Source organism: Balearica regulorum, chromosome 16 (genome assembly GCF_011004875.1).
Source record: "Balearica regulorum gibbericeps isolate bBalReg1 chromosome 16, bBalReg1.pri, whole genome shotgun sequence".
In the NCBI taxonomy this organism is placed as follows: Eukaryota; Metazoa; Chordata; class Aves; order Gruiformes; family Gruidae; genus Balearica; species Balearica regulorum.
This window is the reverse complement of record NC_046199.1, coordinates 9,808,449-9,949,562: the sequence shown is the minus strand read 5'-3', so window position 1 is coordinate 9,949,562 and position 141,114 is coordinate 9,808,449. Positions and strand designations below refer to the sequence as shown.

The 141,114-nt window shown below is 52.2% G+C and overlaps 3 protein-coding genes and 2 long non-coding RNA genes across 8 annotated transcripts; 3 read left to right on the top strand and 2 right to left on the bottom strand.

Moving 5' to 3' along the window:
- Nucleotides 1–76,444: 76,444 nt before the first annotated feature.
- Nucleotides 76,445–94,378, top strand: RGS19 (regulator of G protein signaling 19). Of its 3 annotated transcripts, none has more exons than XM_075768643.1 (6): nucleotides 76,445–76,618; nucleotides 88,884–89,026; nucleotides 89,202–89,338; nucleotides 91,774–91,848; nucleotides 92,774–93,008; nucleotides 93,616–94,378. In XM_075768643.1, exons 3-6 carry the CDS (start codon nucleotides 89,238–89,240, stop codon nucleotides 93,802–93,804), a joined length of 600 nt encoding a protein of 199 aa, XP_075624758.1. In that variant the 5' UTR covers nucleotides 76,445–76,618; nucleotides 88,884–89,026; nucleotides 89,202–89,237; the 3' UTR covers nucleotides 93,805–94,378. The 3 variants fall into 3 exon arrangements, with proteins under 3 accessions (XP_075624758.1, XP_075624756.1, XP_075624757.1); XM_075768641.1 differs by lacking the exon at nucleotides 76,445–76,618 and adding an exon at nucleotides 85,780–85,934; XM_075768642.1 differs by lacking the exons at nucleotides 76,445–76,618; nucleotides 88,884–89,026 and having other exon boundaries at nucleotides 89,200–89,338; nucleotides 91,775–91,848.
- Nucleotides 94,379–97,529: 3,151 nt separating this feature from the next.
- Nucleotides 97,530–114,576, bottom strand: TCEA2 (transcription elongation factor A2). Of its 2 annotated transcripts, XM_075768384.1 has the most exons (10): nucleotides 114,364–114,575; nucleotides 111,633–111,695; nucleotides 111,001–111,106; nucleotides 109,460–109,550; nucleotides 103,500–103,633; nucleotides 101,964–102,020; nucleotides 101,007–101,161; nucleotides 100,522–100,668; nucleotides 98,463–98,534; nucleotides 97,530–97,841 (listed from the first exon to the last, which is right to left on the bottom strand). In XM_075768384.1, the coding sequence occupies exons 1-10, from the start codon at nucleotides 114,430–114,432 to the stop codon at nucleotides 97,833–97,835; spliced, it is 903 nt and encodes a 300-aa protein (XP_075624499.1). In that variant the 5' UTR covers nucleotides 114,433–114,575; the 3' UTR covers nucleotides 97,530–97,832. The 2 variants fall into 2 exon arrangements, with proteins under 2 accessions (XP_075624499.1, XP_075624498.1); XM_075768383.1 differs by lacking the exon at nucleotides 97,530–97,841 and having other exon boundaries at nucleotides 97,848–98,534; nucleotides 114,364–114,576.
- Nucleotides 113,957–119,010, top strand: LOC142604096 (uncharacterized). Its single transcript, XR_012837993.1, has 2 exons — nucleotides 113,957–114,149; nucleotides 118,198–119,010. It is a non-coding gene; the product is annotated as an uncharacterized LOC142604096 (long non-coding RNA).
- A 4,393-nt stretch (nucleotides 119,011–123,403) lies between these two features.
- Nucleotides 123,404–130,728, bottom strand: LOC142604121 (uncharacterized). Its single transcript, XR_012838030.1, has 3 exons — nucleotides 129,236–130,728; nucleotides 128,592–128,768; nucleotides 123,404–124,821 (listed from the first exon to the last, which is right to left on the bottom strand). It is a non-coding gene; the product is annotated as an uncharacterized LOC142604121 (long non-coding RNA).
- Nucleotides 130,729–130,820: 92 nt separating this feature from the next.
- On the top strand, nucleotides 130,821–134,897 carry SOX18 (SRY-box transcription factor 18). Its single transcript, XM_075768612.1, has 2 exons — nucleotides 130,821–131,467; nucleotides 133,177–134,897. Exons 1-2 carry the CDS (start codon nucleotides 131,053–131,055, stop codon nucleotides 134,025–134,027), a joined length of 1,266 nt encoding a protein of 421 aa, XP_075624727.1. The 5' UTR covers nucleotides 130,821–131,052; the 3' UTR covers nucleotides 134,028–134,897.
- The last annotated feature ends 6,217 nt before the right edge of the window (nucleotides 134,898–141,114 follow it).

The following is a 141,114-nucleotide window of genomic DNA, read 5'->3' as shown; positions in this document are numbered from 1 at the left end:
CTCCTGTGCAAGCTCCCATCCCTCCCTCCCGCAAGAACGCCTCAGTCTCATTTGAAGCCAAAATACTCCTTATCACCAAAGACTTTTTGAGATCTGAACATGAGCCAAGGACTGCAATGAAATGTGGGACTTAATTATGTCTGACAAAAGCAAATCAATTAAAGGCTGTTTCACATCTGTGTCATTTGATTGGGGCTTCTGCTTTATCATCTCTTCTCTGCTCCCGTGCAGAAATTGAATATTTATGGCCAGTAATTAGGTCAAAATCCAGGAATGAATAAATGTTTGCTGCTCTATGCTGGAGACCAGGAAAATTTCAGATTGCTAAACACGAAGCAAAAACCAGTTTAGTTCTCAAAGTGGTCAGATAAAGCCTCCACCAGTAAAGAAAAAGCCTCACCCAAGCATGTGCCATATCTGGGTCCCCTGAGCTCTGCAGGAGCAGTGGGTCTGGACCTGGAGATGCACAGAGTAAGGCTATTTGATCCACAGAGCTGTTGCCCATCTTTAGGTATTTTATTTCTCTGACCTCAATTAGATTTACTTTTAAAACTGATGGTAGAAATGGCCCTTTTAGAAGAGCTCAGGTACTCTGCAATTCACTGTTTTTTAAGTGCCTAGCTTCAGACTTCAGGGATCTGCAGCTGAAGTGCTGGTTTGGGAAGTGATGCACTTATAGCAAAACTCTTCCCTGCTGTAGGGTTTGCACGCAATAAAATCCTCTTGCTCCCATCCCTCCATCCTTCCAGTCTCCTCCTGAGACCTTCTTCTTTCACTTCAGCATCCTTGACCCCCATCCACCCCTCAAAGGAACAGCAAATTGCACAATTTAATAGCTAGTTATTTACTAGGTAGGGCTACATCTCCAAAACAGCCAAACTTTGAGCGTACGGGCAGGGTAAAGCTCGCGTGCTTGGTGCAACAGCCCATCCAGTGCACAGCCCTGAACACCTGCGCTGTGCCGCAGGAATCAAGATCACATCTGTGCAGCCCCGACAGCATCCCTACACCTTCAAAACCCACCTGCCATTCCCTCGTGTTCAGCATCCACAGCTCCCAAGTTACTTTTAAAAACTCAGAGGCAAAAAGTGAAAAAAACCCAGTTTTCTTTTTGATGACTGGTAGCAATTATTTCCCCACATACCTAACTGCAAGGTCTGAATTAAATTGGACAGAATCCTTTAAAGTGAATTTATTGAAATGTAATATTTACCTATTACTTCTTATAACATTCAGGGATTGTCTTTCTTACATACTTTCTCTTGACACTTTAATATTTATATCCATATTAAACTATTCACACTGCTTTCAAGGCATCTTCTGCCATCATTCAGTCTTTAATAACTTGCCTGCAACAAAATTGTTTCCAGTATACTTGTTAATCCTACAGTGCAAGCTGACATTAATGGTTGAAGGTTTGGACCCAGAAATCCAGAAGGAAGGATTATCATGCTCCAAAGCAACTTGAAGGTCCAACATAAATACGGATCAAACCCCAAATCACATTCTGCCTTCTGGCTTTTATCTTTTGTGAGGAGCTGATGGCATAAAACTTGTAGGTCGTGCTGCTGCCAAAGAACTCTCCAAGTGCAGGGCTTGGCTTTGCAGCATTTTGGAGGAAAAGGCGTTGAAATAACTCAGGGATGCTGGTGGTTGCTCTAAAGGAACGGAGAGCAGTGTCTTACAAACCCCCAGCCCTCACGGGACCTGCCACACCAGGGATGCGCAATGCCCACCACTCCTCACACCAATGGTCTATTAAACTCACCTTCAAGAACATAAATATCAAGACATGTAAAGCAACATCCTTCCAGCATGTGTCCCAAATACCCTGCCAAAATCAGACGAGTATTTTCTGCATCAGTAGGGTTTGTAATGGACAGAAGACGGTGACTTTGGGAAGCCGTCTCCTTGCTGAGGTTATGCTTTCACGTTACAGAAGAAAAAAAACCCCACAACCTAAACTTAAGAAAAAACTATCTTTGTAAATAAACCCCAAATGAAATTAGCGCTTGATCCTTCTGGAGTCACCTACAAAGGCAGGAAAAAAATCCATTATTCACATTACTTTAATTCCAAATTCTCTGGAGCTGAGGTCACTCTTTTTTAATCACAAATGGTCTCTGCATTGCACAGCAGCAAAGAGGTAAAAGCTTTGTTGAGGGTATTTATTCTGTCTTCCTTTTGAAACAGCAAACCCAAAGATAAACAGAAACCTTTTACTCCCCTCCGGCAATAACCACAGCCGTGTCCTGAGGAGCGGGCCAGCCCGCAGCAGCCGGGCGCTGCACCCGAGGGGTACGTGCTCCAGGCACCCAGAGACCGGCACTTCAGAGCCGCCTCTCACATTTCCCACCGCCTGCTTTAAAGCACATCCATTCTGTTATATTTTTAAACATTACATTCATTTTCTCAGTAAATAGCTCAGCTCACTGCAGAAGAACGAAAGAAAGAAATGAAGTGCTGGGGGGTTAAATAGAAACACCCTTGGCTGCTGCCATGCTCGAGCCACTGGGGTAAACCAGAGCATCTCCTCAGGCTGTACCGTGTGCTGGCAGGTGGTGACTGCCTGATGGATGGCTTAGCTTATTTTCTTATTATTATCATTTTAAGAGCTTTCCATTCCCGATGCTCCCAGAGGAAAGGGTCCCTAGGGGACGCATCTTCCCTGTGATTCCCACCGCCATCAAAGTCTCACTGCCGCAAGGGGGGATCGCCAGCCCCCAGGGCTGCCAGCCTCCCACCAGCAGCTCCTGGGGACATCCTCTGGTTTAGGGGGTGGAAACAGCACAGCAGGGCACAAACCACAACTGCAATTACTCACAGCACAAAAAGCAAATGTATGAACCTGTTTTGCAGCATTTTTTCTTTCTGTGCAAGTACAGTCCAGCAAAGCCTTTTCAGACCTTCAATTTGAATACTGGCACCATCAGACCAGACACGGACCAAAGTTTTATTCACATTCAAGATAATTCAACAATAAAGTCATCAAGAGAGATGACATTCATGAACATTTTACATTTCTAAAACCAGATGTCTTAAAAAAAATACTCTAGTTCTACCAGACTGCACTTTTCTGTTAGTAACGTCCAAGATGGATCCACTCCCTTTCAGCACACATCCCCTCACACACACCCCCTCCCCAAGCCATAATCCTGGATTGGCACAGGGCTGGGAACAATCACCTGGAAATGGGGCAGCGAAGGCTTCAGAGTAGCAAACACTGCTTCAGCTTCCACAGCATCTTGAGCCTGGGAAATTATTTCCACTGCAGAAGTCCCCAGGTATCTGTCTTTCCAGCTGGGCTTACATCAGAGGATGTTCGTGGGCCAAAAGCCATTGGAATAAATCAGACCCACCCTCCACCAGCCAAACTGGAATGTTGAACTCTTCCCTCGACATTGTGAGGCTCGTTACTATGATGGGCTGTCACCTTCATACTCCTGCCCCATGCCCTCTCCCCACAATCCTTGCATCAGGGAAATTTCAGTCAGAGCCTCGCAGAAGTGATCATCCTGCTGCAATAATTATATCTGTGTTGAGCTAATTCATCTCCTAAAGAGCCTGGCAAACATTAAGCAAAGGCAATGCATTTGGCATGGCACTTGGATAGAGGAGGAAGCGTCCGCTAATATCCACCACCAAATGGAAGCTCAACCCTATTATTAGGTGCAAGGGAATCAACAAGGGAGAGAAATGCTGCAAACATCCCAGACATGGCAGGCAAAGCTGAGACTCCCTGGCAGGTCCCGGCTCCACAGGAGATGATGTCTCCTCTGCTCTGCTGTCCCCTGACAGCCCCATTTTATATCCACCTTGCTCCTCCTTGAGGCTTTCTGCAAATGACCTACAGAAAGAGCAGCAGAGGCTGATTAATGAGCTGATCCTACAGAGGATTCAGTGAAACCAGCTACACCGGGAAGGAACTGGAAGGGGGAAAATAAAGGCAGAAGGTATTTTTCTCCTTTCTCAAGTGTATATCAGCAATAAGGGCTCCTACTTTATTTGTACCAACAGTAAGCGAGCACTTGTGAAATACAAGTAAGATGGTTGGTCCTTTTTTAGCTCAGAACTAGGTCTCTCTCATATCACCAGAAATCTTTCAAGGGAAGAAACCAATTCTTTTCCCTCTATTTGTCTCTCTATTGTGGCATTTTTCCACCCTTTGTAATTTACAGCTCTCTCCATCCCAGCAGGGTTGAAAATTAGCTCTGCCACCTTGTCCGTCCAAAAGCACCGTAGAGCTAGCAGCAACACCAATTGCCCAATTTTCTTCAATAGTTAACTCCTCTGCCAAGAGGAACAAAACGATTTGCAGCCATGCTGCCTATGTATTTTATTACTTTATGTATTTTTCTGTCCTCGTCTTGTGCTGTTCCAAACAAATAAGAGTTGGTTCCTAACTGGTGGTGCTGTCTCCTGCAAGCAGTTCTCCACAGCCCTGCGGTGACACTGGGGAAAAAAATATGGTGTGAAAAGGGTTAGGCTATGAAAAGGGAACATGCCCTTTGGGGAGAGGATTCCCATCTCGAGGGCCATCTGGGAGACCCCAGGATGAGCTGAGATAGTTGACCATACGGTAAGATATCTAGGGAAAAAAAATGGCAAGGAGGAGTCAAATAACCATTGGTACGAGACTGCTTCTATTTTGGGCTCCTTCCTCCTCCCAAAGCCATCAGACACCCTCTGAAGCCAGAAGCATTGCACCCAGAAGGCTGTTATCAACTCGCACACAGCAAAGCCATTTCAGCTAATGAATCCCCTCTAGAATCTGAATTAGCATCTCTCAGTAATAACAAATCACTCCTGATTTCTGATTGCTTATAAATAACCTACCAATGACCTCAGGAGCTTTTAGGCGAGACTCAGGAGTGATACAGCACCGCCAAGCTGATTCCCTCTGTCCCATGGGACTTGCCAGTCCCTGGACAAAACCCAGCAGAGCTGGAGCTTCAGCCTTAGGAAAATCTGTTCAGCCTTTTATCTTGTTGCTGGCAAGAGAGAAAACAAGACCTTTTTTAATCCCCAGGAGGCTAGCAGAAATATTTATGGCACTACCCAATAATTAAACTGTTTGTAATTTATCCCAGCTTCCTCTTCCATACGTTTGACAGATCTTTATAGATTGACGAGTTAAACGGATGCAACAGATCTAGCCCTCCGGTATGTTTACGTTGCAGCACCTCCCAGCTGCACGGGCAGCAACGGGCACCCAGCACCGTGCAGAACCGACCTACGCTGCTTCCGCCCTCTTCACAGAAAATCATGCTTTTTGTCTAAACCTTTTAATTTCTCTATCCTGCTACCCTAATCTAATTCCCTCACTCTTATGTAATTCTGAAAACTGCTTTCGGAAGTCTTTGTAAGTAAAAAGTGAAGTTACATTCTCTTCTATTCAATGAGATATTTTCCCATGCAAAAATAATTCATCCTTTTACATTTAAGGGTACTGAGGGGTAGATCCTGCCTCAAGAAGAGCTGGCTGGGTAGCAGGGATATTACAAGGCCCTGCCATATAGGGCATCAGAAAAAGCATCTTTTAATGCTTTTCTTTCAATTTAGTAGTCCCTGGCACTGCAACACAATCTGTCACCTAACGGCACCAAATCATCTCATCAATGTGCATTAATGAGGCTCCGCATCCTGCTGGGAGCCCCGGGTGCTACACTATAAGGCAGGGCTGGGTCTTCTCTGGACCCAACAGCACCATCTCCACTTTCCCATGTATCACCGGTGGTTTGTTTTTTTTTTTTTTTTTTTAATTAAACCAGTCTCTGCAACTGGATTTCTTCTGTTTTAGAAAAGGCAGTAAACAGAATCACAAAACCTAGCTCTGTAATTACAGAAACACTTGACTGTTAATCACGGCTTAATTGTTTTGTACCTTTTGTTAAGTCCTGAACTACTCAGACGGTGATAATTCTTGTCATTAGTGTATGAACCTTGGGGCAATATTATTCTAACATCTTAACATTTGCACTCTCTCATTAGAGAATGGCATCAAACATGCAGAACAGAAGCCAGGGTAGAAATGAAAGGCCTCGTTGGAATCACAAATGTTCTAATCAGAGTTAATGATCTCCCTCCCACCACAGTGGAGGACAACTTCAGAGCCGGGACTAGCACCGCTTTTCATACCGGTGCTTATCCGAGTAGCATCTGCCCATCTTCTCCCCAGAAATACTGTATTCTCCATACTCCAGCGCCAGGCACTGTCAGCCCATCCACAGGAGGGGGAAAAAGGGCACCCCACATCCAGCTGTGGCACTGAGGGAATATCACCACCCCAAAAGTAACGGCATTTCAATTACGCTGCCCCTGGATATATCCAGCCCAAGGGATAGGCCTGGATTAGCACTGAGGCATAGCAGGTGAGCTGGTACCCAGGACACGCAAGATGCCTCATGAGTTTCGAGAGCCATAGAGTCAAACGCCAAGTAATTTCAGCTCCCCAGGAAGGCCTGTTATCTATCTGATTCCACCTAGTTTGATGTAGTGTCTTTCATACACTGTAACTCAGAACAATTTACAACCAGAGAGGAAAATAACAACTTCAGGCTTTGGTGAATCGCATCCAGCAACCCTCTGGAAGAGCGGCAGAGCTTTTTTATGCAGCTCTTGTTACATTCTTAAAATGATTGGGTAGCGCATCTCAGCCCATTTGGTTGCACAGATCATTCCATCCACAGAAACTCAACACACGGATCAGGCAGGATTTCAATCTGTTAAGATGTGCAAATGGTAATGCCCTTGAACTAAAACTGGCAGCAGCTCATTTGAAATGCATGGGCTAAACAACCAGCTCTGGGCTGACAAGAAAACGTGCTCTCAGTGCTCACAACACGCTACGGGCTCCATCCACAGAGTTCTGCAACACGGAGAGGGTGTCTGTACATAGACAGTCGGTAGATCAACGCCACCAAGGCTGGGAGGTGCGGTGCAAGTCTGTCTCTTCCAGGGTAGGACAGCATCCAGTAGTTTGCTATTTGGTTGCCCATCAGTATCACAAAATTTGGGTTGGGCACATTCAAGGAGGAAAGCCAAGCTACCTAAAAGCCAGCAAAGAGGTGGAAACAGGACATCTCTGCTAGATGGACAATGCTGCAAAACCCTTGTTCCCAGGTCACCATGTCACACCTCTTTCCTGTTTCCCCATCACCCTGCTGGCATCTGCCTCAACACCCTCCTCTGGAAAAAGGTCTCCCATTTATCACCCCTTCCCCAGGGCAAACATGACATGAGTCCTCACACAACATGAGTCCTCACACAACATGGCATAGGACGTGCGTTATTTAGAAAGCTTTGAGGCCACGATGTTCTCATCTAATTCCACTTTCTGCAGACAAGAGCCATCTGTGAAACCACAGCTCTCCACACAGGTCTCCCTGAAGACCTCGAGCGATCATGCCAGTGACAAAGGACGTCACTGCAGACCAAAGGTCTTCTCTTTAGCAACTTCACCCACTTTGCCCAGGAATATATTTTCAGCTGGCCTGTATTTAATCTTCCTCTCTCTAAAGCAATAGGCGGCAGCTTTTATCAGAAAAATCTGCAGGGCATGTATGGTCAATGGCTCCTTAATAACAGTTTTAGCATTATGTTCCCAAAGGCTCATGTAAAAAAAATAAAAAATTAAACAAAATAGAGTGGAAAAAGCAGAGGAAAACAAATAGCTTGTGCATGGTCTCCTTGAATTGTTTAATAATCCACCAAGTGAAAGGCACCGCAGGGGAGAGGCAGGAGCAGCGGTCCCAATTACATCCTCTCTATCCTTCTAATAAACCAGAAAAATGAGGCTATTGCTGGTAGTCGCCAAACCCTAATGTTTCTTAACTACCTGTATTTACTCTATTTGGTTATTATTGTGGTTTGAAAGGCAAGTCCCTGACTCATGAAACTCAGGTGAAAGCACGTGGGAGAGTGAATACCTCCCATGCCGCAATTTCCACTTGGCCTTTCTGTTCCTGGCAGGAGCGTTCACAGAAATCCAACGCTGAGCTCGAGCTCCTGAGGTTTTGCCAAAGGAAAATCTGAATCTTTCACGTACTGGTGAAATTTGCAGCTCGCCCTGTGCTGGCTCAGATCACAAATGCATCAGATGAAGGCAGAGCTGGTAAGCTGCGATGTTTCCAGCAAACCCACAGAAATGGAAATTGCCCAAAACTGGAGAAGGACCACTGGGACACGTGTGACTCTCACCACAAAGTCTCCGACCCAATCCCAAAATGATCCAAACTCTGTGGCAGGAGCATTGCTATAGCTGTGATAGCTCAGCAAGAGAAAGGCAGTTTGCAGCCTGGGATAGCGAGACCCAAAGAGTTTGTTGTCATTTTACAGGACCTGGAGGGGACATTGAAATTTTCATTGCTCTTTTGATTCATAACATGGCTTCCATGGGAAGGCCATGCGGCAATGCACCAATAAAGTTTATTTCAGCTGATTTCTCCCCCGATTACCGTAAAACTCCTGCAGACACACACGACTGTCCGCACCTCATATCCTGGGATCACTTCTGACTGCTTCTCGCAACTTTTAATGTTTCAAATATTTCAAGTTTAGCATCCCTTAGCCTGGATTCAGAGATAAGAGCCTAAGGAATAATGAAGAAAAAAGTCAATTTGTTGGAAAACAACTTTAAGCTTTCCTTGGCAAGGAGTTATCTGTCATTCGTACTGCACTAAGCAAGCCAGGCATTGTGTTACATGGACCTTTTAGGAAAATTAAAACGCTACTGCTTCTCCAACTCTGCCACACTGAAAGCCGACACCATTACTCACTAATAAGCTTAAGGGATTTCACAATTTCATTGCAATTCCCTCAGTATCTGGACGTTACCCCGGTCTCAGTCACAGGTACATGCCAGAGTCACTTCATGCAATTGAGAACAGTAAAATTAATTTGCAAATTGAATGAAAGCCCAGAAATATGTCAGCAATAACTCCCCCAGGTCGGGCTGCTGGTGATGCTCGGCAGAGGAGCTCACCAGCCCGCTCTCACCCTGCTTCTCACTCTGCCAGCTCTTCACCACTGTATGCAAACAGGGATGTATCATGAAAAAAAGGTACATTTTTGTTGCTCACTGCTCTGGCATGTGGGACTGTCTGGCTGATGTCTTGCTTTTCTTCCCAGATCCACGCTCGCTTGCAGATCTGCTGCAGGTGGGACAAGGACACGGGAGAACTGATTTGCCACAGAACATAACTTGTTTTTATAGCAACTCATGGTATGTTATAGTCACCCTGGAGTGGGAGGAAAACACTTTCTTCAGCAAAGAGCAATTGGAAAAAAAGCTTCTGTATTAAAACAGGAATATTTTGTTATATACAATCTGGAACAGCAGAAGTACCCCATCACCAGCTGGTTTTATGGAAGAGGCCAGTGCAGAAGAGCACAGACCCATTTTTACAAGCACCCACCCAGCTCCCAGGGCTGCCCTGTGGCCCAGCACCACACTGCAGGATGCAGGATCCATCCCTCCAGCACTGCCAAACCAGGAGTAAGTCCACAGGGTCCAGAGCAGAACCCTGTCCATCTAAGGGAAATTCTTCCAGCTGTCTTTCTCCCAAAGAGCCTCTCCACAAAGCACAGCGGTTCTTCCAACCCTGTCTCCTTTGCCAGAGACAAGCAGCAGAACAGACAAACGAGGCTAATCCCTTCTCCGCCTGTTGCTGAGGAGGCAAATCTCCTTCCTGGGGAGTTTTACCCACTTGTTTTTCAGTCATTATAATAATAATAATGATAAATTGCCTGGACTGGATGTGCTTGCAGGGCTGGGAGCTCCAGCAAGCCCCCATCCAAGCTGCATCACAGCCTTGCTCAGCCAGGACAGAGGCCAAAGGGGGTTTCACCTCCTATTCATGGGTAAGAAGGAAACAGGAGAAGTTGCTCATTGATCCAGTGAGATTCAAGAGCTTTCTTGTGCTTGCAGCTAGTCACCAGGACCTCACTGGGACTTTTCTTCATCCTTTGATGGTCTCCTACAGAACCACAACTAATTCCTTCTGCTCATTCATGCCATACCCCAAAACACTCCTCTGCCCTCAATTCACCCTGATGTCCAGACTGACCCAAGCCAGAGGCACACAGCGATACGCAGCAGGTCCAGGAGGCCCCACCATGCTCATCCCTCCATCCCATGTCTGTGCCGGACAGGCCTGCCTTCCTCCGCACAGAAACCACGCACTTTGATGGGGACTCACTCCGCTTGGAGGCATCCAGAGGGGCCCCTGGGCGAAGCCACGGCACAGGCAGCAGCCCCAGTGTGTGATTAAAGCGGAGTTCAGGACAGCACGGCTCACACTCGCAGCCAGGGACCTAACACGTCAGCTTTTACAATTTCCCCGGATCTGGCAATTTGCCTGCGAGGTGGAAGACAAGTTATCAACACTTACAGATAACCAGGCAGTTTGCTTTCGCCACGGTAATTGCACATAGAGATTAGAACCTTAATTGAATATCTGCTCTCCTCCATGCAGATGTAAGCCAGGGCAGTTGGGTTTTTTTGTGCTTTGCCTTTTTTAAACAAGGACTCCTCGTGACCTGCACAGACATTAATGTCTGCTGGGAGTCTCTTCTTGTCACTTCCAAGACTCCTCTGGACTCGGAGCAGGACGTATCCTGCAGACTGCTCCCACCTGCCAGCGCCTGGAGCTGGTAATTGCAGGACAGAGCAGAGAGCTTGCCCAATTAGCTAATTCTGTTAATTCAAAACATCTCAGCAAGGCATACGATAACATGTAATTTGACCTGCCCTCACTTCGGTGAGTCATTTTGTGGATTCATTGATTTGTTTTTCAGGGCAACATGAAATAAAAGCTATCGGAGAAAAACAGCAGGCGCATTCCCCTCGGAGGAGGAATTCCCCTGTCAGGCAGCACCTTTGGCTTGAGGTGTGGGTCACCCCAGGACGATCTCAGGGACCCCCACAGTCCTGCTGGTTTCAGCAAAATACACTCAGCTGCTGCCTTAAACTCTTGTGAAGTTTGAGACATTAGAAAAACAGGCGAGACTCAAGAAAAATCTTGAGAGGCAACTTCATTTCGGTGTCTCTCTACTATGTGTGTTGTGACATCCTTATTTGTATCTCAGGCACACGTTCTTGCAATGCTTTAAACAGTAATTACTTCACATTTTTGTTTCCCTGCGCCGTGCGGGTATCTCAGCAGGAGCGATATCATATATGTGTCAGGTACTAATGGGAGGTATGGTTAATGCTGGCCAGATTGCTGGACTTCAGGACAGAACTTCTACATACCACCTACAAGAGGCTTTTTCTATTGTTATCCACCTCTTCTATCTCTCCAGTTTTCTCGACAACCATGTGGATAAGCTCTAGCTATATATTTAGTGAGAGGAGATGTACTATGATACTATGGTGAGACATTGGCAGCAGCTGAGATGCTGAAGGTTTCCAGAAGCACATCTGGTCCTGCCAGGAGCTGAATCCAGCAGAAGCTGGAGGAGGAAGGTTGGAGAGCACTCGTAGACCAAGCAAGAGAGCTGGTATGCACAGAGCGCCCAGGAAGGAGTGCGAGTAAATCACTTAGCTTATTTACTGACCTTTTAAAGAGGTGAAGGATGAAATAAGCAGGGAAAGCCAGAGAGAAGGCTATAATCAGTCCATCATTAGTTTAGCTGAAAATCATATTTCAATTATAAATTATTTCCTCCAGGAGCAGTGGACACGGAGGCAATTGTCCACCAAACATCCCCTGTTAAAGATTTTCCTTTCAGCTTCAGAGCAGACCTAACCAACTTCATACCCCATCTAGCTTTCTGGCTTTCTCCTGCCCTCAGGTAGCTAATGAAGTGACCTCCATGTAGCTTCACTAGCTGACACAACTGACACTTGCCCAACAGCAAAAGAACACCCACTTCATCAACCCAGCTGTCCCTCACTCAGAGACAGAGCTTAATGCTTTTCAATTGTCCTTAAGTAGCAAAAAGACTTAAAAAACCCCCAAACAAACAAAAAAACCCCAAACCCCAAGGCAGTCTGGAGCTGGGAGCATGGCAGTATCACCCAGTCAAGGAGCAAATCTGAGATCCTACACCGATAGCAGAGACAAAACTTGGGAGCCGGCAGCTATCCAAGTGACTGCTTTCATCTGTCTTGCAGTAGGCTTGGAATTTAAATCAGGTATTCCAGCCCGCTCCTGCTTCATAGCTGTAATTGCATCAAAGAGCATCTCACGCCTGCTACATCAAACGCCAAGCATGAAGAATTGGCAAAGGAAAATTAAGGTAGAATTAGAGTCATAAGCCAATGCACGTAAAAATAGCTCAGGCAAAGGTAGCTCTCACATACTCGCACTTCTCATACCGGAGCCACAACGTACCTGTGCAGTGAGCTAAGTCTCTAGGGATGGAAGGTTTCCTCAGGACACCTAACCCATCTCCTTCCCAGCACCAGCTTTCCACCTTTATTATAATTATTTCCAGGTTCATCAACTCAGAAGACCCACAAGGAACGCCACACAGGTGGAACTGCCTGATCCTTCCTCCCTGTTCATTTGTCACCTGGTGCACACAACTGACCCTTTTTGCCTTTCAATTTTTTCAACAAATACCCAGTGACTTTCTTACTGTCTGAGTAGAAACATGAGATTCACATTGGTTTGTACTTTATTTTTATAGCTTTACAGAAGTGTTATTTAATTCACAGACCCATGTTAAAAAACCTCTCAGATGGTCATGCCTTACTTGAATGTGTGAAGTTATTCACAATACAGGCTGTTTATCAGCCCTTGAAAAGAAAACACTTTCCTTGTGATGAATCCATCCCTCCCATACAAACCAGAGCAACTCAGCGCCGTTTCACTTAAATTCCTACAGGATTCAGAAGAAAACCCTTTCTAAAGCAAGTTAATTTCTTTAAGCCAAGTTTGAAGAAAGAAACAACTGAAAGCTGAGAAAATGACCACAGTGTCTCCTCAGGGTCCCACATCAGGAATAGGATCTGATTTATCCCATCGGAAACTCCCTGTCTGGGAGCACCTCTAGCTAGAAACAACATTTCCACACAGCAGTCATGGAGGAGATAAAACATTAATGACAGTCAACAAATTTCATAATTTTTAAGTGCTTTCCCTTCCCAACTGCCGCTGCTGGCAGAGGGGAGCGTTTGGGGATGTTCCCAGCTCACTTATAGTAAATAAATCCCTTTTCTCTCCATCTGCTGCACTGGAGGCGGCACGGCGGGTCCCCCTCTTCGCTGGAGAGCTGGAAACCCCCATAGCACCATAGAAAGCAAGGACACGGTGCAGGCTGGCCAGGGAGTTGTAAATATTCCTACCCAAGAACCAGGCACATCTGGGGAAGGCATGGCTGCATCCCCCTCAGTAGAGGCATAAATCTGCCCTTTGCACCAGACCGGTGCCAGAAGTGATGTCACATTCTCAGAAATGTGAACATGCAAAGAAATAATTAAAGAAACTAAAACTAAACCCCTTAAATACCTCCTGGGTAGGTGTATTGCTGTCCCTCCCATCCCACAATGCAGCAATGAAATACTCTGCCCAGAGCACCTGGAGATACAGGAGCAGAAAGCAGTTTCCCACTTTAAGCAGATAAAGGGATAGTTGGAAGAGGCCAGGATGCTCAGGTTGGTTGGCTGCAAGCTGTGCTGCACACAGCCACCATCTCCTCGATCCCACCAGCATGTCCCCGTGCCCCCTGGGGAGCCAGGGACAGGGCAGTGACACTCCCCATAACACAGGGTCCAGCTGTCCTCACCTCCAGGCAGGCTTGAGGCTGCAGGTTTAGTTGAAGAAGCGCCATTTCCACAGGGCTCTTCCTTCAAGAGAGCCCTCCCATCCTGACATGGTTCAGCCCCAGCTGAGCACCATGCGGCCGCTGCATCACCGCCCCTGCAGCGGGGTGGGGAGGAGAATGGGAAAACAGAGGCAAAGCTTTTGTGGGTTGGGGTAAGGACAGGTTACAGGGATGGCAAGGGAGAGCGAAACAACAACAACAGGACCGGTAACAGATATTCACAATGGGTGATAACAGAAAGCAATTTACGGATCCCATGACCACTGGACACAGCCTGTCCCGGAGCCACACCGAGCCCACCCCTGCCCGACTAGCCCCCTTTTGTGGTGAGCATGATGTCACAAGGTATGGAATAGCCCCCAGCCAGCCTGGCTCACCTGTCCTGGCTCCTTGGGAAAATTAACTCTATCCTCGCCAGAACCAGGACATGGTTCTGATGTAAAGTGTGGTTCACACCACACTTCTGATGTAAAGGGCATTGCAGGGCTCCGCATTTGTTCTGAGCAGCATGTGAGTTGAGCAATTAACTGTCCCAATGTGAGAGCAACTCTCATTGTTAATTGCTCTTGGAGAGGAAGAATTTCAATAAAAATTAAAGTCCAAGAGGGTTTAAGAATGGTATCTTTGAAGTACACAGCAGAAGACCTTTATCCACCAGGATACATGGTGTTTGTGTAGCATCCTCAGGAACTGCAGGCTGCTGCACAGAAATTAAAGGTCATTCTTTTTTATTGTTTCTTACAGAGATACAGCAGAAATATAAGGTTTTGAGAACAGAGCAGTGATAAAAACAACAAACTATGAGAGCTGCAAAGTTCAACACACAATGAATGTGAATAGCTCTTTGCTATTCATTATGCAATTAAAAAAAGGGAGACAGTGCAGCTCACGCAAGAGGTGGAAGGGGTCTTGGTGGTACACTGCACACGAGGAGCTTCATCTCAGCGGCCCTGGGGACCACAAGGCCTTTCTGATGGAGGAGAAGGAAGGTTTTCCTCCTCAGACATTCTGTTAGGGGTGGCAGGGGGCCACACACTCCCTCCAAACTCCCCCAGAAAAGCAGCAGAGAGGCAGGGAAGGGTTTCCCAAGTCCATGGGAGGGAGGACGACTGTCCTGGTGCCAGGCTAGTGGTCATGCCCCATCGTTGCACCACTTGTCCAGCCCATCTCCCTTCCTCCTCTACAGGCTCCCACCTGCGACGTGTTTCAGGGAACTATTTTCTGCAATCTGTCTGCCACTCCAGAGCCATTAGCATCCTCCCACAATTTGGGCTGTCATTTTCTCTAATGATATATTTAAAGAAAATGATACCACAGGCAAAGCATTTCTCGGTGATTATAACACATGGCAAGTAACACCACCAGGCATGAGTCAACCTGCCAGAGCTGTGTTTTTGCTTGGCGCTCCAGCTGCCGTCTGCTCCTCCCGGCAGGCACCACAGGGCACGGCCGTGCTCGGCACATCGAGAGCCACGGCAAGCAGCGCTGGGCTGCTGCCCCTCCAGCCTCGCACCCCAACATGACGTCCAGCACATAGGGCAGCCCACAGAGAGATGCCCCCTCCAAAAAACCCACCGAGCTGGGGGAGCCCTGTCCCACGCAGGGCTCTCCGTGCTCCCACAGGTGTAACCAGCCTGTATTTCTGAAGGGATGGTGCTGTGAGATGTAGCTTGAGCCCAGATGGGATGGGGGCTGCAGGTAAACTCCGTGTTTAAACCAGGGCAGGGCTTATGTATGGTGACATTTGGTGAAGGTTTTATATACAACTACGGCTGGTGCATTTGCTAGTTAGATATTTTTTTTTCTCCCTTTGCACAGCAAAGCTCAGGGACCGTATTGCACTTCTAACCCATCCAACCTTGGAGCTGCAGGGCAAACAGAGGCTATTTTAAAAGTCTGAACACCAAGAAGAAAAAAAAAAAGAAGAGCTAAACCCCGCTACCCAAGCAGCTCTCAAGCACAGGGACATCCCAGAGACACCATTAAGTCCACCTGGGAGTTCATTTATTGCCATTAAGTTGATGAGCAGCTGTATAAAACTCAAAGACAGGCAGCTGTCATGCGCATGTCTCGTTCAAAACTGGGTTTTCTCAATGGCAGGTCCCCTCAGAGAGTTGCCAACTGTTCCAGATTTGTCTTGCGCATCTCAAATAAAACTACAGGAGGGGAGAGAAATGCTAAATCTCATTTTAACAGCAATGACTGAACCCACCAGGGAAGACAGGTCCACATGGAACACCCAGCACATCCCCTGCCTACGACCACGCAACCTTCTAGTTTGGATCACCACCTCCAGCCCCACACATACCTGCAGCTCCTCTCCAGCAGCACAGTCCTTTCTCTTGCAGGTGTCTCCTGGTGCAGTTGCTGCAGAAATCAATACGCTGGGCAAGTCCAGATGGGCTATTTTATTGCGCTGCAATGAGCAGACTTGCAACCTTCAACTGTTTGCCCATCGATGGCTCCGAGCAGCCACAGTCTGGAGCAGGAAGTCAGACAGTGATGATACAGAAAATGAGGGTGAAGTTCCCGCACAATAAATAAGTTAAATAAAGGAAATGAAAGGAGGGTGGATCCCTTCCTGGCCTGTTTTCAGTGATCTCATGAGGTTTCAGCAGTACCAGCAAGGTGGATCACTGCATCGAGTGCTCCCAGGCATCTGCTGAGCACTGAGTTATTCTGTAGCTTCTCAAAACTCCAGATCACAGGCACACATTTGGGTGAAAACAACCTCAACTTTGATTAGAAAAGAAGAAAAACATTTCCATTTCCTCATGGGATTTCTCACTGAAAGGGACATTTTAACTGCTGTGCTTGCAAGGAGCAGCTTGAGGAGGTGATAAAGCACATCAGGAGCAAACCCACCTGCACCCAGCCTTGATCGAAGCCCAGTGGGGTGTGGGGACCTGCAAGCTGCCAATACCCCCATGCACAGTTTTCCAAGTGGGAACAGCAAGGGAGGAGATGACTTCCTCTTCACCCAAAAGCCCACCAGCAATTTGGGTTGCTACGTCTTGACACGATCACTGCTCTTGCAAAAGAGCATGGAGTGCCAACACATTTATTGCTACCCATCAGCAGGGATTTCTCCCTCTGCATCGGGTGCTCTCCAGGCCAGGAGTGCAGCCGGGAGGATCTGGGGGGCCACACAAGCACCTGGAAGCAAAGGGACACAAGCGGGTACAAAGACGAACCTCCCTTTGCAACCTGCTCACAACAGCTCCGCAGAGGTGATGCTCACAGGAGGGCTGGTTGCACCAGAAACCAGCAACTAAAGAGGGGATAAGATGGGAATTAGGGACTTGCAGCTGCTTCCAGGCAGGATCCTGCTCAACAGAGGTGGGGACACAGGGATGGGCTGCAATCCCTGCCTTGCGGTATATCTACTCTGAATGGCAGTAGAGAGAAAAAAGTAATGGAAGCAGTTAAAATTCAGTTTAGAAAATTGTACTGATGAACCCAATACACAGTGAGCTGCTTGTTCCTGCTTTCCAGCATGGCTCCAATAAGCCTTCCTCGTGATTAATTTTCCCTTCTGTTGCCTTGGCGAGTTTGGGGAGACACATTGCCGGCAAAATCTGGGAAGAGACCCCCAGGCTGCTATCCAGTGCAGATGGAGGAGGGCTCTCCACCGCCTCCGCGCCCGCTGCCAGCCCCACGCTCACCCGCCACCCCCGCTACAAAAATCAAAAATGTGGTTTTCTTCTGTGCACACTCCCCTGGGTCCTCACAGCCTTGAACCTTCAGGGAGGGTAATGCGTTGCTCCAGGCTTTCTTGCGCTCCCCCTTCCTGCTATTCTGCGAAGTTCTTAATTATTGAAGGGGGTGGCAGTGAACTCTCAGGCTGTCAGCACGCTGAGTGTTTGCCCTTCTCAAGTATTAATTTCTAATACGCAAGTCATTTAGAAATATCAAAAGTATCGGGTGTGTAATTTGGAGCAGTGTGTCACTAAATAACAAGCTCGTCGCCGGGTGGATTTCAATCAGACTGGAGCAATTTAACTTGCAAAATACAGGTTGCAGTTCTTGAAGGAATGGAAATGTCTTCTTTTGTCTGAAATACGGTGCTTGTATCTCTCACCAGGAGATGCTGTTGTCAGTCGCTCCCATTGCAGAAGGCATTATTAGTGCTAAACACTGTCTCCTGCTATTTTGGGAAGAAAAAGCAGAATTTCCATGGGACTCTGCAGTTGCACGGTAGCTCTGCATTGCTTTGTTTGTGAATACCAAACACGGCTGGGCTGGGCAGCGTGAATGCTGTTTGCACCAGGCAGGCTGCAACGGAGGAAATGCTGCTCAGGCTCTCCAAAAACCAGGATGTCAGGTCCCTGGAGACTTGGAAAGGGAAGCAGTGGGAAGGGAGCTACAGAGACCAGCCACCCCCAAAACGAGGATCAAAACACAGAGATCCCATTTGGACAGCAGAGAATTTGGGGGTTACATTCCTCCTCCTTTTTCATATTATTTTCAGCAAACAAAATGCCATGAGAAGAACACACGGGAACCAAGCACGGAGGAGCACGGCACTAAATGGGTTCAGCGCTCCCCTCCCAAGCAGATGCATCCCCAGGCATCCCTGGGGACACGAGCAGGGTCTCTTTTCGGCAGGAATTTCCCACACATGCAGTAACACTGTCACTGACATCATGCTAGCCCTGACTCCACAGCAAAGTAAAATTTTGACCAGAATCTAAGGTTTGCCCCAAAACAAGCCATGGAGCCTCATCCCCGTCGCATGCTGGGACTGCAGCACCATGCACATCCCCTGCACAACCCAGGGGAGATGTTGCTCCCGCTGCTCAGCGCAGGCAGGTTTTGAAGCATGCTAATGAGGCAGGAGACGGCTGATTTGCATTTCTGTGGCCTTGTTTGGATCAACGTAAATTTTATACACTGTGTTTACGCTGATAAGCATGCACCTGTGCCCATGCATGACTCCGTCCCGCCCTGTCTCCCCTCTGTTTCCCTCAGTCAAGCTGTCAGAGACAAAGCCAAACTCTAAGCGCTCCTAAATGATCGCCAGAAATAGCACCAAGATGACTTTGAGGCTAAGAAAAGCATTCACCATTGAGATGAATGGCAGAAGTCAAGGGCTCACAGGGGCCAGCTCAGGGACCTCGTGGGTCACCAGCAGCAGTTGTTTGCTCAGTGAAGAACCCCTGCTTCACCAGATCCCAGTGGCTCAGTCCCAGCACAGCCCCCCATCATCACCCAGCCCAGCCCCGCACCAGGGTTAGCCCACCAAGACCGTATTTTTCTATTTCTCTGCATTACTGTTTCCCACAGCATCTCTGTGCACACAGCAACTGCCCTCAGAAAAGTTTATATTCATTTAGGGATAAAAAGCCTTAAAGGTGTCAGGATTGTGTCAGCTGGGACAGAAGCACCCAGATCCTTTGTGTCATTTCTCACCCTCAGCCCCAAGGGAGGAGGGAGATTTCTGCAGGGCTGGTGCGGGAGCAGGGCTGACAGCCAGGTCAGCATCAGGTTGTAAATACTCCAAAGGAGCCAAAAAAACAGTTCTTCAGGCTGAATCAGTGCAAGCTGTGGGGAAAAAAACAGTAATCTGGCAGCTCAGGAGCTCTGAAATTCAAGATTAAAAGCACATGGCTGGAGAAGGACTAGAGGAAATTATTTTCCCATCCAGGCACTCGGGGAATATCTGGCCTGGGTACATGGTAAGCCCACGACTTCAGCTCAGCCTCTCCACTCCCACAACAGCATCTCAGGTCAGCCACCCTGGGATGATGATGGGGGCTGGTTCTGCTCTATTCCTTTCCCAGGAGGAGAGAAATTTGTTAAGAAGTCACAGAAACTGAGACGTCACAGGCTGAAACAAAACCACCCACAATATTCAAGAATCTTGTGTTTGTACTGAGCAGCTCCTGAAAAAATCTGACAGCTTTGACAGCCTTCGCCTCTTCTTGATGTGCCCATTAGCAAAAGACAGGTCTGGAGGATTATGGCCACAGTACTGCTGGGGAACCTGGACTTATTTCTGCATGCCTTGGGCACAGAAAGCTGGAAATCACAAAAACTGCTCTTGCCATCACATAGCGGGTAGAAATACAGCCTAGTACTTCAGAAGACCCATCAAGTGCAAAAAGGCAGCCTACAAAGCCCGCTCCTCTCCCCAGCAGCTCAGCATCCCTTCCATGCCTCCCAGCCTGGCCCCTGCAGACAGCAAAGCAGGCAAGGAGGGTCGCTCAGCAGCACCAAAATGATCCAAGTTACAATAAGCAAGAGGTACATGAATAGTTTGCAGCATCTTTTTCCTAGGGGATGGCAAACTAAGAAGAGAAAGGAGCTAAGAATTGCCCTGGGTGCTCAGGGAAGCGATGGAGCAGAGCAGGGAGATGCGATCAGCAGGAACAGTTACTGCCCAAACCACAGCACTGCATCTCGGCAAGGAGGAACTGTCAGCAACTGCCACTCCACCAGGATTGCTCGCTGCTTACAGGTGCTTTGCTCTCCTCTTCTTCCTCACCTCCACCTCCTCCCTCCAGGACCACGCGCTCCCTTCCCTCTTTTCTCACTGTTTGTATTCAGGCAAAGTTAATGAAAGGAAAGAGGTTCCCCAGCTGCTCCGCGCCGAGCGCGTCCTGGGACTTCAGAATCCAATTAAAAGTGCTTTGGTCCAGGCTGCAGACTCATTTGCAATGTAATGGAATATTTGCTTTAATTATTTTGATTTGTTTTATTCTTCGCTGTTTCCTCCAAGATCTTTCTCTCTAAGAACTGGCAAAATAAGTACTTTCCACAAAGTACTCAAATGCCAATTTTGCTTAGTGTTTGCATAATTCTCTCATTAGAATAAACTGCCAATAGTTTCGTAAGCTGCTGGCTGAGCTGAAGAGCACGGTCATCCCTGCACCCTGTTCAGACCTGGTCCTGGGCAGCGTGGCATCACCGCCTCCAATGGGGCATCGGGGCCCAAACACCAGCCGCCTCCTGAAAACCCTCTTCAGACTCTACAAACACAGGCTGGGTTTGAGACTTTCCTTTTATGCAGCTGCTCAAGCTTTCTGGGAGCAAAGCAACAGTTCCCATGGGCTGGGGAAATGAGCAAATTCCCCCAGGAGTATCCCCGTATCAGTCACACAAAGAGGAGGGTTCGTTTGCGAACGCCTGCTCCCCCTCCCAGGTATTCAGGCTGGACTAAACCAAGTCAGAGCTTAAACGCTGACATTACTAGTTTGGCCAGGCTGGGTCATCGCTAATCCCTAGGAAAAGGATTTTGAGCAGATGGTTCGTTAGGAAAATGCACACATGATACATCCGCGAACAGCTTTTGCTTTTCACAGAGTGACAGTCATTAGAAGGAACGATCTCCCTTTTGCTTAACACAAAGGCAGTTCGGTCTGCACGTTGCAGGCTCTTTGCTTCCCCCGAGCTGGTGCTCAGCAGCTTTGCCGTGCATAACTCAGGACAGGGCTGCCGGTGCTGCCTCCGTGGTGGATGTCTTTCCGCATCGCTCGCTGCTGGCGACAGCAGCAGTGCCATCCCTGCCCACCAGAGCTGCATCAGCAGCATCCCGGACCAGGGATGCAGATTCTTGCCGAAACACTTGTTTTGTGTGGTCTGGCTGCTGGGAGGGATGGGGAATATTTCACAACCCAAGCCAAAAGCATCATGTTGACAGCACAGCACCATTACCCCAGCACCGCTGGCTCAGCCCACCAGCGCCCAACTCTAGGTCAGAAGGCATTTCCAGCACCCCGATCAGATGCTGTTCAAAGCCAGATGGCCACCAAAACATTTCCAGCATGGGCAGGAGCTCCCAGCAGCCGCAGGCAGGGCATCCCAGCTGCACCACAGCACACACACAGACCACAGCTGCATCTGCCACCCTCCACCAGCTATCAGAGGGGTGCTTCCAGTGTGAACCCCCATTTCAGCACAGCCTTTACACCTTCAGCATCCCCCAATCTGGCAGCAGGAGGCTACACCAATTCCCTGGCGCAAGCAGCAGCCCTGTCCCCTGTGGGCACAGACCACATGTCACCCTGTGAGCTTGCACAGCAGCGCACGCATGGGATCACAGTCTCCTCCAAGGGAAAAAAGCACCACGTGCTTTTGCCTTCCATAAACACTTGCTCCTTTTCTTCTTGTGGAAAGGGTAATATATACAGCAAGGTTTTCTTATCAGCATTACAAGCCAGCCACAACGGTGCTATAAAGACTGCTTGAAACACCCACTACAACATCCTGGAGCAAGAATTGCTGTAAATCCTATTCTTCAGTACCTCTTATTTCTGTCTCTAGGTGGACAGATTTATGGCTGGGACAGTCCAAGAAACACCTTTTCTTACCTGCCAGGAAGAGCTATAAAGCCAGATCCCCTTTTCATTGCAAGAGATCCTCTTCAGAGCTAATAACTACCCTCTGCCCTCGACCCCACAGTGAATATTTTACTGCCACTTAAATTCACTGTTAGTCCCGATTTTGCTGCTGGCACAGGGTTTAGCCTGCTTTGGATAATCACCAGGCAAGTGACATGTTCTGTTCTCATTTTTGTTTGTGAGGGTGACTACAGAAGTAAAATCACATCGCTGTCATGCCTAATGCAGACAGGTTTTGTACAAGTGCTTCCCCACAAAGCTCTGCCAGTGGAGCTCATTTCTAATCCTTTACATCCTCACTCCTCCGTGGGGATGCAGGACAGCTTTCAGAGCTGACACAGCCAGCAGGGCAGATTTAAATCCCTGCCTCCAGGAGACCCTTCCCTGCTATGCCAGAATAGGGTGGAATAATATCTTTTGACTTTGATATCCTTGGCTTTGAAGATACCCATTACTGGAGCCATCTGCCTGCTGAAATCTCTGCTGCTGTGCAGAACCAGGCACCTCCATTTCGCCTCTGGTACCCACCTCCCAGCCTGTGAGCTAACGCTCCACTGCTAGAGCCACATTTCTACCCAAATATGCTGTTATAGATGGTAGAAAGATCAGATGGCAAGGAAGAAAAAATTCAATTCCCCTGAATATTTAATATTAATTGAGGAAGTGGATGGGAAAGTTGGGTACACTCTGCACAAACACTTAATATGCCAGATGGGTTGGAGTAATTCTAAGCAGTGGTTTAGTAAATGTCTTAAGAAAATGAACGCAGGCACAGAGCTGCATAAGTGGCATCCAATAAATACTTCAATCAACATGCATTAAAACCAGAATAAAGGCTATTTACAAAATTTCAGTAGGTAAAAAATCCACTATGATTTTAATGAGATATGAAGGCTAATTAGTAACTGGTGCTTAACAAGACAGCAAGAGCTAATGGAAAAAATGGAAAGCACCCATTTGAATGCATCACTTCCACATAACTGCATTTTTCTTATAGCATTGTTCTTAAACAGTTTCCACCAGGAAAACCGGCAGGCAGATGGTTTTTACTCATTTCAGCAGTAAGCACCCTGCAATGGTGACAAGGAGGAACGGCCAGATTCAGGCTGCACATCCATGCCCACCCTCAGCGCCATGGGCCGCCCGCCCAGTGGGAGACACCAAGGGATGCTCCCACAGCCCCGTGGGCAAACTCATCCTTTCCACAGCAAAAAGCAAACGTGGACTTACATCTCTAGAGACACATTTCTTCCTTCCCTGGTAGACGACCTGCTTTTTGCAGCCTTCACTTCCTTTGAAACTCAGCATAAGAAATGCCATGTGTCAAAGGACTTAAGTGGGTGCTGACAAAGCAAAGTGTGTTTCCAGATTAATGACTTTCTTGCCATTTCACATCATTTTCTGCATTCATCCATGCAAGCAACGTTTTTATCCTTTATTACTGTTTTGAACTATGTGGTTGCCATACTGAAATGTTACTCCGTGGCAATAGCAGTACTCCTCGCTACAGAGAAGCCACCAATGGCACTGGGAGGCTGATACTTATTCTGCTCTTACTGGTTATAAAAAGGCCACACAAGGAAAAGTAATTCAGGAAGACTACAAGCCATCAGCAGCTCTTGCCCGGAGTATTTCTTCAAGCAAAGCACTTGTGCCGCTTCACTTTAGGGGACCCTGTCCTCACCATACCGAATACGAGGAAAACCCTGTGCTCTGCGTGTTGCTTTGGTGGGACAGCTCTGCCCTTGCCCTGGGTCACACCAGGCTGCTCCAGCATGGTAGGAGGAGGACATCATGGCAACATTGAAAAACCTCTCAGAGAAACAGCAGAGATGCAAACTCCCAAAAAAACCAACCCCGCTGGGAAACGATCGAGTCATCTAGATGAGAAGAACAAAACCTACAAAAGCTGTTGCTTAGGCAAAGCTGTGATCTAATCCCATGAGTCACGGCAGCAGTGCCTGGAAAGCGGCGCAGGCTCTGCCTTGGCAGTTCTTCCCTTCTACCGCTTGTTCTGTCGACTTCCCAATATCCCAGCAAAGCCCCGAGAGACTCAAGCCCATTCCTCCTATCCTTCTCCCAGAAATAGGTACTTGCAGCAAGTAAAGCATGTTTTCACAGGGGCGAATCACTACCTGCATCCTTCCACACACCGCTACCTAGCGAGTCGCCCATCGTTCCCCAATGCAGTGACATGATGCTACAGGAGAGATGTTCCACCAGCAGTTAGCAGCTGCCACATGTAAAGTTTCCAGCTGATAGATGTCTACTAACAATTATTAATTCCAGCATATGGAAAAGTTATTCAATGAGCACCAGAATTTGAGTTGACACCATTAGAAACAAGAAACACTGCAGAACTGTGAAGACACAGGAAAGTTTGAAGGGAGTAAAACATTAGGTCACAGGGAATGCCCGTGGGTTGTCAGCATTTCTGGAGTTAAGCAGGGGGGGAAGATAATCCTTCAAGAAAAGGTTAAAATTAACATCCTGATTAAGTTACAGCTCACAGAAATCAGCTCACAGAAACTGGGAGGAAAGGATTTGAGTACAAATGGAGCCCTAGGGAAGGCTTGGGTGTAAAGGTTACAAGTCTTTAATCTTCAGCCTCTTCCATGAAGGAAAATACATCAACATCAGTACTGGATCCCCAGCCAGTTCGCTGGGCAAGCATCCTCAGAGCTGGGAAATAGAGAGGAAAGAACATTCTTGAGCAGATGGAAGCAAAGGAACATGCAAGCATGACGTTACTCCACTTCTGTAGGCTTTGCTCTTCAAAAGCCTTTTGCATTTATTTACAATGTGACAATCTGAGTCCGGTTATACAGCAAGTTTGTCCTGGATTGTGTCGGAGAAACTTTAGGATTGCAAATTCCCTCGAGCAGGGACTGTCCTGGCTTTGCTCCGTGTCCATGTGGCACCTGGCATTGAGATGATAGCTGAGGCTGGGGCTCCGAGGGGCTGCTCCAGGCCATCACCATCGCCCCACACATCACCCTGCCTCACACGTGGGGATGAGCTCAACACAAGATGATACATTGGCAATATTAAAGTCTCAGCTTTTTGGAATAATTGGTCTCATTAACTTTGGGAGACTTGTGGAAAACAAATGACTTCAGCAGCATTAAGTCACCTCCTTCTGTGGGACATCAATTATGGAAAATGCCATCTCAGTCTGCAGCAGACCACTCAGCACAAGGGACCATTACAAGTTTTAATCAGGGATCATTATGGGATGTGTAATATGAAGGATTAGTTTCCAAACAATTTACTCAGGATATTCTAGCAAGGAGCAACTCTTCAGTGGCATTCATGATCAGAACATAGAATAGGGATGTTGCATGGAAGGGAGGAGGAACTGGAAAAAGAGAGAAAGGAATAAAGAGAAGGAGAACTGCTTTAGAGCCAAGCACAGTTATCTGATGCAAGTAATTAGCACAGGGTTTTGATTATCATAGTGAACAGATCATACAGTGAGATCCTTCTACAAAAGCACTCAAGGGCTCACAGTAAAATTTAATACCAAATTGCAGTGTGGAAAAACACCAGCTAAACATATAGGCCAAGGAAGAACTGCCAGAGGATCAAGATATTAAATAAGCCCTGGGGAAACGGTCTAAAGGGCTCTGTGTAGTAAATCCTGGAGCAAAACACACACCAAGAATGAAAAATAAGATTAAGAAAGAGAAAACCTGCTTAGGCTGCTTCCCATGGAGCACAAGGGCAGGCACTTGCACTTGGCTAAAGGAGTCTTTTTTTTGCATCATCTCTAAGCCTCTGCCATGTTTCCCCTTGTCTAGACATCTGCGCTCTGCATGCACAATGCGAGCACTGCTTACAGCAGAGGGGAGATCTGACTTGCATTTCCCATCCCAGTTTGCAGCGATGTAACTGATAACACACTCTGCAAGCCGCGGAGGAGACTCGGGGCTTGCTTTGCTTTTTGCTGCATAGACATGCTGTGAAATCCCTCCGACGGTTGTAAGAACATTTGCAAGTCACCAGGCAAAGCGTGGCTTGGGAATAAGAGGCCCTGAGCCCCGCAGTCCCACATCCTCAGCTCCACAGTGACACACAGGGAGAGTGAACCAGCTCCATACCCAGGGAATCACGCAAAACACATCCCCAAAGACACATCTTCCCCTTGCAAGTTGAGCTATGAAGGTGGATGGTGCTAACCAGAAATATCGATTAACGGGTCCCCAGTGACCCCCAATGTCATCTTGCCCCAGACCACGTGTCCTTTGAGCTCCAAGTTTCCCTCGCCAGGACTAACAGCAGTCAGAGAGCAGATCATCTCCTCTTGGGATGGTGCAAGCGCATGTTGAACTCCCACATTTATCCTGCTCTTAGCAGTCAGAATTAATTGACTCCATCCAGCAGCCTCCATGAAGGACATTCCCTCTTCTGATCACTGTTTAAGAGCAATGCGAGCTGCCATTTAGTCGATGGGAAAACAACTTGGTTTAGCCTCTTGCCTTGTCATTAGTGGGCATCACATTAAGAACATGGCAAATCACTGAGGAGAGGAAGGAACACTTGGGCTAATCAGATTGAAACAGCTGACAGCACAGTGCATCAAATCAAGTTACAGGCAGTAGATAACAGATGGTACTCACTATCTGATGGAAAACCCCGGCATCCCTTTGGATACACCATTTTCTCACCATTGAAATGCAAAGCACGCTCCATAGAGCCACAAACTCCCGCACACATCCATGAGAGTTTCAGTTAAATAAGACTTAATACCAAATTATGAGTCTGCACACAGAATGTGCATATCGTAGGCAGTGCACGCACATCAGCCTCGAGGGACAGGAGGGGTCAGCAGTGCACGATGCTGCTGAGGCACGCTCTTGTGCCCTGAAAGCACAGCAAGGCAAAGGAGGGTAGAGAGTGAAAAGATTTAACGAGGGTCAGAGAAGGCAACACCCAGGCTCCCCGGGGTGAAGGGAAGCTGCTCCTGCATGCAGGTGATTGAAGGAGAAGGGACCTGTCTGTAGCACCACCTCCATCCTTGGACCTCCAGCTCATCCAGCACCGCTGTCTCCATGGTTGGCACACGTGGGTGCAGCATGGTGCCACCAGACTGGCAGCACAGCTTCAGGCTCATGGGTAGGACAGCACTCCAGTCCCACATGGGTTCAGATATCCCCATCATTTTAGTATTCTGCACTTCTACACCCCAGACACCTCCCTGGGGACAAGTCTCTGCTCCTCATGTCTACCACTGCCCTTGTAATTAGCAGGTGGGAAAGCAGAGCATCACCTCCAGTCTCAGCATCCCCCATTCTCGAGGCTCTGCAGCATCCTGGCAGCCCTCACCTGGCCTGGAAAGCAAACAGGAAATCAAAGGGCCCACATCAGGCTGAGACAGACACCAGTGGCCTCAGCACCTTGATTCCCAGAGATAAGACACTAGTTATCCAGCCACATAACAATACTAACAAGGTGGGGAAAACGCAGAGGGAAAGCAAAGCAATCTTAAGCAAGCAGGATTTGGCTGGGCCATGATGGCCCATTTGGGTCCAGGATGTTTGCAATGTCCAGCATCATCAACTTGAGCTGAGATCCATGAAATAAGAGAAAAGCTCCTGCACCAGGCCTCCGTTATTTCATATGCTCCCTTAGTATCCATCCTTACCTGCCCCCTTCCCTAAGCAGCCCGTGAATCCTTTTTACTCGCCCAGACGATCCATTTGTCTCCCTCTAACCAGTCTTGCGTTCTCGGACAGCCCTGTCTGGTGCTCCCCTGATAACAGATCTCTTTAATGCAGCAGGGAAAGTCATAATGAGGTCCCAGTGCTGGAAACTGAACTGGAGCTACAAACCAGACAGTTTTTAATTGCAAGGGTAATTTCCAAACTTAATAAGGACTTTCAGGGGGTTTGTTATCATGCATCACTCAGCCTTGAAATTAAGGTGCAATGTATGGAAGAGCTCAGACAGAAATGTGGGCTTGGGGCAATGATGGGGGAAAGCTTTATGTCTCATGGGAGGTCAGACTAAATAATCAGAGTGATCCCTTCTAGTTTCAAAGGCAGTGAGCTCCTGTAACCATGTCATAGCAACCGAGTTTAACAGAGCACAGAACCCCATAAAATTAAAGCAGAGCAAGGGTTTCCAAAGCAAAACGCTTTAATCTGGTACAATTTAACACAAACTGCCCTTCCATGCATATCTGCAGTCTGCATGTGTAACCCCCCAGCACGGTTACCAGTCTCAGAAGACCAGAGCATGGCGGAAGAAGCACGAAGCCTCGTGCATCCCACCTCAACTTGCAGACTGCACATAGCAAAAGCTGGAAGAGGTGGCCAGATGCATCAAGCATCCTAAATAACAGGAGACATAAAATACACAGACTTGCTTTCCAATAGAAAAGTTAGCAGGGATAAAAAAAAGCATAAAAGTACTACCAGCCCAGCTGCCTGGAAGGACAGCATACATGTATTTTTCTGATGAAGCCCCAACCCAGCACTATTCAGAACTGCCACCAGCTAGATTTGAACTTGCAACAGGAAATCCAGTTGAGCTTTGGTTCCTTGTCCCCCAAGCAAAGAGATGCTGACATCCCAAATGCCACTAAATCACTGCTGCTTTAGCCCCATCCTCTAGCCCCATCTCATCCCCCAGCAAGGCTCAGCATCGCCCCGTCCTCTGGTTCCCGATGCACTTTCCAGACTCAGGGACACCTCCGTGAGACATCACGGACTTTGCATCGCTCCTGCAACACAGGGCTGTAACTGCACAAAAGTTCCTGATTTATAGGAATAAAAGGAAATTAAAGCAATATATCATCTGCTGTTCAATGGTATTAGGTATCATTAATCCCAGGAGCACAAGCCAATGAGAAAAGATGCAGCTGTGCGTACCCAGCCCAGTTCCTCACAACCCCAATCACCACATTTACCATGGGCATTAAATGGGTTAGGATAGATAGTGTGAAAATGTAAGTTCTGCAAAACTCTCACCCACCCTGTTTTTTCCAGCTTTCAGCCAGCCAGGAGGAGCTATTCACTGCCACTGCAATTATCTGCATTAAATTATCTCGCTAAGGACACCCACCTGCACCAGGGCTGTGGTGCCCCAGGTTCTGTACAGATACCCACCAAGATTTCCCTGGGGGATTATCCTCAGCCACTTGCCGGACAAAGGAGTGCAAGGTTCAACCCTAAGGTCTCCCACTTCTCAGCCAGACCTTTGACACGGGTCAAAAACCCACAGGTACTTCAGATACCTGGTGCCCACCCAGGTCCCAAAGTCCTTTTGATGGCAAAACCTCAAATAGGTGATTTCAGCCCCGAATTCCTTGCTCCTGCTCTCCCCATTGAAGGGGATTAAGCAACAGAGGTGTCTTCACAGGGCTGAACTCAACCACATTTTTTGAACAGGAGGACTCAGGCTCACCTGCTCTGCAACCCAGCTTGCTCAGAGGCACATTGTGTCAGTGGAAATGCTCTCATGAGCAAGCAGGCTGCAATTCCACGCAGGAATGTAACCCAGGGCTCTGGACAGCACAGCCATGGTGGCCGTGCTCCTCCCCAGCCTCATGCAGACCCCGGAGCCCAGCACACCCTCACCACCTGGACCAGCCATCCCATGCGCTTCTCCAGGCAGCAGACATCAGCTTTTTGTGCCAAGCACGCTCAGCCTACGTATTCTCCTGTACCCTTCTAAACAATTTGTCCAGTCAATTCTTTACACATCTTCCTGGTCATTTGGGGACACAAGATTTGCCCGGTTCAGCTTAATAATATAATTTGCTTTGTTTCCTTTATTCAGGGGATGCAAGTACATTTTATACATTAACCTGAGCCTTTCACCAGCACAATTAATTCGGCAGGCCAGGCTATTCATATGGCGGTTGTTACTGAAAGATATGCAATATGAGCTAATAAAATAAACAACAACATATGGGATTGCTGGGTGGATTGGCAGAATGTAGTTAAGTGAACTGGAAACTGGCCAAGATAGTAAAAGGAATTATTTCATTTAGACTTTTTTTTTTGATGGCCAGAAGTGGTCTGGACTTTGCATTCCTACCCAGCTCTGGGTAGGAGCTGGGGCACAGGTCCTGCTTGCTGTGGGACTCTGCCAGTCTTTTTGCATAAGCAAAGGGACCCCACTGACCATGACCCCATGGGCTGAGCTCTGTTCAGTCAACTGTCCACATGAAGAAGCTTCCCAGAGGAAGAAGTCCAGGGATTAGGACCCCAAAAATCTCACCTGGATTCCCATCTCAGCCCTGTACATCACCTCTGAACACCCTCCTGCACAAGGCACAGCATCACCTTTTAACCGCCTTCCCCTTGGAAGGTCACAGGCAGAGGACACAAACACTTTGTACATACAGCAGCCAACACAGCTGGACACAGATCTCACCTGGGGTCTCTGGACGAGCAGAGGATGGCCTCTGTAACTGCTGAGCCAGGCACTGGGGCTCCCATTTTTTCCAATTCTTGCAGACTCAGGCTCCACACACTGTAGGACATCTCCACAGCTCCAGCACATCCCTACCACCAGTCCCCACCTCAGGAGCTGCACCTGGACCAGCTCCTTCTGAACTGCCCCACAAAAGTCTCCTTCAGCCTTGGCTAAAGCATCCCAGGAGCTTCTCCAGCACCTCCCTGGGCTCAGCCCCACAATCCCCTGAAAACTCCTCTGGTGATCAGAGCTCCAGTCCCTTCTTCACACTCCAAAACATATCCTAGGTGAGTCAGTACCAAAGCTGCTCCCTACTCTGCACAGAAGAAATCCACACTCTCCAAAACCACCTTCTGTGCCCCATCTGACTTTTATCAAGGGGCAGCTGGTGCCTGATTGGGCTCCTGCAGCTCCACCTTCCCAGTGCAGCCCCACAGCTGCATCTGCCCCCACCTGAGGCCTGGGGTTAATTAGTCCTTAGAAGACCTTCTCCTTCCAAGATCCCACCACAAGCCCCAAAGATTTTCCCTGCCCCAGAGTGATGCTGGAACATGCTGCAGCACACCTCCACCAGCCCCTTCCCCTTTCTCCATCCCCTCACTCAGCCATCTCATCCCAGAGCTCCATCCTGACCCAAAATACTCCACCCTACTCCCAGCCCTCCTCTGAGCACCCACAATAATTATATCAGCTTGTCCTGCAGGAAGGGAGGGGGAAGCAAACCACCCAAGCTACAACTCAAGAGGCTAAAATGCCCAGAAACTGTTATTTCTCTGGGAAATAAATGGCTGCAAAGAGCAGTGAGGTCATGGTGAAAGGCAGAGCGAGGAAAGCGAACCTCTTCTTGACTTCTTCTGCCTCTAGAGAGCATTGTTGCATTTTCTTCCCAGCAAGAGACAGGAACAGAGGCATCTCCCTGCGCTGCGAGCAGAGGCCCTTGAAATGCTGCAGTGGCACAGAGCAATCTCACGTTAAAACTCCCGTACATCTCTTCTGCAAGCTCTGAGGACTAACAAAGCCTCGCAGAGGAGGTCACTAGCTCCGGATCCAGCTCGCTTTCCATCAAACACGCTTCACTGGCTCACAGGAAAACACTTCTGGGGAAAGGGCAATTGTTCCTTCTTGAGGATGGCAAAACGGCTCTGCATCACACCAGGGTGCGGGCAGGGAACCGAGAGGAAGCTGCCGAAATAACTGGCAGAGGGAGGAGGAGGAAGGAAAGCCTGCACCCTCTCCATGGGACACAACGGCCATCTCTCCTTTCTGCTCCACTACTCCCCATCCATCCATTCCTCATGCCTCCATTCCCCGCTCCCTGATAAGTCCAACTTATTATCCCAAATCAATTAAAATATATTTTTAAAGGAGCATCATTGCTGTTACTGTGAGAAAGGTTATTACTGGTCCAATTTGCCATGGCTGAAATAATTACTTTCTCCCACACAGTGTGAGTCAGGCTGCAGCTACCCAAGCCTTCGACTGCAGAGGTACGAGGTGGCGTCTGATGGCAGCTGAAGGGTGATCTGTTCAGGATGATGGTCTGATAAAGGGGCAGCAGAAATTTGTGAGAACATACTGTAATGAGCTGAATTCACTGAAGCACTCACCGCTCTGGCAGAAATGTTCAAAGCAGGCATTTCTTCCATTATTGTCTTCAAACCACGGCCAGGTCCGCAGCCTCCCCGGCTTGCAGGGCAGGAGAAGGTGAGTGATGGAGCAGGACCCGTGCAAGGGGCAGGACGAAGTGGAGTGACAAGGGCAAGGGGAGGCATGTGAAGGGCAAAGTAAAAACACCATTTTGCATTAGCTCAGCTACTGCAAAAGCATTTAGAGAACTCCCATCTGCACATCCAGCATGTCTCAGGGGAGGACAAGAGCAGGATTTCAGCTTCTTCAGGTCACGGTCACCTGGACAGAGCAGAGGGAAGCTGGGCTGAGCAATGTTTTGCATTCAGCAGCTGGCTATCTGTGCAGCCAAGAGCTGAATGCAAACCATTTGATTCTGCACTTATTTGCAGAGGAAAGGAAAACTATAGCAGCTTTGCAGAACAGTAAACGCCTGTGCTAAGCTTCAAAGCTGCTCCTCAAACTGTCCCCCTGCGTGCTGTGCCCTGGATGTTTTCCTGATGTGTCTCGCACACAGCAAGCCAGGCTCCAGCTCAGCAGTTGTACACTTCGGGGCAGAGGTTTGGGGCCAGCTTGCACCCAGCATCTCTACCTGCCACCCTGCAGGAGAAGGGACCTGGGATCCTTTGGGGACAGCAAGCCAGCTCAAACAGCAGCTCCCTTGGACTTCACTGCTCCAGGCAAGTAGCTGAACCCAACCTTACACCATTTCTATAGCACTGGGAGTGACTTTTTTCCCCGAAAGGGTTAAGCATCCTCCAAAAGCCCCATGGGGCTCTGGGAGTGGAAATTACCTGGAGCACAACTGAGTGACCCCTCCGCTGCAGTTAAATTTCAGAAAGCATCTTCCCAGCCCCTGGGCAGCAGGCACCTGCCGAAAGCAGGCTGGGACTGCAGGATGGCCCTGGCAACCGGAGCCTTCCCAGGAATGAAAATCGACTCCCCGAAACCTTTGGATACTTGGAAAATATTCAGCTCAAACTGAGAGCTGCTGTCTCCCACGCGTGGCCATCCAGCGCAACACGGAGCTCACAGGTTTCACTCGGCAGCGCTCAAGTGTCTTTCCCTGCTCTTTTCCCCTGCAATCTGCTGAGCGAATTTCTTTGCCAGCTGAGATCTCGATCACTGTGTAAACCCCGGCCATGGGCAGGGAAGCCAGGGTCCTCCTGCCACCGTGCGACTGCTTCCCTTCTAGGATGATTAAAGGTTCGCTTCGGGGACTCTGGGCACGGAAGAAAGGGGTGGCTCTGGTTTTTGGCTACCAGCTTTCCTTTCTCCTGGGGTTTTATTTGGTTTTGCTCCTCCCCAGAGTCCCGCTGTCTCCCTCTACCCTGCTGTTGAGCAGATGATCTGTTACCCTGGTCCCAAAGATGACAGTCCTGCCAGCACTCCTGTCATCAGCCTCCCCTTCCACGGGTGCAGCACTCATTTACGAGCACTCTGCTCATTGCACCACTTCACACTCCAATTACAATGTGGCAAAAGAGCAAACACCTTTTTTTTTCCCTTTTCCCAGATGCACTTTTTCCCCCCCCCCTAAGATTGCTACATTTTTGGCCTGATACTGTAAATTGACAGTGACTTTGAAGGCAGGGTGCTGAGTGCTGGAGCAGCAGAGGTTTGGGCCCTGGTTTCTGAAGCTCCAAACATTTTCAGTCTTTTAATCCATAAAGTGGATTAACGACCTTGGCATCCTTCCGAAAGGCGAGAGGTGGGTCCCCGAGGTGTGCTGCCACGAGAGGGTCGGGGTGCTGGGGAGGGGGAGAGCACACCAGCTCTGCGCAGCAGCCGGCCAGACCTGCAGGAGGAAAACAAGCTCGCAGCTGGGCAGGAGACGGGACGTCAAGTACCTCTGAGAGGTGGCAAAGTGAATCTCAGGGTGGAGTGTGTGCTTTTTCCAGGCCAGAAGCAGCTGCCATCGAGCACAGCGGAGGTGGCAGGGCACCCAGGGTGCTCACCTCTCCTTCTCCTGGGGGTTCTGGAGCCGGGAGCCATCAATCAATCCAGAAAATGAGCATCTGTGAGCCTGCACATCCCTCTGATGAGCTGACAGCACCCTGTGCCCAGGATACGGATAAGACTTCCATAGACATGACAAAACCCTTTGGGCTTTCCTATCCCCCTTGCCCTGGGCGCTGCACACGCTCCTCGTGCCCCCGCTCCAGGCAGACCCCAGCAGGCAGTGGGGTCTCGCACCGGCTCCGCCGTGAACAAAGCCACCACCAAAGCACCCAATTCATGCCCCAGTTATCCAGCCTCTCCCCAGCAGAGCTGGAAACACAAGCGAGCCCCTCCAGGAACGGCAGCAGGGTGTATTCCCATGATTTTCCATGCTTGCCGCTCGGCTGCGGCAGGACCAGGGATGTGGGACGCAGGGGGCTGGTGGTCCCGCACGAGCCACACGCTGGAGCCAGCCCAGCCGCGTGGCTCACTCGCTCCTGTGGGCATTAACTGGTCCTTGCTTCTCCCTCCCACGGCTGCTTTTAGGGAAATGAAAGCCTTTGCCTCAGTAGCGCTGGAAAGGCTCTGGAAAAAACAATAAACTTGTCAGGAGACGGGCTCTGAGTCAGAAGACCTTGCAGGAGGGAGCCTGGGGGACAGGCGATGCCAGCGGTAGCAGCGATCCTGCAAGCCGAGGTTACGGCCACGCTGCAATGGCAGAGGGCTGACAACAGCAGAGCAACCCCCAGACCCAAATCCTGGGGAGTTCCTCCTGCAGGAAAGTCACCATTTCCCAAAATCTGTGCTTGCAGTAGACAACCGTGTGGAGGCATTTCACTCTACAGAAAAGCTTTAAAAAAAAGCACCTTCGTCTGGGGAGAGACCATCACTTCATCCCCGTGGCGGCAGACAGCCCCCGGGGCCAGCGGCTGTTGCTTCCAGCGGGTCTGCCTGGGCACTGCTGGGAATCGTCCCCACGTGCCAAAACATGGGCAGGGAAGAGGGTAATACAGAGGTTGTTTTTGTGACTTTTGTTCTGTTATTTTTTACAGTGGCTGTTCTCCAAGTATTAAACAATTGGCCGACTGAGGGATACTGCTGTGAGGTCAGGAGTTAATATTGATGCTTTGGCTTTCCCAGCAAGGCTGGGATTCACTGAGGAAGTGGGAAGGATTAGACACCTCTTCCCAGAGGAGTCTGTAAAGGAGCAGAGATGTTCCTTGTCGCACGGCCAGACCAAATACACCCTAACGAAGCTGTGCTGGCCACACAGAAATTAATGCACACTGCCCAGATGCTGCAGCAGGATTTTCTGTTGCTTTACGAATGAATGCAATGGACAGAGAAAGCCAGAAAATCAGCTTGGACTGCAAATTCAGGTGGCCTTGCACTAGAAAAAGGTTATTTTTAGCCAGAGAATAGAAGACATTTCCTTCTATTAAATTGCCCTCCGGTCGGTATTCAGAGTCCCATGGCCCGGGCAAGCAGAACAGAAGTAGCAGAGCAAAGTCTTTGTCCTATGACTCCTTTTGATGCCGGACTCAGCAGGAGAGCCTTCCCTCGGCACTGCGCGAGTTTTGGCAAGCTCTCATTTTTCACACCCACTCAAGCAAAAAGTGTGTTTTCTAGCAAAGGAAAGTGTGTCAGGCCATTGATTTCTTGGGCAACTGCACTGCAGAACAGACAGAGCTAAACTCAGTGATGCATTAGGCTGTTGGCTGCAAACCAAACACCTAGTAAAAAATGCTTTAAAAACTAATTTTTTTTTTGTTTTCCTGGTACATTTGGAAAATAACCTGCCTGCTTTTAAGTCTCCTCTTCTGTCCTTGGCTACCACATGCCAAATAAGAGGGGTGGTGTCACTCGGGCTCCCTCGGCACCACTTCATGGGGGGATGCTTCCATTGAATATTAGGCAAATTGCAGAGAAAAAGCAAAATTATTTGACCCATTGGGAAGCGGTGTTCACAGCCAGTGGGAAGTGAGAAATTATTCCCAGAGGTACAGCCCGGGGACCCCTGCCTGCCCGACATCCAACACCACTGCCAGGAAGACATCAACATCTGCGTGGAGCCGGAGGGAGCCTGAGCCGCATGCAGAGCGGGCTGACGCACTGGGACACATCCTCCTCACCACGTACCGTCACCACCTGCCCGGGGTCAAACCGTGACTGTCCACCAGCTGACAAGCAAAAGCCTGTGGCCCCTCGTGCCGAGGAGCTCAGCGCAGGAGCCGAAAGGGCTGCAGAAGGCAGCAGACGGCTGCCGACACCTTTGTCCAGAAGGATTTCCAAGCCGGCTCTTAGCGACAGTGCTATGAATATCCAAAGAGGATAACGTCAGCCCTGGCTCGGGGAAGCAGCGGAGGATCAGCAGAGAGGCATCGCATTCAATCACCTGCCTTAATAGCTTTGCATCTGACAGCGGCATGCAATGAAAAGAGCAGCCCTGAACACCGGTAGCTGCTACGAGCCACCACGCAAACAGCCAGCTCCTCTTAGGGAGCGGCAGAGTCCTGCTAACACACTAATGACAGCAGCCCACCCTTCTGTAGGGACCGACGAGGGCTGAACAACACCCCGTCTTTCATTTTACACAGCGTTTAATTCTAGGTGTTCGCCATGTAGCTTTGTAGGGCTTTGCTGTGCCTCTGATGGAGGATGAAACTTGGCTGCGTTCCTAGCAGGAGCACCAGGCACAGCAAACGTCTGAAGCCTCCCCCAAATCTCCCCCCACTGTGCTCCCCGTAGCTCATGACATCCTGGGATTTCGGATGCTTTGATTATGAACATGGTGAGTTTTTCCTTCTGGCCTCAAATCCCTCTTGGCAGGTTTGGCCAGATGGAGATACACGATCACAAGAGCAACGGTTGGCACTGCTCCTCCATCCATTCCACTGCGGTTTGCAAATGCTGAATAACAGGAAGCAATTGGCTGGCAAGACTTGGCCACCATGGGCTCCATCTGCAAACAGCGGCACCTAAAATGCAGCCACCCATCAAAAGAAGGCAGGGGCAGACCCACCTGCAGCCCCTACACTTGGCTCTGATGCTCTATATACTCAGCCGAACTGCAGCAAGCAGATTTATTTCAGTCCAGAGATGCAGAGGCTGAAGTTGCACTGGTTTCGCAGGGCAAATTTTACAAATGTAACTGAATTACCCTGGAAATGTTCATCTACAGGAAAGGTTTTCCCTGGAAATCTCTACAAAACGGCCTAGATAGAGATACCAACCCAGACACACACACCCCCCGTCACATCTAGCAGGTGCTGAAGGATTTGCCCAACACCGAACTGGATCCCTGCACGACTCAGCCACCCTCCTGTGTCACAGTTAGATGATGGCTGGATGGACTGCACGCTGTGCCCACACCATCACTGCCCACTTCGCACTCCCGACCCTCCCAAGCTCCTCTCCCAAAATCCCAGTGCATCCCGGCACCACAGGCTTGCTCACACAGGGAGAGAAAATCCCTTAGCTGGCAGGGCAAAAGGAATTACTCACCGAATCATTCTCCAGCACCTCCAGGCAGCACTGGTATAGATGTTTTAAGACAGTCGTAATTTCTTTAGAGAACATTTCCAGGCATGCCTGGATAAATTATTCACAAAGAATAAGAGAAGAACCCATCTGGAAAAAAGGAGAAAAGGCCATTGGGATCAGGCCAGCAGCTTTTTCCTGTAATGCTATTGCCGGCTCGCAACGTTCACATTTACTCTGTGAAAGTATATAGCAATTATTTATATTGGTTTAATGGAAAGGGGTTTCATAACATGAAATAAAACATGAGCAGATTGTGAAGCAGAGAATAATGCCACACTCCTGGATAGGCAGGGCAGTAGGAAGGGGGGAGCCCACCTCACCCTTGCAATAATAAAGAAAAACCATCTTGGAACCAACCCGGCTAATTTTTACTCCATTTTCATGTTAGCACTAAGAACGTTAAAATTCTGTTGCCATTTTTAGAGAAGAAAACATATTTCAGTAATGTTTGTTGGAAATATCATTAGGATAACAGTCACCCCCGCAATGTTTTATTGCAGGCATTTACTTCCACACTACTGTTCGCAGTGATTACTCCCCAAATTACTTCTAAACATCCGAACTACAAAGGGAAGGAGTTAGTCTAGCGCTGGGATTGATTGCTGTGATTTCTCTTGCAAGACTAATAAGAATATATCTGTCTCTTTTGCAGCATTTTTCTTAAAGAGGTTCTGGAGCACTTGGCGAAGCGGGGTAAATGCTTCTCCGAGACAGCAGAGCTGACTGCAAAGATACAACCTGTCACCCCTCCGGTGAAGCCAAGGAAATCAGAAAGCAAATCAGAAGGACCACCCACTAATCCCCTGTTAAAAAGCCATTTCTCTGGCACGAACGTACTTGGAAGGGGGACAAAAACCCTAAAAACTAAAATTCACACAAGGCGTTTGAAGAATGCATCTCACAGCAGTGTTAGATAACAAACACCTGGGATTTCTGCTTCTTTAATCAACATTTAGTGCAGGTTTAATAACGTGTATTAAGAGCAGACAGGCAAAAGGAGATTGGGAAACAACAGGAAAATAAAGTAGATAAATGCACTAATTGCAGCTTATGTGACAGCTCCGCTTTCTCCTCTACAGCTGAGACTCCCGATCTAATACTGTTACGTTAGGCAGGTTTGATTCCCCGGGATAAAGCTTCACTCTGAGAAGGGCGACAACGGCTGATGGACGGGCATCGTATCTCACCAAATCCCGGCAGATTGCTTTGTCCAGGTACTGCAAATTGAAAAAGAAAGTTTCTTGCAGCAGATACCAGCTGTTTATGGCAAGCAAGACTTGATCTACCTGATTTCACAACACATTTGAGTAGGGCTGGCTTACACTCCGAAGTAGCAACAGTTTTTTCATGAATTTGTGTGTTTCGGAGGGGGCAGATGGGCTCCGTCCTTCTGGGAAGCTCCTGCCCAAACAATTTGTATATAAATAAGAAGCCCCAGATTGAAAATCTGTATCTTGACCACATCCCACAAAGAAGAAAAGACCTAAAAATGGAGAGGGCAGATGCTGATGGATACAGGCAGATGCTGATGGATACAGCCCTGAGAAGGCTGGTGGGCAGTAGCTCTGCCTTGCCTAGAGCAAGGGCAAACGGCAAAGCCCACCCAGCTCAGCCCAGCAAGCGACCACTGCCCCAGGGTCTGATGGAGGACAACCCGAGGTTTAACCGTGCCACGAGTGCAGCTTCACGTCCTGGTCCATCCAGAGCTCCCGTTGTCGAGGGCCCAGAGATCACCATCTCCGTGGCTCAGTTTTTTCAATGGCTCCATCAATTCAGACACTATTCAGCCAGGAGAAGTCTGTCATCCGGAGGGGCTCCCCGCAGAGCACGGACCAAAGCCCACCTCCCAACATTTAGGCAGCCAACATGCATTTTGGCTTTCCTGCCCAGTTTTTCTCCAAGCAGTGTGTCCAAAGGGGCTTGCTAAACTGTTTGCTTTCATTTAGTGCTTATGTAAAGAAACAGTCAAATCTGGGGTGGCCTCAGCTGGTTGTGCAACTCGAAGGGGAGGCCTTGGGGCAGCTTTATCCAAGGCAAATCCCAGGCAGATAGCATCTTCCTGGACCACAGAAACCAGCTCCCTGTTGTTATACGTAACCACAGCATCTGCAGACCCTTTCACGCAGTAATCAATCACAAGGAGACTTGGTGGCAGGGCCCTGGCAAGGACCGAGTGTGTCAAAGTTCCTCAGCTCACGCATTTCCGCAGAGGGCAGGATTTAATGAGGAGAAAAGCATAAATGGAAATAACCAACAGCACCCAAAGTGCTGACCCAGCAAACTGAAAGAGAAGTTTTGGAGGTTTTTTTAAAAGAAAAGCATGCAGAAGTAATTGTTCCCGAAGTTCATCACTGACAAGTTCATCATGGGTGCTTCCAGTCCATAGCTGATAGAAAGGGGATGAAAATGCAGGAGTGAAATCACTTTGCTCCTCTGGGCTTTGGGCTGTGCTTGACAGTGGATTTCTTCCCCTTGAGAGCCATCGCAGAGGACACACACTGGTTAATTCTCCACCCTCCGCTCTTTGCAGAGCGCAGTTGTTATCAACGCACTCTCCTGAGTGGTCGCCAATAAACAGGAGCTACCTAAACCCAGGAGAAATCTAGAAATAAGCCAGCCTCTCCTCTCTGAATGATTTCCCCTGCAACTCGTGCCAACATTTCTGAAAGAAATCCTCCCAGCCTGCTCCTGAGCCAGCTTTGGAGAGAGCAGCATCCTTTCCACCCTCCTGCTCTCCTTCCTCTGCTCGAAGCGCAGTTGCACCCACTCCCCTGGGAAAGGCAGCCAGATGCCCGCAGGGGGTTGAGTACAGCGGATACGCTGGGCACTGCCAAAGCACTTAGCAGATCAGCTCTAGTTTTTCGGTATCTCCGCTCTCTGCATTAGCCAAGAGAACTGCTGTGCTCCCAACCGATGCTCTCCTCCTAAAGCCGCAGGGAGACCGTGCCGGGAGGCTGCGGAGCCCGGTGGGGCAGTGGAATGTGTCTTGTGGCAAAGCTGGCCGAGGCCACGCGTGAGCCTGTGCACAGATGGGATTGCCTGGAGGCTGGGCATGTAGTTCGGAGCCGGTGCAGCCCATTTGGTTCTTCCTTGCTAAACTGGAGCATGGAGCATTTCAGCTCTGCTAACCCCACCTTGTCGCTTCCACCAAACCTAGGAAAGGAGGCCAGGCTCTGCCAGGCTGACATTCAGCTCTTCTCTAGCAAAACTAGCCCTCATTTTCAGGACCATTAATTTCACAGTGTGTGCAAAACAATGTGAAATGTAAATACAGTCCCGTGTCCACCCGTGCCTGCAGTGCCGCAGAGGAAGGGATGTTCATGACAGAGCTGCCCAAATGGACCGTACGAGCCTCCGTTGCCCTCCCAAGGGTCAACCACAGCCTTGCAGACTGAGGATTTTTGCTGGGTTTTCAGCCGATAAATCTCCTTGGTGAACCTGCTCTCACAGTTATGTTGGTGCAAGCTAGGGCTGGGGATGTAGGGGTGCAGGGATGGGTAATTAGCAGGCTGGTACCCATGTGCTGCAGGACCGCCAAGCAGTGTGTGTGGCACTCATTGATCAAGGCTTCCCAGGAATGTCCCAGCTCTTCCTAAAATCCCTGCAGGTACCTGAGATGCATTGGGACCCCCCAGCCTGTGCTCTACACCACGGTTTGTCCTAGGCAGACAGTTTGCCAGATAATTTCTGAAGGTGGTTGCAGCCTGCTCTGGTGCAAAGGGGATTTCAAGTCTTTACTTGCACCCTGGCCTCTCTGGCTGGCATATCTAGCCCATGCTCATGGTTTGCAGAAAAGAAAAGCTCAGGTCTTGCACGGCTTTGCAGGGGATCTCCCGTTCCCAGCCACAATGCTTCCCAAAGCCCTGCACCCAGCCCTACTCCCCATCCCTGCCTGGTCCCCAAAACCAGTTTCCTCCGCTCAGCCACTTGGGCTCTCCAGCCAAGTTCCTGGTGAGAAGAGGAGAAACCCAGTCTCCCAGGCTGTGATTTTCAACCCAGAACGATTTTCATTATATCTGTCCCAAAGGCGCAGAGGGGGACAGGCCACACAGGCGCTGAACAGCCCGGAGGTTGTTGGAGTTAGAAGAAAATGAGACAGAGCATTGCTTGCAAAGTTAATTTGAACCAACCGGCGCCTGGCGGAGCAGGCAGGAGAGCCTGTCCCACAGTGACAGCCAGCATTTTCCAGGGATAACGCAGAGCCAAGATGCTAGCAGGGAGGGGACAGCAAAGGCCTTAGTCAAAATGTTTGGGCACAATTATTTCAAGAGTGCTCCAGGCACGTGAAGATGGGGTCTGGCACACACACCGGGGACGTGCCCTCGTCTGCACGTGCCGGTCAACGCCAGGCAGAGGCATGGGGCGGGCTGGAGGCACCAGAAGAGCCCCACGGGTGGTCTGCAGAATGCTGAGCCTTGACCCTTCCTGTGGGCACTGCTAGTGGCAGCAAAACATGGCATCCTACACGGGATATTGCAGTTGTTCAATGCGCATCCTCTTTCCAGCCTCCACTGCTCTCATTTTGTGTGTAATTAATGGAGTTTTATTATTTTGTGTAATACAATAGCTGCAATAAAGAAGCAATTACTCTGGATAGAACTTGCATTTAGGGAAAAAATGTGTTTCAGGACTAGTGAGACATGTCTCACCATGAGTCGCTGGACAGGGAGCATCAACAGGTGTGAAGAAACCAGGTAAGTACCAGGTGGCCGGATCCAGGGCCAGGCAGGGCTGGGTCTCCTGGCTCTGTTGGCCACGGCAGATGTGGGAGAGATGCTCCTCACAGCTGGGTTGAACAGCCAGGAAAGGAGCCCCAAAGCCACACACACGGGGCTGGGAAGTAACCGCAGGTCCCTGGGCCAGGATATCAAAGCAGGTTTTCTCAGGGCAAGGGAAGAGATGGAGGGTTTAGGTCTGCTGGGGCTGGGAAATGGCAGAGCTGAAAAAAGATGCTGGGCATCCAGGTGAGGTGAGCGATGCCTGGGGATGTATCTTGCTGCTAGCAGGATCTGTGTAGTAAAAGCACCTTTCCAGCATCTCTCCTGCTTTCTTCGGCTCTGTTCCCTCAGCTCCCCTGTCTGGGCAGGGACCCATCCTCACCCCAGGCAGGTAAAACACCTAGCACGATGCTCGCTGTACATCACAGAGGGCTTCAGTGCAGGACAGGGAAAGCAGAGCCTCCTGCCAGCAGCCCCCCACGTGCAACACCACCAGGACGCAGCCCAAATTACCTGGTTCATCCCAGCCTCTCACTCCAGGCAGACACAGTGTGCGAGGGAAACCCCAGAGGCTGCTTCAATTGGCTCTAAACCACCAGCCCTGACAGCTGGTTTGAATTTTCCTTGTGTTTGCAAAAGAAAAAAAAAATTAAATGGTCTTTTAATACTTACTCAGCATCACTCTGAAGGCTTTTTTAGCTAAACTAAAATGTATCACTGATGCCTTGCTGGTTTGCATTAATAGCCCAAAGGGGAGTTAAAGCTGGCTCGACTCGTGTGTCAAATGCCCCAGAGAGCTCAGCAAAGCGGCCAGGCGCTGTGCATGGGCCGGGAGGTCTGATAGCCCTTTCCTGGTTTATTCCCAGCTTTCTGAGGCTGCAGCCAGCTGCTGAGCCTGTGCCGCCCGCCCAGCACCACTCCTGGCCCAGGTTAGCTGCCCGCGCTGGCAGTGGAGCCGGCCTCTGAGCTCCAGCTCGTAAAGGTTTGGTGCAAAGATAGCAGCTCTTCTTGTTTTAAGGTCAATCCTACCAAAGCTCTGTGCAGCAATAAGGCACCGGGTGCAAGGGCTGCTCCCAGGTCCTGCATGGCCCTGCCTTCCCCCAGGAGCATGAGCTGGGTACACAGCGAAGGGCAGAGGGTCCCAAAACACGCCTGGCACCACAGTGTGGGAGGCTGCAGAGGACAGATCTGCTCCATCTGCACCACGAGGAGGTGGCACGAAATCCTGCAGCAGCACAGTCCATCCTCCGGCCAGTGTTTCCCTTCACAGCCCATCCTCCCGGTGCTGCCAGAAACAGGGCAGAGCTGCCTGGTGCTAATATACTTCTAAGGAAGGTGTAATGAATTTGTACAAAGCACAGAATGATTACAGCTCACTTTGGCATCTCTTTTGACCTAGCACGGTGGAAGGACTCATCCCCCTGTCCCCAGCCCATGCACCCAGAGACATGCAAGTCCTCCTAAACTGTGACAGGTCAACAGTATTCACCAAATTCAGCTTGTCCAGCATCTTTATGCCAGCTGGCCTCAATCTCTCCCCTCTTCCTCTCAGGCTTTGTCAGGTTTAATTAAAATTCCTATACATGGCTAGTTCTTTCACTCAGGCTATTATCTCCAGCATGCTCTACTGCCTGCCTCATGGAGTTCATTTCATTAGGAATCCATCACTTGGTGAATGGAGCCATATTTAGGAGGCAATACCTGGCCTGTGTTTGTGTCTGAATGGGTCCCCATGACAAGATGGATGTCCCAGGGACCCATTCTCAGTACTCCCAAAGATAAATCAGGTTTCAAATTAAAGATGCGCTTGCTATGCATTTATTTCCATCGAAGCAATGGTTTGCTTCGCTGCAGGAAATTACAGTCAGGAAGGAGGAGGAGATGGAGGTGAGCCTGCCCTGCCTCCGCATTTATTGCTGGCGGAGTTGCAGGTCACACTGCCCAGCACACCACTGGGACCCAGATGTGCCCACCCTGAGCACACCGAGTGTGTGGATCTGTTTTTTAATCATCCTGAAGCCAACAAACACCTACAGAACTTCTCTCTTCCTCCCTCCCTGGGCAATCAGATCTCACATGGAGGCGACATTGGATGCTGCCTCCTCTGGTCTCACACATCAAACCTCTGGGGGTTCCTCATGGTGCCTCTCTGATCCGGCAGGTTCAAAGCAGGACCAGAGATGGTCTGCAGGGGATGAAGAATGAACCCTACAGAAGGGAGGGAGATGGAGAAGAAGAGCCACAAACAGCTTTCAGAGGAACAACCCCTAGAAGAAAAAGCAACAAAGAGGCTGCGTCAGGTCCCATGGCCATGGGCAGCTATTCCTCCTGGGCCTGTGAGGCAGAGCAGTGCTCCCATACCAGTTAGCCATGGGGCTGGTGACAGGCACGAGGTTGCCCAGCCTTGCAGGCCAGCAGCCACCAGCTCCTGGAGGTGTTCAGCTGGCTCATGTGGCTTCTTCAGCACACCAAAAGGCAACCTTTCCAGTTGCATGCTCCTCACCTTTCCGTCCTACCAGAGAAGAGCCAAGGCTGAGCCATAGCAGTTGACTCCAGGTTTATGCAATGGAAGCATGTTGCCTCCTGCAGACTCCCAGAAGCACTGCAGAGAAGCTGGGCTGACATCCTCAGCCAGCACGGATGCTCCCAGAGCCTCCAGCTTCCCTTCAAAAACGGCAAAATCCTCTTGTCATCCAAGAGGCCACACACCAGGCAGAAACACGCAAGGAGGCACTGGAAACCTGGCTCAGCACCAGCCATCTCAGCATCACCCGGCCCAATGCCACCGATCTCCAGAGGCTGGGACTGTCCCAAGCACCCTGTGCTTCCCAAAGGGTGGCCCCACAGTAGTATGCAGAAGCTGGGGAGCAGGAGGCATTAGCAGTGTGTGATGATGCTGTCCCATGAATGCTAACTGAGCCACATGTCTTCATCCAGCTCTCTGAGCAAAAGATGTCTCTTTTCTAGAGCCTTAAAGCAAAATATTGAAGTCTCTAGCCCTACAGATGACCAAGATGGGGGAAAAAAGCAAATTGGAAAGGTGAAAAGAGCACAGGAAAAGCAACTGGGAAAGTGGCACCTTTTATGTTTAGTTCCCAAGCATCAGTCCCTTCACCACAAACCTCCAGCTTGCTCTAGCTGAGACAAGGGATTTTGTGGCCAGGGCAAAATGGAGCTGTCTCAACCAGCACACATGGGTTGTGGAAGCAATATGGACAAAACCATGACATTTCTAGCACTTCATCCCTTGCACACGGCATTTGGGATGGGAGGACCCTGTGTCTTGCAGGACCACGCAGCAGCACCATCCAAGAGCAGGGGTGACCCTCGCCCAACCCGTGATGGAAGGTTCAGCCCCAGTAGCATTAAAATGAACGTCTTATTTTGGAAATGGTCAAGCATGGCATTGAAACATATTTATACTGAAATTATCTTTCTCAATCAAAAAAGATGTGTCCATTTAACAGAAAGAGGGAGAAAAAAGGACAACATCACCCTCCAAGTGGAACAAGATGCTTCCTTTGGGGAGCCGGGAGCCGCTGTGAATTACAGTGAACTGAACTGTTCTTCTCCATTTTGTCTCAAAAGCCCAAAACACAGCAAATATTCTAGATCTCAGCTCAACCCCAAATGATTTTTCCCCTGAATATTTTTAGTTCAGCCACTGAATGAGGAAACCTGCTCTTCAATGATCTCTACTCTCCTGTTCCCAAGATGAAGAGTTCCAAAAGCTCTCTGAAATGCAGACTTCATCACCAGGGGATCTGTGCTGGGTTGGGAAAGGTGGGGGAGACCCAGCACCAAAGCAGCAAAGGTACGGTGGCAAGAAAAGCAACACCAAAGCAAAGCAGCTCCAGGCCAACCCTGGAGCTGCAGTGCAAACCCAGGAGACTATCGCAGCCATGGGCTGCACAAGGGCTTGTCCGAAGTCCCAAGACACCAGCCCTCTCCTGATGCAGGCAGTGGACCAGCTCAAGCAGGAGCATCAGGCCAAGCACTCTGGACACAAAGCACTTTTTGGGCCCTAATTCAAGCTGGAGCCTATAATTCATGTCTGCTCCCGATACGGAGCAGTGAAGCACCAAAACAGTCTTCCTCCTCTTCCTCCTCCACCTTGCAATCCACATCGTCCTTAGGGGGACACATGTTCCAGCAGGCTCCTTTGGTCCCCATTCCATAAGCTGAGACCCCCCCAGCCCCCCGGCAGCCCCCTCCCCTGCCCTCTCCAGCCGTGCCACCCTGCCATACACCCTCCACTCGCAGCAGTAGCTGCTTGCTCCTTTTGGCCATTCGTTGCTGGTTCCCATCCCATACATTCCCTTCCATTTAGAGATATTGTCAGTTGAGAATTAGAGCTCAGATGTTTGTTATTTCTAATGTAATTCCAAGCCAAAATACAAGGCAGCACTGTTTAGTCTTTCCCTCCGCTCTCATCACTGAACTATGGCAGCTGAGTCAGCATTCTGCATTACCCAGCGTGGCGCATTCCCCACGGACAGATGGCAAACTCTTAACTCTTCAAGCAGCTCCTAGATATTTTTACTGCCTATTGCTTTTTTGCTTCTGTTTATTTTTCAAGCTGAAATAAGCAGAGTGATGGGAAAAAGAAATCTCCTGCAGAGTGTTGCATCAGAGAGCAGATTCCCATAAGGATTAATTTCAGTGGAAACAGCAAGACCTTCTTTTTTTTTGGCAGGGTAAACTCAGCGAGGGCTGAGCCCTGGATTCCCCAGCACAGCAGAGCTCATTTCCCGTGCTGAGCACCTCAGGAATCTCCTTGGGTCTGGCCTCCCTGCCAGCACCTTCCTGACCCCCTCCCAGATCTGGTTTCTTCTCTGAGCAGTGTGTGCCCATGGCGTTGGCTGGAAGGTGCATGGGGATGGACAGACCCCACTCACCTCCCCATTGCTGGGCAGCATCTCTGCCTGAGCTGTTTCACAGCCCTCGTTCATGTTTGGTGTGGCTCCTGGCTTTGAAAGATCTTCCTTGTTTCCTCAGGAGTCCAGCAACATGAAGACAAAAAGTTCTCTGCATCCAGCCCTGTCCTTCCCTATGAACAGGCTCTGGCCACCACAGATTGCCCTACAAGGGGGGAGAGCAGCAGGAGACGTTCTGGAGCAAGCTGGTTTCTTCCCTCGTGTTGCTTTGCCTTCATATAAAGCATGAGAGAGCCGCTGCCTGCAGACTGCAGGCCACTTTCCTGGAAGATAATGTAACGCTTAACAAGGAACCTTGCTTTTTTTATTATTATATGTGTCATGTGTCAGAAGAGCCAGGTCATCTTTGACTCACTCTAATATTCTGAGCAGCAGAACTGGCTCTTGTGACTGATGAATATTTCTTACTTAGTGCTCACATTGTGAATGAGGTGCTAATGCTAAGTAATATCCTGCAGCAATTTGTGCATTAGGAAGTTGGAGAACATTAGCAGAAGCTTTCCTACTGTTTTCTCACGAAAGGGAAGAGCTTTGACAGGCAGGGACAGAAATGAGAGCCCATTAGCCTATTTCTTTTACCTAAGAGGGTAAAGGAGAGCTTTGGGGCCTCTTTAGTAGAGAAGACCTTGTTGATTCACGTAATCACTAAAGATGCTTCAAGCGCAGACCATCAGATAACCAAGAAAGCCTCATCCAAACTGCCTCGGGCTTGTTTGAGTTGGCCTGGTGCTGATCAGCACCAGGCCCCCCACGCCGGTGCCTGGCCACACACGGTACCTTTCCCCGGCTGGAGACAGGCAGACCCACAGCATCCCTCCAGACCAGTTCTGCAGGAATGTTATGAGGATTTGGGAACATACAGGGATTTCCTGTCCAGCATTTTTACTGACTTCTAGGGTGCCATCACGTGGCCTGAAGTCAAGTTCTCTGAAACTGGGATTCCATCAGTGATTTGTGTCTCCCAGCAACTGTGCTGTGTTATGTGCTGCAAAGCAAACTGCCCAGGACCCAGCAGCTATTTTTAATCCCAGACGGGCCATGGCCATAGGACAAATTCCCAGGAAAAACAAACACCTGATGCTGCTTTTGCTGTGCCATAGCTGAAACCCACTGAAGACAGAGCAGAAGTGGAGAAATCCCAGCTGGGAGGATCTGGGGAATGAAGAAAGAGCACAGCTAGGCAGTGGTAAGCTTGAGTTACTGTTTCCACCCTTAAATCTCAGAGAAATTAGTAAGACCTTCCTGAACTGAACCTTCCCCCAGGAGAAAACTGAAAGGATCACAGCAACAGGTGTAGACATGCCTCTTCCATGGCCACACTGAAACCATCCTTCATCTGGCTTGCTCATCTGGGAAGGGCAGCTCTTGCAAGAGCTGCAACAAGGCACACGGCACAGGCCGGGGGCTCGGAGAACGGCTGCGAACATCGGCGCACAGGGATGCGCATCAGCACCAGCATGGGGGAGCTGAGGATGAGCTGCTATAGCAGCAAGCTCTTCACTTTCAACATAAAACTCCTGTTGACACACACCTGCCTCACTCCTGCCAGCAGAGAACAAGGAGCCGCTTTCATCCTTCTGTGTGAGCAGAGATGAGGCTGGAGCCCAGCATCAATAAATTAATGGAAAGAGAACTGCCTTTGCTTTTGAACAGAGGCTCTGCAGATCTCAGCAGGCCCATCACAGCTTTCTGCTGCTGCCTAAATTAATACATTCAGCTGGCAGGGAGATCACAAAGACAGGCTCTGCCGACACCTTTCTGGGACACCGCAGCAACTCTGCCCTGATTCCATGGTGTCCCCTTTGCAACGAGCTGCCTCAAGGCCGGTTCAGAGCTGTTCTGCAGCACATGTCACGTTGGTAGAAACAACCTCCTCACCACCCACCGTGGGGACCAGACCCAGGAGTCCAGCCAGCTCCGGGCCCTCCATCATTTCATTAATGCCCCTGTTGACAGCACAGACCCTGGGCCAGAAGGCATCTTCCCAGCGTCGCTCAGTTCACAGAGAAAAGCTCTACTCCCTGCCTGCTCCCCTGAAGCAGTCTCCCACTGCCAGTCCCCGTTTAGCAGCTTATTTAGCCTCTGGGGTAGCTGCACTCCTGCAGCTGTAAGAAAAAGACGCCTCCTGTGCACCTGGGGCCAGGGCTGTTTATTTGCACTTGAAATCCCATCCATTTGCTAGTCCATCCCAAGGCTGGGCAGCGCGGTGGGCTGGCAGGGATAGAGCATGCTGCTGCCAGCAGCCCGGGATAGCCTCGCATCTCCCTGCCTGCTGACCAGGTACCACCAGGCACATCCAGGCAGCCTTCGAGCCAAGTCCCAGACAAGACTCTGGGGAAATACTTTGCCCTGTCCAGCCACGACCCTCCTTCCTACTCACAAGCAAGATGTTTTCCTGTTTGTGCTAGTTAATGGGACCTTGGCTCAAACACCAGCAGCCTGATTGTCCAGGGATGGTGAGGAGCAAAGAAAGCCGCCTCTGACCCCAAAAGTTTACAATTAAGAAATAAAACGAGCAGCTAACAGAAGGATACACTTGAGTGGCACCAAGACACAAGGGCTGAGCAGGGCTGGAGGCCTGGCAGCTGGCACAGCCCACAGGCACTGGTGGGAAGAAAGGGGAGGCAGCGGGTGGCTGTGGGCATGAGGGCAACCCAGAGGGGTGAGGCAGGAGAGGTGGGAAAGCAATGCCTGAAGCACCATCCGAGTGGATGCAAGCTGGCCCAAAGTGAGTTTGTTGTGGCCAAAAAAGGGATATTGCAGCAAGGGGAGGGGGATGTGATGAAAGAGCAGGAGGGAGTTTTAGCTTTAGGGAAGGCTTAGCAAGGTTACGCAAGCCCTTGAGGTGGCCAGGATATGAAGACAGAGAAGGAGGCAGGAGATGAAGACAGCACTCAGATTCTGGCAGAGGAGCAGCGCCCTGGTGTTGCTGAGCTCAGGGAAACACCGAGCTGAGAAGGAGAGGTTAAAAGCTCTGATTTGCCACGTTGTGCTTGAGCGGGTGGTGAGACATTCACGAGATGTCAGAGAGCTCCTCTGAGATATGAATTTGGACAGGGAGAGGAGCCCAGAGTAGGGATGCATGCCTCTGAGTCATCACCATAGAGATGGTATTTGAGTGTAGCTGCAATGAGATTACCCAGACACAGCACAGGAGGGACACATCTCTGTAAACTCCCATGGCAAACGAGCCTCTGACCACAGCCTAGCCAGTAGCCACCGAGGGGGACAATAGGTACCCAAACTCAGGGCACGCTCCGGGCAAGGCTCAGAGGCAGACCACAGCCACAGCCCTGCCTCGTCTCCAGAGCGTGATTTGGGTCCTCTTCAGAAGATGTCTGTGTCTTCTCCATTGGCCACACAGGAAATCCAGGTCCTCAAACCATTAGACATGGAACTCAAGCACTTCAAAGGGGACACAGCTGAGCTTCAGTCCTCCCTCTGCAAAACAGGGGGAACCCGACGCTTGCACCCCACAGGGGAGCCACAAGGAAAAATCCCAGGACTGGTGGCTGGACTGGTGGCTCCAGCACTGGGGTCAGGGTGAGGGGGCAAGAGGGACCTCAAAGCAGTGCTGAAACAGGCTGCCGTGAAGTGAGACAGCAGCTCTATTGCCACTTGGCCAGGAACAGAAACCCCACATGGAGCAGAGCTGATGGAGAGACTGAGACCTCTTGGTCTCCTCCTCCAGCACGTCCTCGCTGATCTCCAGGACCTGGAAGAGCCATCTCTTCTCCCCCTCGGGAGAAGGTAGGAAGAAGGGTGTGCATGCTGCTTTGGGCATTGCACCCAAGCATTCTGACCCCAGGCTTTGTGCCCCAAGCTGTGGTTAGTCCCAGAGAGTCTGACCAGAAGGTGGCAGGCTCAACTCATCCACGGACCATGGCTCTTCTGCAGGAGGGTCTGGCCTTGGGACAAGATCGCTGGCAACACAGTTCTAACCCATCACCTCAAAAGGAAGCCAGAGCATCGAAGCACTGGAGGAAGAAGATAAAAAGAGACCATTTGAGCTTCTCTTAAAAGCAACCACAACTTCGGAGAGCTGTTTCTGCAATCAAGGCCGATGTCTACTGGGGACACAGTCACGCTTGACACCAGGGCTAGTGTGGGGAGAATGTCCAAGCTGGTATAGTAGCAGATTGTTTTTCTGTGCTCTCATTTCAGATAACTAACATGAATCAATGGAGAGGAGGAATACGTCTGCATTTCCAGCCGTCTCTCCCCACCCCCGGCATTCTGGTCCCTGGGAGAGCATTTGAAAAATTGCAATCGCTATAATTAGAAGTAACACTCACTTTCCAAGAGGAAACTGTGCAAAAGGTTGACTTCCTCTTTAATGCCATTTCAACTCGTTAACAGCTACATATCTGTGGCTCCAACGGTGAGGGGATTTGCTGAGCAGCAATCTGGATCGCTAACAAGAAATAAGAGTTCCCTCCCACCTGGATGGGGATCACTCACTCCAGGCGCAAGACATCAGGTACTAAGAGGCAGAGGAGATTATGCTACTGTCCTCTGCCCTTGCAAAGAGCAGAAGCCAGAGGTCTCGCAGGAATTCTTGCATTTTCAGTTACTCGTTATCACTATTATGCATTGGCCCCCAAGGCTAATTAACACTGCTGCATACAGCACTGGCTAAGGAGTGCCAAAGACATCGGGAACTTCATTGCTGGAGCTTTCAACAGAGCTACAAGTCACGAGCAAGCTCCCTGTGATTCCATACAAGGAAATATTCACAACATACAATAAAAATAGCCTCCATCACTACACGTTATAATCACATCAGGGAGTTTCCAATCTCTGCAGTAATAAATGATGCCCTCCCTCCTCACCAAAGCATTCACCCAGAGCGCTCTGCAAACACCGATTAACCCTCCCAACACCCCGAGGATGGGCTGTGACTACGGCACAGTCAGCAAAAAAGCACTGCAGGGAGTCAGTAGCAAAGCCATGACAGTAATCACCATTTTCTTTTCGATAATCTCAGTAACAGAAGGCAAGTTTACAGTTTATCTTGCCCTTTTCAACCTTTCAGAGACCTTGAGACCAAAGAAACTGCTACATTTTCTCAGCGGGTTCCCCCTTCAGAGTTATTTTTGTGCTGAGCCCAGGAACTTGTGATGGATAAAAGCACCTCCAGAAAGGCGGTCAGCCATAACTCAGAATTATCAAAGAGGTGAAGAAACCCTCCGCTCCCCTTCGCAGAGTGCTCCAGTGGTTAAATCTGTTGCTACTCAAAATGTTTGCTTTATTTCTAATATGAACTTAACTGGGTTTCACATCCAGATGTTGGTCCTTACGAAGCCCTTTACCATGCTACAGAGCTACCTACTCCTGTGCAACATTATTCAGGCACCACAATCAAACCTTTTTGATAAGCTAAAGGCAAACAGCACTTTCACACCAGACTAGTTACTGGAAATGCTCCTCCCGCCATGGCAGCTCGCGGTGACAGAGCCTTGGGAATTTCTGTAATGCCATTTCTCGCTCAGACCCCCACAGCCCCTCATTAAATTCACCAAATAAACTCAGGTTCTCTTTCAAACCACCACTGACATGAAGGGCATTTCAGCAGTCAGCCCCAAGATGGTTTTCTTAAGACAGAACTAGGTTCAGTTCATTTATCTACAAAATTCCCTTAAAAATATTTTTTCCCAAACTTTTTCAGACAAGTAATCGGACCGTATTTTTTTCACTCATTTAACTCCAGCCTCAGAAGTCAGATGTACCATCCCCATGTCGTCCGTTGCCTTTGACCTCCTCTGTAATGCCAGAATTAGATGTGTGTGCGTGTGTCAGCCCAAGCTGCCGATTCCTCCTGCCTCCCCCAAAAACATCTGCAAGGCAGCGAGCTGGTTTCTATGGAAGCCGTGGCTCCCATACAAGGCAACTACTCCCCGGCCAGCGAAGGACAGCTGGAAAGGCTTGACCAAGTAAGAGACTTACTTGGCTGAGCATCATTTAATTCTCTACAATGGGGGGGGGGGGGGGGGGCAAAATACAATCGAGTCACCTAAAAAAGCGAAATATCATCCTATGTTGCTTGTTTCCAAAGGGCACTTGAGTTTCTGCAAATGTCACGCTCACCCCCAGACAAGTAGGGAAGAAACTCTATCCGGCGGTAAGTTAAATGTCTTCCCTTCTCTCACTTCAGAGGGAAGAGTGCCTTGGATGGCTAAATTCCTCCGCCAAATCTGCAGGTGTTTGCTTCATGGGTTGTACCCTGCATGGCTGTGTGTACGCAGGTACAGGCTCCTCTGCAGCAAGGCTGAGCATCAGCTCGCGCTGGGCTGCGGCTGGCAGGCAGCGTGCAGGACCCCGGGGAAGCTCAGGTCACTCCGCACGCGCCTGTGCAGACCAGGCCATGTAGTGTTTTGAAAGAGAAAGGCAATTGCATATGTCAGGCAGATTAGAAGGTGATAGATAGACGGACAGGCAGGCCGGCTGCCTTCTAAATAGTCTTCATATTTTTCCCATGACATCTGTCTGCAAGACTTTAAATTATGATTCTTACTTACAGCTTTGAAAGGATTTAAAATATTTAAATCCCTGTTAAAAACTAAACTACTAAAGCTTGGCTGGATACTACATTTTTTAATCCACAATGAAAGCAGTACGATGGACTTTAAGGGCTGCAGAGCTCTCATGGAAATACCCTGCAAACTCCTCCTAATGATCAACCTGCTATAAAAGCAGTTTGGTGCCAGATTCAGATCCCAGCTACAACACAGCTGTGCTGAAGTGAGGCCACCAAAACTCCCCCCTCCTTCTGGGTGAGGGATAAGAGTCTGGATGTGCAGTTTGTCCTGTCTGCAGACACTGCACAAGCATTGACTTTGATGGAGAGGGCCCAGATGCTGGCAGGGATACGGGAGAAATCATTTAGCTGCCTTTAACCTCAGCGAGTGCAGGCAGAGAGCAGCAAGTCCCAGAGCTAAATGCTTTCAGTGGGACAAGCTGCTGCTGCCTCCCGAGCAAAACAGCTGTACATCCTATGTGCTCTGCTGCCCCTACACTTAATTGTGGCAGGACGACCGGCAGGCTGCTAACAAGGCCAAGCAGCTGGGTCCAGGGGGTCTCCGTCTGAGCAGGAAGCAGGGAGAGGGGTCCTCACCTCTGCAAGCCAGAGTAGCCCTGCCAGTCCCCCCATGCCCAGACACGAGGACGACGCTGCAAGCGAGGCAGGTTCCCAAGGGGATTGCTAGCCCAAGCCTTTGGAAAAGCCCATTCGTAGCATAAACCACAGATGATAAAGTCCCAGGGGAGACCTTCAGTTCCCGTTAGACTTTATTTATCATCCTCTTCAAGACAGCCAGATTAACTTCCACCTTCCCATGCTGAGCCCACTGTCTGCAGGAACTGCACTGCTCACATGCAAGCCCCAAACTTCCCAGCTTCTGGCCAAAAACTGAAGCATGGCCAGAGCATGAGCAAATGTGACATCACATGAGCAAGCACGACACCGCAGCAGCTCTGAGACCATCACCCTGCCCATCCTCTGTACTCGTGCCCTTCGCTTGCTCTCATGCTGCACCGTGGGAGAGGAAGCTTCATTCTGGTTTATCAAAAACTGTTGTGCTCTGATGGGGAATTACAGAGGTGGATCTACCAAGGAGGGTGAAAAAAGGGACAGGGGACACCCTCGCCATGGGGACTTCCCCACCAGAGGAACAGGATCGCTGCCAGATGCAACGCCTGTTCCCCATCCAGCCTGCAGCTGGATTTCATTGCCGGGGAAACACTTCTGACTTCTGACTATTCTGTTTATTCTGCTAAAGACCATAATCATTCTGCTAATTGTTTGGGTTTGTTTGGGATTTTTAGCAAGCTCCTATTTTTGTGAGCCCATGTGCTGCGCTCCCTCTGCTGGCAGGCTCACTTGGGCTGGAGGAGAGGCTGCTGGGGAAGGGGAAAAACAAATTCCTGCTCCAACCGCCTGCGAAAAGTCACACCACAAACTCTTATCAGGCCCTGGCTCAGCTAAATGTGAGTGTTAAGACCTGAGAGTGGCATTCTTCTGCCAGCTTTATTCCTCACAGTCTGGTCTTGTCAATAAAAAGAAATGGGTGGCTTGGTAAAATTCAAGTAATCTTTGCTTCAGGTGGAAAAACTCTTTACACTTGAAAGTCATGTCCACAGCAAAGAGACAGGCTTGTATTGCTGATGATGGTTTTGAGCTGTGGTGTTCAATGGAAGACCCTCAGCATGAATAATTACACCCATGACAAACTGTGAGCAAAAACATCAAAGCAGATCTTGAAAATCTTGATTATAGAAAACCTCCTAAAGGGCAGGAAGCATCTCCCAAGGAGAAACAAAGGGATGCTTCAGAAAGGCGCCTGCCCAAGCCCCACATCAGAAAACATGCTTCACAGCAGAATCTGTGGCATGTTCCCCGACTTCAGGCTGCATTTTTGTTTTGTGCGCGAGTCAGACAACCATTAAACGCGCCACGACACAGCACAGATGGCTCATTGCCACTGTTTGCAGCGGCTGTGACACACCTCACACTTCTCTGCCCCATCACGCCACACAAGTGCTATGAATTCTTAATGATCCAGCATCACAACTCAGGTCCAACTCAGGCAGCAGCACCGCTGCCGCTGGGGACGGCAGCAGCTCGAAGCAACGCGTGTGGGAAGTGATAAAAACCCTGCCAGAGGTTCAATGGATATTTGGGGGTGGGAGCAGAACCTGGGGGTCAAACTCTTCCTCAGGACTCACTCAGCCTTAGGCTCCCAGCATTTTTCTATCCTAAAAATGACCCCACAGTACACTGTTTGCCTGTGGGGTCCTTTTTTTCTTTAATAATTTGAGCAACACCCAGTGCAAGAAAATCCCTTATGCTTCAGAGAGTATTTCTCATACCTAGAACCACTACCGAGCGCCTCACAGCTGCCTCCCTTTTCTGGAAACACCATGAATGGGATTAAGCCCAGGGTCTTGCACCATTTACCATGCTACTTTCATCATCAGAGGAGCAGAGAAATCTTTTGATGGACATTAGTATGAGGCAGCGGGCAAATCATTAACCTAAGAGTAGGGGAGTTTTTCATCAACCCTATTCAGGAGGAAAGTTAGGAAATGGTAAGGGCACTCTTAAAATCAGCCAAATAAAAGGAAAGACATCCCCCATATAGATACTTTCTTGCTAAAACTATTAATAAACATTGCATATTGCGTCAATCTCTGAAGGTCAAAGCAATCTTTTTCCCTAGTGGAAGCTCTTAAAGAGTTTTTTTGAGCTACATTTTATGCCTAAATGTGCTTCTTTAATGAGTGCAATTTTACATCTGGTCAGGTAAAACGGGTTGTTGTACATTTGCTTTCTTTCATGGTTTTATTATACCTATTTGGCTGATGATGTCCAGCCAAAAGAAATGAAAGAAGCTGGGAAATAAAAATGGAGTTCCTGAAAGTATTTGTCTTCCTAAGAAAAAAAAACCCACAAAACCCAGGCACACAAAGTAGCATGCTTCAGTAGCTGTTTACTGAGATTTCACTGTACGCCTTTTCCTTATATAAAAAAGCACTTCACATAAAAACCCCTTAATTCTTCTGCTAGACAAGCCGTTTGCTTTCAACTAGAACACGCGAGGGAAAAACAAGATGGCTGTGAACTGCCCAAAGGGACACAAACTGCCTGACACAGACACCTTGCTCCAGCACCTCTTAATACAAGTATCTCATGGCTGGGACACCGAGTCAATACTAGACACAGGCCAGGCCTGCAAGTGGGAGCTGCTAGTGGAAACCTTGCTAAAAACCTCCAGTTTGCTGTGAATCAAATCATCCAAAGTGGCTCATATCTCTGCTGGCAATGAGAAGGCAGCGGAGAGAGCAATAGAGAAGAAAAAATCAAATGAGTTTGCCCATGAAAGTAATGATAATTGTGAAATATTATTGCCGCAAAGTGCCAAGAGAGGCCCAACAAGAGCAGAGCCACCACACCAGGGCCTGCACAGCACTGAGGAGCAGCCTGCCATGCCCAGACCCAAAATGATCATTACTGTTATTATCATCAGGATCATGATAAAGGCGCTAGGGGAGCTCAAGGAACCAGCCCAAGGGCCCAGCCCAGGGGGGCAGCAGGGAAGGACGGCTGACCAGACACCACAAAAAGTCAGACCAGACCTTGCCTCGACACCCACCACCATCTCCCCCCGCACGGCCGCCATTTCCCCCCCACCCTTAGCAACCGCCCCCTTAGCAACGTTGAGCCACGCCCCACCAAGTCACGCCCTCTCCGTATAACCACGCCCTCTCAGTCACGCCCCTCCGTCTGTCGGCGGCCCGCTCCCTCCGGCGGCCCGGCCGCTGTCACGTGGCCGCGTTGCCTAGCAGCGCCGTAGCCATGGCAGCGCCCGTACACAGGCGGCGGGAGGAGGCCGCGGCGGGTCGCGCAGGCGGGAAGGGGGACGGCTAAGAGCGGCCGTCGGGGACGGGGGGGACCGACACCCCCCAGCCGACCTTGGGGAACCGGCTGGCGGGACAGAGGCCACGCTGTGGGGCGCAGAGGCCGCTCGGTCCAGCGCGCTGCAGTTCCCGAGGCCCTGGGGCCGCCTTGCAGTGCCCTGAAGCAACGGAGGGGAGTGGGGGAGTGAGGAGGGGAGAGGAGAGAAAACCCTGACAGGAAATAACCCCTTTGGGGCCGGGGGCAGCCCTTGGCCTGCTCCACCGAGTGCTGCGGTGGGCCAGCCAGGAAGATGCTACTGCTGTTACAGTGTCTAGACCTCAAAGGAAACCCCAAATCTGGGAGGGGGGCGGGGGAAGGCAAGGTGTGGGGAGCCACAGCAGGCCACGGCGCTGACACGGGTCTCAGCGAGAGCTGCCACCCTGGGGTGGGTAGGCGTGGTGAGGAGCGGTGTTGCACGGTGCTGCTGTGCCATGGTCGGGGTATGCCGCTAACAGGGAGACAGGTCTTGTCCCCAAAAAGGAGCTTCCTTTTTGCCTCTATTTACATAAATGTATTGTCTACATAATGGTGGGCAACAGCCTCTGCAGTTATGCAGCGTTTCAGCCCAACGCTGGCAGCAGGGAGAGGTCCCCATGATGCCTTTTCCCAGGACACTGAACTGTGGGGTATCGGGATTCAAAAGGCAATTCCCCGACAATTTTGAACCAGGCTGTGTTCCTCAGTCTGTGATTTCTCCCGGGGCCTCATGGGGGGGGAAAAAAATAATTTAAAAATTATATGTCAGACCTGTTTCTTCAGTGTCCATGAGAAATCTGACTTGTGGTGTTTGAACCCAAATGCCTCCCGTTGGGGTTGTTCTCAAGCAGAGTTTGCATCGTCTGAGTCAACAGGCAGGCCTGTGAGCTTGCCTGTTGTTGGCTCCAGCAATGTGTTAGTTACAGAGGTTTTCTAGGGAGCTTTGCTAGTTTGGGGGTGGGTTTGGGTTTTTTTGAGTCTTACATGTTTTATTTAGGAGAGGTACTTACTATAAAGGATTCTTGAGACATAAAGGGCTTTTTTCTGTCAAGAGCAACATCACAAAAAATGGATTTCTGCAGCTCTCATACCCTATTCCCTTTGTATTATTGGTAATTACGTAATGTTAAAAGAACCTTAAGCAGAAGATGTAGGAAGACACAATCTCTGCTCCCAAAACCTACTGTTCTGAGTTACAGAAACAACAGAGTGAGTGACAGGTGGCAAATGACAGGCCGGGGAGAAGGCTAAAAGAGATCTCTAATTCTATCAGTTTAATGAGTTCTTTCCTTATCAGCTTCAGGCCTTGTCCAGATCTGCTAAGTGGCTTTTCTTAGAGATCAAATGACTATGAATTATTGTGTGGCAGCTCCTTTTGTTACACAGCTGACCAGATTTTCGACAGTTCAGTCTCTAAAGAGCTGAGCTGTTTTCAAAGCATGGTTGCTAAAGCCAGCATGAAGACGGCAGCTGAGCTCTTCCGAAAATCAAGCCTCATGCAGGGCCAGATTGTGAGGCGGCCACGGGACCTCCACCCACCCAGGCAATACCCGGGGCCTCACAGAAGTTTTCACGCTGAGACTTCCCCCAGGTGGAAAGCCAGCTGTGGGAGCCAAGACAGCCACGATGCTCACACTGGGAGCCGTGTTCAGATCAAACTTCAGTGCCTGCATCCACACCAAAGCAGCAGCAATCCAGACTGTCTTGGGAAGTACTTCGCACTAGCCTCAGAAATGTGATACAGTGTTTTGGGGGAAATCCATCTTTTCTTCAAGTGCAAAAGTGTTTTCCAGCTGGGAGTACAGTGCACTGAAGTAGTCCTTGCTCTCCACTCTTCTGCCCAGGGAATGGATCTAGATCAGGTAAGGCATAACCTTAGCCCCAAGTCTTCCTGCTGCAGGGCTCTTTGATAACTTTTAGAGTGATATAGAACAAGGACTTCACTTGTCTCATTTCTACCATCATGAAAACCAATGTTGTTTTACCTTGAACCACACTAAGACCAGGGCCTGACCTCCTCTTGAGAAACTAGATAAGCACTAAACCTCAATATGCAACCATTTATAGAGCTTTAACCCACACAAAGGCCACTTCCATCAGCAAAGAGAAACCTTGAAACTAAAAAGCCAAACTGCAGGTGGACCTTGTATATTAGGCAAGAGTACTTTTTTTTCAACAGGTTTGAAATTGAGTTGTATTTTATAAATTGCAAATTTAAAACATGACTATATTTATTCTTATTTGTCTTGTCCATAATATTTTCTTAGTGATGAAAAAGCTGTTTCTTGCTTCACTACAGAAGTCAGGAAATGATGCCAAGTTTTGCAAGGAAGACAAAGGCACACAGCACATTTCACGTGCATGAGGACAGGTAGGGCAGATGCCACTGAAGCAAGGGACCTTGTGAGCCACACAGCTGAGTGGGGGTTTTCCCCTCTGAGACTCATCCCTCTGATGCTTAGGTGACACTTAGCAGGAAAATGTATTTCAATTTTGTAGCAGGAGTTGACAGCATCAATACATTACTGCATTTGGAGAGTTAAGACACATGATCTGGCAGCTAGATCTGCACTGCCTCTGATTAAATTAAGTACTGTGGAGTCAGTCTCCTGAATTTCTGTTCACAAGTAACAAACAGCACGGAGGAGAAAGCTTGCATTTTGTTACAGGCTGACCAATATAATGTTTTACTGAACCATTTATGAGTGACCCTTATGAATAACTATTGTACTCTGAACTTGGTTTTAAGGACACTGACAGAAATTGAAGGTATACAAAAATATATATATACACACACAAATGTGTACACAAATCCTTTAGGTGCATCCATATGCATTATTTGTGTGCACAGTTACTTTTAAGTGTATTCAAAACTGGAGCAAATGCCTAGCTAGAACTGAAACTATTTTCATTTGCAGTTACAGTAGACGCACACACTATCGCAGCAATCACGCAAGGCTAGGCACATGCAGTCTTCTCAGAAACTGCCTCATGCAGCTGCTCTTGCAGAGAGGTATTGTGCTGGTGCCTTTGAACCTGTATACCACATCAAGAGTGAAAGGAAAATAACACACCAAGGATCTCAATAAACATGGATTATCTTGTTTACTGTAATCACTTAAAAATGGCAAAGGCAGCCTCGAGTTCTGCAAAAGTCAAGTACTTTGCCCCATTTCTATAATAAGGCCTTCTCATACATTGCCTGCTTCCCACATGATGTGTCGTGAGTCAAACAGGACTCGGAGTAGGTGGGGCCTTCACCAGACAGCTTGGTAAGACTTCAAAAGTTTCAGTTCCTGAACAGGTTTTGTAACAACAACACCCTGAAGCAAGAGATGATGAGACAGTTTGGCCGTGTATGTGTATAGTCATGAGCCACAGAGGCTTCAAATAGAGCTGCCCGAGTTGTTCATCCTAGTGTGCACTGCTCCGCTGGCAGCAGAGGCAGAGAAAGCAGAAGCAGTTCATGGTGTATTAAGCTGGTAGAAAGACATATGCTTAGATATGTCTGACATCCCACTTGCAGAGTCCAATGTCATCCTTAAAACCACTTCCTCTTCCTCGTCAGCAGCATCCTGTGTGATTTCCTGCGTTGTGTTGTAAGAGCAGTACAAATGAAAGGATTCCTCATTTACAGAAAGCCATTTTCTGTCTTTAGCAGCCTTTCTTTTAAATCTACTTCCAAACACCCTCTTTAAAGCAGTTTTCTAACAGGTTTTCTTATTTTATTTTCTTTTTTTTCCCCTGGAATTCAAATTATTTCTCTCTACAGTCAAAATCTTTTTCCTAGCTTTTTGTTGTTGGTGTTGGGTTTTGGGGTTTTTTTAATACAATTATCATTAACATAGAAACCCCAAAATTCACTATTTCTGTTACAAAATAGATTTTCTGAGATATAGCACAGCAAAGGTTTTATTGAATGCACGAGAACTAATTTTTCACTTAAATCACTTACTGATCTTAATAACTACAAACATCTTGGGCTTTATTTCAAAAAGAAATTAATTTCCTTTCCATCCTAATCTAAAATCCACTGTGAAGAGCAAATGTATTCAGAGTAATTTGCATGCACCATGCACCATTCTTACTATTGTTAGGATATCGCTCCCTCCCACAGGCACAGAAAGCTGCTTACTCAATGCTTAAGGCCAAACTCTAATACTACTTTGATGGATCCTAAATCGAGGTAAGTTGGCATCTTCTGGCAGCTCCTGAAACTGAGCTTTGGCAGAAATTTAACCTCCTTTACACTCAATTAAATTCTTTTAGTCTCACTTAAACTGCCACCCACCTTTCATTGTGTGTTATAAACCCTCCAAACACCCTAAACTTTCTTCTTTTGTATTAATATGTAAATTAAATCCATTTACCTTCCTGCTAGTCATGTTCATCAGGGTACAAATCAATCTAAGGAGAACCCAGCTGAGGCAAAGGCAGACTGCTTATACTCCACCATATCCCTCTGCTCTGAACATGTTATTCTTTGTGTCTTGTTGGCTTGTCTACTTAAAGTCAAACCAATTTATTCAATCTCTTTTGTTATTAAGAACATTGTCAATGAAATAAACCTGAGGATCTGCATAGCATAGACAAAGTTGAAGGACTGTTAGCGCTGTGGGGACCAAATGCATTTGTTGCTCCTGACCAACAGCATTTCCTGTGATAAGAATAGTTTCTGGTTACCACAGGCTGTCACATATTTATGCACAAATTCCACTTTCTGAGAACTAAACGAGTATGCCTCGGGCTGCCCTTCGTGTGAAAATGGACAGGTTTGGTTCACACGGCTTGGTGAAAAACAATCTCGGCTCCCATAGTTCGTTCGTCCATAGATTTGCACTCATTCTCTCTGGGTCTTTCAGCTCCAGCAGGCACCTCACCACATTTCAGCCATAATATCTGTGTTTAATCCACCTTTAGTGTAATTTTCACCTGCAGCCATTGGCCATCTTGTATTAATCTGCAGTCAGCTATGTTTTACACTGAGGGTTGAAAACAGGAGCTAGACTTAAGGTTTTATTCTAGAATACTGCTATGACTCCAAGGAACCTGTTTCGGTAGCAACAAGCTAAATTCAACAGTAGTTTCTATTTTACACAGACTGTTTTCAGAAGTTGTTGATCTAATCCTGCCTGTCTGGACTTCTCTGTTGTGACGACATCCTGAATGTGAGACCCTGTGTTTGTGTGGCAGTCCTTTATTTGAGAGCTGTGGTTTCTTAACATCAGGATGCTGGCCAGTGCTCCCCAGCTGCCATGCATGCTACAGGTACACGTCAGCAGCAGCAAGTGGTGAGCGTAAGAACTCTCCAAATCCTAGTTTTAATATGGGTGCTGATGTTTGCAATCTTTATTCAGCTAATACAATTTGTGGCCTCAGTAAAATGAGGAATGTGCTACTTGGGATCTTCCAGGCGTCTTATAAGGATGAATTGGTTAATGTATGTGGAAGGTTAGAATATATATGATGCTTTCTGAACAACAGATGTATTGGGATTTCTTGATTGCCCAAGTATTTGATGTCTAGTGGCTTGTACCTTCAGTATCTAGCATCTTTGCGCTTTTTATACTTGGCAAGGTCGTGGCAGCCTTTTGTGGCTTTGACTCATGCCCTCAGCTCACGCTGCAGCTGGGACGGCCACTGGTGACCTCGGTGTTTGGACTGAGATTGAACTGCAGTTCCAGGAACGCTGCTGCCTGGCCCAGCTTCCCCACTGATGTGAACTGGGGTTGCTCCAGATCCTCAGTGGAGCTGCGCTTACTCTGGCCAGTGCCTGGCCACCTAGTTCCTTCCTTAGATTTTGGGTTGGTTTAGGTCACAGACTGCCTTGGAATTGAGGAGGGCCATGAATCTCTCAAGATGCACTTTACAAGCTGACATGGCCTGAGCTACTAAAACAAAATATAAGCCATGGCAGACTTTCCGTGTGATCCCTGAACATTTACAATCTTCCTGTTTTACTGTGCAGGTGAAATTATTCCCTGTTAAGTTGTTTTTCTGCTGCAGGTATTCTGCTTCCATCCAGAGACAGCTTTTCTCAGAACTTGAAAACATCGTTCTTTAATCAACTGAATTGAACTTTGAATCTCATGAAGTGGCAGGGACTAAGTACACTGTGTCTGTAATGCCCCATCTGTCTTCTGTGAAGCGGTACAGAGCAGAGCCAGAGGACCTTTGGGCTCATCTAAAAACATTACACTTGAATGAAACCTGAACTAAAAATAGTAATTACTGGAAAATAAAGGGGAGAACCTGACCCCGCAGTTGGCAGTCTTAGTACAACAGCAGTGATATGTAATTGTCTACATATTTCTAAACTACACTTGAGAACAGCTTCCAGGAGCTTCCAAGTAGAGATGCACGCACAGCTCTGGCAGATGGTTTCTCCTTGCAGAAGAGAGGGCTCCTTGGACTATCCAGGCCCCGTCCCAAATACACAGTAGGCTGTTTGGCATATTGCAGATCAACTACCTGCAAAAGCTCTAAGGTGGACCAGACCTGACTCTTTTCCCTGGCAGCAGAGGATTTGAACAAAACAGTGAAGCTCTAAAAAAACCTGATAAAATAAGACTGGGTCATTGTAGGAGTGATGCCTTATGCGGTGGTAGAAATCCCAGTGCAGGTCAGGGTACTGTATTATTAGGCAGTGAACAAATGATCTGCAATCAAGGTGGAGAAAACAGGCACAGTATGAGAAATTACAAAGAGTTTTCTAGGGTTAAAGGACAGGTCGGCATCAAAGCCATAAGCAAGCTGCATATCTTCTGCGCCTGAAAGCAGTTTTCTATTCCCTGGCCATGCTAAAGAAACTATCGTTACTGTAAATTAGTACTAATGACAGTGAGATCTCTTCTAGCCACTCCCTTGGCCAGATGGCCTTTATATTTTTCCATGTAAAGTACACCAAATAACTCGAGTGTTGTGGTTTAGCCCCAGCCAGCAGCTGAGCACCATGCAGCCGCTCACTCACTCCTCCCCACCCCTCCCCCCCCGGTGGGATGGGGAGGAGAATTGGAAGAAAAAGGTAAAACTCATGGGTTGAGATAGGGACAGTTTACTAGGACAGCAAAGGAAGAGGAAAATAACACCACCACTAATAAAAGAACATACAAAGCGGGTGATACACAATGCAGTTTGCTCACCACCGGAACTTGATGCCCAGTCATCCCTGAGCAGTGACTCCTCCTCCCCAGCCAGCCCCCTTTATATACTGAGCATGAGTCATATGGTATGGAATACCCCTTTGACTAGTTTGGGTCAGCTTTCCTGGCTTGGTCCCCTCCCAGCTTCTTGTGAAAATTAACTCTATCCCAGCCAAAACCCAGGACATCAAGAAACTTCTGTCCTCATACACAAATATAATTCTCCTGTCTTCTTCCTCTTTTTTCCCTTTTAGGTTGCTTTGCAATTCACAGCTGAAATAAAGACGACTTCAAGACAGAGAGATTCACACACACAAAGGACTACTCCCAAACCAAAAAGAGATTCACACACAGAGAGGACTATTCCCAAACCAAAAGCATGCCTCCATTTAACACAGCCCAAGAGAGGGCAAGATATCTGGTGTTCGCTGAGCCCACTGCCGAGAAAATGAAAACCATGGTGGCCTCCCACATCTTCATGATGGATAGCAGTTACTTCAAAGAAGCCAAGCCTAGCATAGACAAAGAGCAAAAAAGAAAGAGGCCAGGGTCTTCAGGCTGCTCAGAGCTGCAGAAGCCCACAATCACCTTGAAATTTTAGACTGCTATGAGGGGCTGGGGGTAAGTTAACAACGAGAGGATCTCTCAGCAGGGATCAGGCCGTAGCAGGGAGAGGCAGGGCTAATGAATGCAGTGTTATCAATCACACTTGTTCAGCCTATCCTGAAATGTCAATTTTCAGATGTTCTCTATATGATTTGAACCAGGAAGAGCAGAAATAAAAAATGCATTTCTTTTTTCTCCATGTGTTCAGGTTTCTCCGCTGCTTTTAATGGGGGGTGCCCTCTAATCTGTGCTGTGAAATGACATGAAACTGAGGGAAAACATTTCAACATTTATCATAGGTGTTTGCATGTGGCAAAATTCTCTTGCCTTACATTAGAGAAGACATGACATTTGAAATAGAAGTTTGTACCACAATTCTATGGTCCTTTATACCAGGTTTGGGCACTACTGGATCATTTAGCAGGACAAATTCAATCCAGATCATGCCTGGGCACACAATTACGTTTCTGTTGAATTAGCCAGAGTACATAATACAGCATTTATGCTGACTTTATGCTGGCAGCAGGAAGAAAGACAATATCTAATCTGGCATAAAGCCTACCAATACAGACTTAATGTCATAACTTTTTGAACAATTTTGAATGGGATCAGTGCTTTGGGTTGTGTGGTCTAGCATTTTGTATCCAGGAGCCCTAGAGCCAGATTTCCTGTATCATCAACCTATGACCATTTTTGCAGTGTTTAAAGTCTCTGTTTCTCCATAAAATTTTCTCTTATTATGCCTCCTGACATGAGACCGTTGTCCCATTTGAGGTTCTTGTTGTAGTCCGTAACAGCACTGTACTATATGTAACACATATTCAGGATCTCTGTCACAACAGCCTTTCACTGTTGCTCCCAAGGTCCTGCAGAATCGTATGTGCATGTAATTGTGTGTAAATTCTGCAATACAAATATCACAGTTGTTTGTTTGACTGGACCAATGGATGCATGCTAGCTGTCATTTGCTTGCGCAGTGACTATAACGTTGTCCATGCAGCCATGGGAACTGTCAGCGCCGATCTCTCAATCCATCTTTCTAACGGCTATTAGTGGCATCTGACTTCTGAAGGGACCTATGCTTCTGCAAGTCTCCATAATACAGAACACGGGTTGGAAAAGACTATGCTTGCTCCCATTCACGAAAGGTGCTGTTTCTAAGAAAACTGACAGAGTGCCAGGCTGTCATTCACCAAGGAACTTAGAAGAATCTATCCTCTGAGCTGTTTTACCTGCTGACACTTCTCATCCAGTCAGTTTTACCAAAGTAATCCTTTTAATTTACAGCTACAGGCTGGAGTTTCTCTGTGAGGTCTTTGGGAGAAAACCCATTTTGGAAAAGTTGCTTATTTTAGAACCCACAGCCTCAAGTAAGGTATTTTTCCCTAATCCCAAACCGAATGATATCATACTTGGCTAGTGCTGTAACCATGGTACTGAAGTTATTTATGACTCTGAAATTAATGCTATAGTTAGCAACACTGAAACAGGGTTTCTTCTATGCTACTGTCCAACTGCCTCCATCCCCCAGCCCAAGGCTTCACTGGAAAGCAAGACAGAACGTCTCCAGAGGGTCTTTAATTTGCAGTAAACAATGTCAGCCTTTGCTGATTTCCAAAACTTGGCACCACACAAGTGGATATGCACAAAGATGCATCTTCTAAGCAAAACAAAGCACTTGGCTATGTTTTTATTGATCTTATTTTGTTAGGAGATTTATTTTTGTTTATTTTAGTTCTTAAAGTAAATGTTCATTTCCGTGAAAGGACCTGGAACTCCAGTGTGCAGAGCCAGGACTGGCAGGAGGAGGGAAAGCTCGGTTGTACTCTACTCATCAGCTCTAACCTCAGGGAATCACCGCGAGGGCAAAGAGGAGAGGTCGGCTTTTGTGCCTGGGACACTCTGCGAAAGTTGCCTCATAGAAATGGATAGCCTGTGTATACAAGTTATCTGGGAACCAAACCAACATTATTCCAGTCTGATCCCTCTGCAAAGATCCCAGAGAAGGTTGGGAAGAATCCAGCAAAGTAGAGAACAGAAGAAACACAGAAAACCACACAGTGCTGAATCCCTCCTGGTCAAAGAACAGGCAGCTCCTTTCTTCCACGGTGCATATCGCAGAGAGCAAAGCTCACGGCTGCATCCTGAGGCTCAGACGGCAGCCTAGTGACCCCGGCACCTCTCTGCTCTTCCAGGGGACTCGTGCCAGCAGCAGTAGCTTCTGCATGCCTTACACAGCAGATCAGCTCTCGAGTCAGGGAATGAAAAGAACCATAAAACAAATCTGCAATAAAAGCATTTCAAATAGAATATGAAATAAAGGGTGAAACACAAAAAGAAGAAAACAGAGGAGAAAGGAGAGCGAGGCAGAGTGAGTCAAGTACTGTGAAGAAGTGATGGGATACTGTGCTGGGATGCAAGGGTACAAAGGCAGTCCATCCACTGATCCACGACAAAGAGCAGTTTGGATGAATTTAGACATGTCACAAAGTAGGCAAGCCTGTCTCCACCCCCCAGAGCCCGTTTTCAGAGAGCAGACTGGCAGATACTGCATTGCATTTTTGGTCATTCTTGCCGCTGCCATGGTTCTGTTTGATGTAACGCTCTGACTTCATGTCAGTTCTGCTACCTGAATTAACCTTTTAGTACCTTTCTTGGAACACCACTTGACACAGCAGTCTAATTCTGCTCACCCCTAGAATAATGAGAAGCCAAATCCCTACCCCCTGGTTTAGGGCTTTTCAGATACTGTGGCCTTGGACCCCAATCTGATTTCCAACTAATGTTGATGGAAGAAACTCTCAAGGCCTTAACTGAGAGGTAAATAAAGCATTCTGGGAAAATTTATTGGGGGAGAATGCAGCATTTATTTGGGGTTTCAGTTTTATTTTGGTTTACAGTCTGAACTTCTAATTCCCAGAGCCACAGTTCTCCCATTGCCTTCATGGGATTTATATTGGAGTGACTTGACCGGGTTTTGCTATGTCTAACATGATTGCCTTCTTTATTTTTTGCTTTTTAAATTTTTTTCTTCTTTTGACCACAGGCAAAGGAAATAAATCATCTGATATCCTGCCAGAAAACTGCCATAGGCACTTTGAGACTGGAGGCTTTTCTCCTGCCCTGAAAGAGCATTAAAAAAAAAAAAAAAAAAAAAAAAAGCTGATAACTTGGACAGGGTTCAGGTATGTTTGTGCACATACCAGCAGTTAAACTGATTTCTTCTACTATCTTATCTGTCCATTTCTGGTTTTAAAGGAGAGGAAGTTTGGCAGGCAAGTTACTCTTGGAATGCACTCAGTAAACCATGGGCAAGAGAAATGAAGAGCATAAATAGAAATAACCATAGGTACAGCAGCTGGGAGCCTGACTGCTGGCTTCTATTCCTAGCTTTACCCATGACTCACTTGGTGACCTTAGAAAGCCACTTCACCTCGCCCTGCTCCAGCTTTCTCACAGGCGAAATCACCCATTTGACAGGTCATCCCAGGTAGCGGGACCCAGTGTCTCCCAGCTGGGTGTCTTTGGAGGAAGACCCTCACCCTGGTCCCTCTGCCAGCCCCCGGCCCTTCCACTGTGCAGGATCAGGGCACCGCAGATGCTGTGCCTCTCTCCCCGAGGGGAGCTGGCAACTGTAACAAGTGCATTTTGTGCAGCTTTTTGGGATCCTTCAAGGAAAGGAAAAGCACTGTAACAAAATGTTGCTAATTATAGCATGACAGCATACAACTCATTCCTGCTCTGGACAGAACTCTGCTATCAGCCAACTTAGTTATACATTACCTTTGCCCAGTTCCCTCCTTAGTAATTGTGGCCAAAGCACTGAGCAAAGCCAATTTGCTGCTTGCGGTCCCTTTCTCCTTATTCAACACCAATTCCTTGACAGCAACAGCTAGACCGTGAGACTGTTACACTGGGCTGTGCCTGCTCCCCTGCCTGCTCTCCCCCCTACTCCCCCTTGCAGTTGTAAACACGTCTCTCCACTTTATTCCTGCCTGCCTGGAGCAGATTCCTGGGATGTTAATGCCAGATACAGCCCTGGCCTTGGACGGGCAGTCCCATGGCTGGAGCAGGATGGAGCTGCACTGCTGCGCTGGGAACCTGCGAACACCCTGGAATGGGCCACTGGAAAAGCAGACCCCGTTTTTGCAGGAAAGACTTTTTAATGGTGCTTGGGAGCCTCCCGCACCAGTCAGAGGGGTGGCCCTCCCTACATCTCAACCCCGAGGCTCTAGCCATGGTGCAGCACAGGGAGGGTCAAAGGCTTGGTGCTAGCAGCGAGCAGGAAAGCTGCAGCAAAAGCCACAGAGCCCACATACGCTGTTAGTCCTCTGCGTGCATCAGGACCAGCAGCGACACAAAGGCATCCTGGATCGATCTAATTTCTGTATAAAAACAGGAAACTGCCCCTCCCTTCGCCAAAACAGAGGAAGAGCTGCATGGCCTATATCTCTGTCACCAAGAAAAGGGGCAGGGGAAGGAGCAAATGGCTCCCTTCATCTCATTAGGAGCATGTCAGAAAGAGGACGCCTCGGTCAATTTGTTCTAGGGATATTTTTAAGTCTGTCCCCAGCACAGGTCTTGGAAAACAGAAAGTAATCTCTGCTCCAGCGGGGCTTGGACCAGACAGGCTCAGACCTCTCCTAACACCCATTTCCAGCTGGGGAAGCAGATGGGGGTTTTGCTACAAGCAGCAGGGCAGGGGTGCCTCCCCGAGACACCCAGGGCTGCAGGCATTTCATATGGGGCCTCCGGTTCAAATTCAGTTTGGGCTCGTGGCAGCTGAACCCTAGTGCTATCTGACGGTTCTTCGGTCACCTGGAGGAAATGAATCCTCACACACAAGCCTGCCAGCCATCCTCTCCTCCTCCAGCAGCCACAGCAGGGATAGCTGAGATATAGATTGATTCAAGACTGGGAAAAAATAAACCCTTTCCCTTCAGAAACAGTGCCTCCCACACTGGACTGACCATTTTAAGGCAGGGATGAGGTTCTTATTTGTGACACTTCTGTAATGAAAAACACCTTAAGAGTGCAGGGAAATCAAATAATACCTTCCCTCTTTCCCACATCCATTACAGAAAGAGACGGCAAAAAATGAGAAAACATCTGTATTCCTACTTTTTGTCTTTATTCCCCTGGACTGAGGTGAATCTACCACCAACAAATGTAACTTGGCAACTAGCATCTGAGCCAACGGTTCCTCAGCACACAGCACCCTACTCTCCCTTACCCCATCATCTCACGCAGCTTTTGTGTCGGAGGAGTCACATAAAGGCAATACTAGAAGATGAAAGAAGTGGAATATTTGTTAGAAGACCCTGGAACTTTGAGGAACTCTTTAGAATAGTTCAAGACAGCTGATGGATTGGCACAGGGGACTGGGAATAAATTGTTTTCCAACATGTGCAACAGCTTCAGCTACAGTAGATGGGCCTTCTGTGCTTGCAGTGTGGAAGAGCCAGAGGAACAGGCAGGTTGGCCACACAAGTTAGCCCAGGATCTTATTGATGTAAATTCTGCAACTTGATTGTCTTTGCTCTGGAATTGCATGCACATAAATCGGGCCATAATCAAAGCTGTACCCATTTCAGTATCACCTGATCAATTAGAAATAGGGATTGTATGGTGTTAAACCAAAAACCACATACAAAAACTGTTATTCTGCATATAGAAGTTATCCTCAGCTTAGCGTGTAAGTGAGAAACCCCAAAGTCATGAGCAGGTTTTCCTGACAATGAGTCCTGGACCTTGCTATGTTAAAACAGAAATACCAGAATGATATTTGCTCACAGTCATAACTATCATTTTCTTTGTCTGCCGCATTGTAGCCAGCAGGTCATGCACACTTGTGTTTAGATGTGTCCACAGAGGAATCCAACCTGCAAATAAATAACTGCAACAGAAGTTGTGGTTTTGTTATTACTGCTCAAGAGTGAGATCATGTGAGAAAAACACTTTCCAGTTCAGATGGAGGAAATGGAAAGCACAAAGATTCATTACTTTGCTATTCAACAGAGCAGATTTCTAATGAAAGGTGTCTACCAAATAGTTTAGAGATGAGGAAGTGATGGAGAGATGCTTTTCATGCACGTAGAATAAAAATCAGACAATATAGTTCTCAGGCTAGATTACGCAACCAAGAATATCTTTACCTTCCGCTCTTGTGTAAAGTATTTTCTTTTGACCTTGATTTCTCAAACCTTCCCCTCAAATACACTCTTGCCATGTCTAATCATCTACATCACCTTCCCCCTGCAGACAAAGAGCAGAGGCTTTCCACTAGTTCTCCAACATACCAGCAGGAGCTGTTCCACCTGCCTGTGGACTTTTGTACGGAGACCAGACCAAACTGTGCTCATTTTTACAGGTGGAAGGTTTCCAAAGTGTCTTTCAATTCCTCCTATCTTTTAAAAAGTCAGAGATGCTTTTGAACTATCACAGCAGACATAGGTTGGATCAGACTGGATTTGGTCCAGCTTTTTCCACTGTCCATCTCATGGTCAAGGAAAGGGCACAGCTGTCCAGATCTCTGCCTGCTTTGATTTCAGCCAAAAGAGTAAAAGGAAGAGTCCAGCCACCTCAGTTTTGTCCTTATTGTCACCACTTCCAACTTCTTTCTGACATACTTCATAACAACTGTTCAGCCATCTCTCAAACAGCAATGAGAGTTTGAGAGAAAGTCTACAGATCACCGAGAGGCTCAGATGAGAACTGTAGTGGTAATACGGATTAGTGCACCCAAGGGCCCTGACAGCTTGTACCGCTGGCAGCAGAGTTGACAGTTTGCAGCGATTCCATCAAGGAGGACATCTCTACGCTACGAAAGGCAGGTTTTGGGGCTGCAGCGCCTGCGCTGCTCTTTGTCCCATCCTCAAATGCCAGCACTAGCCCTTTTGACTTCTGCTAAGCTACTTCTCCCTGCCCGCCCCCCCAGCTTGGCACTAAAAAGCAAACAAACAGCTCTGTGAGCTGCAGAATTTGCAGAGTCTGGCTTTCAACAGGCTGGCGTCTCTTGGGGGACCAAGCGACCTGGGTGCCTGAGAGGGCACAAATTCTGACTGAAGCTTTTCCCACGGTTTGCGCATCAATCAAATGTCAGATCCGTGTGGATTCTCTAGTGTCTAATAAGGTCTGACAGCATGTGTTGGTGTTTCTCACAGTTGCAGCCCTGGCAGGATCATTCTTTACCCGGCTCTTTGTAAATGCAGGAACTGAGCTCTATACCTCTGTCAGTTTTGGATAAAAATGGCCAAAGGGTTAAAAAGTTTTTAAAGAGAAGAATTTGGAAGAACATGAGTGCGCTGATATATAATGTGATTGCATAAGCTCTGTTACATTAGGAAATCAAAATAATCGACCCTTTTCCTCCTAAATGTGATAGAATTCATAGTTGTGTTGCTCCTGGTAGTGCAAAAATCTCCTTTTAAACTTTGCTCTATCTACAACCTGTGAAGAGCCATGCTCCAGAACTTCGAGTTGTTGCTTTATCTTCAAGCTTGAGTACAGGAGAGACAATCTTAACGCCTCACGCCCCTGTGGGAAAAACGTGACCCCAACCAGAATGACACTTAAGTCAGCATGTGAGTAGTCACGGGGAGCCACGGAGGTATGCAGGTTTGTAGCACACCTGATAGCTAAGGTGGAGATCAGTGTGGGAAATGTGGCTCTGACATTCCCTGGGAAGCTCTGGGACCTTAAAAGAGGGAAAAAAAGGCTCTAAAGGGTGCTGAGGTATTTCTCAAAAGGGAATAAATTAGCTGTGATGGGACTGTACAGCTCAAACCAGGTATTCTGCAAAGACAGCTCTGTAACTGAGACACGCAGGATGGATTTACGCCCCGGAGCAGGGCTGGTCTCCAGGGCAGCTCTGCCTCCTACACCCACACGTGCCAGCTCTTTGCACAGATGACCTGTGAGGTGAGCATCGCCTCACCGTGTCCTTGGGCTGCCCTCAGCAGACAGGAGATGCATATTCAGGGACAGGATGAACATGACCTTTACAATCTCAGCTCTGACAAGCACTTCCTGTGGGGTGACAGCTGAGCTGCTTCTCCTGTAACTCCCACTTGGGCTGTAGTAGCTCAAGCATGGTTCCTTCCTCAGGGCTCCCGTCCCAGGTGTGTCTTTTTTGATTCCTCCAGTCAAACTACCCTCTGCTGCTTGGAAAGCTTTAAAAGGACAAGGTTACTAGTGGGAGAAAAGAGGCTTTTCTAAAGCAAAACATCTCAGCAGCCTTCATACGTCCAGTTTCGTCACCTGCCAGCCTCTCAAGGAGCAGACAAGCTGGAAACACCCTTGGAGGGATCGGCCCACTCTGCCTCTCCAGCGAGGCTGATACTGCAGAGTGCTTTGAGATGGGTATTGAGCAACTGTTGACAGGATTTCTCCATCAAATGGTGCTTTGCAGACCCATCGGGAGCCTTGCTGCATCTCAGTCCTGACACAGGCTGACTCCTCTCAGATATTCATCAAAAGAGGCTTCCTGCTCCCTAGCACCCTGCCTGGAGTTACTGGAGTTCTTCTCCTTGAGGAGGAAAACAAGCTTTGCAGGTGTTTGCTTTGTGCTACACAGGCAGTTCCCCACAGCCCATGCCCTCCAGGCAGAGGTTCACCTCTGCTCACCCACCGCTGTCTTATGGCAACACCAGCAGAAAAATTAGACAAAACTCTCATCGAAGGCCCTGAGGGCACGCGCTCGCCCTTCGGAAACGCCTATCGGCTACCAAACGGATGCAGCATCAGCACCTAACAGGATGGTGCCCCGGCTGCCCGACTCCTCCTGTCTTGAAGCTTCTCTGCAACAGGCAACGAAGTCTCCGCTCCCTGCCCAGCCGCTCTCCACAACCTCCTTCTCCTCGCCGGGAGAGCGGCGGGTGCCGAGCCGGGGCCCGGGGGGGCCCCGGCTCGGCACCCGCCGCTCTCCCGGCGGAGTCGGGCGGCACCTGCGGGCGAACCCCGCTACTGCAGGCGGGAGCCGGGGTTGGAAACGGCATAGACTGGGAAGGATTCGGGTGGGAGAGCCTGGGGAATGCGTTAACAGCTTGGGGAGCAGCCGGAGAGGCTGTTGCGGGACGGGCACAGGGTGGAGGCGTGCTTGGGGGGGGGGGTGTGTGTGTCTCCAGGCATCACCGACTGTCACCATTTAGCACAGAAACGGATCAAGCGAGGCTGCCGCGTCCTTCCTTGGGGCCTCTGAGCGTGGGCAGGATGCTGCCTGCCCTTCCCAGGAGCTCCTACTTCACATCCCAGGCTGGCAGTGGGGGAAAGCAGCTTTCCAAAGTCAAAGGTGAATTGGAGCGGTGCTCCTGGCTATTTGTCAGAGCATTTGCAATTGCTAGAAAAGATGCGTTTCCCTCCCCGCTGTGTGTGTATTTACAGAGGAGGTGTCTAGGCCGAGCTGTGGCACTGTGAGCACAAACTCCTGTGAGTTTGGCTATTCATTGACAGCACTACTTTGCAGGTGATTTGGGAGCTCCAAACATTTTTCTCCCAATCCACGCTTTCTTTTTAAAAAGGTGATGTCTTTTAAACCAAAAAATCATGGTCTTCTCACCATCCGAAGGGTCAGACTGGCTTGAGAATCACAAGCCCAAATGTTCATGGGGATTTCTAAAAATCCCAAACACATACTACAAAGCAGTTCCTGAAGATGTGAGAGCCTTTATGGATATTCGTGAGCTTCCAGTTAAATGAACTGCTAAAGCAAATCGGAGGGCTGGCAGCCCCGTCACACAGCAGGAGGGAGCAGCCTGGCAGCCACAGCTCTGCACTGGAGCTGCTCCGAAGATATGGAAAAGTTGCAATCGGAGGAGGGACCCTGCTTTGTCCTCACAGGTCCTTGGGCAGGTCCTCCCTGGGCAAATGCTTTGTAGCTCCCACTGAAGTGAGCTGGATGGGTAAGAAGAGGAAAATCTGGAGTATTGGAAAAGAGCAGGTTGAAATGGCAGGTGACGCGGTGGGTGCTGTGCGATCCCCCTGCACAGAGGCAGGGAGGCTCAGCGTGGAGACGCTGCTCGCGTGGGCGGGGGGTCAGGGTTGGTGTTTTCAGCTGAGCAGTCACATGTAGGGGCCTATTTTAAATGCGTTCCCCACGTAGCAGAGTGCACGTCTTGAGGATTGAAATAGATGGTGGTTTGATCATTGTCTCTCCCAGGGAAATGGTTTTTAATGAGGTTTTAAATAATAAAGTGGGATAATTTCCCTGGCTGGCAAGATCATGAAATTTTTATGCCTCCTTTCTCTCCCAAAGTTTTGTCACCCTTTATTTTTAGCGATGCATAATCCCCCCTTTTGGAGAGAGAAGAAAAAAAAAAAAAAGGCAGAGAAAGCACTGATTTAGGGAAAGCCGCTCCTCGGCAGCAACTCTTGGCCGGGAAGCAGTCCCGGGGGCAGCTCCACAGGCAGCCCTGCTCCATGCTCCAGGCATGGGTGAGGATCCTGCAGGGGCAGAAGGGACCTCCAGTGCTGGTGCAGGGTGCCAGGACTGGGTACTGGGTGCTGATGGAGGGTGCCAGTCTTGGGTGCAGGGTGCTGGTACAATGTGCTGATGCACGGTGCCAGTATTGGGTGCATGGTGCTGGTGCAGGGTGCCAGTACTGGGTGTAAAGTGCTCACACTGGGTCCTGCTGCAGGGTGCCAGTATTGGGTGCACGGTAGTGGTGCTGGGTGCATGTAGTAGGTGCTGCCGCAGGGTGCCAGTGCTGGGTGCCCATACTGGGTGCTGGTGCAGTGTGCCAGTACTGGGTGCCTGGTGCTGGGTTCATGTAGGAGGTGCTGGTGCAGGGTGCCGGTGCAGGGTGCCCATACTGGGTGCCGGTGCTGGGCGCTGGGCGTGTGTGCCTGTCTGTCTGTGTGTGTGTGTGTGTGTGTGTGTGCGCGCGCGTGTGCGTGTGTGTGTTTTGACGTGAGGAAGTGCCAAAGCTGCAATTGCTTTAGGAAGTCAATCGCAGGGGCCGGGGGACGCGTGCGCAGTGCAGCCGCGCCGCTCCGCTCCGCTCCCGCTGCCTCTCCCTCTCCCTCTCCCTCCGGTGCCGAGCCCGGAGGCAGCGCAGAGGCGGCGGCCGGGGGGGGGGCAGCGGGGCAGCGGCGGCCGCGGACGGCGCTGCGCGGCGGCGGCGCGGATGCCCGGCCCGTGAGTACCCCGCGCCCCGGCCCGGGGCCGCCGCCGCCCGCGGGATGCCGTGGGGCGGGGGGGGGGGTGGTGGTGAGGGTGGTGGGGGGACACACACGGGCCCATCGCCCCCTCCCTCGCCCTGTGCCCAGCCTAGCCTCCTTCCCCGCCGGCTGCGGGCGGACCCCGCTCCCCCGGCCGCCCGGGCGGACCCCGCTTTGCACGCTCCCCCCGCCCCCCTTTGCACGCTCCCCTCTTCATGCGCCCCCCGCCCCGTGCATCCTCCCTTTTGCACGCTCCCCCCCCCGCCCTCCGGACACGCACCAAGCACCGCGGAGCGCCGGGGTTGATGGAGAGGTCGGGCTGTGTGTGTGTGTGTGTGTGTGTGTGCGCGTCCGTGTGTCCGGCTGCTGCCTGTCACCAGCCCCATGTGCGAGGGCTGGGGGGGGGGGGATGCTCCGTGGGGACCGGCCGGCAGGGTTGGGGGGACCCCGGACACCGAGCAGGGAGGGAGCCCTCCCCGCCGCATCACCCCGGGGGAGGGCAGGGCTCCTGCGAGGAGGAGGAGGAGGAGGAGGAGGAGGATGGAGGGGGAAGAAGGGGAGGACCCTCCAGCCGCAGGGCCGGCTGCACCGGGGTTTGCCCAGCCCAGGGGGGGAGCTTGCAGGGAGGATCCCCCCCGGAGGTCTCCCTGGCCCGGGGCTGCCGGCCTCTGCACCCACAGGTGGGTGCCAGGGCAGTGCTGGAGCATCCACGCAGGGGCTCGGCCAGGCAGGCTCCCCGTGCAGCTCCCCGTGCCCCTGATGCAGAGGGGTGCCATGCCTTGTGACGGAGAGCAGCAGCAATCGGGAGCCCTGACCTGGCCAGCCGGGGCAGCGGGGAGTGCCGGGGCTCGGGGAGGTTGGCTGAGGTCAGGGTGACTGCGGGCTCTGGTCCCTGATGGGTCCTCCAGCAGCGGCAAGGCCAAAGGGTCGAGTGGGGGGACCTGGCTCGGTGGTGTCCAGGACGCGGCTCTCCCCCCTAGGGATGTGACATCCAACCGTCGCCCAACACGAGCCCATCACGTGGGCGGCATCGCGGGATGCCACGGCTCGGCACCGCGTCCCTGCGGCCAAGGGATGGAGAGGGCCAGGCGCAGCCACCGGAGCTGCTCCGCGTGTGGATCGCGGTGCGTCTTTTGGGCACAGAGAGGTTCCCCCGGGAAGCTCCCTCTCCCCGCCACTTCCATGAGGCTGCTCTGGCGCGGATCCATGGCCTTATTTAAGAAACTAAACAAAAAGTGTTAAGTGAGTGGGAGGGATTTCCCTGCTGCGAGGGGAGTTCATTCCCCTCTGGATGCGTCTCCACCATCCCCGTCGATAGAGACGCTCGTCCCATGTCACGCTGGACGAGCGGAGCCCATGGCCTTTGCTGGCCTGGTGGATACCGTTTTCTTTGGGAAAACGGGTCGCCCCAGTGGGCACATATTTCAGAATATCTCCCAAGGGAGAGCGCCACATCAGATTTCCCTACAAGGATTTTAGCTCCTCCGCATCAGCCCTTCCCCACAAATGACTCAAGCCGCTAATCAAAATACAGTCGTGTTCTTCAGCAATTAAACAAACTCCACCTCATAAGATTATAGTGTAGAAGCAGGAATTTAGTGACATGAATATATCTCAATCAGGGTGCGGGTACCCATTTTGATATTGTTATTAAAAAAAAAGAAGGAACCAAAGGCAGATAATCAGATAATGCAACTCAAACCCAGAGAGGGTAAGGGAGAAAAATACCTTCGCAGCGTAATTAATGCTGAGTCTGCCTGAGGTGCGGGAGGAGCACATCTCTCTGCCACCTCCTGAAGTGCATCCTCTCACGGCTTGGCTTATCTTTGGTTGTCATCTCACTTTTAGGCTGGACTTGGGCTACAGCATCTTGAGTTTCAGCTGAGCTCGTGCAGAGGGGGCGGGTGAGCTCAGTGCTCAGGGGTCTTCCCTGTGAGCAACAGGTCCGGAGTGGCAAAGCAGCCGCTGTGTTGCTCCTCAACCTCTGCAGAGCATGAGCTCAAGCTGCCGTGGCTTTATCTCTTTTTATCCAAATTTTTATCCTCTGGATAAAATTATTTTGGAAAGCTAGCTCAAGAGGAGGTAAGAGCCACGCTCAGTGCTGGTGCCGCTCCTAAGTCATCCCGTGGGGTGTTCTGCCTTTCCCTTCCAGCTCCTGCTGCTCCTTGGGCCGGTTTCTTGCACCAACCCCCCGGCCCTGCCTGAGCACCCCACAAGCAGAGCAGCCGCGGCAGAGCGGGGCTGGCAGGCATCACCGCCTTCGTGCCGCCGTGCCACGCGCTCTCAGGGTTCGGTGCTTCGGGCTCTTGCCTGGAATAACAGCAGCTTCCGGGTGAGCCGGTGCCCACAGCCCTCGCGGAGACTTCCTATTACTCAGTTCCTTATTTGTCTCTGCACATCTCTCTATGCATTTCCATTACAAAAGCTCTTCAGAGGGCAGTGGATCTCAAGCCAGTGGTTTATATACATTATTTCATAGCTACCTCTTAATTTGGAGGGAGGAAAAGATTCTGGACCTTATCACCGGTTATTTTCATCCCCCAATATGTTACAATGTGGTTTTTGCCCGTGAGGAGGACAGGATGGGGGAAGAGTGTCTGACATCTTCTGTGGTGTAAGAGGGGAAGAAACTGAACTCGCTGGCTCGCGGGGACTCCAGCAACCTCATCGCAGACTGGGAAGCTGCTCTGCAGTGGCCATCACTGCCCCTGCTCAGGGAACGGGCATCCAGCCCCGCAAGCGTCTCCCTTTTCGTACCGTCCTGCACCCAGTGCCACACGGACCTCTTGCAGCTCTTTTCCATCAGTACTGGGCTCGGCCAGCCCATTTCTTTCCCCGGCTACTTTGCCATGGGTTGCCCCACATAGCACAGAGACAGTGACCTGCAGAATATCCCAAGTCCTTATTGCCTCAGCTGTGCAATGGCAGCATTAAGTCATGGCGTTGTTGGTGGCAAATAATTCCCCCGGCCAGCTCTCCCCACCGCACCCATGAGTTTCAGGACACCCGTAACTTTTCCCAGGGATTGGATGCCTTAAACGCTGCTGGGCACGTGCCGCAGGAGCTGCCAGCCCAGTGCCTTGCTGGGGCCGAGCTGTGGCTGTGCCAGCCCACGAGCTGTGGGGTGAGTCCCCTGCGCAGCCCCCCCCAGCCTGCCCGGCTGCTGCCTGGGACCCAGCGACATGGGAACTGCTGGCTTTGGGGTAAAACCATAGTGAAGGCAAAATTCTGGCTCTTGCTGGATCTACAGCACCATGTAAAACAAGGCAGCAACCCCGGAGTTTTGATTGACCTGTGCCTTTCTGCAAAAGCACGGTCTGGGAGCACAGAGTATTATTTTATTTCTATTTTTTTTGGCTTGAAATCCACTGGGTTCCTTCTTTGGTGTGGACCAGTGATAAGGACCTCCTGCCTGTGACTTCCCCTCTCCCCGGCCATTGGGGTGGGCACAGAGGGTGATGCCCCCCAGCCCACCCCATCGGCTCCTCCGGGTCTGCGGGAGCTCGGCTGCTCCCAGCTGACTTTACCGGGAGAGGCGTGGGGTGCTCTGCCTCTCCCCCATCCTGCAAAACCTCCTGCCTTTGGCCATTTCGTGGAAGCAGAGATTTAACCGGGGGGAGGGTGGAGCAGCAACAGCAACGAAAACAACAATAAAGTCCTTTGGGGTTCAGGTTTAACATTCACCTTAGACATGGAAAAAAGGGGGTTTCCTAACAGCAGGGAAATGTATGGTAGAGTTTTATAACAAGCTGCCCTTCCAGTTCTCTAACTGCTTGGAAACAACCTCAGTTGACCTTTTGAGGGCTTTTTGCTCAGACTGTGAAGATCCGCTGGGTTTGGGGGCCCAGCCTTGCCACGCTCCAGACCGGCTTGTCAGCACTTGCCCACTCCGGAGGCAGAAGTGCTGCGGAGGCTCCGGGGCAGCAACAAGATGGGCACAGGGGGAGCAGAGCCCCCGACGTCCCCGTGTCTGGCCGTGGCGCTGGACACAGGGGACAGGCTGTGGGTACGCTGACAGCTCGCTCCCGGAGGTGGATTTACTGCTGGCTCGGTATTGAGCGGGTTAGGGAGCCAGCAAAGGGGTTTGGAGCTAAGGGTTTGGGTTTCCCCATTGCTCCCCCTCCTGCAGGCACGAACTCAGCTGAGGCTGAAGTAGTTTCCTCCGACAGAAGGCAAATGCCCAAGCAGCGTTTCAGTGCAAAGGGCAGGAGAAGAGCAAACAGGTACATATTGGCATTAGCGGGCAGGAACCCCGGAAAAGGAAGGGAAAGCTTCAAGCTAGCCTTGAAAAACAAGAAAAAAACAAGGAAAGATGCTGCCTGCCAGTTCGGTGCATGTTTCACCATGAGGAGAGAGCTCACATAGGGGGTTTGGGGCTGGGGGAAATGTATTGCCGTGTGGTGGCAGACGAGCTGCCGTGTCCTCTGACGGTACAGCCGAGCCCTGCAGCATCCCGGGGGCTCAGCAAAGGGCATCGCCGTGGCCTGGCACATCAGGGGTCTCACTGAGACCCCCAGCGAGGGTCACTGCTGCGATCCGAGCCCAGAATACCTGCAATGGGCACCGACCCATGACCAGGCTCCTGCTGCCCCGGCTGTCTCCCGCAGCCCGTCTGGCAGCAGCGTGCCCAGCCGGAGCAGGATGCAGTGGCTGCGGCTGCCTGGCACTGCCCCGGGGCCAGGGGCCGCCTCTGTGGCACAGGGGCCACGCAGGGTGACAGCGCTTCCTTCCTCCCCGTGCTGCCAGCTCCTCCCCGGGGATGACAGAACCGAACCCCACCGTCTTTCTTCCCCTTTGGCTGGGTTTTAAATAACTGGCGCGGCTGGTCTCGGAGGACGGGAGTTGCTCGCAGAGCTCCCCGTTGCTTGTCACGGCTAGGGCAGGGCAGAGCATCACTGCTACCCTGGCACAGCTGCGGCTGCGGTGACCGTGGCACAGGGGTCACATATGTCCTTTGGGATGCTCTGGAGCTGGGACAGGGCATCAGCTCACCAAATCCCCCTTGCCATGGGTATTTGCTTGCAGGTCCTGAGGCACTCCTTCCTCAGTCCTTCGCTGTTTTAATGTAGGACTAAAGTCTGGTGTGGGAGGAAGTTTTCTTGTTGGTGCAAGTGAAAGCTGGGCTCTGCAAGCTCTGGTCCCAGGCCCCGTGGTGGCATTGGATCTGGGGCTGCGAGGATGTCCCAGCCTGGGTGCTCGCCGGCAAGGCACAACATCTACCTGAAGCCAGATCCCAAAAGGCATCTGTCAGGGCTGGCAGCGTGCAGGCAGGGGGGCCACAGCTGCCCAGGTGAATAAACCACGGTGGGCAAATGTCCCCAGGGCCAGCATTTGGGTGGTGGTCCCCCTTGTCCCCAGCCATCATGCTGGTGTAGCCCCGGCCCAGCCGGTCCCACCACTGGTTGAGCTGGCTGCCGGGCTCAGCCCTGCCCTGACCACATCAATGCCGCGCGGGGCCACGCTTTGGGCAGGGAGCGTGGCTGGAGAGCAGGGCCAGACCTGTCCTCGGCGCGGCCGGACCCACCTCCCGCCTGTGCCGGCGCAGGCTCCCAAACCTCCTCCCTGTGCTCGCTGGCAGCTCCGTGCTGGCGTGGGTCTCCGAATGCAGCCGGTGGGGTTTGGTCTTGTGCTGGGGCTGGGGAGGAAATCACCCGTCGGCCACGTTGAGGAGCACTCGGAGCCACAGTAAGTGACCCCTTTGATCCAGCGTTTCCCTGTGATGCAGGGTCCCTTCTTTTCATCTCGATCTGGGGTTGATTCTCTGTCTGGTTCTTCATTTCCTTGGAAAGGGAAATTCTTCGTCTTCTTATCCTCAGTCCTCCTAGCATCTCTGTACCCCAAATTACCACTGATGCCCCTTCCTCTGCCCCACGGTCCCTGAGGGCACACGGTGCTGCCTGTCCTGGCATGCACTGGGATAGGGACGAGTGTGTCCTGGACTGGCAGCACCCTGTGGACGAGGAGCGCCCTGCCACCCACCCGGCTCGGCTCTCACCCCGGCCACACCGATGCCATATCCCTCCCCTTCCACTTCTCTTTCCTCCCATCAGCTGCAGAGCTCCGTCCGTGCAGTTTAGCCCCTGCTGAGTATTGATTACCGTGATCTTTCTTCTCCTTTTGCATGGATCATTACCAAATGCTTACTAGGAGTCTGCCTTAACAACGCCACGATACCTCTACTAATAGAAACATAATTGTCAGGGCTTGCCTTATTAAATCACCCAGCTGATTGTCGCGGGTGCTATTTTTATGCTATGAAATAATTAACTCCGTTTCAGTGCAAGAGCTGGGGCCGGAGGGGCGGGTGCCAACAGCGCTGTACCCGTCGTGCTGACCGGCAGCCCGCGGTGGCCATCTCGGCCATGGTGGCCATGCCGGGACAGAGCCGCGGGTCCACTCGCCTCTTTCCAGCAGGTGCTGGAGAGGTTCATGTGGTCCTTTTGGGAGGGCTTACGGTGGGATTTGGCTCAGAGGATGCTCGGTGCAGAAATACACCCCGGCTACAGGTGAGGAGAGAGGCAGGGAGCAGAGGAGATGGCCGGTCTGGAGAAGGACCCCAGCATCATCCTCATCCCAGCAGGAGAGGTGCTCATGGGGCTGTTGGTCCTTGTGGTGCAAAGAACTGAGGAAGTGTAGGGACTCGCTGCAGCATCTCCTGGTTCCCATCGCCAGGACCTGCCTTTCCAGTCTCAGGAGATGGCAGAAAAATCACTGCCGGGCAGAGGAGCTCCCCCAAAGGCATCTGCTCGCCGCCACCTTCTCCACCACGTGCGCAGGCACATCTGCCGGCATTATCGGCAACACGTGCTCGGCAGGGCGGCGGGGAGGCGGCTGGGGTGCAGCCACACGAACATCGCCATCCCCTCATCCCAGCGCGACCGGGTGAGCCCGACCCGGCTGGTGCCCAAGAGCTCTGGTGCTCCCGTACCGGTGGCATCGGGGTCGTCCCTGCAGAGTGGCAGGGCTCGAGCCTCACCTCTTTAGTCTTTTTCTAAGAGATTGCTAAAGAGTGGGGGGAAAGCTGGGACTAAAAATAGCTCCTAAAACTTCCTGTGCCGCTGGCAGGTGGCTGGGGCGGGCTGCGGGGGCGGGCGGCAGCTGTGGGGCTTGGCAGCAGTGCCTGCCCGTGGGGTAACCCCGGGAGAGGGGACCCCAGGGGGGTGCCAGCCCCCCACCATCCGCTGGGGCTGCCTGCGGAGCTGGCCCACGTCTGGGTGCACTCGGTGGCTGGTTTCAGCCAAATTTGGCAGAGGTCAGAGGTGCTGGGTCCCTCCCAGGAGAAAGGCAGAGAGGAGGCGGGGAAGCTGCAGGCTGGGCTGAGCCCTTATTAGACACTGGAGAATCCAGCAGTGGCCGGGGCTGCCGAGCTCTGCTTGCACCGATCCAGCGTGGCTGGTCTCGCAGGTGATGGGCGTTTTGGAGCTCCTCTGAGGCACGCAGAGGGGCTGGATCCGGCGCTGCTCCTCACCAAGGCATGCTGGAGGTGGTGGGTCTCACTTGTGCCGGCAGCTTGGCCGGGGATGGTGTCTGCAGTGGCACTGGGGGGGGGGGTTGTGTATCGTCCCCACCGAGCGATCCCCAGGGGTGTCTGTGATGAGCAGCAAAGCTGCCCTCCCAGTTTTGACCCATAAAATACAAAGGGAAGGTCCCTCCTGGGGCAGAGATCTCCTACTGGGGCTGGAGGCGTCCGGAGAATAAAAATACCCTCAGTGCCAGAGGGTGCCCTGCGGCCGGCGAGCTCGGGGTGCTGGGGGCTGCCCCTTGGGAGCACGGCCACATCCCAGCAGCACCCGGCTCTCAGAGCTGGCCCTGCTCGGCAGCGTCAAAGGGAACCTTGGAAAACCGTCTGGAAAATGAATGAGGTTCAGGTGACTGGAGAAGCAGGGCGGTGCTGGGCACCTGTGAGGACGGCAGCGATGGTGTGTGGGCACCAAGCAGAAAAAGGGGCTGCCGAAGCGGAGGGTGACTTTTGGGTGACAGAGAGGTTTCTGTCCAGACGGGGTGGGGTAGGGGACGGCAGCACCGTGACCACGTTGGTGTGGGGGTGCCGGGTTACGCGGTGTTGGGAATGGAGGAGATGACAGCTCGGCATCCCCGGGGCAGGCGAGGGAAGCGGCTGTGCCCAGTGGGGCGCTGGGCCGGGCTGATAACGGGCACGTGCCGCAGCCGGGTGCCTGGCCCAGCCCCGCGGCCCCAGGGGAGTGTGCAGGATTGCCGGCATCCCTCCCTCCCTCCCTCTTCCCCCCCTTTTCTCCCTTTTCCACCTGCGGCGAGCCTGTGTGAGCGAGGGGGCAGCCGCCGGCAGAGACCACAGACGGGTTTTGGTCGCTGGTGTAGTGCCGGGGCCAGAGCTCCCTCCGCTCGCAGCGGTGCCGAGGGCAAATTTAATCAAGGAAACGGAGGTTGGGCGTCTGATTTCTCTCTCTCGTCTTTCTTTTTCTGAAGAGGAAAAAAACCAAACAACTTTGTTTATGAGTCACTCTTGGCCGAGGGAGCTGGGCTTCGCTCCGCGCGGCAGGCAGGCTGGCACATCCCCACGTCGCAGGGACGATGATGCTGCTGGGAGGCACGGCAGGAGGCTCTGACTCAGCCCACCCTCGGGCACCGGCCCCCTTCCCTCGCTGCCCGCCTCACCGCTGGCGTCCTCGCCCCATGGGCAGCGCCGGAGCCCTGGGGACGCCCGGGGCACAGCGTGGCAGAAAGCACCGTCCCTTCAAAGCGGCCTCGGATGGGTGCTGGGGACCGGCCTGTGCCCACCCCGGGGATGTATCCTGCCCGTCACTCCTCAGGGAAGCTGTGCTGGCCGCAGGGCTGTGCAGCGCTGGTGTGCCCAGGTGACCTCCAAGATGCCCAGCTGCTGCCGGCACTGTGGCCAGTGCCCATCCCAGCTGGAGAGCCCCAGCTCGGCCGATCTTGCGCCTGCAGCGGCCACTGGACCCGGCCGAGGGGTGGGAAGCAGAAGGATGCCCTGGCTCTGCTGCCGGTGGGGCTCGCTCTGCCCCGCTCCTGCCCCATCGAGGTGCCGGCCCCACGCGGAGCAACGAGGAGAGCAGCCGGGCCCTGCCGGGGCTTTCCCAAAAAAGGTCTGAACTCTTCGGTTGAGTTTGCCACTTCCCTTACCACTCCCTTTCCTGTGAGAGGATGTGTTCGGCTGCTTTTCTTTTCTCTTTCTCTCTTTTCTCTCCCACCTCCCTGACCTCAGACCCAGCGGTTCTGGCAATGCTGCGCACCCCTTGAGCCGGCCGGGGTCACCCTGGCCGGCACCCGCCGCCGCCGCGATGGCCAGGCTGCAGGTACCGATGTGCCCATGGCAGCTTCCCGCTCCCCCAGGTCGTCCCGCCAGCCGCAGACGGGGTCGGGTGGGCACACGGGGGGCTCGGCGCAGGCTGTGCGGGGGGTGCCCCCCACACCGGGGTGGGGGCTGGTTTGTGCCCCGCTTGGCAGAGGCAGGGGGGGCCGAGGGGGGGATGTCACACTGCTCAGGGCATCGTCCCCAGCCGGGGCACTCAGGGAAAGCAGGGTGCGTGGCGGGGTGTAATCCCCGTGGCTAATGTCTGCCATCGCCTCGGCTTTGCCCGTGCGGGCACACCGATGCCACAGGTCCCGCAGCAGCTGGGACACGGTGATTTTGGCAACTGCTTTGCCCAGGGTGAGCAGGGCACAGGGCGCTTCATGTGTGGCTGTGTGGGACGAGGACGACCCAGCGCCCCAGCAAGGAGCAGCCCAATGGAAGGGGAGGTTTCCCTTCGAAAGCCATTTTGGGGAGCGCTCATCTCATCTGGTTGCATGGGGGCTCCCCTCTCTGTTTGGGGAGAGGACGGGGCGGCGCTGAGCTCGGCAGGGACGTCACAGGCATGTGAGCTGGCACGGCCCGGGGACGCCCGGTGCCCAGGGAGTCCCAGGCCAGATGCTGCAGCCGCCAGGCACCAGGCAGCGATGGCGAAGGGCGGCGATGGCGAAGGGCAGCGATGGCAAAGGCTCATGGGGAACTCGTGGAGTTCAGGCAAGGGTGGCTTTCGGGGCATCTCTTCTCTCTGCTGGGGAAACGTCCCCTTTTTGTCAGCCTTCCTCTTTTCGCAGCCTCGCATGCGCGCCCTCGCCTCCCCTCCGGTGCTCATAGGCTCCGCTGCCTGCCAGGACTTCCTTATCCGCCAGCCCTGGCAGCCCCGCACCGGTGCCCGGCCCTGGGGCAGCCGGAAACGGCAGCTCGGCATGCAGCCCCCGACGGCATGGTGGGGTGGGATGCGACGGTGTTAAGGGGTGCACGGAGCTGGGAAACCAGGCCCTGCAAATCCAGAGCGCGCCGGCATTGCCTTTCAGTGCCAGTCCGGAGCACAGCAGCATTGCCTTTCGGTGCCACAGGCCAGCGGGGCCTTTGCAGCCCCACACCTCCCTTCTCCCCATCCCCTTCGGTGCAGCCCATGCAGCCGAGGTGTCCCTGGGTGGGTGCCGCAGCACCCGGGATGGGCAACGAGCTGATCCTGCCTCCTGGCCGGGTGCTGGGTGCTCTTTGCTGGGGGATGCCGCTCCATCCTGCTGCATCTCCGGGGTGTTTCAGCTCAGCCACTTGCGGGTCCGTTCTGCCCGAGGTCAGGCACCAGCTGCAGAAGCGAAGTGCCTGGCAGTCCCCCTGGAGCAATGCCACCCTCTGTCCCCGTGTCCCCGTCCCTTGGCCACCTCTCATCTGCCTGCTCCGCACCCCGGGGCCGCGGCAGAGCTGGGCTGCCTTTGCTTCGGGGCGAGCTGGGTGGAAGCAGGGTTTTCCCAGCCTTCAGGTTTTCCTCCTGCCTGCCCGGTTCCCACAGCCCTGTCACCGGTTGCTGTAATTAGTGCCGCGGCCCCGCTGGGAGCCGTGCCCCGAGCCTGGCTCCCCCCGCACCATGGGGCCGCAGCCCCCCGGCAGCACTGGGCATGGTGGCGTGGCCGTGGCACCGCGGGGCGAGCGGGCTCGGCAGCGGGATGTCGCCGTGGGTGGGCAGGGGAAGAGCGGCCGCTGGGAGTGGAAGATGGTCGGTCGAGGGGAAGCAAAGGCGAGGGAGAAAAGAGATGGGTTAAATGGACCTGAAGGCAGCACGGTGTGAGAGGGAGCGGAGCCTGCTGTGGAGCCGGGTGACAAGGTCACAGCCGTCCTGCCAGCACTCGGGGCTATAAATAGGGACAATTGGGAGCGAAACGCAGACTCTCTCCTTTTTCGTTCCTGCGGGAGCTATGGGAGCCAGCGGGAGGGTTTGCAAGGGCCCAGGCGAGGAGCTCATGGGAAGTGCTGCCGGGCGGTGGCCATGGTGGAGATGGGGGGACTGTACCCGCGGGGGCAGCCGTGGGCTCAGGGGGGGACCTGGGGACAGCTCTGTCCCCAGCTGGGACCTGCACCCCAGCTCCATCCCCCTCACTGAGTCTGCGCAGGACTCAGTCCCCAGGTGATGAGACCTGGGGCAGCTCGAGACAGGGATGCTGGGGCTGAGGCAGCCGGGGGCTCCCCCTGCCCGCTGCCCCCCACTCCCGTTCCTTCTTTCCGGCAGAGGAAGGACCGTGATTGCTGCCCACCGCCCTCAGGGAGGCAGAGCCGGCCGTGATCGCATCCTGACCACCACCCCGCATGGAGGTGGGCACTGAGCCCTGGCACCCAGCACCATTCCTGCCCAGGAGCATCCCGGCTCCAGGCTGGGCCGGTGGTGCAGGCAGGCAGGCAGGGACAGGCAGGCCTGCGGGCATGGGGACCATTCTGCAGCAGCAGTGCAGAGCGCTGGACTCGACCCATGCTTGGTACGGGGCGAGTTTTGGTTTCATGCTGGGAGCTGTGAAAACTCCCCCCTCCACCCCGTTTCCTTCCTCACATGATGCCGTGGAGCGGCTCCGACTTCCCCATCCCGGGCCCAAATGCGCAGGGGGGGGTCCGGCCACGCTTCCCCACGGCACGGGGCACGGCCAGGGGTGCACGAGACCGGTGCTGAGGCCCACACCCTGCCCAGCCCCACTGCTGCCTGCGGGGCTCAGCACCACCGACAAAGTGTGGGAGGGAGTCCCAGGCGAAGCGTGGGGCTGGTAGAGCATCTGCTGCCGTGTCCGCCTTCCCCCTTTCCTTCTCACTTCCTTTTCTTGCACCCTTTCTGTTTGCTTGCCGTGCCCCAGCCCGCTGCCTGCAAAGGGCTTCCCCCAGCATGGAGCAGCCCCCCCAGAGCCACTCGAAGCTGGGGGCTCCCTCTGCGAAGGTGACATGGTGCCGCTCCTCTCCCTCCCCACAGGCTCCATCCAGGAGGCGGCAGGGACACTAGCCAGGGGGTCTCGGCGGCACGGCTCACCCACAGGCTGGGAGGAGCGGAGAGCAGCAGAAGAGCCCCCAAAGCACGACCCAACCCCGTCCACCGTGTATGAGGCTGGGACGCAGGTGAGGTGGTGACCGTCTCAGGGCTGGCTGGTGGCCGGGGTGGCAAGTGGGAGCCAAAACTAAATCCCAGCAAGTCACTGCTCGGAGGTCCCTTGTTTACCTCTGGGTGCTTGCACGTGGCGGGGGATAATCATTGGCAGCTCGCTCACTCGCTCCCTGCCTTCCTGCCTTCCAGTACGCAGGACCCGCGTCCGCAGAGACACCCCTTCCGATGTCCCGGCATGAGACTTCTCCGACAACGGTGCAACCCGCCAGCAACCACCGCCCCAACGCCTGCTGCTTCTGCTGGTGCTGCTGCTGCAGTTGCTCATGGTACGTCCCGCCGCCCGTCCCAGCCCGAGGCTCCCGCAGGGCCGGTGAGCATCACCCGCCTGCCTCATCGTCCGATGTTCAAGGGTCCCCTAAGGAGGGGAGGTGCGGCGCTCACCCACACGTTGCTGGTCCTCCGTGCTTCATGCAGCACCAAGCACTTGGACACGGCTGCTGCCCAAGCAGGCACCTGGCTTTGAGGGAGACGGGCTCCTGTGGCAGCCCCCACCCCAGGGTGCTCCACAGCCCTTCGGTGCAGGTCCCGGCACCCCCGCCGCACCGCGGGCAGTGGGTGCAGGAGGGCAGCTGGGATGGAGCCAGCCCCGCTCACCGAACCGAGCCTCTGGGCTGCTCGTGTGCTTGCATTGGGTTGGGGTTCCAAAGCCACATGGGGGCCGTGGTTAGAAAGGGCCCATACGGTGTTTTGGAGCAGATGGGCATCAGCGGTGCCGTGGCGGTTGCTCTCCTCTGCACGGAGCCTGCTGAGCTTGGGAGCCCGAGCTGAGCCGTGGTGCACCGTGACTCCTGCCCATCGGCCAAATCTTTTAAAATATACAGAGCAGAGCGCGGCACCAGGAACCCCGCTCTTGCACTGCACTAACGGCTCTCCTGGGGCTGGACGTCCCCGGCTGGGCTGCGCAGGGAAAGCCGCAGGCAGCACCAGCGGCACAGCACGGTGCTCTACCGAGCTGCCTGACCTCTGCCTCCCCAAGCCTCCCTCCCGGGCACCCGGCTGCACCCGGGCAGGGTGATGAGGCCGGGCAGTGGGACCCCTGGACACAGCGCTGTGCAGGCAGGAGGCATTTGCTGCCTGTTTCAGGCAGGGCAGGGCAGGAGGAGAGCTGGGTGTCTCTGCCCAACATCATGGCTGCCTTCTCACAGCTGCAGTGCCCGGCCCGAGGTGGATGACCCTCACCCATGGGAGCCCTCCCGGGCAGCTCTGCCTTGGGGCGGTGGGTGTAGAGTCCAGCCCTAGCGTCCCAGCACTGCCCAAAGCCAAGGGCGTAACCAGCCGCTTGCCTGCGGCTGCATCTCTTGCCCTCTCCGAGGATTGCCAGCTTCTTATTCTCTGGATAACGTGGATTTTGAACAGCCCATCTGCTCTTCTGCATCCCCATCTGCATCTTCTGCATCAGTTCGCTCTGAGGTTGCTGATGGCACCGGGCTTTGCAGCAGCTTTGGGCTTTACGGCTGCCGACAGCGCCAAGCATGGAGGAGCAGCAAACCCTGGAGCTGAGCATCGTGCAAACCCATGGTGCATCCCCAGCACCGATGTCAGCCCTGTGCAAACCCCGCTGTGTCCTTGGGGCACCTGATCCCATCTTGCCTCCTCACGTTTGCAAGGCAGCGAGTGCGGCGAGCAGCTCCCCTCGCAGCCCGCCCTGAACGATCATCTCGCTCCCGGAGAGTGACATTCGGCTGGGTGCGGGGTGACCCTTCTCAGTGTCCCTCTGTCTCTGCAAGAGCCTGTGAGCAGAGCTGGGACAGAAATCCCTCCTGTACCCTGCTCCCAGAACAAGCAGCGACCGGTGCCAACCATTTTGGGGCTCAGGCATGCCAGGCGGCGAGCCCCAGGGGCGGCATGAGCAGGGACATGCCCGCAGCTTCGCCCACCCCGGCCACCCATGCTGCCGGGGGAGCAGTTTGCACATTTAATCCTGTGCGAGCGGCAAGAAACCGTGTCGCAAGCAGGAAGCGCTGTGGTCAGCGCCGGGCGCCGAAATTCAAGGGCCTGGGGGAAGTTGGCTGGAGGCCACTGTCCCCTTGCATCGCCGGCACCCCTGGGGGCATGGGATGGGGGGGGAGTGTCACAGGGGACCCTGGCACCCCTGCACCCTGGCACCACCGTCCTGCGCTCGGCCTCCAGGTTGGGCAGTGCTGGGATGTGTCGGGGGTGCAGGGTCCGGCCATTCGCATTTCTCCGTCTGCCCTGGCCAGCAGTTTCCTGGGTGAGCCAGGGTCGTCACTGGCTGGAGACGGTGATAACTGGGCGCAGGGGCCAGGCACACCATGGCGCTGAGCCCCGACAGCCCCAGCCCTGGGCCTTGCAGCCCCCCCCATTTACTTATTTATCCGTGTTTATTCGTGTTGGTCCACGACGGCTTTGCCACGGTCTGAGCCAGCACTGATCTTGCCCAGCTGCTGCTGCCCGGCCCCGCGGCCGCTCCGGCTGCGGCTCGACCCTGGCACACGTCCTGGGTGGTGGAGCAGGGCCGGGGCACTGCCCAAACACAGGAAACACCCTTGCATGATGACGGCAAAATTGCACAAGGGAGCCGGGGTGCCGCCGGGGCGGGCAGGGTGCTGGGGAGGAGTGTGTGGGGGGGGGGGTGCTGGTGCCCACGGAGGAGATCTGGTGGCCAGGACTGGTCAGGGGGTCAAGGTGGGGGTCTGGGTGCACCCCCAACCCCCTGACTACCTTTCTGTCTCCCTGTTAGGAACGAGGACCGGGAGCGAGCGTGGAGGGCGTCCCGGGAGACCAAACTGGAGACCATCCCAAACTGTGAAGCGTGGTGAGTGCGGGGCAGTGCCGCGGGGACGGGTGCGGGGACCGGTGCAGCATGGCACAGCACAGCACCCACTGCCACCCTCCATGGCACCCAGCCCTGCATCCTGCCCGCTGGTGCACATACAGGGTCGGGGCACCAGGACTCGGGCGATCTCTGTGCTGCTTCCAGCGGCGTGTCCCCAGTTCCCACCAAGAAATGGGGAGCTCGGAGCCACGGGCTGCAGCCCGCTGCGATTCTGGCCCTTGGGCCCCTCGCAAAGGGAAACTGAGGCACACAAGGACCTCAGCAGCTTTCAGGCTGTGTCCCATGGGCAGAGCCTCATCCTGCGGGCACCCTGCTCTGGGGGATGGGTGCAACCCCCCCCTCACCCACAGCCCAGCCATGGGTACTCTGTGCAGTGCCTGGCACAGCAGGGTTAGGGGTCAGATGTGCTAATTAGCCACTGATAATGATTGCTCCTGCCCTGCTTTAGCAGGAAGTGAGTATTTATTTGCTGGGGAGCAGCCTCCCTTCCTCCCCCAGCTGTGAGGGATGATGGACCCACCTCGGTCTCTCCTCAGCTGGGGTGGCTCAGAGCTGCTGCTCTGCAAGGGAAGGGATTTTGTTCCCTTTTGGATTTGTGCAATGCCAGCACCAAAATACATCTCAGCTTGGGAAATGCAGCTGATGGCAAGCGCACGCTCCAACCCAGCTGAGCAGAGCTGGGACAGACCCCATAAGCGACCTCCAAAAGCCTCTGTGATAACCGGAGCCCGAGCAGGAACAGCCTCAGTGTGAGCACGGGGATGTGTGTGGACACAGTCCCTCCGGGACGGGACTGGGGATGAGGATGGCCGAGCCACATGGGGAGGGGCACAGCGGGGAGCCCGCAGCCCTGCCCGGCTGGCTGTAACGTTGTCCCCTTGCCTCCCCTGCCGGGACCCGGCAGCACCAAACCCACGCCGGAGGAGGTGCGGGGCTGGGCACAGTCCTTCGACAAGCTGATGAAGAGCCCGGCGGGTCGCAATGTCTTCCGGGAGTTCTTGCGGACTGAGTACAGCGAGGAGAACATGCTCTTCTGGCTAGCGTGCGAGGAGCTCAAAAACGAGTGCAACAAGCATACCATCGACGAGAAGGCCAGGATGATCTACGAGGACTACATCTCCATCCTCTCGCCCAAAGAGGTACGGGGCAGAGCCCCTGGGCTTGGCTGAGGCTGAACTGGGGCTGGGGGGGTTGTCCCTCAGGGAGAGGGCCGTGTCCCAGCTCCGCTGCAGTCCTACGGCAGGTTGGGGATGGGGCGGGTGGTTGGGGATGGGTTTGGCAGCGTAACGGGTTTGCTTCATGCGTGTGCACGGCAGTGGGGAGGGCGTTCCTGGCCCCCCAAGACCCCCCAGACGCAGCCAGCAGCGGGACCAGAGGCCGGGTTGTGCTGCGGGGCCGAAACCTCACGAGGGCACCAGCGGGCTGAGGAGATGCTCCAGCCCAGCCCTCAGCATCCCCAGAGCGGGGGCACCCGGGGGGGGGGGGAGCACCCCAGCCCACCTCCCTGTGCCCGACATGAGGACACGGGGGACACCCAGAGACCTCCCCGCAGCTCTCCAAAACCCCCTGGCTCCGATGCAAATACACTCTGAGGTGGAACACACCACGGTCTCCCCACATCCGGCCACTTGCCGTGTTGATACGCAATTACCCTGTGAGAGCTGGTGCAGGGGTGGGTGCTGGAGAGGGGGGCTTGTCACTGGGGGTCGCTCAACGCCCCCCCCCATTTCTCTCCCTGCCACCCAGGTGAGCCTGGACTCGCGGGTGCGGGAGGTCATCAACCGGAAGATGCAGGAGCCGTCCTCGCACACCTTCGATGACGCGCAGCTCCAGATCTACACGCTCATGCACAGAGACTCCTACCCTCGCTTCCTGAACTCTGCCATATACAAATCGCTGCTCCAGAGCGTCTCCCGCTCCTCCTCGGAGTCCTAAGGGCGCCCGCCGGCTGCGGGGACGCCGGTGGGGACACGGCGGCCGGGGAGGGGGCTCGGTGCCTCCTCTCCTCTGTCACCCTCCCTGCCAGCACCCCCCCCGCAAGTTTTTAGCTTTTTACCTATGAACCATCACCCCGGTGTCTGGGCCACCCTCCAGGACTGTCCCCGGGGCTGATGCTGCTGCGGCAGCGCAGCCCGGGCCGGCTCATACTACTGAACCCCTGCCCTGTCCCCGCCGCTGGCCGGAGCGAGCTGGGGAAGTGCGTGGGAGAGTGCCGGGGCCCAGCTCCCCTCCCCGGCTCCACCTGCACCCCGTTTTGAAGAGGTCACTTTATCCCCTCTCCACCACACTTGGGAACACGGCACGTCCCTGTTTCCCACCTGAGACCCAGTTGGGGACTGGGTTAGGGGTTTTTTTGGGGTGGGGGGAGGTCAATTGTTGGGGTTTTTTTGTTTTGGGGTTTTTTTTACTTTTTATTTTAAATGCTTCTTTTGTTGGCTTTTACTGGGGGACTCAAGGGGTGGGACTGGGATTTAAGAAGTGTCTCTGTACATATAAAAACTTGTCAGGTTTACATCGCTCCATCTGTTTTAAGTGGCCCCCGGGGCGGGGGGCAGTGCTGCAGCCTGTTTGCATTCCTGGTGGATCCGAGGGGCAGCCGGGCTGGATGGAGCTTCCCTATCTGGAAGGGACCGTGGGGCCACGGGGATGTGCTTGCAGGGTGGGCAGGGGCTGCCCTACAGCCACCCCCTCCACCCATCCCCATCACATGTGTCAGCCCCACTACACCCCAAACCCAGAGCATCCTGCATCCTCAGTTCCCGGACCTCAGGGAAGGGGAAAACACGCGTGCAGGCCATGCAGGCGTTATTTGCCCTCCTGCAGCAGCCCATGGGCACCAGGATTGCTGAGAGCGAAGGCTCCCGACTGGCCCACGCCTGCCCTGCCAGCAGGGAGAAGCCCAGGGTCTGCCCTCAGCCCTCGGGAACAGCAGCCGGGCAGGGCTCCCCGCAGAATGGGAAACATCACAGGGAACATACACGATAGCTGTGTATTTTTGTACAGCATGAACAATGGTTTACTGGAGCCCCAGCACCCAGAATTAAGTTTCTGCTGGCAGCCCCTGCCCTCTGTGCTGAAGTGAAGCCAACACCGGGGTCCTGCCGCCCCGCTCAGCCCTGCTGCAGAAGAGCAAGACCCGTCTTTGCTTTTCCTCACCCAGAGGAATTCCTATTTATCTGCCCCTTTCTCTCCTCTCTCCATCCCTTTGAAACAAAAAAGAAAAAGCACTGGTTCTTTTTATTGAAGATACTTTTTAAAACAACAACAACAACAAAAAAACCCTTTTTTTGTTGTTGTTTTGTTTCCTTCCTTCCTAGTGGCACAACTGTGTGGAAATTCATGTCAGTAAATTTAGTTTTGTTTGCCAAGCTGGAAATACAGTTCAAGAAAATGTATTTTTGAGAGAGAGCAGAGATAATTCATTTGTTGAGGAATGTCAGTGTTGTTATTATTTGGTTATTGGCAGGTTTTCCTCCATAAGTGCCAAGTCTGCACCACTACAGCCCTGCAGCATCCTCCCCCTGTGCTGGGGAGGTTTCAGTTGTGGGTGCATGGTTTGTTCTGTGAGTAAAGGAAATGTCTCATTCTCAAAACGTGGCCCCAGCTCTGGCTTTGGAGGTTGAGCATCCCTGAAACTGTTCAGGACCATGGCAGGGGGTTGGACCCTCTCCATGCACCCCTGAGGTCTCAGCCCAGGGAAGACCCCGCTGCCATCAGTTAACTTGGTTTGTCTCTTGCTCCCACCCCTAACACTTTTAAGCACCTTACAAGCAAATCTTCACTTCAGAGATACCTCTTTATCCAGTGGCATTCCCCTCGCTGGCTCTCCTTGGTGTTATCTCAGAAAATGGCACTGTGGACTACCCTGAGACACTGTACTTCTTCCTCCATTTGAGGGGCTCCTCCTGCTGTGATTCCCCATACCCAGTTCAGGACTGTCAGCAAACTGGACCCGAGCTCAACTCCCCTCCTTACAGTAACACAGGAGAAAGGCAACAGCAACCGGTAATGAGCTGGCTCCTGTTCACAGCGCACGAGCCAGAGTGCCGTGGCCAGCTTGGGTTTCAGATCCTAAAGCTTTTTTAAGCATTGCTGCAAGGACACTGTTCCCTCCCAAGCCTGGCTTGAATAATCCCTTTTGCTGCAAGGCTCATGAGGCTTAAACCAGTTGTCAGCATCTTTGAGTCTTTTCCTTCTTGGGAGACTTGGCTGCACCCCGTAAAGTGAAAGCCCCAAGCAAAGGATCCTGTTGGGATCCCTGCTTCCAGAGGAGCACAGCCCTCAAAGGGGCTGCGAGCACGTTTTCCATTGCTTTCATGTGGCTGCTTACTCCTCTCCAAACATCTCCAAGGTCTCTGCTGAATGTCTGCTGTCTGGCATGCTGAAAAGCCAGTGGAAATACTTGTTTTTCACTCTGGAAGGGGGAAGCAATGCCATAGGAGATGTGACTGCAAAAGCTCCTGCGCTGCTGTCAGTGCAGAGGACTGCTCCTGACCAGGGTCCCCCAAATGCTGCATCACCCCATTTAAAGGCCAGGAAGAGAAGAGGTATTTTAATCATCAGAATTTCCCCACCGGGTTCATTACCTCCCAGAAAGAGCACTCACACATGTTTGCAGATCTGGCACCTGAGGCTTCCTTTGCTGTAGCTCCAAGCTCACTTCAAACCTCATCTGTTTCTAGAACAAAGTGCTAACAGCTCCCACTGATACCTGTAATCCCTACCTCCTCCAGGTCCAAGCCTCTCGAAAATGGTCTGTACTGGCAGTATTTCCCCCTCCTCCTGAGACTCTCCAGCCAGCCCCTCTGAAAATTCAGGCTGCCTTTCAGCCATCAAGCTAAGAGCAGAGCATACACAAGCAGGAAGGTGCCTGGGACTCCCTTTAAACACTCCCACTGGCCCACAGATTCCCTCCAGCTCCTTTATTCATGGCTTCCCCCGGTATCCAGGTGAACTGTTCCCAGGTTCCCTGTGTGATGGCTATGGGGAGCAGGTGGTCTTGGGGAGCAGGAATAGCAACAGGCTGTTGAACACCTGGTGACTGCCCTGACCATCCCTGCTCCCGCTTAGGGCTGAGGGAGCTCCTGGCTACACAGCTCTCCTTCCAGAGAGGAATGGAGCACTAGGAAACACCAACCTCACCTGGGCCTAGCCACCTTCCTCCCTGTCCTGCTCCCTCAAATCAATAGTTTGGGTTTGTTTTGGATTTTTTTTTTTTTTTTGGTGGCTGGTGTCACCCTGCTTTCACTCCATGACAGCCTGGGCTGCACATTCTCAATCTCGTCTTTCAGCAGCCTGTGCTGTTGGCATTTAAAGCCCTGAGATGACAAAGTATGCATCACCATGCAAAGCAAACAAGTGCTGCCAAGGTAGAATGCAGCATCTGATCTGTGCCCCAAAAGCTGTGTTTCATCAACAGGTCTGCTCAGCCAGAAGACCACCAGTACTGCCCACCTCGCCACTCCAGGACTTGGCCCAGTGTTTTAGGTTTTGTGAGTTGACAAGGAGCAAGCCTTTGTGCCCTGAGGGTGTACCTACAAGTGGCTTCTTGGTTTCTGGTATTCCAGGCAGTGTCCAGTCCTCATCATCCAGACACTGACTGTGTGTCAAGCTCCCATGCAGTTCCATGCCGCAAAAAACAAAGTACTGCATGCACACAGTTCAAATAAAAGTCAGAAACTGACAAAAATGTTTATTAGTTTTGAAGAAAAAGTGACCATACTCGCTTAGATGAGAAAATAATGACTAAGTGTGTTTAGTGAGCTCTCCTGCCAACCTGTCAGCCCACAACTGTGGCTCTCCACTGAGGCCTGAGCAGAGAGGCAGGCCTCCGTGCAGCTGCTCTCTCAACGCGTGACAATGCAAACTCACTTGGGACACAATACACAATTGCCGTGGGAGCTGGCGTATGGAGGTTGCGCTCTGATCTGCGTTTGGCTGCCGCTCTCGGGCCATGGCACATATCAGCAGAACTGCAAAAGAAGGGAGTTTAAACCCCGATTAGAAAAACCTCACTGCCAAGGGGACTTGCAGGACATGCGTGTGCTGCCTAGAAGAAGATAGGGATCCAGGTGATGGTCTTGTTTCTGAAGCTGGCAAGGGCTGGGGGATTCTGCAGAGGCAGGGCTCAGCCCCTGGGGCAGGGGCCAAACAGAGCTCCTGTTTGAATCTCTCAGCTGTGGCTCTTTGGCACTTGGTGGCAGCGCCATTTCTGCTCACCATCAACCAGGAGATTCCTGCTCACCCCCGAGCTCTCTGTGCAGTATAAAAGAGCAGTTTTAAAATGCTGAATGTCATCACCACCATCTCTCAAAGGACAGAGGGAGCATGGAAAGCACTGTGAAGTTGGTCATGACAGAAGAGGGAATGTGAGGAGGGAGGCAAGGAATGCAAGAGTGAGACTTGACCCCAGCTGGTCTGCAGAGATGGGATGAACCCAGGAGCTCTTGCCTCTGTGCTGGGAGGAAAGATCACTTGCTAGAGCCAGTCAGCATTTGGCAAGCACCTCTGAGGGAAGCAGCTAAGCATCTGCAGCATCGTTGGTGCAGCTACCCTAACACCCCTCAGTGCCAGTAATATCCTTGGTGTGCTACCTTCCAGCGATTCCCACACTCGTTGCACACGACGAAGGTGGTCATGGGCTCATCGGAGCTGCGGGTCTGCACCTGGGGGAAGAAGTGAGGGAAATGAGAGCCAAGCATTGCACATGGCCCCATGGGGGGTCACAGGGATCCCCTTGTCCCTCTGGCCACCAGGGATTCATGCTAGGGTCACACTCAGAAATCAATGAGAGACCAAGGCTTGGGAGGGCAACAGGAGCTTCCCTGTAAAATGAGTCTGGTTGTTTTACACACAGATTACACCTCTCATGACCCCTCTCTAGCTTGATGCTACCAGGGTGTCATGTTTGGGGCAGCAGATTTCCCTCCTCACCCCCTCTTGCTGCCCATTCCTTGTGGGTGGCTCCAGAGGTGGATACACCCACAGCCGGTCCCTCCTGTACTGTCCCCCAGAAAGGGATGCAGCCGTCGGTAAGACTACAAAACCCTCAAGCCCATCAAGCACGTGCTCCACAGCGACACATAAAAAAAGCACTCAAGCCATTCCCTTTTACAGACCTGGCCTCACAGGAACGTGCTCTGGGTTACCAGGTTCTGCGCACTTCCAGTCTGTTTTGTATTTGAGCCATTAAGGAACTCTGATATTTAACCCAGATGTGACTGCTGCCTCTAACTGACTCTTGCCAGAAACACATACTTTGCTAAAAATCAGATTTTCATGGCATTTGAATACCACAAAGCAGATCTACACTGAAAATACTGGCACTCCCTGTGAAAGTCGGACAACAGAACTATGTCAAGGGGTAATTATGGTGATCTACATGTGTAATTACCCAATGTGCAAGAGTCACAGTATTTGCATGATGCAAATCAAGCATGTTTTGCAAACGCGCTGGATAGCTAAATTCTGTAATTCTCACATGACATTACTGCCTGGCTTCAAATACTTTCATAAATGCCAGTTCATCTACTTGTCACTTACAACATCTCAGTCACCAAACAGCAATTTCACTGGAAAATTAATAAAAATACAGAAAACCTTTCTGATATTTCTATTTTAGAAGACACTGTTGTCACCTGTACCAATTCCAGGCAGACTCCAGTCCACTACAGGTGGAGACAAGAGTCTCCACTACAGGTGGAGACAAGAGTCCCATGTGCTGCTGAGGCGAGCGAGACAGTCCAGGCAGCGCTTCCAGCTGACTTAGGGACCACTCACAGAGCGAGGCCTCTCGCCTGAGCCAGCCTGCAGGATGCAAGGCTGCTGCTGAGCCAAAGGAAAATCCCCGGTCAGCTGCCTGGCTCTCATCTGCGTTTGCACATCAAGTCCAAGCACACGGAGTTTCGCTCGGTACTTGCACACACACAGTCTGTGTGCACCCACTCAGTAGCAATTGCGTGGTTGCTGGTGCATTTTTGGGTATCTGCACATTCTAAAACACTGACTCACAGCAAAGGCGTATTTATCTCCAGATGCCTGGTGTGAACATGGGAACTAAAAAGCACCAGTAATGCACAAGGCTTCCAGCAGCTGTCCACTGAGGAGAAAAATCCTCTCTGCCTGCTCACATCACTGCTTCATTTATTCCTTGAGTTTCACCTGTTTCATGTTTGATTTTAAGTAAGTTGGGGTTTGTCCAGCTGCAGCTTATCTACATTCTTAATTTGCACTTTTAATACCATCAACATGCCTGCCTTGGTTTCTGCAGTCTCTCTCATCTACACTACCCACTCCTTTGTCTGAATCTCCACATTCCCAGCACCTGCTTTCAACATGCAGCTCCCCCGAGCTGTGCTGCAAGCAGCACTGTTGTACTTTTGAAAGCTTTCTCGGTGCTGTACAACCCCCACTCTTGTACAAATGAGCCAAAAATAGTTACACAAGCTCCAAGGAAAGATGTGTGCAAAATCATTGTGCAAAAGCGGCACGTTCTAGAGAGCCTTGAGTGTACAAAAGGGTTCTCTCCACCAGTGGCAAAACTTGTGCCATGCTGCAGGGCCTGTCACGGACCAGTAAGAGCTCGTGACTGTGACATATCATGTCCTGTGCAGAGGTCACCAGTGCGGAGCCTGTAGGAGCAGGAAGACTAACCTGGGTGTAGGTGCAGTTCTTCTTCTTGCATTTCCCACAGGTGAAGAGGTCAGTCTGCGTCCCTCCTGTCTTGGCCATCTGATGCTCCCGAATTGCTTCTTTCGTCATGGCTTTCCTGATCTCTTTCAGCTCATTACTGGCCATTTCCTTTCAAAAAAGCAATAAAATCACATCTGTCCTGTTTTACCACCACACCCAGTACAGTGGAAAGAATCAACAAGACAGGCTGGCCTAACAGATGGGTATTAAGACAGAGCGCCTTTCATTCCTGGTTTCTGGTTCATACCAAGGCCCCCATGATGATCTGAAGTCCCAACAGACTACTCTCTGCATTGCAAACTCCATTGCCAGCTTGCTCCCCATGCATTCTGACAGCATCAGCTGAGAAATCTGCAACCCAGGCAGGAGACCAGCCCCTTGCTTCAAGCTAAACAAAATGACACATCCTCTGTCAGAAGCAAACCCTGCTCCTCAGGCTTCCTCACCTCCGAGGTCATCACCGCGATCTGCTCAGGGGTAATCACCCCACACAGCACATTCTTTTTCAGCTCAGGATTTTTGGAATCCTTCAGATTCGAGATACGGCTCCTCACTCGGTTTTTGTATTTCATGTCCGTGTTCTTGACATCCTGGTATATGCGTACATGGTAGTCAAGGAGTCTGCAATCAACCCAGTGGCATCCAAGCACTTTCTATACCACTCGTGAAAGCAGGGAGTGTTACTCACTGCCAGGTCACAGATGAGTGTGCTGGGACCCAACAGCAGTGTCTGCTCTGGGAGGTTAATGCTGCATTTGAGAGCAGGCCTATACAATCCCAGAGTTCAGGGGCTTTCAGTTCTGGCTTTTTCACTGTGCTGAAAAAAAAAAATCTTTCTTTTCAGTTATGCTCAGGTTCTTCAACCTGCTCTTTCTCTCAGCAAGGCAGCCACAAAACCCTCCACTAAGAGAACCCAGCTGCACCTCCTACCCCACAACCCCCAAACCAAGCAAACTCCTGGCTTATCTCAAATCGACATGCAACTTGATCCTCATCACTCCATCCTTCTGTCTATATTAGCACACTCTCCTCAACAGGGAGGCACAGGGAAGTTGCATGTATTTGGAAGCAGAGCTGAGAGCAGGAAATAGCATTTTTATGGGAAGGACAAACTGGGGGTTACAATCCATTATGGTGCAAACAGGAAGGAAATAACCATGTCCATCATACCAGCATGGGCTCTGCGCTGAGCTCCCACCACCACACTGGTCGTTCATTAGTGACCCAGGACCCAGCCAAGCAGAGCTGGAATCATACCTGGAACCAGACCCAGGGCCCTGACAAGCAGAGCTACAGCAGAACATTTATGCAAAAAAGACTGTCCCACTTTTTCCTCCGAGCACATTAATTTCATGGCCTGGACGCATGCACACCCTTGAAGAAGCCCCGTACAGTAAGGATATATTCTTCAATCTGGGCTGCTATGTGCTCACAGTCGGCACCAATGGCAACATAGTCGTCTGTAAGACAAGAGAAACACAAGGTGAATGACTTCCAACCAGGTACGGGGTCCCCAGGCTCAATATTTCTGAGATACAAGTCTAGATAATTTGCTATTTTAATTTACATGCTCTTTCCATCAAATGGCATCTTGGCCTCTGCTCTAGCTACCCTCTGACCCTTTTGAAAAGGGCAGTGACAAAAATAGACCAATCCAGCCAGTCTATGCCCTCTACCTCTCTAGGAGATGGATTGCACTAGACAAAGCTAACAAGAACCTGGTCCCCAAAACTTAGTTTTCCAATATATTCTTGGTATAGTTGAAATCAAACTTATATAGGCAGGAATTGAGTCTCATCAGATATCAGTGTCCATGAGAAGTAGGCTCTACTCAGACCAACAATCTGGCAGGGCCTGAAAGCATGCAGCATCAGTCAAGCTTTCATTTCTCTTCTCAGCTCAGGACTCTCTGCCCCTTCCCTCTTGTTTCACACGCTTCTTCTTGCCAATTAAACAGCATCACATAGAGTGAAATAATTGCTATGAATTTGGACACTGGGTATGGTAACCAATGCTATAAAGCAGGGAACAGGGACGAGCTTAGCGACAGACTCAAGGGGACTATTTCCAAGACTTCATATGGAAAGGTTTTTTCTAAGAGTTACACAAAGTATTTACTGCAGAATATATAAACACATGCGCACACATAGGAAGGGTAGAAATAAAGACTGTGAACTTCTCCATCTGCCATTTACGTTCCTTGGCTCCAAATTAATAAACTCTGCAGTGCTTAGACCCCAATTTTCCAAAGGGATCTGCAATTTGGACACAAGCATGTGTTCAGCTTGAGATCTTTAAAATCTGACTTTCAGAGATGCTGAGCATCTGCAGTTGCCTCTGTTTCAGATGGCTCAGCCTGAGTGCAAGAGAGATCTATTCCATCCCAGATCCAGAGGACCGTGGTATTTAAGGGGCTCCAGTCTGCACAAGCAGGGAAATCTAAGAGCAGATGGTGACTGGCATAAACACCATTACCGACAAATTCCACGTATTGAGTTACAGCTTCATTTTGTGCCCTCAGGGTAAGCAGAGATGACAGCTTCACTTTACAGCAATCAGACAAGACTGAGACCTAGAAAGGGAAGCAGATACCTGCACACCTGAAGATGAAACTTCTGGCCAGACCACCCCAGGCTGCAGAGCAGAAGACCCCATGTAACCCCATGTTCTTATCAGCCATCCCCTGACACACTGCCGTGCCTCTGGCTCAAGCCACAGCCACGTGCAAGTGTCTAAAAATGCTGCGATGCCAGCCAGTTTGTCAGAGGGGTGACCAGTAGCTAGACTGAGCTGATGGCAATAATCCTTTGACAAGGCTGCTCCGGAAGAGTTTATCTAAGAGGAACAGAGGTCTCTGACCTACACGCAGAGGTCTCTGCCAGAATGCACCAGGAGCTGTGAAGCACTTCAGACAGCGCAGGGTTTCCCCCAGCACTTACCATCAGCCTGTAGAGCTGCTGTCAGCATTTCTCTGCATTTGTTGCGGACAGCATCACAGGTGACAGGTGCCGGAGGGAAGGTGGTGATTTTGGGGGTGGTCGGAGTCTTTGGAGGCTCCTGCCTTTTGTTGGAGCTAAAAGAGAAACATCACCTGTCAGAATGTCTCAGTCTGGGTCACTGAGAGCAGAGAAGGGATCAGCAGGGATGTGGCCAAGCATCCTCTTAATCATAATACAAAACCAGTTAGAGGAAAACAGTGAAAAGATACATGGCCTGAATCAGCATATAGCACAATACAGCAACCAACACCATTGACCCAGATACAGTCAGAGTCCACAGGAGAACTCATAAATGGAAGGTATAATCCGTGAAACAGGCCTGCCAACCAACTTCTGTCAGTGAACCCATCACAACTGCTGCACCACTGGGCATCAAGTGAACAGGTTACAAAGCCATTGGACACCATCAGTAACTCAAATATACTCAGGACTTCCTGAGACTATCAGGACTCTCGGTCTAGTAGCATATTGCAGATGCACAGTACGTTATTCCTCGGTTACTTCACAGGACACAGAGTCCATAAGTGCTCTCAGTAGAAAAGGAGCAGGAGGAACCACTAAGGTTAATCTCAGCAGGTACTGGAGCTGGTTCCTGATCTCACATCCTTTACTACCAAGATGTTAGCAGCAGGAAAGAGAACAGCTAAACAAAAAAGTGCTCTAGCTCTTGTAGCCAAGAAGGAGTGCAGCATGCTGCCTTCTGGGGCAGAAATCAGAGAAGCCTACACTAGCCCCTCCAGAAGGAGCTGCCATGCTAAGGAAAAAGAAAGAAAGTGGCTCCTTCAGCTCCCATATTAAAAAAAACCAAAACCACAAAGCGTAACACATAAGAGGATCTTCCTTTTGCCTGTAATCTGGACAGTACTCTTTGATTACTCACGGAACAGCACCCCTACACAACCACACACGGCTTGTACAGGTGCCAGGCTGGCACAGGACTAATAAATACTGCTTCACTCACAAAAATAACTTCATTTCCATCTGCAAACAATCATGGGCACAGGCAAGGGAATGCAAACACCTGCCTGCTGTGGCTGACTTAGTCAGCTCATCTGCCAGGGGAGCTGGCTGGACAGACCTACGGTGAACAGTCACCACACAGGCTGGGCTTGCACACGCTGCTGCGAGGTTTGCATGCTGGAGGAGTAACCTCACTGAGCAGTTCAGCTGGGTGTACACCCACGGCGTTAAGACATCTTGCCCATAAAGCTTAACATCTGCACATAGAGTTAGTTAGCCCTGCAAATACTGCTGGTAGAAGATTCGGACTATTATGATTCCCAGATGATTTTATAGAACTTCCTCCTCCCATTAAATCTAAGCAGAACAGCAAATTTTTCAGCAGAGATTGCTTCAACTTTGGCATTTGGGCCATAAAATGCACTGTATTTATGGCCAATGCCTGGTAACATTAATGCAGCAAGAGACAAAGGAAAAAAACCCAGAGAAACTCAGATATTTCAGCTGTGCCATACCAGCAACATCTCCTTGAACATCTAAGTGGTTTGACAATTGCTGTTAAGCTGGGTCACTACTGCCAGCTCTTTGCCATCAAAAATAAATCTGTTTTGAACAAGCACTTCCACTACACTGTCCTGGAAGGGATTAGTCACCCCAGAAAAAAACCCAAAACCCAGTGCTAAGCTGGAAACCTTCTGAATCTGCTGCTGCACAAACCGAGCCAGACAACTAGACAACTTCAGGGACTTATCCTGGGAGACCGTGCTGCTGCTAAGTTCAAATCCAGTCTGGCTCTGCAGTGCCTCAATGCCAGTAGATCATCATTAGGGCTACTGGATTTCTGCCATTCAAAACCTCACCAGGCCCTTTTAAGAAGCATCCACTAGTGCACCTTCAGCAAATTGTTCAGCTCAAACCATAGCTGAGGATTAATTTCTTGCTCACATGAAACAGATGCACTCTACGAGGGAGATTATATTGTGAGCTTACTGTATTTCTCCTTGACCAGTAACTAAATAAAAACACTTTTTACAAGCTAGTTTTACTGGTCAGCACTGCAGGAGGCAATTAAGGAACAGATCTGTGCCCAAACAGCTCAAAACATTCAATAGGATTTATACTGCACATATTACAAAAAGAAAAAACAACTTTGCTTGCAAATAATCAGTTAGATGATGATCTTCTCCCACCTGGGATGTACAAATTGCCAGCAGGTACTTTTGTGCTCAAAAAGCTATGCACAGATCCTAGGCAGCACACGTGGGGGGTGTATATAGCAAAGCATACACAACTCCGGAATAACTCATCTCAATCACAGCTGATCATGTTGCATAAAACAGTTTGGAAAAAAAAGACTTCCAAAGGACAAAGGCAAAAAGCCTAGAAAACATACCTACAATAAAAGGAAAGACTGAAGTAATTGGAGTGGATTGCAACAGGGAAGACTTTGAGGAGACAAGTCCTGAAACACCCAAAAACTTGTTACAAAGGAAGACAGTAGGAAAAATCCTCCATACTTGCTAAAGACAAAAGCATGAAGAAATAGTCTTAGCAAGACAGGTTTTGACTGAGAGTAAGTTTCAAATTGTAAAGGTGAGTTATGAACTAGAAGAGACTGCCGAGGACAGCTGTGGAAATGTCTTACCCTGCGGTTTTTTTAGGGTTGTCAAAGAGGAGCTTAAAGAAAGGCAGGTCAGGGACAGACTGGGCAGAGGTTGTGCTGTCCTGGGAAGGGGTGGCAGGAGAAGCTTTCCTGAAAGCTCTTCTAGCTTTAACTTTTGTCTTGTTTTGCAAGCAACAGTGACACTAAGGTCTCCCAGAGCAAAACACTGCATGTGAACTTTCAACACTGACCTTTACTACATTCAAGACTTAAAGACAGATCTTTAAACTAATATTTGGACACGTAATACTTGATTTTCAGAAAGGTTCTATCTACAAATGCTATTGACTTAAGTATTTAGATGTTTATTCCCTGGAGGTGGAAGAAAAGCTAGACAAGATGCATGGTTATCCCACTTCTGTTAGCTGATGAGTAAAGACATTCGCCTACATACACATACATGTCATACGTGCCCTGCGATGACAACTGATCACTCACAAATTAGAGGAAACAGACTTCTCAGCCATTCCAAAGAATGTACAGACAGTTATTTATTAAGCTTTAGAAGTTAGTTTATAATTAGAATAGTTGGGAAACAGACCTCAAACACACCTAGAAGACTTACTTCAGGAAATCCTTGTGGTTCACACTGTTCCTGTTAAACAGGAGAGCGAGCTTGTAAATCTATCCAGGCAAGAAAGGTTTATACATAAAAAAGGCTATGCTGGAACAAAATGGTGGCAAAGCAACAGCCAGAGACTGCAAACAGAACTCAGGGCTGCACTGGAAGAAAATCCCACAGAAAAGCTAAATTCAGGCCACAGATCCAAAACCTCCTAATAAAGACAGTTTAGAGGATCCTGGAAAAGAAGAAGAAGTTCATGCTGCCAGAGACAGAGAAACATTACACATAGTCCATTAATGTGTACTACACTAATGGTCTAAAATACTACAGCACAACAGAATATGCTTTAGATTACAGTAATGCAGCATATAATTTCACAGGTGCCAGCTCCACACTGGCTGGCTCAGAGCCATCAGGTCTCGCAGTGCTAGCTCTCTAGTCACTACAGAGGGATTTCTACATCTGTGTTCCAGAAAGCAAGACAAGTTTCAGGCCAAGAGCTATTCAAGTATTTCTCCCTGACAGAAGAGGAAGGCCTAGCCAAAATCTATCAGACTAAGTGGCTGAAATAGCTGAATACAAGCTGATATCTTTGGTGCCCCGATAGCAGCCTCATTTGAGCCAGCTATCACATGCTGAGCAACCAGTCAGACTCCCTTCATCACAGCCTGCGCTTCAAAGAACAAAGACTCTTCACTGCTAATAACTTATATTTTGTCAAGGCAGATTAGTAGTTTATTTTGCAGCTCTGGAGAATAAGCATTCCTGTCTCTGTAAAAAGAACCTGGCTCAGACCAACACTAGGAGCTAGCCACTTCTGCTGGTCCGTGCTACGCTAATCCATTTGTTATGTTTGTCCTTCACAACCAAGGGGATGCTTTGCCATTCAGAAGACGGAGGCTGAACACATGTAGAAAGAAGCACCAACACCCTGCAGTATCTGCAACACATCAAGGCACAGAGGAGCATTAGCAGCACATGCCAGAAAGCTCCACTCCACATACCCCACAATAACTATCTGTCAAAGCAAGGAGACAGCGGGGTTTTGCCTCTCCACCTACAGCCAGGATCCTATTCCGAGTGAAACTACTACAAGCCTCACCCTTCAAACTAGATGTTCTAGCAGGCCCAACTAGTTTTTCTCCTTAAGCATCTACTGCCACTGTGCCCAGGGAATGTCTCACACTTCCTTCCCCCTAGGCTCCACATTCCCCAGCATGAATTTTCCAAAGGTTAAATCAGAAGCTTCCCTTTTTCTTTGAAGTGCAATACTACTTCCTGGCTTGAGCAGTACCAGCCAAGTCAGTAATACTTGCCTTCTCTTTTCCCTGTCAGGAGCAGCCAACAAGTACTTCCACACAGGCTTCTGCCCTTACCCTGGAGGGAAACCTGCCTCCCCTTACCAGTAAGGGCATGCACAAGGCTTTTAGCCATGGCTGACTCAGCTCCTACCTTCACCAGCCCTACAATAAGATCCTTCCAGCATCCGCACCTCAGGGAAGGCAGTACCAGTCTGCACTTTGGAGTATAACGATCAGGATATGGCTCAGATGAACTCTCTCAGCTTACAAAGTAACCCCTTCTCCACTATCACTGACTGCTCTTTGGCCTCCAACCCTCATCTCCTCTCAATGCCACAAAAGGAAACAGCAGCTGGGAGACTCCATCCTACTGCTCTTACCCTCATACCACTGCTGGACATGTCATACACAAAGATCTAGACAGCCCTGGCTCCCATGTTGCAATGTATCACTACAAGACTCAATTCTGGCTGTGAAGTCTCGCCAGTACTTTCATTGCAATACTTAACAAATCCTTTTTCACATTTTAGGGAAGATAACCAAAGATGCAAGTCAATTAAAGTTACATAGCTCCGCTTTCTCCATCAGCAGCTCTCTGTAGAGCTGCAAAGAGCTCACACCAAAGTGTCATGCCTTGAATGATCCAAGCAAAAAAAAAAGGAAAAGTGAAGGGTAGAGTGACAAGAAAGTGACCGAGAGAGACAGGCTGCACACACAAAAGAGCCTGCAAACCAGCAGGACTATAGCCTTAATACTCTAAATCTTCTGGCAAGCTTGGGCAATTGGCTAAATCACTTAAGGGTCAAACCTACGAAGCACACACCTTTTAAATCGCATTTGCCCCCTCCCCTTTAATCACTGCCTCCACTCAAGGGCTTGGAAACAGGACGCAACATTCAAGGCATGGCAAGGAGCAAGCATGCAGCAGACCTGCCAGATGGGTGGACTTCTGCTGGGACTGGCCAAGAAGGGAACAAAGAAATGGAAGTTTAACTATAGTGATGTATGAATCAATCCCATCCATCACTTCAGATAGCAAAGGCCAAAAATAATCTTCATTCTAAGGAGTTCAAAGTTAGAAATAAGCAAAAATATATAAAAATGCAATGCAAAAAGTATTTTACTAACAGAAAAAAAACCAACACAACCAACAGTAGAAATACATAAAATAAGATGTGAGTAAAACGGAAAAAACTCATTAAAGCCACTGTATTTGGTAGATGTTTATTTCTGTGTTACAGTTTATTAAAAACACCACACAGATCATCTCTGAAGAAGTCTAGACTCCTGGTGTTTCTGACCAGGAATCTGACTACACAAAATTCCTCAGACACTTAAAAATAAAAATTAATGTAAGGTACTCTAAGAAAATTCTGTAACAGTATCATCTTTGGTTAAAAGGAAACATTACCTTTGGTCTCTTGAGTTACCAGTGTCCTTTGAGGAAGATGTTGGCAAGGACAGGCTTTTCTTTTTCTCCTCACTTTTTTCCTCAGAAGCATCTATATTCGAAAGAAGAGAAATGGATGTTAAGGCTTTCAGAACTGGTCTTTACACTATGACTCCGCATATGCTAATCAATGTCTTAATACACAGAGTTGGCCTAAGGCAAGTTATTATTCTCCAAAAAGAATCAGAAGAAAGAATGGTTTCCATGCTTTCTAACAGACCTTTTACTTGCCTCTAAGTAGAAACTAATTCAAACAAAAGCTTTCCCCACCAAATTAGAGAGCAATCACCTTGCCTGCCTAGGAGATAAGCTTCCTCACAAGGCATGCTTCATCACAAAAGTTTCTTTCAGAGACGCCCTGGCTGCTGAGAACAGATTAGATCGCGTTCTCTAAAAGCACCATTTCCAACCAACACCACCTGAAGGGCCACTACGGACTAGTCCTTCAGGAATACAACTTCTAGTCTTTCCCAAGTGCTGTTGAAAGCCAAAAGCACAACCCTGGGTAGGACTTTCATTACTCTGTAGAAGAAGTTTGACCCAGAGGTAACGTGTCTCAGCCTAGCCAATACTCATCAACCCTAACATGGAAGTGACAGTCCCAGCCAGGACAGGAACACAGTGCTTCTAACGCTCATTTAGCCTAACAAGAAACCGGGAGCCCTGGGGTGCAGATTAGAGTCTGACACACATTTCACTTAGCCTCAAACAGCACTTGTTCTTTGCTACACCCAACTGCCCAGAAGATTTGTTTAAAAAATAAGGAGTGTTTGAACTTCTCATTGGGGTACTTTGCCCCTAGCATAGAGTGGGAGACACACGGTCTTGGGAGCAGGACACAGGTAGAGCTGCCCTTTCAATCTCAGTGCTGCAGATACCTCATTCTTATCGCAAAGATAACCACTAAGACCATATTTGTAATCCCCCCCATCTGTAACACTGACATTTGTTTGTGCTATATCAGCATTAAGATTTCTCAGAATTAAAAGCTTCTGCTTATCAGCATCCATCACCATTAAAGCCACCACAGCAGGAAACAGTCCATGTGAATTTGTCTACAAGGTGTTAAACTAAGGTCCTTCTCCAACTCATCACCCAAAATGCATTCCAGCATTTCTCTTTCCAAGCTGTTGCACAAGGTTGACAGCACACATTGAATTAATGCCACATAGCACACAAGTGGGGACAGAGGGTTCAGAGTGCAGATATTGTTTCTACAAATAATGTTGCTCATCATTATATGGACAGGGACAGGTACGTGTTAATAGTCCTGAAGCTTTCAGTGCTCTTTCAAGGAAGAGCTAGCTGTTGGGTTTCCCCTAAGTCTAGAGAAAAGCATGGTAACAGACAAAACCTGGAAGACAGAGGGTGCAATTGTAAAGGCTGATTTGCTGGAATATTCTATGTCAATCAATAGTTAAGTTCTCCTGAGAAACCCAGCCTCCTGCTGAAGCCAGCTCCTTCGCAAGTTGAATCTGACAGGAACATGCTGATTTTCTTACCTAGAAGTTTTTTCCAAGATTTGATGAGGGATTTGGCAAGTGATATGACTTCTTCATCTGTGCTCTGCTTTCTCAGTGCGTTTACCGACATCCCAATGCGGGTGGACTGCAAGTGAACATTCAAATGAATCATTCAAGAACAGATTCATTATTTGTTTCTAACTGAAATCAGAAATAAGCATGACAAAGTCACACCAATGACCAAGATATGAAGTATCCAAGGACTTGCAGAATGATTGAATTGTAATTCTGTTCACACAGAATTGTAATTCTGTTCACACCTCCCCAATGTCCTGAATATCACCATTACAAAGACTTAAACAACTTCTCCCATAACTGCCCTTTGTTTACTACTTTGTTTTTTCCTCTTTTTGAAACCTAAGAAACTGTTTGAGCAGTTACCCACATTTGCCTCATCAGCTGTATACAAGTTTCAGGCAACGCATGGTGGCCCAGATCTGTTTAACTGCCAGTCCAAAACCCAGGTTCAGTACTATTTTCTGGATTTAATGTTTATTTTGATACTTTGAGTGAGGCAAGAAGTGAAAGGAAGTCTATTAAATTTATCTAGACAACATTTTAGACTGATCCATATGCAGACTTCAGCTTTTTACCCTAACTGTGCAACTCACCTGCAGTAAGTCCAAAGTCATAGGCATACTTTTCAGTTCTTTCAGTAAATCCATTGCACCATCCTGCAGAGGAAAAGAGAAACGGAATGAATGCCTCAGCTTTTAGTAAAGAAATATAACAGCTTGGGAATAAATTCAGAAAGTTGAATTCAAATGGAAAAACACCAACAAGTCTTCCCTAAAACATCAGCAAGATTACTGCTGGGACTGCTATTCTGGACAGACAATAGATCATATAATCTGGAAGCACCTGAGAGATTGGAATGGGCAAAACAGAAGAGCACTGGAGCACTACAGATCTTTGCTGGTGTATAGTACAACTGCAGCATTAGCTTATTATCCTTACCTGGCAAGCTTAGCCTTTTTAACATCTGAAAAATACACTCTGAATCACACCTGTCCACTCAACACACCACTTAGCTTCCAGCAGTACTCCTACCATCAGACTCACTATTTTGGAGGCCCTGATTAATGATGTTACAGTTTAGCAGAGGTGCAAGAACTTCAGTCACCCACCTAAAGCTCAGAATCATTGCCCAGAGACAGAGCTAAAAGTATCCTCTCTCTCTACAGCATGAAACTTAAAAGATGCTGTTTCCTAGTTTTAATGTTGGTACCCCACTCTGCTCAGGACAAGAGCTTGATATCAGGAGCAAAGCCATCGAGCAGTGAACCTGAAGAGCCAGTCACTTGAAACTCATTATATGAGGTTTCCTTGCATCACCTCTGCTTCCCAGAACCCAGATCTAGAAGAGAATCTGGCTAGGCAATCTGTAGATACATAAAATTGGTAGTCAGTCAGAGAAATGGCAAGGACAGAAGCACTAGCCAAGCTTCCCTTCAGCAGCACTCAGCAGATCACAGCCTGGAGTACGCCTGTCTCCATTCAGCTAGCTCTTTCCTCCCATCATCCTTCTATCAAACAAGGCCTTCTAGTGTTCACATCTAACGGCTCATTTAAAACACCAACCACTCCAAGCCCATTTGCAGCACAAGACCTACAGAGCCTACAATTGTGAAGAAGCAAAGCAGCCTGCACTGACAGACCCCGTCCTCCCTGTGCAGGAGGGCCATTTCCGAGTCACTGGAGGAAGCAATCCAGCTGCTGGTGCCACCCTACAGAACAGATGCTGAGAAAGCCAGATCAAAGCAGAGTCAAAGCTTTCAGTGTACACACAAGCAACTCATACCAGTATAAGCTACACATTACTGTACCCAGAACAAGCAACTTCCCACTGAGGCAGTTTCACACCTTTCCATTCCTCCAACGGCCAAACGGACTTCATTAAATCCAGTCCTTAACATACAAAATGACTCGGTGACTCCTGTCTCTGTTACCAGAAATGGAACCACTTGGCACAACGGCAGCAAATGGGGATCCAGGCAAAAACTAGAGCAACAAGCAGGTACTCCAGACAACCATCCTGCAGGAAGAGTTTGCAATTTAGCCGATGCACAATAAATATGCTACGGTTCAGTACCGTATAAAATGCCAACCAAGAGAAAACATTGCACATCACTCATTTAAGCAGCTGCTTCTTTTTCAATGAAGCTTAGAAGCAAATTCTGCAAAATTGTTCCTCTCCTATTTCAACAATGGGGTTGAAAACATGCCATCAACAGGAACAGACATCACAGGCTGCAGGTTAGCCCAAACACACTTTTCTGGGTTGCTAGAACAGCTACACCCCTATCCATGGCTGGCAGAGCTGGTCCAGCATCCAAAAGTTCACATGACAACTGCACCCAGCATCCCATCACCCAAATACCACGTTCCCCTAACTCCTTCCCCTCCTCACCCATCACCTCCTGTTCCCCACAGCCCCTCCCAGCCCCAACAGCCCTCTCCCCCATCACAAACACAGATGTACAACCTACCTCCATCACAAACCCTTGTCACCCAGCCTTCCGCCTTGGCACTTCGTGATGCTGTTTGTACTTGTACAAACACCAACCGACATATCGCATTAGGCAGGGAAACACTCGCTACTGTCCCCCCAGTCACATCAGTTACATTACCCCCCCACGAGACCCCCAGTGTGCAGACAGCAGCAAGGCCAGCCCTCCACACTCCGTGAAAGTGAGCAGAAGCAGTGCTTGCTTGGGATGGGGAATGGGGAGGCAGGAGGTAAATACAGAAGCGTTCAGGTTTTCTGAGGGCAAAACAGAGCCCCAGACCAGCGGGAAGGATCCCCCTTCCCAACGGGACAGGGGAGGAAGGCTGAGGATGCTCCCCGGGAGGGGAACACCCCAGCAGGCAGCACAGGGTGAGCCCCCGGGTGCTGAGCTGAGGAACAGGGGGTGCATGAGGCCTGGGGGGGGAGGAGGGGTTCCCACAGCACCACAGGGGGAAACAGCCCTCGTCCCCACCTCCAGTAACTGGCAGTGGGATGGAACGGGGTGGATCCCATACCACTGCAACGGATGGGGTCCCACGGAGAGGGAGACCACCCCACTGCAACCAGCTCTGGGGGAAGAACCCCACCTTGATGGCGGGGACGCTTCTGCTCCACCACGGTAACGACTGCATAGAGAGGGAGGCCCCCAAAATGGGGGCTGGGGAAGGCCCCCTCACAACGGGCACTGAGGGAGAAGCGGGGGGTCCCACAGCACGGCAGCGAAGACGGAGGCCCTGCAGAAAGGGAGGCCCCGGCTGCTGGACCATAAACGGGGGAAGGGGGAGGCCCCCTCACCCCAACCGAGCTGCGGGGGCCCTGCCGCCGCCACTCACCGCGCTCTTCTTGGCCACCATCTTGTCCAGCCGCCTGGCGATGCGCACGATCTCCTCCTCCCCGCCCATCGCGCCGCTCCCCGCGGCGGCCGGTCCCGGGGGCCGGACGGGGGGGGGGAGGGCTGGCGGCGGCTGCCCGGTGCCCACCACAGCCCCCGGTACCGCAATCCGGCGGGCGGCGCACGGAGCACGACGGGACTTGTAGTCCTCCAGGCGCCCGCCCGCCTCTTCCCGGTGCGCGGCCGAACTACGGGACTACAACTCCCAGGGTGCCCCGCGCCCGCCCTGCCCCGCCGCGGGGCACTGTGGGAGATGTAGTCCGCCCCCGAGCAACCGCAGGCCGCCGCCCTGACGGCCCCGCAACGGAGCGCGGCGCAGGAGCCCCGTGGTCGCTCGTTCCCGTGGTCTCCCCCGCGGTGCCGTTTCAGGGTCTCCCCGAGCCAATAGAGACTACACGCGTGTCCCAACCTGTTACTGTGCAGCACCGGCGGCTGAGCCAGGCCGCCTCCCCCTCAGCCTGGTGCAACATTCCCCAGATTGGGGCTGCTCCATCCCTCAGGGATCCCCCTTGAGGGCTCACTGCACCCCAGGTAGCCCCGCATCGAGGAGGCCCAAGCACCACTCCACTCCCTACACAGCCTGGCCTGGGTGGGAGTGGGGAGCCCTGCCCTTTATAACCTGCCCAGCCCTTGCCACAGGTGGGTTTTGCTGCACCAGCCCCAGGTGAGCCGGTCCCGATGGAGCTGCTGCAACTCGGGCAGCAGCACCGCCTGAAAGAGGACGTGAGTCAGCAGCCCCGTGGTGCTCAGGCCGGGGAAGCGGCTCCAGCAGCGATCGAGCACTGCAGGAATATCTCCCATGGCTGCAGTCCCATGGCAGGTCGCCTTCAGTGCCACGGCTATCCCTGCTGCCTGGCTAAACCGAGACGTGGGGCCGTGCAGCCGGGCCGGTGCAGCCTTGGCAACTTGAGACTAATTAACAGAAGGATGGAGAGGGGGACGGATGGTTTGGGGGTGCCCAGGCCGGAGCGAGGAGCCCCCCTGTAGGTGGCACTCGTAGACTGTGCGAGGGCGGCGCGTCCCCCGGGAGCTGCGCAATGTCTGCTCCTGGGACTCGCTGCTGAATATTCTTGCTCTCTCTAGCTGGTTCCTGGCAAGGGGAGAACTTCGATGCCTCCTGCACAGCTGGCTTCGCAGCCCTCGCCAAGCGCGGATGTTTCGGAGAGGGCCCTGACTGTGCTGGTAAAGAGCGGCCATGTCCTGCCCCAGCGGGGCCACAGATCAAGCGAAAGGGTGGAGATGTGCTCTGTGTGGCCTCAGGGTGCAGAATTAGGTGTTGGGAACCAGGGCTCCCTGAGCTCAGCTCCAACCCTGCTCTGTCCTGTGGCAACTGAGTCACTGAGGGCAGAGTTTAGCTTTACCAGCACACAAAAGTGGGGAGTATTGAACAGATCAGTGCTAAACTTTTCCTGGGTGGCTGTCCCCCAAACTGCCCGTTATGTACCTAAAGCTGCCAGCTTGCTGTTCTTTATGGCAGCTCGCACTGAGTTGGACAGATCTCAGGGATCCCCTCGAGCAAGAGCTGCTACCCAGATGTGTGAGACACGTTTCGATTCATCCCCAAACTGGTAGAGGTGGCCCCAGACCAAACCTGACCTCCAGGCCTTCTCGCTGGCATGACACTTGGAGCTACCTTGAAACTTCTTGGCTTGGCCCCATGTTTGTGAACGCGAGTTCCCTCCAACTCGCTGTCTGGAGCCTCTGCAGCATCTGGAAAGCCTCCATCCCTTGGCAGGGTCTGTCTGTGAAGCGAGGGGGTGCCATTTTGGAGAGGCCCACCTCTGTGAGAGAGGAGGAAACAAGTCCGAACAAGGGGACCTTCTGGAGGTCCTTGGAAGCGGACAGCTGCCTGTCCCGTGTGTGGGGTCGGGTCACGCCAGTCCTTGGCGTCAGAGGCATGCTCAAGCAGCACTGCTGCCACTGTGAATGTGGTTTGTATCACTGCAACGCGAAGATGGTTCCTGACCACAAGTATGGCCGGGGACGTGTCTCAGATTCCACAGCGCACAGTCACCGATGCCGAGCGCCGTCACCCCGTTGCTCCCTGCCTCTGAGCGAAAAACCCGTCACCCTGCCAACGCCAGCCTCCTGCCGCGGTGGACCGTCCTCGCCCAGGCCCCACGACTGCCTGCCTGGTTGGCAGCAGGTCCCTGAGGAACATAACAGCACGAAATCCTCACGCCTGCAGCCCCATCCGCTGCCTGCTGGATGGGAGAGGAAAATGCCCCCTGCCCCTGCATGCCTGCAGGGCACAGGCCAGCTCTGCAGCCTAACCCTGCCAGCCTGTGGCTCCGCTCTTCCCAAGGGTTAACACAACAGGCGTTTGCAGAGCGGGGAGGGTTTCTGGCTGACCTTGGCTGGGAAGCAGCCGTGGCGTCGCTCAGCCCAGCCCCCCGAGCGTGGAGCCGGTGGCCGGAGCGCTCTCCAAGCCTGGGTGGAGGTAGATCCAGAGGAAACTCCACCTCCGCGGGAGCCAACCTGCTATTGCAGGAATTCCCAGAGAAATTCCCGCTTGGGCTGATCTGTCAACGGATCCATGAACTTTCTTTTACCTCTTGTGAAAGCAGCTACTTGAATGTGCTAAAAACGGAGCAGGGGCGAGTCTGTCGCTGGAGCTGGGCTCAGGGAGAGGTTGGGAGGGGGCTTTAGCTGACCCCTGCGCATCAAGAGGCACCGTGAAAGTCTCTGTGCGCGGTGCCTTGCTGGCAACTGCCCTCAGCAGACAGAGCTGATGGAGCCAGGAGAAGAGTTTGCTGCAAAATAAAACCCCACAAAATCTCACCTGGTTTTCCTACTGGGCGACAGTGTTTCCCAAGTGACTCTCAGCTGATTTGGGCTGGATCAAGTTAGATAAGCTTTTCTTGCTTCCAGTATCCCCAGCAAATTCAAATCACCATCATTCGTTTGGAGACCGGCCACCAAACCCCACCCTTTCTGTTGCTCCCAACCACCAGAGGCTCAATCTGCTCCACTTTTGGAGAAGGCAGAGATGAGGGGCACTCCTGGGCCCAGCCTTGCCCACCTACCCACCATGAGACCCGCGGGGAAGCTCTGTCCTGAGACACCTCCTAATTTCAAGCGTGCCCAGGTCTCCAGGATCTCAGCCCTGGGGTCACGGCTCGTAGGGACAGGAAGGTTGGCTGTCCCTGGGCTCTGAGCTGGTAGCGAGAGATCCCATCTGGGGAAGAACGGACAGCAGGTAGCTGGTAGACCCCAAGCCCTCATCCGGCACCGTGAACACCAGCCAGGGGATAGGAACAGCTGCCATAGGTTTTGGCAGAGCAACGCTGATTTTGGGGAGGGGTTTTAATGCGTCTCCCCTCCTTTTCACCCTCGTGACCCTGCCTTGGCAGCAGTGGAGGACTCCTGGCTGTGCTGGGTGGTTTGCTTCTGGCTCTCGGCCGTCTCCACCTGGCACAGCAGCTGCCACAGTCGCTGCCATGCTCCTGCACTGATGGTCAAGCCTTTCCCAGCACTGACCTCCCTGAGGATGGTTATTCTCCTCTTCCTCCCTGAGCCCAGGGCAGCTCAAATTTGGGAGAGGAGGAGGAAGGAGACAGAGGAACCAATCCCCCAGCCACGAACTTGTGCCAGCCACAGAATAGAAGCAGGGGTGCTGCCTTTTGTCCCCTCCTTGCTGCAATTGTCTGATGTCCTCAGTCTCCCAGCCCTGGCACCAGGGACATTTGACCCTGGAGGCCAAAATCCTCCATCCAAACACTTATGAAACCTGGAGAAATTGCCACAAATGATGACTTGCATTTCTGTCTTGCAGACTGTCCTGTTTTCCCCTCTGAGGAGCCAAAGGACCTCTCCACACCTCATCTCATGGCACAGGATCCCCTAACACAACAGAAACCAGCATGGCTCCCAGGAGATAGCGCAGGCTCCATCCGTGCCGCTCTGGCAGAGCAGCCCACAGAGGCTCCGTGTCCTCCTCTCCCCACAACCTCCGACCTCATCTGTCCTGAAGCTGCTGGTGAGCAGCCCGTGCCTGGGGACACTACCATCTGGACCTCCTGGGACAAGTCATGCACCAGGAAGGGCTGCAGGATTTGGCTGCAGCAGGCAGCAGCCATGGAGGGGAGCATGGCCAGGACCACCCTGTGTGGGAGCCCAGCCTCTGCCACCCTGCAAAACGGGGAGCATGGAAGGGAGGACGCAGAGGAGATGATGGTTCCCCTGGGCACTGCTCATTGCGAGCACCAGGGTGGAGTTTGGACCTCCAGCTTTGCAGATGCTCTTCCGAGACACTTTGGTTGTTCCCTAAATCTCCTCCTCCTAACAATTTTAATTATACTGGCTGCTTTTCAAAATAATAATGACAGGGGGAGGAATAAGTGCGAAGCAGCAGCCTGTCACACTTTGCGAGGTGTTCTCGGGGGACGCTGGGCTAGACAAGCAGCTGGCCCAGAGCCGTGCCAGCCAAGTGGGTGCAGGCTGCCGTGCCACACCAGCCACCAACGGGCTCTGGGGTCTGGGCTGACCCATGTGTGCGTGAGAGCGTGTGCAAGCACTCAGGTCTCCTTTCTCTCCCCCTCTCTGTCTCCTTTCATTCGCCTTCATAAAACATAGGAAGTTCAAGCCATTCATTTTGCTATTTGTGTCTCCCTCCCCACGCCCCGGCTCCCTCCCTTGCCCCCTGCAGCCTCTCGGCTCGCTGCTTGCCCAGCATCCTTGACCCCGAGAAGTCTGGTGTGTATGCACTTCCCTTTTGGCCCATGGAAAGCGCCACTCTGAACTGGTGCCTTGATAAGTCTGCTGTGGGAAGGCAGGGGCTCCTGGGCTCTCACACAGGGCTTTCCAATGCAGCATTTCCTATGCTGTCCCTGCTCGCCAGCGCGATCTCCAGACCAAGGCGGTGGGGAAGCTCTCCGGATGGCGGTGCCCCTCCGAGACAGCAGGTCTGTCCTCCTCGGGCTCTCGTGACTTGCTCTGTGTCAAAAGCCGTGGCACGTGGAGGGAAGCATCCTCCCAAGGAGGAGGAGGACGGTTAGCTTCTCGTGGACTAACGTGGCACCTCTCAGCTCACCCACAGCAGAGGCTTGCAAAGGGCTTTGAATCCCCAGTCCCCTCACAACGGTTTTGCAAACAGAGCTCTGATACTGTGTCCCACAGAGTTTGGGATCAACAGGACCTGTGTCCTGCCTGCAAGGGAGCAAGCACACCTCCCGCTGCCTGCCAGTGAGGCAGAGGGTAAAAGCCAGGCAGTGAACAGGCAGCGTTTGGCCACCTCCGTCCATGGCTGGAGCAAAAGCTGCTTTGGCACGGCTGCAGGGAGCTGAGCAGGGCAGATTCCCCCCATGGTGAGGGCACCCGTGATCTAAAAGCTATTGGAGCTCCTAGGGCCGGGTCTGGATTCATGTACCTGAGGGGGCTGCTGCGAGGATTGGGAGGAAGAGTCTGCATGGCCGAAATCAGCAGGGCAGGCGGCTGCACCGTGGTGTGGAGGGTGAAGGCAGCGTGCTCCCTGCCTCACTGCCTCCATCATTCCTTTTGAAACCCCCTGGACACCCCCTTGCCCCATGCTAACCATACAGCAAGGCCGAGCACAGCCAGGTCACCGGGGTTTTGCCATGCCCTCTGCTCTTCAGCTCTGCCCGCAGAGATGGGACCACAGATAAGAGCTTTCTCCCGCTTATCGCTCCATCAGCAGCACTGCAGACGGCTCAGCTGCCCCACCGCCGAGCACCGAGCCCTGATCTCATCAGCGCGCTGCACACTTGCGACTCAAACAATAACCTCCTTCCCTGCCCGACACAATTCCCAGAAATGCACAGCCTCCTGCTAAAGCCTCCCTGGGGGAAAACATGCCAGCCGGCCTGTCGGCACCGGCACGGACATCGCTGCCAGCCGCTGGCAAACACAGCCTACTACATCCCCGGCGTGGAGGCACCTCTGAGAAAACAAGGGTGTGCTGGGTGGGGTGGAGGGAGCAGAGGGAGAGACTGAGCTGGAGTCCTTGGGGCCATCCTTCGGCTGGCTGTGCTCAGGAAGTCCCTCTCCCTCCGGGCGTTGGTGGCCAGGCGCCTTGCCCCATCCCAGCCACCCTGTTCCCAGCCCGTCTCTTGGCTGCCATCACCCTGCCTGCTCTGACGCCCACCGGGTTCACAAAAGCTGCTCGTGGGGCCAGGAGGCAAACCCAAGCCCCAGCTGCCCAGACTGGGAGGGTAGAGACAGGGCTCGTGACTCCCCGCACCCCAGCAGACCCCCAGCTCAGGGAGGCTTTTCTGCCTCTCACAGCATCACTGAGCGCCTCAGTCTGCCGGAGCTTTCCCTCAGCACATTGGAGTAATTGCTGTTGCCGCTTCCAGATGGAATATTTGGACACCCGGGCAGGCATGGCTGGATGCTCGAGGCGGGTTATTTACCCTGCCCCAGCTGAGCTGGGAGTGGGAGAGGGCCAGGGCAGCAGCTGGCATGGCCATCCTTACTACAAGGGCTTTCTCCGGGACTTGCCAACCTATCTGCCCTGTAGATGAGTCTTGCTGGGGCCAGACGTGCCATCTAGAGAGGCAGCGGCAGCCCTGCCTGCGCAGGCAGGGGCATGGCAGCACAGTGGTGCCGAAGCGGTGCAGGCTGCAGCCAATGCACGCCACGTTTTCCTCCCTCCAGACCTCACAGCGATGCAGCAGAGACGCCAAATCCCTGTGCAAAGGGTGCAACACCAGCACCGTCCCACAGCCCACATGGACAGGGAGCAGCGCCCGGCTCGGCGCAGCAGCCAGGATGCCAGCGCGGGTGCAAGGCAGCCACGCAGGGCTGCTGGTGGTGCAGAAGGACCAGCCTTGTGGCATCCCCAGTGCAGGAGAGCCAGCCTCGCGGTGTCCCTGACACGGGATGCATTGTTCATGAAAACACACGGGGAAGGCCGAGGAGGACAGACTCGCTGGCTGCGACGGGCTTCCTGCCTCCCGGCCCTGGCGACCACCTGACATCATTGCTCCTGGTGGGAATGGCTGCCCCGGCCCCGCTCAGCCCCTGACAGCAGCCGATAAGTTCCTGACCTCCTGCCCAGCTTTCCAGCTTCCTGCAGCCCCCCATGGTGCGGGGGCTTTTGTGCCTGCTAACCCCCTGCCACCATGCATGACAGCTGGCAAACCTGCATATTCTTCCTCACCACCATGCCACAGACGAGGCATTGCTCCCCATCACCTCACCATCCACCTCCGAGGGTGCAGGATGGCACCGTGCCTCTGCCGACCACCCCTTCCCTGCCCTCTGCGAGCCAGGTGGCTGGAGACCCTCCATCTTCTGCTTTGGGTCCTCCATCCCTTAAGCACCCTCTCTGTGCCCTCACCGGTGCGTGGCATCACAGACGAGGACCTTACCTGGGTCCCAAGGGCACAGCACCGGGGCTGAGGCAGGCAGAGCTGCGGACGTGTGGCAGCCCTGCAGGCGCCGGTTTGGAGGGGCTGTTGTCCTGGGCAGGACGGTGCCCCCATCCCACTCATCCTCCCGTCCCACTCACCCACCCGCACATCCAACCCAACCCGGGAGCGTGTGTTTTCCAAAAATCCCCCGTTTAGATTGCCAGGGGCCCAGGAAGGCTGAGGAGGAACAGTGTGGAGGGACGTGACACGGTTGTTGGAAGGATGCTTCCCCCTGCAAAACCATGTTCGTGGAGGCACTGACCTTCTCCCCATCATCCCCATTTCTGCCCAAATGACAGCAGAGACTGGGTGCAGCATGTGCTGAATCGCCCATCCGCCCTGCATACACCAGTGTGGGCTTTTTCAAATACACAGACTTTGTAGTGAGAGGGTGTAGGGGGATCCCGCATGCCTCAGGTTGTCAGTGCAGCAGCCCCCCTCGTCCTGCAGCCCCCCTCAGTGATGTACAGCCACCGGTTCTTTTCCTGGGCAGCTTCTCAGGAGCTGGCAGAGCATGACCTCGGGCTGACGCACTGCAAACCTGCCTCCTGCCCTTGCCCAAACCCGCTGCCATCAGCACTTCACTGCAGCTGCTTCCAGCGCTGCTCTAAGAGATTTTCCTTGCAGCCTAACCCGCACGCCCCCCCCCCCCCGGCTCCAACCTTCTGGCTCCAGCCCACTGGGGATGGAAGGTTTCTCCTTCCCGACTACAAATATAACTGTAATCTGCTAAACCCCGCTGTTGATCCCGACTGCATCCTCCTGTCCCGAGCTTTCCTACAGTGCGCCTTTTATACCGGTAATAGCACCAGGCTCCTTCTCCCATCATTGTTGACTCGACAATGAAAACTGTTTGTATTATTGTGTCCCCGAAGCTTTGCCAATAGCACATGTGTCCCGAGCTGATAGCAACAGGCTTTGGCAAGGCTGCGGCTCCATCAGATAAGAGCCTTTAACATTATTAAGCACGCCACGAAGGGTTGTTCTGTCGTGAGCCTTTGCGTATCCTTCCCAAGCGCTTTCAGATCTGAGCAAGGTTGAACGGGCCAAGCAAGAGGGGTTGTTAGGAGGACGGCAGAGGTGGAGGTGTTGGGGGTGAGCAGCCTGGGAAATGGCCTCAGCTTGGGTGAGAGAAGAGCCCTGGAGGGACATGGAAAGATAGAGCCACTTTCCCAGGCAATTTAAGGGCTAAATGCACGGCCCGTCCCCTGCCTTCCTCGGGGACCTGCTCCACCCCGCCGTGCTCCACCTTGGCCCGGCTCCCGCGCACAGCAGGAGCAAAGCGGAGGAGAAACACTGGAACCCGGAGGCCCTCACACGCTCCCGGCTGGCCCGTGAACAAAGCCTTTCCCTTGGAGCCTTTCCCCGCCCCTGGCCCCCTGCACCCCACTGGTCGTGGGGATCCCCAGCATAGCTGCAGCCTTCATCCCTGGGGGCCCATCATCCTCCTCACACCCTGCATCCCTGCTCCAAAATCCTCGCAGCCACTCACAGCATCCTTGAGCCCCAGATCCGTTGCTGGGGGATTTCGCTGCCGTTTTTTCTGAGCTGCAGCACAAAGGATGCTCTGAAATCAGAAAGTGAAGAAAAAGATGCTATCTGTGGCAAGCTTTTAAATCTCATTTTTAGGCCAATTTAGGGGAGGGATGTCACAGTTCTTGGGGTTTTGAGCTGCAAATGCAGCACATTCATGCCCATTTCCCTTCCCTTAATGTCCCCAATACAGCACCAAAAAGCAAAAGTTGTTCCTCTGCTTGCAGGGAGGGAAAGCTCTCAGGGCCTTTCCTTTTTTCTTAGTATTATTATTGTAATTATTATTATTGTTCTCTCTCAGGAAAGAAGCACTCTGTCAGAATTACCCTCATACATCCTGCCCTTTGCTGGGGAGATTGTTGTCTCTAAAGGGCCCAAGGAGAGGCTGGGTTGCCCTGTGCCCTGCACAGCACACGGGGAAACTGAGGCACAGAGCCACGGCAACGTCTGCCCCACTCTGAGCCAAAACTCCTCTCTTCCACTTGGGTTTGGCACTGAGAGTTTCCCTGTCTATATGAAGGTGAGGTTGCTCTCAGCAACATCCTCATCATTTCTGCTGGACGCTGAAAGCCTTGGTGAAGGCAAAGCCTTGGCCACCAGACCCCTGTCCAAGGAGATGGGCTGCGAGCTTCAGAGAAGGTTGTCACTTCCAGGAATGCCGCAAAGTGTTCCCCTTCCTCCAGGGATGCTGCAAAGGGCTCCTCTTTCTCCAGGGATGCTGCAAAGGGCTCCTCTTCCTCCAGGCCCAGCTGGGGTGATGCTCAGAAAGCAGGCAACCGCCTCCCCAGGATCCTGTGAGCAAACCAGCCAGCGTGTGGAAAACCTGAGCAGAAAGCACTGGGTTCAGGGGCTGCAGATGAAGCGGAGAGAAGGGAGAGAGCAGAGAGGAGCGCGGTGCAGCCAGCAGCCATCTGCCATCTGCAGCGGCCCGGTGAGGTAATGCCTCACGCTAAGTTAAAACATGTCAGGAGCCACAGCAGCTCTTGAGAACAGCAAACCTTTCCCAGATGGAGACATCCTGCACTGCTGCTGCATCAGCCCTCCTGGTGAGAGAGAGGACAGGCGACGGTCCTGCTGCTGGCCATGGGCTCGGTGGGCGCAGGGGTGCACTGGCCACCCTCTCTCCCCTGCTCACCTGGAGTTTCATTTTAGGGAGCAAAGAGGCAATAACCAGCTCAGCTCTTGCTGACAAGCTCCTGAGGACTGCGACACAAAGCAGTAGAGGTGTGATCGCTGTGTTGCCTTCCTTGATTCCCCTCCTCTCCCCTGCTTGAACGTGGCATCCTCATCCGTGATGTAGCGCAAACCCATTTATCCATGGTACTTTCGGTCAAATGATGCTCAAAGAGCAAGGGATGAGCAAACACCCAGTGGGGCACGGAGGTCAGAAACCTGGAGAGCAGAGCCTGGCGAGAAAGGTTTTTGCGAAAGGGGCTGCACTTTTCCTGGGGGCACGTTGTCTCTTGGCAGTCCCCAGCGTGGCAGGGCTGTTGCTGCTGGAGGAAAGCAAAGGACACGGTTGACGAGGCCACGGGTGAAGGTTCACTGCTCCACGGAGAGGGGCTGTCCTGGTTTCAGATGGGAGAGTTAACTTTCTTCATAGTAGCTAGCATGGGGCTATGTTTTAGATTTGTGCTGGAAAGGTGTTGATAATATAGAGATGTGGGGTAAAACCACGACAGGGGCAACGGTGGAGCTGCACCCAGCCATGGTGCTCGTGGGCACGCGTGGCTGCAGGGCCACAGACAGGCAGCCCCGACCCACCTCCCCAGAAAAGCCAGACTCAGAAATCCTCTTAATTGCAGTTTTCCTTTCCCCAGCACCCACGAGGAGGTCAGGCGGCCCAGAGCAGCGAGCCTGGGCATGCAGAAGGAGCAGGATCCCGGTTCTTGGCTGCATCTCCTGCGCGGACACCAGCGAGCAGCATTTTCTGCCAATTCGAGTGATGGAAGCAGCAAATAACCCCGGCGTGCCCAAGCTCTGCACAGCCCAACTGTCGGCCAGCTGCCTGTTCCTGGGAGGACGCGGTGCCACAGGCAGAGAGCATTTTCTTGCTATAATCGAGAAAAGAAATTGTGCCGATCAGAGCAGCTGAACGGCAGCCAAATCTGCTTCTCGGCGGCTTTTCTACACTCTGTATTCATGTATTTGGCATGAGTAGCTCTGCATTGAGGTAATTCATTAATGCTGAACCAAAAATGTGTTTATGGGAGTCTTGAAATAGTTGGTAGAAGTGTAAGACTTTCCTTCCTAAAAGCCTGGGCTCTCTCTGTGATGGGAACCGAGTGTTAAAGCAACCACCGCTGCCGCAATCAGCTGCCGGGAAGCGACTCCAGCCAGCGCGCACACGCGTGCCCCCAGCACACCCGCCCCGCACGCCCCGGCACGCTCAGCCCTCCTCGTGTGCTGTGCTGCACTGAAGCCTTTTCCCGGCCTTAGCCCGGCCGTAAGCACCGTGGGTGGGATTTGCAGCAGCTTCGCTCACGTTCAGGGCGTGGGGGCTGCCGGGGGGGAGCAAGCACGGGGTGATGTGGCTGGAAGTGCAGCACCCTGAGCTGGTGGGACCATCACCGGAGGGCCAGGGCTGCGCCAGAAGGGGCCATGGCAGGGCAAAGGCAGGGGAAGGGGAGGCAGGACAGCTCCGGTGAGGACCAAGGGCTCCGGCCGCTGCTTGGGAGGCTGCAGCGGCTGCGCCTGTGTGGAGCGACAGCTTTTTCGGGTTAGCTGTGGGTTTCGCTGCTCGCACAATGGGTATTGCTGTTGTTGTTCCAGTTATAATCCTGTATAAACACGACTGACCTCTGGTTATTGAAAAGAACTGAAACAGAAAGACAACTTTCTCCGCTTCCTCGGATGAGGTGCCTGATTGCCGGGCTTGGCCGGCGCGGTCCAGGGGCAGAGAGCCACTGTGACCCAGGGCACCTTCCCACGGTATCCCCAGTGCCCCTCACTTGTCAGATGGAGCGAGAAGCAGAGAAAAAGAGTAAATGAGCAGAAAACAGCTGAGCCGGCTCCTGCCGGGGCTGGGGCCGACTGCGACCACCCGTTCTCTGCCCGTTGCCCTGACTCAGGTGGGAACGATTCCAATCCCCACGTGGGGACATGGGGGACATGTCACCTTTGCACAGGCATGTGGCTGCTGCCAGGATGCTCCTAACACAGATGCCGTATCGCATCTGCCGGCGCCCGGCAGCCCCGGCCAGCTTGCTCGGCGCTTGCCAGCTCTGCCTGACCCACTGAACTATTTGTCCACGAGGAAACCGGGCGCTGAGCTGGGCCCTGGAAAAAGGGTGGCTCCGGCGAAACGTGGAGCATTTCCCAGCAGATGACTTCAGCCTCTCGGCAGGACTCACACACAGCCCCGGTCCCAAGTCCTTTGCTCTCCAGGAAGCGCCTTTCTTCGGGAAGCCTTTGTTCCAGCAAGGCTGCAGCAGCCCCGGCCCGGGGGAGCCTCTGGGACCCGACGGTGTGGGGGCACCTCTCGGGATGCCGGGGGAGCTGCCGGCCTGGGCGTTCCACGGTGGCACTGAGTGGCCCTGTGTGGGTCCCCCCGCCCCCCTCGGCCACCCCTGCTAAAGGGCATCTCCTTCGGGATGAAGAAGCAGGTGCGGGTCATGTCCATCCCGCCTGGCCGCACCACGCCGGGTACCCGTGCAGTGTGGCCTGAAGATATTATTAGCTGTAATTAATACGAAATCTCTTCCTGTGAAATATCTCATTCATCCCGTCGGACACACCACGGCACCAGCCCCACACCGGTAATTGCATGGTGATTAATTCATTAGTGGCATGAACACATCTAGAAGTGAGGCTGGAGTGAGTGAGTGAGGAAGGTGCTGGGCACCGCAGGAGGCTGCACCCAGGTCCGGGGACGGATCCTGCTCCTGCCCCTGCCCCATTGACTGCTCCCCTTGTGCCTTGCACCCTCTGCAAAATGAGAATAAAAAGCAATTTTCCCATCACGGCTCAGGGCTTTGCTGCTGCTCCACCATGGGGGCCTTGCCAGCATCCATCCACCACCTCTGTAACCTGGGTGCAGATTTTGGGAGTAAATCCTTTGAATTCGGTTGCACAGCCCCCAGCCCAACCTGGGGCTCCTGCACCCACCCACAGCCAGCAGCAGCAGCAATAACCATCAGGCTCAGCCAGCAACACTCTCTCTTAACTTCTTGCCATCCCCACCATCACCCCTCAAGCCCCCAAATCCCTGAGACCCCTTGAGGATGGTCCAGGTGGTGCTGAGTCTATTTTTAGGTGGGTGGGAGCTCTGTGTCAGACCTGGCTGGGAGGAATAACCAGCAGCGAGAGGCACTGGCTGGGGGTGGGGAGGGAAAATGCCTTTGTGCTGGGGAGCGGAGGCTGCCGTCCCTGCCACGCTTCCTCTGCTAGGTGTGGTGCTGGGCTGTGCGGGATGCTAGGAAGGGAAACAGGGGGCCGGGGTGGGGGCGGTGAGCCGCCAGCCCAATAAAACTGAGGGGGGGAGGAAAAAAAAGAAAAAAATAATATACAACTCCTGAGGTTGTGTGCTGGGCCGGGGTCCAGCTCGCCTGACGCCAGGCCAGGCAAGGAGGGTGCGGGGAGAGGTCACCCAGCTGGTGCGTCGATCTTGTCTCTGCCCAGGGATGTCCAGTGCTTCCTCCCTGCACGCCGCTGCAGATGCGGCCGGTGCGGAGCCAGGGCCGGGGGGTTGCCAGCACCCAGTGCCACATACCCATGTCCCTGGGGCAGCGGGGCAAAAGGAGGGGTTGTGCTGCAGGGGTTTTGTGTGTGTCCTCTCCGGGAAAACTGACAGGCACAGACCCTGTGTGCTTCACCCCGCACCCCGGCTGGGTGAGGGCGCTTTCGTTCTCCAGGGCAGATGCAGTGAGGCATTCCCCACGCAGGCAGGCAGTGCAGCCCCCTCATTCCCCTCCTGAGCCGGTTCAGGCATTTTTGGGTGCTTTACACGCTGCCTCATCCCCCCTCATAGCCTTCCTTCCCCTCTCTCTCTGCTTCGCAGCTCTCATCCCTCCTCCTCCAGCAGCTGTGCCCTTCCTTTCCCCCTCCGCCACCCTCCCTGCCTCTTTCCCCCCATCCTTGCACTGGAATGTGGCACAGACAGCAAATGCACTGTGAGGCACGGTTTGCACCGTGCTCGTGCTCTGGGGTTGAAGCACTGGGCTTTGCTCCATGGGTAGAGCGTGCAACATGGACAGCAGCATCACTCCAACCCCCTGCCCTGCACTGCCCCGCTCCCAGCCCTGCGTGCAGGCTGGGCTTTTACCCCAGAGCCATTGGGTCCCCATCAGGGCGTCCCCACGCAGCCATGTCCCCAAGGGCGCTGGGGACCGCTTTTGGTCCAGTTGTTTTTCAAGGTGGGCAGCAGCTGCGAGACACAGGCAGGAGGCTGGGTCCCTCACAGCAGCAGGAGTCCAAGGCAGCGGGACCAGGGGGTCTTCCCCTGCATAAGGAAAGCATCGTAAGCCCACTGCCATCCTGTGTGGAGGAGGCCCAGGCTTGGAGCAGTTGCACAAAGCGAGAATGGCATGAGGCTCTGCATCTGCCTCCCCCACTAGGAGGGTTTGCCTGAGCTCTTAGCACCGCTTCCAGGCCTGGGGAAAGCTGAGCTTCCCCCTCTCCCACCCTGCTGTAGCTCATCCCCACCTCAACCAAATGCCAACTGGTGGCACCAGGTCCAGGGCAGCTCCAGGGCAGCTCTGAGCCCACCCGGAGGCCAGGGATGCTGCTGGGGCCATGTGAGAGATTAAAGGGTGGATGTGGCCAGGGAAACTGCCACGTGCTTGGCCAAAGCCTGGGAGAAGAGCCAGGATCAGCGGTGGGCGATGTGCCTGGGGTGTTCCCAGAGGCTGCCCAGTCCGACTGCCCTGAAGGCTGCTCCCTTCACCCCAGTTGCCCCCCAGCACCCACCTTGCTGTTCCCAGGGCAGGGGCAAAGAGCCAAGGACTCCAGCAGCTCGGGGACTCAGCTCCAGCCAGCGGCACACGGCTGCTCCTCTGGTGTGGCGATGCTCCAGCACCTTCCTCAGCTGTACAGCCAGGGCAGGACGGGGAAGAGCAGAGAGGAGGCTTCTTGCAGCCGTACGGGCTCTCCCGTGGACTGGTGCGGATTTGCTCTTGCAAAATATTAATGAGAGGCTCCAGGAACGTGAAGGAAATCTAGCCCGAAACCTCTGTAGCTCCTGGCTAGCAATTGAAGAATGAGACAAGATTTTTTTTAATTTTTTTTTTAAGGCCTTTGTTTTGTTTAGGGTTAACAGCAGATCGGCTTTTTCAAATCACTTCCAGACACACAGAAACCATGGCATGCAATACCCCACCGCTGCGAGCAGGCTGGGAGCTGGGCTCTTGCGCAACCCCGTGCCCCAAGTCTTCCTAATGCTGAGGTTCACATTTCAGGCTGGGGTCTCAGGCATGTCCGCCACCGAAGGGGGCTTGGAGGCAGTTACCCAGAGCTGGGACATCTTTCACACATCAACGACATAGCCTGGGGGGTGTCAGGGTGCAGGGACAGCGTGCAAGCAGATCTCCTCGCTTCCAAACGGGTCCTGCAGTTCATAAGTCCTCCATGCCAACGGCAGGAAGGACCTTCAGACCACCTAGCCTCACGCTTGGCACTGCAAATCTCCGCTGGATGGCAACCAAGCGAGCGGAGCAGTGACTCGGCAGCAGGACACGCGCTGCTTCTCCACGGCTGCTGATGGCAGCGTGCCATGGGTATGCTGCCATGCCCACGGCGCGTGCGGTAATGGCACAGACATGCCAGCCCCAGCAGCACAGCTCGGGAGGCAGGTTTTAGCCACGATCACCCAGCTGCCGGTGAACCCACCATTCCTCAACAGTCCCTAGGCTGACAGGCTGGAAACGCATTTCTTTTCATGTGAACAGTGCTTAAAAGCAAGGCGCCGTTTCTCCCGCTAGCACTGAAATTCCCAATTGAAAATTGCTGGGGGAAGAGGGCTCGCCGCTGCCTTCACCCCAGGGCTGCTCCCAACCCCAGATGGGGAACGCTGGCCAAAACACACACACAAAATAATTCAGAAGAAAAATAAACGTAAATCCCCAAGCATCCCTGTCCGCCTGCAAACAGGCAGCCTGGCAGGCAAATCTAAACACTTCCCTGCCTCGGCTCGGCAGGGCTGCGGGAGGCACGGGCAGATTGCAAGTAGCTAGAAAAGGGGCTTGCAAAGAAGAGAAAGAAAAGAAAGAAAAGGAGGAAAAAAAGAAGAAAGAAAAGAAAGAGAAAAAATTAATAACCCTCTTCCTTGGAAGGAAGGGAACTGGGCAGCAGCGTCCACACCGGTCTCAGCCCGGCCCTCCCCGGGTGGCTCTTCCTGCTGGTGCCTCGGGACGCCCCCCTTCCTCCTCCTCCCCCTCATCATCTCCATCTCCATCTCCTCCTCCATCTCCTCCTCCTCCTCCTCTCCCTCTCGTCCTCCTCCCCTCCGCCCCGCTGATTGGTCCAGCCCGGCTATATTTTGCCCCTTCCAGCCCAACATCATCCCAAAAGTTTTTTTTTGGGGGGGAAAGGGGGGAAAAAAATAAAAGAGAAAAAAAGAAAAGAAACCAAAACAAAACAAGCCGACCCCAAATCCCCCCGAAGCGCAGGCGAAGGAGGCGAGCGGCGGGGCTGCTGCTCGGCGGCTGCTGGACCCGGTGGGACGCGGCGGGACCCGGTTCTCTCTCCGGCACCCGGTCGGGTCGGACACAAAGTGCTGTCCAGCTGGAATGAATATATCTGAGTCTAACTACTGCCGAGAGGAGATATCGCAACCCCGGGGCGACTGTTCATGGGTCACCGCCGCCGTGCCGGCCGCTGAGCCCGGGCTCGCCTTCCCGCGCCCCCCGGGAGCCGCCTCCCCCGCCAGCCGCACGCCCAGCCCCGAGCCCGGCTTCGCCTTCGGCCCCGGCCCCGGCGGCGCGGCCCCCGGCGCGGCCCCCGGCGCGGCCCCCAGCCGCACGCCCAGCCCCGAGCCGGGCTATGGATACAGCCCCCCGGCGGGCCGCGCCGAGGGCAAGGCCGGCGAGGACTCCCGCATCCGCCGGCCCATGAACGCCTTCATGGTCTGGGCGAAGGATGAGCGCAAGCGGCTGGCGCAGCAGAACCCCGACCTGCACAACGCCGTGCTCAGCAAGATGCTGGGTGAGCGGGACGGGCTGCGGGAGGAGGGCTGCGGGGGTACGGGGCTGGGGCTGCGGGGCTACGGGGGTACGGGGCTGGGGATGCGGGGCTGCGGGGGTATGGGGCTGGGGATGTGGGCTGCACGAGTGCAGGGCTGTGGGATGCGGGGGTACGGAGCTAGGGATGCAGGGATGTGGGGATGCAGGGATGTGAGGATGTGGGGATGCGGGGCTGGGGATGCGGGGGTAATGAGCTGGGGATGCGGGCTGCAAGAGTACAGGGCTGTGGGATCCGGGGGTATGGAGCTGAGGAGGCAGGAACGTGGAGGTGCAGAGCTGGGGATGCAAGGATGTGGGGATACAGGGATGGGGATGTAGGGATACGGGGTTATTGGGCTGGGGATGCAGGCTGCAAGAGTCCAGGGCAGCAGGATGCATGGATACAGAGCTGGGGGTGCGGGCTGCGGGAGTCCAGGGCAGCAGGATGCAGGGATACACAGCTGGGGATGTGGGCTGCAGGGGTACAGGACAGCGGAATGCAAGGACACAGGGCTGGGGATGTGGGTTGCAGGGGTACAGGGTATTTGGATGCAGGGATACAGGGCTGGGAGTACGGGATGAAGGGGTACGGGACATTGGGACGTGCACTGCAAGGGTACGGGGCTGTGGGATGCAGGCTGCAAGGATGAGGCAGTGGGACATGGGATGCAAGGATACGGGGCTGTGCTAGCCAGACTGCAAGGGTACAGGACTGTGGGATGCAGGCTGTGAGGATATGGGGCTGCAGGAGCTGGATTACAAGGATGGGGAGCTGCAGGATACAGGGATAGGGTGCTGTGGGATATGGAGCTGTGGGCTGCAAGGTTAGAGGGCTGTGGGGTGCAAGCTGTAAGGATATGGGACCAAGGGATGCCGGCTGCAGGCTGCAAGGATGCGGGGCTGCGGGGACGTGGGCGGTGGGATCAAGGGCTATGGGGTGCAGTGCTACAGGGCTGTGGGGTATGGTGTTAGAGGATGTGGGAATATGGGGCTGTGGGTTGTGGGATGTGAGGATATGGAGCTATGCGTACACAAGATGCAGGGAAACAGGGCTGCAAGATTCAGAGATACAGGGCTGTGGGGCACCCAGCTGCGGGGATGCAGGATATGGGAATACATGGCTGCAGGATGCGGGATACACGACTGTAGGATGCGGGATATGGGAACACGGGAAGCAGGATATGGGTAGATGGAGTTGCAGGATGCGGGACTACGGGAAGCAGGATATGGCCAGACGGGGCACCAGGATACAGAGACATGGGGCTGCGGGGTGCGGGGACACGGGATTCAGGATACGGGGCTGCGGGGTGCGGGGATGGGTGATTGGGGCTGCAGAAGAGCAGGGCTGTGGATGTGGGATGCAGGGAAGCAGGCACCCCGAGGACCAGGCTGTGCTGAGGGGCAGCTGGAGGCAGAACCCCCTGCCCTGGCAGAGGAGTTCCTGCAGCCCCCCTGAGGCTTTGCACCCCCATTTTCCCACTGCACCGAAGTGCTGGGCACAGCTGGAACCTGCTGGGACAGCCCTGCTTGGGCTCCCATTCCCCAGCCGCTCCTCGTGCCGGCACCAGGACCTTGCTCGGGTGCTGAACCGGCTGAGGGAGCCCTGCCCATCCCTCTCCCCAGGTGCCCCCATGCCCTGGCCAGTGCTGGGTGGCCGAGCCGGTGTCACAGAGCTTCGCTTTCACCTTCCAGGCCAGTCGTGGAAAGCACTGAGCGCCAGCGACAAGCGTCCCTTTGTGGAAGAGGCAGAGCGGCTGCGGATCCAGCATCTCCAGGATCACCCCAACTACAAGTACCGCCCAAGGAGAAAGAAGCAAGCCAAGAAAATCAAGAGGATGGAACCCAATATCCTACTGCATAACCTTTCCCAGCCCTGCAGTGACAACTTCAGCATGAGTCACCATGGCGGCAGCCAGCCGGGCCACCCCCAGCCTCCCCCACTTAACCACTTCAGAGAACTCCACTCCATGGGGTCGGATATTGAAAACTATGGCTTGCCAACTCCTGAGATGTCTCCCTTGGATGTCTTGGAACAGACCGAGCCGGCGTTTTTCCCTCCGCACATGCAGGATGACTGCAACATGATGCCCTTTCGCGGCTACCACCACCATCACCAGATGGAGTTTCCCCAGGAGAAGTGCATGGGGCGGGACGTGGCGGTGCCCTACGCGCAGACCCCATCACACTTGGCCGACGCCATGAGGACTCCCCATCCCTCCAGCATATACTACAACCAGATGTGCTCGGGAACTCAGAACGGGCTTTCCGCCCACCTGGGCCAGCTCTCACCCCCACCCGAAGCCCACCACATGGAGAGCGTGGATCACTTGAACCAAACCGAGCTGTGGACAGACGTTGACCGCAATGAGTTTGACCAGTATTTGAACATGAGCAGGACTCGTCCCGAAGCCTCGGGACTCCCTTACCATGTCTCCCTGTCCAAAGTGACTCCTAGAAGCATCTCCTGCGAGGAGAGCAGCTTGATATCTGCCTTGTCCGATGCCAGCAGCGCTGTTTACTATAGCCCCTGCATCACCGGTTAGGTTGGCCCCACCGTCCAACGCTCTCAACGGGAGAGCCTCGACTCTCCTCTGAAAACAAAAAGCCGCCCTCCTTTAACCACGAGCTCCATAATATTTAGAGTATCTCATTAAATGCATCGCTTTCGTTTGTTTGTTTTTTATTTTGGTTTTTTTTGTTGTTGTTTTGTTTTTTTTGTTTTTTAAGAGAAAAAACATGCTGAACTCACTGATATACCGTATAACTATATAACACAGATAGACGCCTTTCCCAAGCACTAGCCTGCCTGCCGTGCTCCCCGCTCCAGCCCTTGGCAGGGCAAAGCTGTAGCTCCCGCCAGCTCGAAGGGGCATTTTTAAGCCAATTCCAGTAAATCCTGCCTGAAACAACCACCACCAGGACGAGCCGAAGCGACCTGCCCCCAGTATTTAACCCGAGGGCAGGCGAACTTGCGTGGGGGGAAAACTTTTTGGAAGACTTTGCCGGGGCCATTAAAGAGTCGGTGCCCATTAGGGGTGGGCTTTAGGACAGTTTTTACTCTATTCTCAGCAATATATTTTAATTGGGCAACAAAACTATATTTTTACTAAGCATTTTTATATATAAAATGGTATTTAATGTCTTTTTTTTTTTATTAGACTTTTTAAAAATAAATCAAGGGATATCCATGAGATCTAAAGCATTTATGTAGCAAAGCTGGATTTTTTAAAAAAAAGCGGGGGGGGAGGAGATATTTTGTGAAAAGGGAATGACAATGTAAATATTGTGGAACAATTGACTGGAATTTTGTACAAAAGAAAAATATGACTGCAAACACTTTTATTGTCTAGAACTGTATGGAGAGCAAACTGTTTTATACTGGTTAATTATTAAAACATCTTCATATAATTGTTCCCATCTTGTGTGCTTGTTGTGTGAACACATATTTTCCGCAAATACATGTTGTCCCAACCATTTCCAGATTTCTGTATCCGTTGATTAATGTTTTGACAACCTGGCAAATGTATTAATTTCCAGGCTGCCGCCCGCCCGCCCCGTCAGCCACCTTGGGCTCCGTCAGCGCGGCTCGGCTCAGCGCTGGACGGCGGCACCGGCAGCGCCGGCACCGGGATGGGATGGGATGCTGGCGGCCACCCCACGGCACCGCGCCGTGCCGCCCGGAGATGTGCTCTGCAGGAAAAGCAGCTGTTCTCAGATTAAAATATAATAAAACATGTGATATCCTCCTTTGAAACGAGCCTTGGTGTGGTTATTATTTTGCCAGCGCATCAGTGCGTGGTCCCCACGGCTCACCCCGTTTTTCTGTGAAATCCCCAAAAATAGAGCCCAGCTGCTCCGGTGCCTTCGCTCTAGTCCTTGGAGCTGGAAGAAAACCCCGTGTGCCAGAGCCCTTCCACCTCCCAGCCCTCGCCGGTTCTTTCCCGGCTCCAGCAGCCGGCGGGTCTTGCCGAGCCATTGCCGTGCCCGGCTGAACCCCGCTCGGAGCTGCTGGTGGTTTGCCGGAGCTTCATCCCCCTCCCGTGAATCATTTTATGATTTACAGTATTTTTTTGTTCAATTTGAAAAGGAGAAATGACAATCTGTTGCATAAAACCCCGGTGGCATCCGTTCCTTGAACGCTGAGTGATTTAAACCAGGCTGATATCGCCAAAAAAGGCTATTTAAAAAAAAAAATTGAATAGAAGAAGAGGTTTTTTGTTGTTGTTGTTGGCAAAGAATTGCCTTTTAGGGGAAATGGATATTTAACAAATGACATTAATTTTCAAGCTTCTCCTAAATTAAATTCACATTAGTGTTAACAGGACTAAATCCTGACTCACTTTTTTTTGTTGTTGTTTAATGTGAAGCACTAATAAACGGGACCACTTCGGGGGCTGGCGACGTGTTCCCATTAAACGCCAGAAAGACGCTTCATTGTCTTTCCATATACAGTATGTAAAAAGGGGGAATACATGGAAAAATGACCTCACTACCTACACGGGAGGGCTGGCGGGCGCCCGGCGGGTGCCAGAATCCGCGCCGCAGCAAACAAACACAACACAAAATGAGAAGCATCCTGTGCCGCCGCCGATGACTATGAAAGGAAGCAGCCGTCTATAGGCTCCATCCCGCTCCGCTCCCCAAAGCGGCCTGGGAGGAAGGAGATGAGGGAATCGGGGGGGGGGGGGGGAGAAAAAAAGCCCTGACTTATTTTCCAGCCCCCAGCTTCCAGGTACCTTCCAGGCGAGGATGCAATCACTTCCCGCAGTTCAAAGAAGCGATGTGCACGCCGGCCCTCGCCCAGCTGCCCCATGGAGCCGGGGGAAGCCGGCAGCGGATCACATCATGGAGGAAACATTAAGTCATTTTTCTGCAGCAGAAATTCCCTTCTTTCCCCATGGCTCACGCCATGCCAGCTCGCCTCTCATCTCAAAGGATGGCGTGAAATTCTTGGGGTGGTTTTTTGGCTGCGGTTCCTCACTCTGGAGCAATTTGGGTCCGGTATGCCCCAGTTTCTGGTGCTCACCAGCACCAGCAGCGTGGCTGGGCACGGCAGGAGCTTTCCCAAAACACCTGCACTGCAAAACTTTTGAAACCATAACTGCTGTGGGGCTGGGTGGGGAGCGGGGGTCTCTTCACTTCGTGTCCAAGGATGCTGCCACAGGTACCATGGGTACCTGGACTGAAAACCACAGGGTAATGGGTGGTCACTCCCACCCATAAACGCACCAGGGATGCATTATGTTGCAACCACAGCTGCTCCATCACTGCAAAAGCACCAAGTGGTGCTGGGCTGCTTTTCAGGGACCTGCCGTGCCCACCCATCCCTGGGACCGGGTCACCGAGATCCATGGGTCAGCGATACCCAGCGCCAAATTTCAGCTCCACAGGTCTGCATCTCTAACATCGTGCGGCGTTTGCCAGCAAAGCCCTGGCTTGCTTCTACACAAAAGCAGGCAGGGCCCTGCCAACCCTCCTGCCTAACTCAGCCCTGGGTGTTTTTATTAATAATAAAGCCTAATTGCAATCGAGGTCGTGAACAATGCGTGGCTGCCCCGTCTCGCTGGCCCCCAGGTCATGGGGAAATGAGGAAGAAGGAAAAGGAGAGAGGAAGAAAACAGGAGCGCGGGTTTGGGTCAGATAACAGCAGGCAGAAGGACCCGTGCCAGACCCTGGGGGATGCTGCCTCCTCCACCGCTCAGTGCTTCGCACAGCCTTTCTCACCTAAACTCGCCATGTTGCCATTAAACTAATCAAGAAGTGTCCCAAACCGGAGCCGTCCCTCCAGCCTCACCTCTGAGCGGGCAGCATGTGGCTGGTACCGAGCCGGCAGTCACCTTCCTGCGGCGTCGGAGCTGCAGCATCACTTTTTAGCTGTGGCCAGGACAGGATTTGGCCCTCCCCAGACCCAGGGTTTGACTGGGCTGGTCAGCACTGGGGCTGGTCCGTCTCCGTTGGGAGAGCAGAGAGCTAGACAGATGCTGCAAGGGATGTTGGCTCCTTGATGAGCTTCAAGCACGCGGCTAATCAGCTGCGTTCGATTTGATGCTAAATCTGGTACCTCCCAGTTTCACTGGGCTTTGGCTGTTTGGCCGAGTGGGTTTGCTCAGCTGGAGGTCAGTTAATGCAAACCCCTGGTCAGAAAACCCAGCTGGGGACGGGCTGGGCTGCTCCAGCCATGCCTGTGGGTGCTCAGCGGTCCCTCTGCCCGGCCGGGACACATCCTGCACAGCTCGGCCACCGGGACCAGGCAGAGACGGCCAGCCCTGAGCACTGGGAGAGCCTTTTTATTTTTAACATCACCTCCTTTCCCTGCCCCCATCCCCGTACGGCTGTGCTGGGGCCAGGAAATCATCCACCAGTGTTTTATTTCGCTGCGTGCCGGTGGCTCAGGTGTGACGTGGGACTGGAAATGGACAGGGCTGAAATAGTTTGGGGATGATTTCACTGCCGTTATGGCTCAGGCCGGGGCTGTTACCACATAGCCCCTTCCGATTTTTATGACTTAATGTCTCCAAAGCTCGGGGTCTGATGGTTTTGGACTGGGGAGGAGGAGCGAGGGGCTCTTAGCAGGTCGTTATGGCAGAAATATGGAGAAGGTATTTGACAGGTATATGTAAAACCTGACAGGCCCATCCTGCCGGCTTTCCCGGGATGGCTGCAGGGAGAGGGGGAGGCACCGCCAGGACCTGCCTGGGCTTTATGGGCGGGCGGCATCTGCTCCGTGTCCCCTGGGGATGTGGGGCAGTGGATCCCCCCAGGCTCGCTGCCCCACACAGCGGGGCTGCTTCTGCAGAGGTGCCCACATGCCGTGACACATGTGAGTGCCGCCAGCCCCAGGGCAGCATGTGCGCTGTGCACACCCACCCTGTCCTTCCCGCACCGCCCACCACAGCTATCACTGTGCTGCACACTGGGGAGAGGGGCAGGGGGGCATAAAGAGTGTGTGTGTGTGCACACGTGCAACCGTGTGTGTGTGCATCCGTGTGTGTGCATCTGTGCGTGCATCCCAATGTATCTGTGTGCAAACGTGTATGTGTGGATTTGTGTACATCAACATGTGTGCATTTGCAAGCGTGTGTGCAACTGTGTATATGCATCACTGTGTGCATCCATGTGCACGTGAATTTGTGTGTGTGTGTGCACTCCTGGGTACCTGTTTGCATGCATCTGAGTGTGTGCATACATGTGTGTAGCCATGCGTGTGCATCTTTACACATGTATGTATGTATGCATGTCCCTTTTTGTATATCTGCACATGCATCAGTCTGCATGTGCATCCACGTGTGCATCTGTGTGTGTCCGTGTGCATGCACATGTGTGTATACACGTGTGCATATGCATGTGCATTCGTGTCTGTGTGTGCATCCATGTGTGTGTGCATGTGTGTGCATGCATGTGCCTCCATGCATACGTGCATCCATGTGCACCCACGTGCGCGCGCATGTCCATGCACATGCACGTGTGTGTGTATCCATATGTGTGTATCCATGTGCACACCCATGCTCGTGTGTGTTCTGCTGGAGGTTCGCTGGTCAGGTTTATAGATGTTCTGGTTTTTTTACGGCGTTATAGAGTGCTTGATGACATCACCCACATATTAAAACAGCATGTGTCAGCCAGCCCGGCCTGGCGATACGGAGCTCCGGTCCCACCGCTCCCGAGGCCGAAGCCGCAGCAGAGCCAGGGGTGAGCAGGACCCGCCGGGGCGGCCGGCGGCAGCTCCGGAGCAGCCTGAGCCATCCTGGCCCGGAGCACACTGGAAGGGAGGGAATGCCGACAGGCACCCATGGATGCACAGCCTCGATAAAGTCATCCCGGTGGGATGTTCAGGGGGAATTAGAGTTTCTCAGTCCGTGTATTCTGGGTGCTCACCACCACACGTCCCTGCAGTGGGGACATTGGTGGGAACGGGAAGATGCTGCCGCTGCTGGTTCCCCACCCGCAGCACTACAGCTGCTCTATAGCTATTGATGGGATTTTTTTTTTTCCTCTCTTCCACCAAAAAAAAAATTAATGAAGATTTATCAAAACCAAACCTGTTTGTGGGAAATGGCTCCAAAACATTTCCTGACTCGAGAAAAAGAGCATTGGAAAAAAAAAAAGTTTCCAGTTTTTTTTAGAAGGGAGGCAAACCATTTAGAGATGTAACTGCATTATATGTTGTAGAGGTTAACCAAAGGGAAAAGGCTGAAATGCAAAGAAAGGTTTCAAATGTTCCCAGCGCAACCTTTCCTGACCAAGCTGAAGAAACGTTCCCAAACCTTCCCCAACTTTCTGTTTTGCAGCCCAGTTTGGGAAAGGAAATGTTTGAAAATCTCAGCCCTCCTTGCAGGACAGGAAAGGCACCATTTCCTCCGCGGCCGTGCCCGGAGCGGCCAGTTGGGCGGCAGAGAAGCGCGGGGTGATGATGGATGCTCTCCCCAGCTCGGCACCCGAGCAGTTTCCCAGCAGCGGGGCTGCCCGGGGCTGGCAGGAACACTGAGCACTGCTCCACCGGCTGCCGCAGGCAGAGGAGGGCAACTGCCTGCAGGGAGTTGGGGCCATGGTATCATAAATCTTACAGGTTTTGTGAAAGAAAAAGAAAATAAGCCAGCAAGGAGTCCTTAATGTGCCCTGGAAAGTCTGCACAGATTGAAACTCCATTTTTTTTAGCATTTCCCTTGCTGTGAAGTTCAGCCTCTCCATCACCAGTGGAGCTCTGGCTCTGGTCCCCCAGCTCCCAGCATCGCCACCACCAGCCCTCACATTCCTGCCCCTGCCTTGGGGCCACCACCAGCCCCTGGCCCCTCAGCCTCCAGCCCTACACCACCCATTTGTTTACCCAACACCATGCTGGGGTCTCCTCCAGACCATAAAGGCTTGGTCCTCATTGCATGAGTCATGGGGGAGTTCAGGGGCTTGCTCTCCCCAGTGGCTCTCAGCTGAGCTGAGCCCCACAGACTTCCATCAGAGCCACTTTGTGCTCCTCTTCTGAGCTGAGCCAGCAATGCTGAGATGCACTTAGAGGCCAAAGGATCATGGGAAGGTTTGAAGTGCTCTTCAGAGGTCACCTAACTCAACCCAATACAATCCAACTCAACACAACACAACCCAATACAACCGATGCAACCAAATCAACAATCTAAGCCAACACAGCCAACACAACGTAACCTAACCCAACCCAAACCATCACAACCCAGTATAACCCAATGCGGCCAACCCAACGCAAAATAAGCCAACCTAACTGAAGGCAACCCAACCCAAGTGAAGGCAACGCAACTGAAGGCAACCCAACATAGCCTAACCAATCCAACCCAACCAACCTAACCCATCTTAACCAACCTTAACCAAAACAACCTATCCCAACCTAACATAACCCAACCCAACCAACTCAACCTAGCCTACCTAGCCCAACCCAACCAGCCTAACTCAGCCTCCCATGCAAAGCAAGTCTCCCCATTGCCTGCCGTGCAGCTGAGCTCAGCCCTTCTGGGACATTGCAGGGGTCTCTGTGGAAACCTCTCCCTCCTCCTGTGCTCAGCAGCCCCCAGGGGGGTGAGTCCGGCAGGGAGCTGAATCACGTGTCCCCCCCGCCAGCGTGGGAGCGTCACAGACTGTCTGAGGCTTGTCAGGAGAGTCAGGCCAGGC

Coding starts and splice junctions, on each gene's coding strand:
- RGS19 (XM_075768643.1), top strand. CDS start 89,238: ATGTCCCGGCATGAGACTTCTCCGACAACGGTGCAACCCGCCAGCAAC. Junction 89,339..91,773: donor TGCTGCTGCAGTTGCTCATG/GTACGTCCCGCC, acceptor TCTCCCTGTTAG/GAACGAGGACCGGGAGCGAG. Junction 91,849..92,773: donor ATCCCAAACTGTGAAGCGTG/GTGAGTGCGGGG, acceptor GGGACCCGGCAG/CACCAAACCCACGCCGGAGG.
- TCEA2 (XM_075768383.1), bottom strand. CDS start 114,432: ATGGGCGGGGAGGAGGAGATCGTGCGCATCGCCAGGCGGCTGGACAAG. Junction 111,107..111,632: donor TGACTTTGGACTTACTGCAG/GTGAGTTGCACA, acceptor GTTCACTTGCAG/TCCACCCGCATTGGGATGTC. Junction 100,669..101,006: donor TCGCGGTGATGACCTCGGAG/GTGAGGAAGCCT, acceptor CTTTTTTGAAAG/GAAATGGCCAGTAATGAGCT.
- SOX18 (XM_075768612.1), top strand. CDS start 131,053: ATGAATATATCTGAGTCTAACTACTGCCGAGAGGAGATATCGCAACCC. Junction 131,468..133,176: donor CGTGCTCAGCAAGATGCTGG/GTGAGCGGGACG, acceptor TTCACCTTCCAG/GCCAGTCGTGGAAAGCACTG.